At 40.3% G+C, this 144179-nt stretch overlaps 5 protein-coding genes across 5 annotated transcripts; all 5 read left to right on the forward strand.

Annotated features, from left to right (window-relative positions):
- The first annotated feature begins 14215 nt into the window (after positions 1–14215).
- Positions 14216–18331, forward strand: setmar (SET domain and mariner transposase fusion gene). The gene is made up of 2 exons (XM_029432045.1): positions 14216–14437; positions 16727–18331. Exons 1-2 carry the CDS (start codon positions 14321–14323, stop codon positions 17528–17530), a joined length of 921 nt encoding a protein of 306 aa, XP_029287905.1. The 5' UTR covers positions 14216–14320; the 3' UTR covers positions 17531–18331.
- A 15516-nt stretch (positions 18332–33847) lies between these two features.
- On the forward strand, positions 33848–102298 carry itpr1b (inositol 1,4,5-trisphosphate receptor, type 1b). The gene is made up of 44 exons (XM_029432751.1): positions 33848–34033; positions 35270–35383; positions 38288–38358; positions 47294–47409; positions 47589–47675; positions 49263–49421; positions 50629–50727; positions 50881–50964; positions 51112–51258; positions 51989–52093; positions 52637–52681; positions 52793–52822; positions 53368–53522; positions 60856–60955; positions 61038–61198; positions 61313–61454; positions 61548–61706; positions 61788–61960; positions 62562–62681; positions 62766–62957; positions 63498–63749; positions 63846–63987; positions 64081–64234; positions 64409–64602; positions 64688–64820; positions 71187–71401; positions 73906–74089; positions 74812–75074; positions 75720–75920; positions 77377–77487; positions 77578–77673; positions 77745–77879; positions 78363–78470; positions 79381–79612; positions 81977–82099; positions 88425–88600; positions 89049–89213; positions 89387–89576; positions 89807–89899; positions 91286–91434; positions 92865–93030; positions 94040–94200; positions 99302–99463; positions 101036–102298. Exons 2-44 carry the CDS (start codon positions 35292–35294, stop codon positions 101120–101122), a joined length of 6129 nt encoding a protein of 2042 aa, XP_029288611.1. The 5' UTR covers positions 33848–34033; positions 35270–35291; the 3' UTR covers positions 101123–102298.
- A 3017-nt stretch (positions 102299–105315) lies between these two features.
- Positions 105316–108766, forward strand: bhlhe40 (basic helix-loop-helix family, member e40). The gene is made up of 5 exons (XM_029432541.1): positions 105316–105741; positions 105854–105917; positions 105997–106104; positions 106420–106543; positions 106658–108766. The coding sequence occupies exons 1-5, from the start codon at positions 105665–105667 to the stop codon at positions 107494–107496; spliced, it is 1212 nt and encodes a 403-aa protein (XP_029288401.1). The 5' UTR covers positions 105316–105664; the 3' UTR covers positions 107497–108766.
- Positions 108767–113546: 4780 nt separating this feature from the next.
- LOC115008787 (N-acylethanolamine-hydrolyzing acid amidase-like) lies at positions 113547–122261 on the forward strand. Its single transcript, XM_029432615.1, has 11 exons — positions 113547–114031; positions 114849–115013; positions 117368–117491; positions 117619–117709; positions 118137–118222; positions 118307–118479; positions 118571–118633; positions 118717–118783; positions 118905–118933; positions 120978–121047; positions 121171–122261. The coding sequence occupies exons 1-11, from the start codon at positions 113862–113864 to the stop codon at positions 121186–121188; spliced, it is 1056 nt and encodes a 351-aa protein (XP_029288475.1). The 5' UTR covers positions 113547–113861; the 3' UTR covers positions 121189–122261.
- A 5412-nt stretch (positions 122262–127673) lies between these two features.
- On the forward strand, positions 127674–133101 carry LOC115008539 (ADP-ribosylation factor-like protein 8B). The gene is made up of 7 exons (XM_029432215.1): positions 127674–127880; positions 129254–129334; positions 129527–129600; positions 129857–129950; positions 130345–130412; positions 131097–131167; positions 131253–133101. The coding sequence occupies exons 1-7, from the start codon at positions 127758–127760 to the stop codon at positions 131300–131302; spliced, it is 561 nt and encodes a 186-aa protein (XP_029288075.1). The 5' UTR covers positions 127674–127757; the 3' UTR covers positions 131303–133101.
- Positions 133102–144179: the final 11078 nt, after the last annotated feature.

A 144179-nucleotide genomic window follows, 5' to 3' on the forward strand; every position in this document is an offset into this window, starting at 1 on the left:
TGATTAATATTCCCAGTGTTTTGTATTGTTTGTGGAATGGAATTTACAGCATGTCTGAGAATGCAAATTGTTCATCATTGTGTCATGTTGGATTTTCATTTGATATAACATTATAGGGTAGCTTTTCTTTATCCCTTCCAGCAAAATGACATGATACAAAAATATGTTGCAATGCAAATCCCAGTCTCAGTGGCTCACTGTCTAGAAAAGTAGATCCCACGTGGGAGCCGCGATGTTGACTGACAGGACTGGGCTTTGTGGTGCAATCAAACAATCTCCGTTTAGTCTCCTCTGACAACATGCTCGTACTCGTGCATGCCTTCTCCTGTGAAGTATCCATAACTGGTGTATAAACAGTTAATAAATGCTTAGCAAAATGATATCACACATACAAAATAACTCGTTTATAATCACATCTTTATTTTTGTTCATGTATTTATGTAAATATTTCTTCACTCTCATGATAACTGACGGCATCTGCTGATGAACGCCATGAGATGAGTTGATAGCACCGGAAGATATTGAGAAAGTGGACCTTGAGTGATTTCTTTTTGTCACATACAGATTAATAAACACCAAATGTATGAGTCGACCTTATACTTTATTGACAAATTAGAAACATTTTAAAAGTCTTTATGATTTATTGAGTTCATAAACAATGAATAAATTGTTTCAAAATGTGGCTCTGTGTGCATCAAGAAATGCTGATGAGGAAATGGAATTAACTTCTGTCTCATACTTCTGCTTCTCCTCGTGTATAGAGATGTCAGTAGGTTCTGCAAGAAAAATGTCAGTGAATGTCATGGATGCTTTAGGGAGACCCGTGTCCTGTGCTGACAATGATGGACAGAGGAGGGCAAAGGAGCCGCTGTCTGGCATTTGTCAAACCTGCACATTGAAACTGCCACTTTGTATATTCTGCTGCTGTCCTGTTATCTGCACAGAATGGCCGAGCCTCTATGCCGCCTCAGTGGGTAGCCTAGTAACAGACCGGAAACCGGCTCATTGGGACAGCTATCAATGAAAGCTTTTCAAAGCGTGTGCTGGAGCCCGCACCGTGTCCCATCCCAGTGGCCTGTTTCCATGACAACCCCTCCCTCCATCCACCTGCGACGGCTGGAAGCCAAGTGAGAGAAGTCCCCAGAGCCCGAAATACCACTGACAAGGTCAACACCCCACAGGTGGTAAACCACTAAAACACCATGTACGCTTTCAAAGGTGTGGAGCGGGAAAGGCTGCATCTTTGCACTGAAGGGGAAGTAGAGTGTCACAGAGTGCTCCTCAGCTGCAGCTGCATGCCTCTTCTTCTGTTGTCCTGCTTGAGGTGAACTATGTAAAACTGCAGCTAAAGACCAGACGAATACCGAATGAGAAACAAATTGTCATTGTGCAAACATTTGCAGGAGGACGTTTTCACTCAAATCTCAGCTGATTTCGTACCTGCTGCAGTTGCTGAGAGAAATTAATCAAAATGTAATCTCCGTCCAGTGTGAAGGCATGAATGCAAGTCTGAGCCAGAACCTTCTGAAGCTCTCCATCCACTTAAAGCCTAAAAGATTGAGTGCCTGCTTTTAGAGCAGAGGATGAACCAAAACGAGGGTGAAGGAGTGGTTGATCTTTGAGCACAGGAGAATGAACTCAAATGAATACTTCACTGTTAACCTGCAGACACTGCGGGCATCACAGATTTTTTGTTTATTTTGAAACTTGTTCAATTTGAAACTCCGTCTCTAAAAAATGTTGTTCCCATACAGGACAAAACTGTATTCTCAATAACGTTTTGAGGAAAATTTATTTTCTCCTCGATTATGGTTGCAGTTTTAAACACATGGTTAAATAATTGAAATAAAACTACTTTGTTACATGGTTTGCATTAAAATGTTATGTAACTTAAGTAACGTACGTAAGCTAAGTACGTTACACATGTGACATAAATTAGGTCATTGCGTAAATTAACTCACGTACGTAAAATAAGTAAATGTTGACTTTTTGTTTCACATGGGACACTAACAGCGGTCTCCTGGGTGAGACTAATGTGTTTCTTTGACCCTTCTAGCTACCTCGACCTCCTCCCTATGCAGACTTAGATTAGAAATGTATTTATAATTCTTCAAAAACAAATGTAATCCGTTAGAAATGATGCTTCCCTCGATGCAGTTTCGTTGTATAGGAACGTAATTTTTAGGACCCCAGGCTGAACAGTGGGTCCTTGACTTCAGACAGAGGTAGACAAAAGCAGCTTCTTATTTCAAGCAGGTTGATTTTGCTCGCTAACACTGTTGTTGCTGTTTTTAAACTAATTTTATGACGCATTTTAAACGCTGTGTTGGGCTGACATTTTAATGTTTCAAGCTGACATGTTTGAGAAGCTGATAAAAATGGACCCTAAACATGCACGAAACAAAGTCACTATCAATCACCAAATGAGGTAACACAATGGTGACTGAAGCTGTTCCGCTGATGAAAGCCATTGCATTTGCAGTGAGCGCTACACAGCATCGTAAAGAGGGCTTTTTAATGTCCTGTGACCCCACAAACTATGTAAGCTAGTCAGTCCATGAAAGTGCTCTTTGGCCTTGGCAGTAACCCTTGGTTTCTTATGTAAGCGAGACAGACAGACATGCTTTCTTTTGCAGTGTACATTGCAGCAAACAAACACACTGTTTTAACCCCGTTATTCAGCCAAATATTATAAATTACACATTGGTTTCAGTGTGCTTTACAGACTGTACAGCATACGACACCCTCTGTCCTTAGACCCTCGCAGCACACAAGGACAAACTGCCCCCAAAAATGGAAGAAACTTCAGGGAGAGCAACTAAGGAGGGATTCCTCTCCCAGGACGGACAATAAATGTGTGTGTACAGAATAAACAACATAATAAAATTACAACATAGACAACGATAATGTGATCATGTGAATAACCAATCATTATACTTGACAGGCCCTCTGAGCTTCGTTACGGGCAGTTAGAAAGTCAACAGCCTGCTAAAGAGAATATTGACGGTCAGTGAACTACAACATAATGACATGTTAAACACTGTTGTTTATGACCAATCTAGAGTTTCCTGACAGCAGCCGATCAATAAACAAGATAGACATTCGTCTAATAGTGGTAAACATTACAGCTCCAGCCTGCAGGGGAAACCATGTGGTAAGAAAGCCTATACTGTACTAATTCCAAAATATGTGATCAATACAAATCATTTTATATGGAAATTAATGTTATTAGATACATAGACATTTAAATATAAACCCATCTTCATATAATACAGTCAGGAGCTGAGTGAATCCCACACACTGGAATAAGCTTTTACTACAAATCCTCATATCTAATATTAATACCAGCCACTGTAAGTGAAACACAAAGAGCCACTCAACATGGAGAGGGAATATGAAATGTTTATTAACTTTCAAACATCCTCTTCTGATTACACCAGTGGCATGCACTCCACACAAGGTCACTCGTGACATGTTCCTCTTCCTAATTGACAGGTGCTTATTCTTTCAGGCGAGACACCCTCCGGTTGGGGCGGGGTGGAAGGTTAAGTGATGATGTGATGCCACTCTTTTTTTTTCTTGGCTTTAGGGAGATTTCCAATATATGATAAATTATCACGCTGCGGTTTAAAGGAGGACCCAAACACAGTACGAACAGGAAGGTAGTAATAACAGCAAGCGACCTTTAACAAAGCTGAATATAAAAAAACTGGTATAAAACAAAAGCTGAGGGAGCAGGATGAGATAAAAAGAAACAGGACAAACCAGGATGGCACGAGAGAACAACAGGAGGACCAGCCACACCAGGAAACATAGATGACAAACCTACAAGGAACAATGGGACACAGGTATATATACACAGACACTAATCACATGAACAGGACACGCTGGAGGAGGCAAAGACACAATGGCAGCAGGTGATTAGACACAGGAGGATCAAATTTAGGGCGGGGCAAACAAATCACAAAAGGCGGGAAAACACAAAGACAGGAAGTAAAACGAGACATGATACAAGGTGAGTGTACTTTACAAAGTAAATCAGGAAACAGAAAAACTGACTACCAGGATCATAATTATATATTTTTACAACCAAAATAATTTGGGGTTTTCACAATTGATCTGTTCTGTCCATTTGTTCCTGCTGAGGTTCACAAGGAGTTACAAGGACTTTCCCTATGCAGAAAACATTGTTGTATATGTATTTCTTCAGCACAGTGCAGCCCTTGAGTGGATAGTTCCACTGTAACTTTGGATTTGAAATTGTAAATAAAAAAATGTAAACACAAGAGCCTCATCCAAAGCTGAGTGCTGTCATAGGCAGCTGCCTTTAGTAAACCACACAGCACCACACAAACTCGCAAAGTGCTTCTTTCCCTCCATCAACTTTTTATGGTAAAACCAATGTAGGCAGTAAGTGAGTTAGGCACACATACTGCAGCTTACATTACAGCAGACAAACACCACTGATTGGTCAGAGAGAATCGTTACTAGTGCAACACGGGACATCCTGCACAAACCCGGCATTTTTAAGCTACCTAATAGTGGCCGCAATATTTATTTACAGGACCATGGTTTTAAAAAATGGCAGAATAGTACAGACGTTCCCCTGCTTGGTTGCCGTTAAAAAAAGGTTTCGCTTTTAAGAAGTTTACACCGCAGTTTCACGCAGAAGGCTACGGCCATCAGCTGAGAATCCCTGCTACACTGAGGGGTAGTGTCCTAGATTAGAGAAAAAGGACCAAAAGTGAGTCAGGTCGAGTCGAGCAGAAGTGTGCATGCAGGTGAACATGTTTAGCATGGTAAACATTATACCTGCTGAATATAAGCAATGCCATTGCAAGCATGTTAGCATGCTGATGTTAACCTTTAGCTCAAAGCACCACTTTGCAATAGTGTAGCCTCAAAATGCAGGTTTTGTGACTGTAGACTTGGAAAAAATTGTGTTTACATGGGTTTTCAGCATTGGTGCAGACCATTGTGTCAACACCTGCTGGAAAATGTTTGATGTTTCTGGGACAGTTCCTGGCATAGTTTGAAGGCATAGAAATCATTTTCCTGGCGAGGTAAACATCATTCTATACAAAGATATGTGCCTAGTGCGCCTTCATCACCTTTCAGTCATTTTTTCTATCAGAATGCAAATGGCCTATTCCAGGAATGTTCACTGAACAGTGGAAACCATTATCAAAAAGGGAATAAAGCCAATGCAGTCCCTGCAGTATAGAGGCAATGAGACAATGACTTCCACCAGTGTCCACAAAACATGAAATCTCTCATTGAAGAGTGGTGGCACATCTCTGCAGCCTGGAGAATCTAATCCAGAGTGGAAGCGGACATTGTTGTTTATTTTAGCCTTTTCTAACACAAACATTCAGTTTAGGTAATGTGAAATACAATCACCAGGATAGGAGGTGAGTTTCCCTTGTTGTGTCTCAACTGTATTGTCTTGAGATTATTGCTTTTATACCTGAATAATGGAGGCGTGCTGTGGGAAAAAAAATAATTGTGTGGAAACATGATGCATTTTGGTAATGTTAATCATCTGTTAAATGCATAATTTATTGTTTCACGGAGTGTTCTGGTGTATTCTCCCAGGGCCCAATTAAACAGCCTCGCTTTTTGCCCGCGGCATAACTGTAAGTGTGAATGTGTGTTAAGTCTCACTGCTGACAGAGGCTTTACACATATTCCCATCGTCTGTAACAGTTGTGTCTTTATTCAGACAGGTATATACAGTGCTCTGTAGTAATGAAAGACACAATCCATGGAAAGAAACAGAATATACAAGTCTACAGAATAAACACATAAGCACATTCTTGTTTCAATGGGAAAACAATTTTACAGACAACGTTCCGCTTTGACCGTGATGAAAGTAATGGGACAATACAATCAGACATAGCCTCACCCTATTACTCTATTGATTGTCTGGTCATCAAAACAGTACAAAATGTTCTCCAATATGTGCTTATGTGTGTGTGCAAACAGCAAGTGGCCACACACAAGCATGGGCTGTGTTTGCATGTCTGCATTAGTGTTACAACAAATGAAAGCCAGCAGATTCGAGGCTGGCATAACAATATTTACAACATATTTTGGTCTGACCTTATGCTGCTTCTGACTTGTTCCTCCTGCACGATGGTGACATTAGAAAGCAGGTCAGAAAAGGTCGACCATCTGTTGACATACAAAATCCAATTGGGTCTTGTCTTTATGATGTCCCATATTCACAATAGAACATGAGAGACAGTTAGTGTTTTTACCGTTTTCTTAGCCACGGCAGCGGTCGGTCCGTCACTTTGGTCTGAAGTATCTCAACAACTCTTGGATGGATTAAACTTACATTTGTTACAGACGTTCATGGTGCCCAGGTGGTGAATCCTCAAGACTTTGCAGTTCCCATGAGTTTTTCTCTCGAGCCACTAGCAGGTCAAAGTTTTCACTTACCTAGTAAAATATATCAACATCTAATAGATGGATGGCTCAAACATTAATGGTGCCCAGATGATGAATCCTGATGACTTTGGTCATCCATTCTGTAGCGCCACCATGATGTTGACATGTGTGGCTTTGAGAGTATTGAATGCATTACAATGACATCCATGTCTCTTGAAGGATTAATTGTAATAACTTTGGTGATCCTCTGACTTTTTATCTATCGCCATCATCAGGTCAACATTTAGATTTTTTCAATACTTTGGTTTATGACCAAACACCGGCAAAAATGATGTCATTTGTTATCAGCTAGTTATTAGGTTTAGGAAAAGATCAGGGTTTGGGTACAAATAAGCATGTGACTCTTTATACTACGTTACCTGACTTCCAACTTTGCTCGTGTCACAATTATTACGTCCACTAGAGTTCAGTGCTGTCTTCTTGTACTCTTATTGTGGATCAACCTTCTGAATAAACGATAACAGCCTTCTAAACTTGGTATTATGTGTAGCAGGCCCTGTATTAAGTCATATCTATGAGGCTGATAACCACTGATAACGCCCATTCAATCGGCTCAACCTCACAGTGGCTGAACATTATATCTGCTAAACATCTGCATATTAGCACTTTCAGTTCAAAGCACCACTGTGGCAACGTTGTGGCTTCAAACTCTTGTTTGGTTTACTTGAGGACCATTTAGTTCAAAAGTGAATTAAAGAAGTATAAAGAGTCGTGAAATAAGAGACTGTGGCTGTCTTTATGATAACACAAAAACTAATTTCTAACTAACTATGCCCCAGCCAATGGTAAATATTTGCACAAAGGATCATATTAACTGGTTTACATTATATGCGAGGAGCAATGACAAGTTGCCTTCCATTGCTCAAAAGCCTTTTCCATTTTGTTCATGATGATGACATGACATTAAAAGGCGTTCATTGCTGTGTGTTGTAATCATTCTCCACTGTGATTGGCACAAATTGATTTCTTATAGACAGCCCATTTCATGCCTGTGTGTGTGTGTGTGCTGCAGAATGTAGTGACAGCTCGGAGAAATATGGAGCCAGTTCAGATGCATGATCATTACTGATGAGGGGCTGAAAATGAGCAGTGAACAACGAGTACACACTGTTTCCTGTCAGCACTGCTGACAGTTACAGATGATGTGAAGCCTGAGCCTTTGTACCTCAGTGATCCGAGGGTATCTTGTGCCGTTCATAACCCACGACTGACAGGTTGTCCTCCTGCAACACTGGACCTGAACTGACCAGCAATATTTAAATGAAAATGCTGCCTAACACTGATTTAATGTAGGTTACAGCTTGAGTTTTACAAGGCGTTATCTCTAGACAGCACAACGGGTCCTCTGAATATTACTCCTCATTTAAGACCGACTCATAGCTGGATAAGTGGACACAGATAAAGGGAATTGATTGGATTGGGAGAACAGAACCTCTGGAGAGATTCAACATCTATACAGTAAACACGCCTGGCCGACATTATTTGTGAAAGCTCTATATTGTTTGCTGGAGATTTTGAATTGCTGTTATTCCCCTTTACTCTGTAAAACAATGTCAGACTTCATGTTATACTTGTAAGATCAAAAGGAAACTGAATGATGAAATGTGATGAAAAATCTTAATTTATCAAAATAACCTTTCTATGTTATGCATGCCATGTTGCTTTCTTTGGACGCTGATGTTATGGGTCGACACTACAGGGGAGGAGGGTCAAAATGATAACTTCTGGATATCACCATGAAACTTCCCCAGTTGATTACTTATACAGTATATCTCAAAAGTGAGTACACCCTTTAGATTTTTGCAAATATTCTGTTATATCCTTTCAGGGGATAACATTATCCTACTGAAACTTTGATATAACTTAAAGTAGTCAGTGTGCTGCTTGAATAACAGTATAGATTTATTGTCCTTTGAAAATTACTCAGTACACAGCTGTTAATGTCAAACAGCTGGCAACAAAAGTGAGTACACCCCATAGTGAACATGTCTAAATTGTGCCCAAAGTGTCAATATTTTGTGTGACCACCATTGTTATCTAGCACTGCTTTAACCCTCCTGGGCATGGAATTCACCAGAGCTGCACAGGTTGCTTCTGGAATCTTCTTCCACTCCTCCACGACGACATCACGGAGCGCACGGATGTTGGACACCTTGCACTCCTCCACCTTCCTCTTGAGGATGCCCCACATGTGCTCAATTGGGTTTAGGTCTGGAGACATACTTGGCCAGTCCATCACCTTAACCTTCAGCTTCTTCAGCAAGGCCGTTGTCATCTTGGAGGTGTGTTTAGGGTCATTATCATGTTGGAAAACTGCCCTACGGCCCAGTTTCCGAAGAGAGGGGATCATGCTCTGCTGCAGGATGTCACAGTATATATTGGAATTCATGTGTCCCTCAATGAAATGCAGCTCCCCAGTGCCGGCAGCACTCATGCAGCCCCAGACCATGATGCTGCCACCACCATGCTTGACTGTAGGCAAAACACATTTGTCTTGGTACTCCTCACCAGGGTGCCGCCACACACGCCGGACACCATCTGACCCAAACAAGTTTATTTTGGTCTCATCAGACCACAGGACATGGTTCCAGTAACTCATGTTCTTGGATTCATTGTCTTCAGCAAACTGTTTGCGGGCTTTCTTATGCATCGGTTTCAGAAGGGGCTTCTGTCTGGGGCGACGGCCATACAAACCGATTTGATGCAGTGTGCGGCGTATGGTCTGGGCACTGACAGGCTGACATCCCACTTCTGCAACCTCTGCAGCAATGCTGGAAGCACTCGCACGTCTATTTTTGGAAACCAACCTCTGGATATGACGCTGAGCACGTGGACTCAACTTCTTTGGTCGACCCTGGCGAGGCCTGTTCCGAGTGGAACCTGTCCTGGAAAACCGCTGTATGATCTTAGCCACTGTGCTGCAACTCATTTTCATGGTGTTGGCAATCTTCTTATAGCCAAGGCCATCTTTGTGAAGCGCAATAATCCTTTTTTTCAGCCGCTCAGAGAGTTCCTTGCCATGAGGTGCCATGTTGTCCAGCATTCAGAGAGAATTGTGCCCAAAACACCAAATTTAACAGCCCTGCTTATCATTTACACCTGAATCCTTGTAACACTAACGAGTCACATGACACCAGGGCGGGAAAACAACATCATTGGGCACAATTAGGACATGTTCACTATGGGGTGTACTCACTTTTGTTGCCAGCTGTTTAGACATTAACAGCTGTGTACTAAGTAATTTTCAAAGGACAATAAATCTATACTGTTATTCAAGCAGCACACTGACTACTTTAAGTTATATCAAAGTTTCAGTAGGATAATGTTATCCCCTGAAAGGATATAACAGAATATTTGCAAAAATCTAAAGGGTGTACTCACTTTTGAGATATACTGTATTAAGACAATCTTTTTTTTGTATTACAAGTTTTCTGAAAATGTATGTTTGAATATGCAAATTAAGCATTTTCTAATGCTAACTTTTGGTGAATTTAGGAGAAATCTACAGACGCAAAAATACAAAGTTAGTAAAATAAACACCTACACATGGAAGTGTTATGGAAGCAAAATAGGCCAAAACATTGACCATTGCTAGAAAACAACAAGTTTCCCTTTAGTATCTCGTCCCTGAGAAATTACCGGAGTCATTTGTAAGATTTAATTTACAGATTTGTTCTCAGAAAATGATGGGTGTAACATTCCCTATAGAACGTTAATGTTCCTTATAAAACCTTCCTTAAGAGGGGCGGAGGAAGTGAAATCATGTGTAGTAATTATAGGATCATAAGGATAAATATGATTTTAACTTTTGAAATAATGTTCACAAATAATCTCAAATGACGGGAAAAAAAGGTCCCTGAGATGACCAGAATCCTGTGACGCCCTCGCAGGAATGTTAAAGGAGCATCTTCAAACATCCCCTTCCCTTGTTGTTTGCACTTTCATATCGTGACTCTTTTGTTTTAATGACATAGATTCTTGTTGCCATTAGATTTTAATGAAGGTGATTTTTCCAACAAAACACTTTAAGAAAGAACTTTTCCTGCTTAAAATGAGCTTTATTCTATTCCTCTGCAGTGCAACACATGGCCTTCTGTCATTTATGTTGTGGATCCAGTTTTTCATCAGTATGTTGTGTTTTGTCAGGACAACTTTGTTAGACAAGCAAAAAGTTTGAATTGAGAAATACAGATCTTGTTGAGCTGTGTACAGTCTTCACTAACGTGTCTCTTTATACGCTTCTATCATTCTTCAAACTCGGAGTGAAGAGCTAAATATGTTGTTGCCTCAGGAGGCTGATAAACGCCCTCCAGTCCTCGCTTAATTGCTTTGCAAAATCTTGTCATGTGAATGAATCACAATGTTCCTGCAGTTGCCTGGCAGCAGAGAAAGGCACCCAGGAGTCCCGTGGGATGACTGCTGCAGGGGGCGCGAACCTGGAGTCATCTTTCCGTGAATAGTGTTTTCACTCAAAAGTTTGAATGCAGTGACATTTTGTTTGTTTGTTTGTGTGCTTGAATCTTTTTTTCTTATGTTTTTAACCTTGATTACCTTCGTCGAGGAGGTTATGTTCTTCTGTTCGGTCTGTTTGTTTGTCTGTTTGTGAGCAGGATTACTGGACAAACTACTGGCCCCCTTTTCATGAAACTTACTGGAGTGGTGGAGCATGGACCAAGGAAACTCCCGTAATTATTTTTCACTTTCCGTTAACATTGCAAGATAGGGCATGGCCTTGTCGGAGAACTGAGCTCTCCGATTCCGAATCTCTGTATGTCTGCTTCCCTGTTTGTTGCACTGCCTTTGATGAACTCAGAGGAGTAGTCAGAAAAAGATCCTTGAGCTCCTCTGAGGTCAACTCATTATAATCATGCCTGCTCAAGCTGACAAAGGCAGAAGAGGGAAACCTTTGAAATATCCTTTGTTCTCCATTGTCAGACCAGACAAGAGTGCATCCACTGGGCCACAGCGCAGCTCTCCCTCACAAGTTGGGAGAAGCATCGCAGCCAATTTGAGGCCAAGTCAATCAGCACAGTAGCAGAGGGAGTGCTGGACTGTTGTTGATAATCTCCCCAAAGAACATGCTCTGTCAGGCCTTTGGTTCATTAATTCCCCAACCAGAGTGTGTGTGTGTGTGTGTGTGTGTGTGTGTGTGTGTGTGTGTGTGTGTGTGTGTGTGTGTGTGTGTGTCTGTGTGTGTGTGTGTGTGTGTGTGAGAATGAACATATGTTTAATTATTCAATTAAGGGATTCAATTCTGCTGACCTGACATCAGTGGGGAGCTTGTTTCACCATTTTGGAGCCGGGATAGCAAACATCAATCGTAGATGTATTTCTCAATGTTTGTAAACAGTTCTCAATGTGACTTTGTGGATTTAAGAAATAGAGTGATGACTTTTTATTTCCATCTTGACAGGCACCCTCTTTAAAACTAGGGTTATTTTTAGCCATGCTGGCAGCATCGCTCCTTGGATGTCAATATCGGTCTGTCAGTCAGCCAGTCCACCACTTTGGTCCCAGCTAACATTGGATGGATTGCCATTCATGGTCCCCAGTGGATGAATCCTAGTTGTTCATACCTTGACTGTTCCTGTAACACCACTAGCTGGTCAGAGTTTTTACTTAACCTGTGAAAGATGCAGCATTTACATGCTGGACCGGAACATTATATTGTACCTACATTCAGGGTTCCCAGAGGATGGATCCAAATCATTCCCTGACTTTTCATCTAGCGTCAATATGAGGTGGACATTTGTGGATTTGAATTAAATATCTACGTATTGGATGGATTGTCAAGAAATGATGTACAGATATTGTCCCCTTCTTGAATTTTAATAATGGTGATCTTTAGCGCAAACCATTAGGTCAGAAATGTAATTTGTCCAATATTTTATGATCAGATACTTATAAAACTAATCATATTCCCATCAGCCCCAGCTGTACTTTGTGTTTGTGCTAATTAGCAAATGCTAACACTAAACTAAGATGGCACAAATGTCTGTTGTGTGTTCTGAAAGCTGTTTCATCTTGGAAGATCTGATGGTGGAGCACAACAGTTGAGTCATGAAGCCCAGATTCTTTTCAGCGCTAATCTCTGTTGTTGTAGAATCTGTCAAACTGTCAATGAGTTTATTGTCAAACACTTGTACCACTTTCTTCTAACGTTTCAGCTTGTGATTGCGTGTGCAATTTGTGAAACCTAGATGCGGGACTAACAACTGACAGCACTAATTTTGCCCAAGGACAAAGATGAAGGCTGATTCTCAGAGGAAAGTCCTTGGTCACTTGTGTGCAGCATGGAAATGCCAGTTGACAATGTGACCTCCCCCCATCTGTCTCAGATAGCCACCAGAGAATAAACCACTGTGTATGAATTATACATGGCAACACCATAGAAAGGTTAGGCATGGAAACTTGTGACTTTGAACGACATTAAAACAAAATGACTATTCATTCTCCACTCTGGAGACCACGCAGTCACGGGCAAAACATTACGTGTACACCCTTCTGGAATCATCTGACAGTAGGCAGCAGAGTTCAACAAACACTGCTGAACTGTGTAGCTGAACTTCAGTAAGGAAAAGCCTCGAATCATGACTCTTCTCTCAGGCCTTAACCACCTCTGTGCTCTGTTCGGGCTGCTAAACCCGCAGGACTTATTCACACGGCCATGTTTTCAATTTTGTTAGCTCAAGTGGTACAGTCACACACATTAAAGTGGCATTTAATGTGCTTTATCTTGAGAAAAGGAGTGAAAAATGAAGAGTGTAAAAGAGGGATTCATTCAATTTTAATTTAATGTTCAATCATCTATTTCTCTTAATTTCACTTGCTCGCCATGCAGAGGTTCCGTTGTGGATTGACAACAGGAATACCAGTACTTTGCCCAATCCTGCCATCTGCAGGCCATATGACATTACTGCAGCATTCTGAATACACCCCTGGTTCGCAACCTTTGTTAGGACGTACCCCCACAACTCTATCAGATGAACTCAAGAAGCCCTTCATCAACACCACCCATTTCATACACTTCTTACAATATTTTACACTTTTGTTACAATATGTTTTCATACAATTCAACTGTCAATGTTTAGGTTTGTTTACCCAAGTTGCATGTGTACCGCTAGTGGCAGAAGCTACACGTTTAGCAATTTCAACCATTTATACATTACTTTTAGTTAACCAGCTATTTGAACTGTATAGTCAATATTTTTAGCCTAATGTTAAGACTTCTCTGCTCGCTTGCTAACTACTTTTCACGCACTCTCACTTGCAAAACATTGTGTTCAAGTTACAGCTGCCTCAATTCACATACTGTATATATACAGCTAAATATATATATATATATATATATATATATATATATATATATATATATATATATATATATATATATATATATATATATATATTATATATCGTTGTTAAGTGTACATTTATTTAATATAAGACTGCCTGTGCCTAATGGTAATAATTCATTACTGAAGATGGGAGGACAAATATTAAGCTCAGAAAGAAAAAGGATTGTTGAACAAATAGGATAGCCTATAATTAAAACAGAATGTATAGGTGTCACTGTGAGACCACTTTAATTGTTTGTAATTGTCTTCAGTTGCACCCTCACAGTAATTTAGATGGCACAATTATCTCGTGCTGTGCTGTATGTGTCGTTAATGAGCTGCTGCTGCTGCACACTTTGTCCCGAGTATATGGCCAGATGGTTTATAATTACAGGGACGTAATACTACACACCCACCACTAGAGGGAGCTAGTCCACCGGACAACTACCGGAAGTTGCAGCTTCTATGTTTGAGTTTTTGCCGGGTTTTGCAGTTTTTTGTCTTCACATCCCATCTGATCTGCCTACTTCATGAACACGTCGGTTATGAGTGTTGACAGCAGACTTGTGGATTTGAGCAACAGCCTCGAGAATGTTCCTGTTTTAATCGAGCGGAGTTCAGCCGCGCGGACGTTTCCTGAATTTCAGGTAACGTCACGTAGCACGTCGCTCTGTAGTTGAACCTCATGAGTCATTTTGCTAGAGGCGTGTTGTAAGAGCATAGACTTTATAAAATAGTGTAAGAGCATTAGCTTAATCTATTTAGCTACATAGATGCGTAATAATCTGTGAGTGTGGTGGAAGTTACACATACCTACAGACCGGTTCACTGTTATTGTCTCTATGAAGTCTTGTCATAGTAGTTGGAAAAATACAAGTATTACTAACATTAAAAAAAGGCTCCGTTTTTTGTTTTTTTTACTTTATTAATAACAGTCAAATTAAACAACTAAAAATAACATGAATAAGTTTTAAGAACAAAAAGAGGAAACAGTGCCATGAATTACGTTATGAGTTATGACATAAAATAAATGCAATAAATAAATTGTGCAAGAAGCTTTTTAAATTAAATAAAGACACAATAATACATAGAAAGAGGAAATATTATTTAACCAAGTGGCACAGATTATTGGGAATTGGAAATTGCCAAAAAATAATAAACTGTTGGATTAAAAAACTCATAATTGTTGAGTGATTTCCAAGTTAAAATAAAATATGACTACCATAAAGCATGACCATTTGATATGTCTTTTTAGATAAAAAAAAAAAAACATTCATGTACTATTATATCTTCATTGAGATTATGAAGATATTGTGATGCTGCTATTTTTTAGAAACCACAAGACATGCTCAAACTTCAGAAAAAACACAAGTTTAAGTGTAAATATTTAATAGTGATTTAATAATAATTTCCCCTGCATAGCAAGATAGAAGAAGAAACTAGGCCCTATGTCTTCTGAATAGAATAGCTTTAGGGATGTCGCTAATACTCTGCAATACAAATGTCTGTTGACATGTGTTTGAAAAACACGAGATAATAGATATAGATATCATTTTAATGCATTTTATTTATGCTGCCATAGTTGAAAGAAAAATCTCAAAGTCTTACTTAAACTGTTCCAGAAAAGCTGTGGCGAAAATTAAACCAAAAGCTGGTGGTGATCAACTCAAATAAAATGCATTGTTTTACCAGCAGGTGGCAGCAAATCATTACAGGACACAAATCCTCTGACTACAGTACAGCCAAAAGAACTGCCTCTGTAGAACCGAAAGAGTTGTCCCAGTTCACACTACTTTCCTCCTGATGCTCAAGAAGACCGTTCTGACTGATTATAATGCAACCAGTCCAACACTTCCTTCATCAGCCTCCGTCAGCATCATCGATAAATGTCATGAAGTAAAACTATAAGTGTATGCAGTAATGTGGTTGTTTAAGTAAGTTTATTGGTTTTAAGTTGGAAGTTGCAAAGCATTGTGACATGTGCTCTAAAACATGTTTGCCATGAATTTAAATACAATTAAGTCTGCAACTAACTATTCTTTTTATCAATGAATGTATCTGCCTATTATTTTCTTGATTAATCTTGGGGCTGGGCGATAATTTGTTAGGATAATTCATCATTCAAAATCATATATCGAGATTTCAAGATAGAAAATTAAATTGTCTAAAACTCACATTTCTCAGAAAATCTGAAGTGTAATATTTTAAGGGAATATTATTTGAAGGTTGTGGTTTTGTTTTTACATCACACTTTACTTTACCACTCAATGAGATTAACTAACTGGACTTCAACTGGCAACCTTCCAGCCATAAGCTTCTCCAACCTTTAAGCTCCACTGTCCCAGACTACAATCGTGCATACAGCTCAGGACTTAAACATGGTGGAGAGTTAACTGTAAAGGTCCACTTGGAACCCAAATGTCAGTTAAAATAAAAAAATAAGTAATGTCATATATCATTCAGCTTTTTGTGTCAACTCCTGTGTGCCACACACACACCTTCTGCTCATGGGAATACCCCAGTGTAGTTAAGGTATTGTCTTAAACTGATTCCTCTGTATTTGTGTGCATACCTTTTAATCAGTCAGTGTACAGCTGGAAATTATTTATTTTTCTCTATAATTTCCCTTGAAACTGTTATGTTCGTTTTGCACTAAAGTTCTTAATTAAAAAATACATTTCATATATGAAGTTTTTTCCACAGAGTATACTAAATAGACTTTATTATGTGGATATTTCATATAAACTATTTATTTATTGAATTTAACAGAGCATATCAACAGAAGATCTGTTTATTGTTTCAGCTGTAAATTGAATATTTGCAGGAATTATGGGCATTTTGGCCCAATATCTTTTCAACTCTTTTTGTTCTTGCAGTTTATGTGTTTTTACAGTTTTAAACTTAAACTTGAACTGCTCTTTGTTGTCATTCATCAGTATTCCCCAGATAGTGTTGACGGACCAGGATGCACTATTGACCCCAGTGAAGTCACCCTTCCTGGATGCTCCTGCCTTTCCCACTCCTGCTTCACTGAGAGCTGCTCCTGCCTGCAGACACATGGGCAGGCGTACAAAGGCACCGGCGCACTGCTGAACCTTAAGAGAACAGACTCCGGTTACTGCTCACCTGTGTTCGAGTGTAATGCCCTCTGCACCTGCAGCGATGCCTGCTCTAACCGGGTGGTGCAGAGAGGGCTGAGACTCAGGTTGGAGGTTTACAGCACCGAGATCAGGGGCTGGGGAGTGCGGACACTCGAGGCGATCCCACATGGGACGTTTGTGTGCGAGTATGCGGGAGAGGTGATCAGTTTTGAGGAGGCCAGACGCAGACAGCTGGCCCAGAGATCTGAAGAAAATAACTACATCATTGCTGTCAGGGAGCATGCCGGTACAGGCTCCATCACTGAGACATTTGTGGACCCTGCCGTGGTGGGAAACATAGGCCGCTTTCTCAACCACTCCTGCCAGCCCAACCTGCTTATGCAGCCAGTCCGGGTGCACTCTGTGGTGCCTCGGCTGGCGCTGTTTGCCGGACGGAACATTGACGCGCAAGAGGAGCTGACGTTCGACTACTCAGGAGGATACAGTAACCAACCTCCTGTAGAGCTGTGCACACAAAGTGACGCTGCCACACAGGCCAGTGGGACACATGGGCTCCAGAGGAAAGAGTGCCACTGTGGTGCCAACAACTGTGTTCACTTCCTTCCATTGGATTTATCTATTATCCACGCAAATAGTTGAAATTTCATATCACGTCTGTTTTCATCTGTTTATCAAAGAGATGAATTTGTTTTTCTAAATGATGGCCAACATCTTCTATCCCAGTATAGGTCAATTCATATCTTAATAAGGTTTTCTGGTCATTCAATAAATAAAGTTACACAACACAAGTTTTTCATAGCCAATCAACATAACTGTCTATCTAGTTCAACTATGTATGTCTAGCTTTATTTCTGGTTTCCCTAACATTTTGCTTAATTCAACCCCTCATTGGAACAAGACAATGCAACTCATCAATGGCTCCATAAACACAATCAGCTGCATGAGTCATGTCTCAGCCGTCATTGTGAGGTTCCCCCGGTGTCTCCTGAGCTCCCACTCAATGTAAGATGATGCAATAAAAACTAAGTCTCAAGGCAAGAAAAACAAGTTTTATTCGTTTGAGAGAGTGCACTTGTTGACATTCCTGTCTCTTCTCTCACTTGTACAATCCGTTTCATCCATCAGGGGATGCTTGTTCTGTATATTTCCCACCAGATTTAAAGTCTTGCAGCTGTCATCTTGTTCCGGCACAATTAAGTCCCATTTCTCACACAACGCATGAATCAGGAAGGAGCAGAAGTATCATTTGCGCTGAGGGACATACATGGGAGTAACGATGTTCAATAGTTTTTTTTTAAATAGCCACATAGGTTACAGAAAGCTGCCAACGCTCTTTGCAATATGATGTCATGTCAGTCAAAAACAAAACACCAAAAACACTCAGTTAAAGTACGAGCTGTCTTATGCTTCCATCAACTTGACATTTATTTTACGTATTCTTGCAATGCGGCCTCCCATTGTACTGTAGATATTCTCAGATTCTCATTTCACTCAATCCCCCATGGTGGTGCGACCAATTACAAAGGGCCAGGGGGTATTTTTTTTATATAGAAACAGACTTTATTCCCCTGTGAAGGGAGTGGCGAAGGTGTCCCACTTCAGTGTGACCGACCATTCTGAAATCAGGACCTTCTCCGTTCAATCTGCCCCGTTTCTAGTCTAGACCTGCTTTCATCTTATTAATATCCACATCTGGGTTAATTAGGATGGAGATCGTGTTTTATCCAGTAATGGGACCAGTGCTTCAGCCTCACGGGGCCTGAGAGAGTTGAAATGAGGGGGGGGGGGGATGGAAAGTCCTCTGCGATCGGAGACTGCTGTCAAGTTGATTGGTTTCCATGTGACCCAGTGGAGAAGCAAATGGTGTTATTTTGACCCATATTTTCATGTTTTCAAAATGGGCTGTTCTTTGCATTCTACCTTATCTGATCTACATTCAGGAATTAAACATTTTAATTTAAAGGAATAGTTTAATATTTTAGGAAATACTCTAATTCACTTCAATTTAAAGGGCTTACGAAATGATAAACATGAATTTCTACGGATGATAGTAAATGCTATTTGTGTTGTAAAATGATGTGTTATTTATGACACAATTATCGCAGTATTTAATAAATCATGATTTAGTATGTCGACCACCACATCGCCGCTACCGGAAACACCCGACGCCCTGTTCTGACGTCACAAGTAGAAAACAGTCCAACAGTTGAATACACAGGCAGCACGGCAGACGTGGCGATGTCGGACTCTGGCTCGGATATTTCGACAGAATCGAGTGACAGTGAGTCGTCAATAGACTCGTTGCACCTTCAAGAAGAGGAGTTTATTGAAGAGGATGCCGGTGTCGTGGATTTAGATCATGCAGGCGAGTTCAACGTGGTGGAAACAGAGCAGCGCGAGACACAGTATTCAAGATGGAGACACAGACGGGAGCGAACATGCGGATGACGGTGACGGTGACGGTGATCCTGGATTTGGCGGAGATCCTATGCGACAACAGAACACAGACAGGTATATACATTTGACTATAGTTCATAGAACTTCCCAATAAATAGTGAATACATCATAATAAAACGTAACATTATCCTCGATCGTAAATAGATCGATAGCTATCGTTAGCTTGCTAGCGAGAATTGTTATGAACCCGACTAGTTGTCCGCAAATTTCTCGATCGCTAAATATTCAATTATTTCTTTACTTTGACACATCGACGTCTGTAAAGCTTAATTACTTGATTCTTTCTCGAAGTTTCTGCGGTTGAGGTTCTATCGTTGTGTCTGATGTCAAACGTCATTTATTACGAGGCTGTATATAAAGCATTAGCTATTAGCTAACAAACAGACCGGAGGACAGCGCTGGTTTATAAAGTATAGTCTGTATACTGACCGTCTCACCTATAGTGCTTACGAGCCTGTTGTCAAACACAGGCATATAAATAGTATGAAATTAAGATGACGTTAATATTGGCCTTTTTTCTGGATATTGCATATTGTGTACATGTCCTTACCATTCTTCTTTTGTACATTTAGGTGTACATGTGAAAACTGTACAATTATGGAAGCAATTGAAGAGCTGCTGCCAAGAAAAGGATGTCATGGAGGAATTTAATGAATATGAGGGACATGGTGCAAACATAACCTGCATAACAGATCACCCAGGATTCAAATCAAAGTGTCTGGATGTTTGGTTGCAGACAGCCTACCAAAGGTATTCGAAGAGGGACAGACAACAAGCAGGTGATCAGCCACATAATGAGTAAGTTACTTGTGTGCAGAAATGTGTAGAGCTCAGAAACTTTGATATATTTATGGGGAGGTCACTCTGGCAGTCACAGAATAAATAGATAAATAAGGTTGAACCATTGACATTTATTATCTTGTATGTTACAGAATGTATCACTATGTGGCATACCGCCGGTGAGCTTCTGCTGGGGCATACTTGTTAAGAACCACAGAATGCCATCATGTGCCATTCAAAAGATCTGTGCTACGTTTCTATCTGACAACTACACGTCGTTCAAGTATCAGCACTTTATTAGAGTCAATAAAAAAACACAATGTCAGTTCAGTGATTGAATCTGCTTCTATACAGCACAACAGCGTCCCTCTTGTTTGGTTCTTCCACCGACTGCTGAGTGGATCTGGGACTTCCAAAGGTTACTCATCAACATTGTCTTGGCACAATTCTAGAGTCTCAGTCAAGAATTCAGTAACGTACTCTGCAAAAAATATGTTTTATAATCAAGCATTATATATATATGTGTGTATATATATATATATATATATATATATGTATGTATGTATGTATGTATGTATGTATGTATGTATGTATGTATGTATGTATGTATGTATATATATATATATATATATATATATATATATATATATATATATATATATATATATATATTATGATGCTGACCTTTGGAACAACCAACCTGGATTGGAACTTGCAGTCCAGCTGACCTGACACGTGGTCGCGCCTGCATGGACTTGTGGTGTGTCCGTGGAGGGGGATCCGTCTGCACAGCAATTTCTTTCTGATATGTCTGAAATGTACAAAACACAACTTTACTAATAAATCTTTCAAACCAGCTTGAAATTGTATTGCATGTTTATACATGTCTGCGTAAAGAAACTATCTAATAACATTCATAATAAAAGATGTGGTTGAATTGATTGAGAAAGCAATGATATCAAATTAAACAAATATATGAATTATGTACATGCATGTGGTGATTGTATGTTTAACACGTCATATGCAGGTCTCCTGGTACTACAACTGTAATGTACAGATGACGTACAGTCTGTATACTTACTGGTGTACACACAGCTTCCTCCCCAGTGTGGATGTCCAATAGATGGTCACTGATCATACAGGTATCCTCAGTTCTGTCAGTGGCTTCATTCACCAATGTTTCAATACCTCTGTAATAATAGGGTGATAGTTAAAAGTTAAATAGACTCACACTTTTACTTAAACTACAGAATAAAATGGGGAAGCCTGTTATAAACATTGAATCTATACTTAATTAAGCTAATGAAGTGTAATTAGCTAAAGTTATTAATACTACAAACAATAACACAGATATTGGCTAAGGGTGTAGATAGATACTTTATTCATCCTGAGGGAAATTTAGGAAACATTTACATTACAGTTTACATTTGTATATCAACTCGTTACATACAGTAGGCCCAGACCGATTATGGCTTTATGCGTGAAACAATAAATAAACAAGTAGCACTTTTTCGTCGTCTCTTTGGTGGAGGACTCTGCATCGGCGGACGTGTTTGAGTCGGCGTGCTGGCTTGTGCTGGCTGGGGTCTCGGCCGTATTGTAGGCACAGCATCTGCGTTCAGTTTTAAATTATTTTTTAATCGAATTTCCTTGGCGAGCATAGTTTGTTCGAAACACGATCTCTCAAAGTGCTGCCCACAAATCGTCGGTTTCATCGACACACTTGTCTTGTCCATAAACGCAACATTTTATCCTCTTTTGGCCACACAAAGCTAGATATGGAGACGGCCCCACATCCCCATACAACACATCACTTCACAATTATCCTTGGCGATCAGTCCATTCTTTCTCGTAATAATTGACAGCAGTCTTTGCTGGACGCTTCAACGCAGACGAACACTGGCGGCGGCTGTATTCTACTTGCGGCGGCTGTGTTCTACTTGTGACGTCATCGTCCGAACATTGCCGAAGTGGATGCTCTGGGCGCAGCGATCGATTGTTGTTAACGGAAGTCATTTTTCTGCTGTTATGATCGTGATTTATTACGAATACATCAATATTAAAAATATATATATGGCACATTTCACAATAGATATGCAACCTCTATCATATACCAAGGCCAATAACACTGATGAAATATCATTTCGTAGGACGTTTAAATGTTTTTATTGTGAAGCATAATTTTCAATAGATAACAAAACATCACAGCTGTGCTTCTTTTCCATATAAACAAACATTACGTCAAAACAGAAAAGAACGCGTTATGATTAATAAAATAATATAAAATAAAATAAATTAAAACAATATTAATATGATAATTAATGAATACGTTTCCAGTCTTTATGCTAAGCTAAGCTAACCAGCTGCTAGCGGTAGCTTCATATTAAAAATGGCAGTCATCGAAGTGGTATAAATTGTCTCATCCAACTCTGAGCAATACAGCAAATTGCGTATTTGCCATAATGTCGAACTATCTCTTTAAACACGTCGTATTGCAGTTGAGTGTGATTGGATACATATACACAGTAAGTAATATAACACAACAACAAATAGACCAATTCAAGTTTATTGACATGTGAAAGGTGTACGATACACCTGATCAGTTTGAGAGAAGTCAGAGCATCAGTAGAACATATATGTATATAACAGAATAGATGCTATATATTATGAGGACTGCTGTACTGTTATGTGGAGGAACTTCTGCTAACAGATTCAACATTTCATTTGAAAACAAGAAGCAGACATTGATCCTTTCAATTTCTGGCCATGTTTGTTGTGCATTTGTGATAAATTCGATTCCAATATCCTTTCAACAAATCTACTACGAATACGACAAAAAACAATCTCTCTTTAAATGCGTGACTCATGTCATGTTTCAGTCAGATGTCCCTGGAATCCCTATGGCAACCGGCTATGCATACAGGAGGTGATTTGGACAGCAGTGGTTGGTTCAGAGGTGCACAAAGGCTGTTCTCCAATCCTGACTGTGGAAGAGCTGCGCTGCAAATGAGTGGCTCCTTTCCAGGATGGTCACCTAGCAACCACCAGATAATAACATGAGGTGAACTTCCCCCACCGATCCCGCTCCACAGCCCCTCCGTGCAAAAACAAACGGATGCCTTATAGACAGACCGTATTGTCTGAATGTAATTGGAGGTATACCTGGTGGCTGTGAACAGTAATGGCTTCAACTGGCAAATGCAGCTAAAACCAGGAGGAAACCTCTGGGTCTCAAAAGTGAGGCGCCTTAAAGCTGCATTCTCTCTAATATCCAACAGGGGGCGACTCCACTGGTTGCGAAAACAAATCCGGTAGTATAGAAGTCTATGAAAAAAAGACCCAACTTGTCACTTGATTGATTCCCTCAGTAAACATTTTCCTTATGAGTTTATGGTCTTAATCATTTGTCAAGTCTTCTTCAATACATCAGGATGTTAATTTAGTAAACAATGGTCCCATTTAGAGTAAAATAGACGATGACTTGGCCGTGTGATTGGCAGGTCGCTACCACGGTGTAATCCGGTCTGGGTGCTCGCCGTGTTTTTGTCTTAAAACTTTAAGCCTTTCACATTCTGTTTTCAGTTCAAATTGTTGTAACATTTTGGTTGCCTAAACATTTTTTTTTTGTACTTAGCTCCACCCTCTCGTGTCACTTCTGGTTGCAAAAAATCAAGATGGCGACTGACAAAGCGGCAAATTCAAGTCTTCAAAACCATAGTTCACAAACCAATGGATGACGTTACGGTGACTACGTCCGTTCATACAGTCTGTGGCAAAAACGCAAAACAATTGGAAGACACAGAAATATTGCAACATTATGTTTCACACTAAAATGACGAGGGAAGCAAAAGATCAAAGATTATAACTCTGTCCTTCTCGTTGAGTTTTGGTAATTCACAGAAAAATCTGACCTTAATATGTTTTTCAATTTAATGTTAAGTTTTGTCTCTTGTAGTAGGTGCAAACATCACTTCAAGAAACATCCCATTCTTCCTCGAACTACTTAGCTAATTGAAGTAGTTTACGGTGGCTAACCTTAGTTAACGTTAGCTAACTTTAGAGTTATTCTGTGCAACTGAAATGAATCAATCAGTTCTGAGACTTTACAACTTTTTCCTTGTTCTACTGTCACCTAATGGTGGGAAAAGTTGAAGAACTCGGAGCTTGAATGTCGAATCAAAACAGCTCTTAAAGGGGAAGTGCCCATATTATGTTTGTAATACATTCAGTGCAGAAAATACATAATTGTGCAGAAATATATTCGTAGTGCAGAAATACATTCATAGTGCAGAAATACATATTGATTGAGGTAGACAAATACATATGTTAGTCTTTCAAGTGTGGATTAATACAATCAGGAGTAATTTACTTCACACACCCGATATTTAAATATGTCACAGATAAACATTGAAATGCTTTCATTGCAAAAGCAGAACAAGAAGTGAACTAGCATGTTCTAGCACGCAAGGTGACTTTTTTGTAGTTTACTGCTTGTGGTCTTTAATTTAAGGCTACAGCCAGCATTTGTTTAGCTTAACTTAGCATTTTGAAGACTGGAAACAGTTAGCTGTCCAAATGTGACAAAATATGCATATCAACACTTGTAAACCTCACAAATGGACTCCTTATATATCATTTGTTTAATCCTTACAAAAACCAGTGTTGCAGTGCCACTTAGAATTAGGCTAATAAGACTTCTACCTAAATGTCTTGCCAAGTGTAGCTTGAATGGACAAAAGATACAAAGAGCCATCACATTAATAAAGGAGCGAGACACTTTCAGGATGAGTGACTAGCGGAGAAATTACAACTGGCAGTCCATTTGTTCGAAAATAGAGCATCTCTCTGATGAGGGGAGAAGATGTCCTTGCCTTGAATCTTGCAGCCAAGCCAAAAAAAAAAATAGAAAAACAGCAGCTATCTGCTGAGCCTCAGCTGGCAAAGGCATTTGAAAGACCATTTTGAAACATTTCTTTTTGACTCTTGACTTTGTTGTGAATATATGAAATCAGTTTTCACCACATTGTGTTGGACATTTTCAATTATCTTCTCCTGCTTAAGTTGCATCGACTATGTATCAACAGATTATACAGCATATATTGAATTAGTCTTTGAACCTGTAAGTCATTAAGTTACTCAGTAGCCAGAAAATACTGCTTCATTCCCGATGTCTAACAGAGTGGCTTGTGTTTTGCAGATTCAATTCACTGTTAGAGGAAGGGAATTTAAATGTTTTTTTCAAACTGGTTCCTCCTATCACAGATGTTAAGATATATTTGGCACAGGACACCTGCAGCAGGCTCAGCAGGAAGCTCTGGAGCCCAAGAAGCAGTCGCCTCCACAGCTGCTCTCACCTCCGATCGACCTTCACATTTACATGCGTGTCTTAACTACACTTATACTACTTATACTTATACTATACTAGTTTACAGTGCACAAAGTGCACATCAGCACTCTGCTTGAAGGTGGCCGAGTGTAAATAAAAGGGAAACACACGTAAGAATAAATATAAGGTGTTTTTTATTAATGATATGTTCCATCACAATCTAACACATCTGTTATGTCCTACTGCAGTCATAGCTTTACCTCAAATGATCCCACTTTGTCTACATGCTTGGTGGAGCACGTTAATGCATTTGACAATGATTGAGTGATTCATAGGTTCATACTTGTATTTTGGGTTTCTACTAGAAAATGTTTGCTTGAATGTCCAACAAACACATACTTTCTCTCATACTGTCTGTCTGAGTATTGCCATATTCACCCCATGTCTGAAACGCTCTGTGTTAGCGCCTGTCTCTTTAAAAAAAAAAAAACTCCTGGAAAGACCAGTCTGCTCTGATGCTATGCTGACAAATAGTCCATCCGAAGTGATCATGTTATGATCATTCTGGAAATATGCACTACATTATTGTTTTAAAATATTGTTTTATTAAAATGGTTGATTAAGCTATTGTTACCTGAAGCAGCTACAATTCATTGTATCAGATATGTTTAATAATTAAAAGTGCAACAAAAAAAACAAGTCAGAACAGTTATCGTTCATTTATGGATTTTTACATATATTCTTTGAACAATTTATTACTTATGAACACAGATTGATTTAGATAACCAGGTAGTGAAAGTGAGGCTCGGAGTCCTACTGATCCTAATGGATTACATGCAGGTAAAGCAGCTTACCGAACATGTTCTGCAGGTTAAATAGGTGACTTCAGACCACCGCCTCCTTGAATATTACTCTCCTCCAGCAAAATTAGCTCAAACAGGAACATTTTTACTCCACTTGTATTTATCTCCACAAATCAAACATCTGGCAGATAATTTCCCTTGGCATTTGTGTATGGACTGGCATATTGATGTGGTGAAGTGATCCTTTATGAAGAGGGGACCAGCTGAATGTGGTATTTAATCAGCTGTGTTTTTTATTCACAGCCTGGTTTAGAGCCTGAGAGAAAATTAATATTTGAAAACATGCACAAGAAATGGTATCATTAATATAATCACCAATATGCAGATTGGCATACAAGGTCTAATTGATGCAGCACAGAATGTAAAACTTATTATTCTTACATTGGTAAAAAGTTATACCACAAAATGACAAGGCCTGATTAGAATATCTCTGCAGCAGTTCTAATCAGACTTTTCCCACTGGGAATATGCAGGCCATTATACCAGCGTAATTGTCTTTTATTTTTAGTGAGGCAGATCTCTACCTTATACTGGCGTGCCGTACCAATACCTGTTGTCTAGCAGGGAAGTCAGGAGGGGGGACCTCTCTTTTATAAGGGAGCAAATACACGAATATCTACAACAGCATATTAGGGCCATTGTAGGAAAAACAATAATAATTTCTGAGCCGGGGTAGGGGGGTAATATTCCAAAGAAAAATCTCTGAATTTCCAAAATTGAAGTAGTACATTTACGAGAGAAAAACTTGGAAAAAACTTTTATATTCTGTGAGATTAAAGTGGTAAAAATGTATGACTATAATCTCATAGAATATCCAAGTTTCTCTTAAATTTAAGACGCCAATGTTGGAAATTCTGATTTTATTTCTCAAAATATTACCCCCCTCCCCTGGTTCTGTAATTTATTAATTTATCTACAATGGCCCTATGATAACTATGTGGCAATACTTGTGCCATGATCTGAGTAAACGAATGCATGGCACACCTCTTAACTTTGACTTGACTCTCCAGGGACGTGATTGTATTAACAGTCTGCATATGTCACAGACGGAAAAAGGCTCGCAGACAGAAAAAGGATAACAGCATGTTGCATGACCTTTTTTCCACACTACGCTGGAAGGTCTTGTGCTCAGTGTGTAATGGCAAAGTGTGTTTTTATGCCCCACTAGTTCCCACCACGTAGTTCTGTCCTCGAAGTTGTGCCTGTTACAGACTGATCCTGAAGCCTTGACTCATTGTTCCAGTTGTCGGAGCTCCAATAATAGAGTTTGAATTATCAAATGGAACAAATCTGTACAGAACATACAACTGTGGATGTCAGACTGCTGAAGTTCAGTTTTCTACATTTAGCTTGAAGTTGATAATAAGCTATTATCTAGTGTATTTGCTCCCAACGGCATCACGTCTTCAGTGGATCACTGTCCCAGATCCAGAACAGCAGTTAGAGGCCGCCATATTGTTTATAGAGTTATAGAGTTACATGGATTTAATCTCTGATAGAAAATCAAGATTGAAAATTCCTTCCAAGAGGAATAATGAACACACAAGAGGCTCTTTGTTCCTAATACATTTAGCTCTACTCTGACATTTCTGATGAATGCCAGGATTAGTTTGCAGGCTTGGCCCACACAGAGGAATATCGGGAGCCTCAGACGAGAAAACTACCAACCATTGTGCCCACACATCGCCGCTTAGGAAAGGCCTGAATCTGCACACGAGAATACTCACTGTAACACATGCACAATGGTGAATCTCACAATCTGTGCACCCACACAGATGGCTGCTGCATTTTGTCATCCCGCTGAATCTGGTGCATTCCAAGCATGCAGATGCTGTATTCATAATTTTCTTGTCATGTGTTAATTCTGTTAGAAGTCAGCTGCAGGTCGGACCACCAATCGGGATGAAATATTGCTCCCTCCTGGCAAACTTGTGCCCTTTTTCATGACCATACCTGCTTACCATGCTTTTGCAGTCATACTTTGTGTGGGGAACACTTCTGACAGCGGACAAGCTCTCCAGGTTCAGGACGGGGACTCTAATGACTAAAATACCCAGAGAATAAAGAAAGCATTGTGCTCATCAAGCTACAAATCGAACTGTGCCTGGCATCAGAATTCACCAACAGAGCCGCAGTTGTGTCCAGTTTTGTACATACTGTATACAAACCATATTTTTGCTCTGTTGTAGATAGCCAGTCGTCTGTACACTGTATCCATGACAACTGAGTGCTCGGTGATCTGTTTTTAACTTCACTTAATGTCAAATTTAACCAAAGCCTGGAAATGCTTTCACATCATAGGGACATCATTGCATTGAAATCCTTGCATTTAGACTCACGTGCCGTCTCGGAGACAAGCCCTTCTTTCTTTTCTTTCGCATTGATTATGATTAAAAAAAGGGAGGAGCATAGTCTGTTTTTGAATGTACTTTTGATATCATTTGTGATATAATTTGATAATGATGACGATTGCGTAACCAGTAAGAGGGGAGAGTGTCTGATAGTACAGAAAGTGGAGTCACTTACCTAACTAGAGGGGTGCAGAGAGTACAGACCTCTGCCAAGGCCAAATGCCATATTTTGCCATTTTAACGTAATGTGAAAAAGACTTTGTGTATCTGCCCTGTGATACGGATCCGCACCAACATTTTCTTGCTTCTTTCTTGGCCCATGCTACACTCTTCCACCAGGTTTCATGAAAATATGGAAAGTAGTTTTCCCGTAATCCTGCTGACAGACAAACAAACCAAAAAAAACGACCCGAAAACAATCTGTTTGGGGGAAGTTAGGGCTGTCACTATAACCATATATATAACCATATTATCGCGACATCTATAGAAAATTTGACAAGAAATAAAAAATAATACTATCAGTCAAATTCATCTTAACTTTGTATATTGTGCCTTTTTTTAATCACATTCAAAATACAAGTGTAGGGAGGTGGAGAGAGTCTGTAACAACTGTACAAAAGTGTTATTTAGGAGCCGCCAGATTATTACACGATATTATCATATGTGGCATGGTAACTTTATATTAATGTTACATTTTTTAAATATCATGATTAACTCCATTCCACTAGGTAATAAGTGTTTCCCCCCACTACATCACACCAGCGCTGGGTTTTACGTCAACACCAGGAATGCAACACATTAAAACTAGGGCTGTCGAATTAACGCGTTAATTTTGATTAATTAATCACAGAAAAAATAGCACCCGTCCCCGGCGCCCGTCCCCCCCTGTCGCGCGGAGCTCAGAAAGCACAGCACCCCCCCCCCCCCCCCACACACACACACACACCCAGCCCTAATTAAAACATGAATCAAGGTGTAGAAGATTGTTTTTTCCTCAGTGTACAGCAAAGCAATCTGCAGCCATTTACATCTCAAAGAACTTTCTGTGGCCGATGAAAAGCAGGTTTAAAATGTAGAAAAAGAAGAAAAGCATTTTTATGGTAATGCTCCCAGTGTAGCCCCACTTACTGCACGCTTATCGTCCCTCTACATTCTGTAGCTAAGAACCCAAATTAACAGCTCATCAATGGGTTTGGTAATTGCCACTGAGCCAATTTTAGGGATGAGAGTGTTCTTTCATTGCCTGCGCCTCTCTTTTGCTCACTCATGATGCAATTAGTAATTATTAGGAATAATCAAGCTTCTACACAAATTCAAATTCAAATGCAGCCATCTAGCATATGCAGGCTTTCATGGAGACATTGGAAGCGAGCCTCTTCACTGTTTTGGAAGAATGACTAGGATCAATGTGAGGTCTGCCTACACTATATTTTTATTTGTATGGCAAGTTATTTGTGAGTTCAGTATTGTGAAATGCTTCTGAATATTCTAGTCCAAGAGTCTGTTCCAATTCCAGTAGCTGAAAATATCACAGTGTGATTTTAATAGCTCAAGTGCAAATTAACCAGATCAGTCAAAGTTGTAAGAACTGAGGTTTCCAAAGCCTAACCTGGTGGTTCATGAGCAAAATCAAATCAAATCAAATGTATTTGTATAGCCCAATATCACAAAGTATACAGTTGTCTCAGTGTGCTTTACAGACTATACAGGTTACGACATCCTCTGTCCTTAGACCCTCGCATCGCACAAGGAAAAACTTCCTAAAAGAAACCCCATAATTAAAGGGGGAAAAATGGAAGAAACCTCAGAGACTGAGGAGGGATCCCTCTCCCAGGACGGACAGACTTGCAATAGATGTCGTGTGTACAGGATAAACAACATAGTACAAATACAACATTTGACAGAAATTATGTTGTGTTGAAAAAGAGAAAGTTTGGATGAATCCAGGAAAATGTCAAAAAGGCTTCCCGGTGTCCAGCAGGACCAGGGCAGCAGGCACAGCCACGATTCCCGATACTGAAGTAAACTTTATCAGTGGCAACCTGCCACATGAGAGACACAGAAACTCCGGGGATGATACCCCGGATGATGAGTTAGTAACATACATTTACATAAATGCATACAGATAGAGAGGGAGAAGAGGAGAGGGAGGAGGAAGAGAGCAGGGAGGTGTCCCCCGGCAGTCTAAGCCTATAGCAGCATAACTAGGGGCTGATCCAAGGCAAACCTGAGCCAGCCCTAACTATAAGCTTTATCAAAAAGGAAAGTCTTTAGCCTGCTCTTAGATGTGGAGAGGGTGTCTGCCTCCCGAACACAAACTGGAAACTGGTTCCACTGGAGAGGAGCTTGATAGCTGAAGGCTCTGGCTCCCATTGTACTCTTAGAGACTCTAGGAACTACAAGTAACCCTGCAGTCTGGGAGCGCAATGCTCTAGTTGGTTTATAAGGTACTATGAGATCTTTAAGATATGCTGGAGCCTGACCATTAATTGCTTTGTAAGTCAGGAGAAGGATTTTGAATTCTATTCTGTATTTTACCAGGAGCCAGTGCAGAGCAGCTAATACAGGAGTAATATGATCCCGTTTCCTTGTTCTTGTCAATACACGTGCCGCTGCATTTTGTAGACTGAAGAGTCTTAAGCGATTTTTTGGGATAACCTGATAACAATGAGTTGCATTAATCCAGCCTTGAAATAACAAATGCATGGACTAGTTTTTCTGCATCATTTTGAGACAGGATGTGTCTTATTTTTGCAATGTTACGTAGATGAAAGAAGGCAGTCCTTGAGATTTGTTTTATGTGGGAGTTAAACGACAGATCTTGATCAAAGATGATGCCAAGATTCCTTACAGTGGTGCTGGAGGCCAAGTTAATGCCATCCAGAGCTTCTATGTCATTAGAAAATGCGTTTCGGAGGCGTTTAGGGCCAAGTATAATAACTTCAGTTTTGTCTGTGTTTAACATCAAAAAGTTGCTAGACATCCAAGTTTTTATGTCCTTAAGGCATGCTTGAAGTTTAGCCAATTGATTGGTTTCATCTGGTTTAATTGATAGATATAATTGGGTATCATCCGCATAACAATGAAAGTTTATAGAGTGGTTCCTTATAATATTGCCCAAAGGAAGCATATATAAGGTGAATAGAATCGGTCCAAGTACAGAACCCTGCGGAACTCCAAGACTGACTTTGGCTGTCATGGAGGATTTATCATTAACAAGTACAAATTGAGATCGCTCAGATAAATAGGACTTGAACCAGCTTAGTGCGGTTCCTTTTATGCCAACACAATGTTCTGGTCTCTGTCGTAGAATGTCATGATCAACAGTGTCGAAAGCAGCACTGAGGTCTAACAAGACAAGAACAGAGACAAGTCCTTTGTCTAATGCCAATAGAAGGTCATTGGTAACTTTCACCAGTGCCGTCTCTGTGCTATGATGAACTCTAAATCCAGATTGAAAAACCTCAAATAAACTATTATTATGTAAAAAATCACACAACTGTTTTGCGACTGCTTTCTCAAGGATGTTAGCAATAAAGGGAAGGTTAGATATCGGCCTATAGTTGGCTAAAACCTCTGGATCAAGACTAGGCTTTTTAAGAAGTGGTTTTATTACAGCTACTTTAAAGGATTGTGATACGTAGCCAGATAATAGAGACAGGTTGATCATATTTAATAACGAGGTGTTAATTAAGGGTAAAACTTCTTTAAACAGTTTAGTTGGAATCGGGTCTAAAAGACAGGTTGATGGCTTAGACGATGAGATTGTTGAAGTTAGTTGGTTAAGGTTGATTGGAGTAAAACAGTCTATATATATTTCAGGAGTTACAGATGTTTTTAAAATTCCGGAGGTTGAAGTTAAGTCATTACCAATTGAGGGCAGGAGGAGATTAATTTTGTCTCTAATAATTATAATCTTATGGTTAAAGAAGCTCATGAAGTCGTCACTACTGAGAGATATAGGAATAGAAGGCTCTGTAGAGCTGTGGCTCTCTGTCAGCCTGTCAAAACCACATAGATGCTACATATCTGTATGTGTGCGCGTATGGTGCACAGACCCTGAAATATTCAACAAGATTTGTAAAAGAAACAAGGACAATGCACATGCAAACATGGACTCAACTAAAAATATATACTTACAAACCTGGAAGAGTGCCAGGGGCTGAATCAGTGTTTCTGACAGGAGACCTCACACACAACTGAAGTCTTTATCTTGTGTCCTTTCACACTTTGACATGCACAGCATGACTCCCTCTTTGTAAGGCCGGATGTGTGCTTCTGTTTTTGACATTTTATATAGGCTACATGAAATAATGTAGACATTGACAAAAACCTCCAGTCACATAGTCACAGATCATTCAGAGACATTTGTTTCAAACACGTGACACACCTAAAGGAGACATGGTGCTCATGATCTAACATGAGCTGGGAGTTTCTATGTTATTCTCTTCTATTGCAAACATTTGATCACTGAAGTATCAGCTACTGAGTATTCAAACAAGGCTAAGAGTCTACAGCCACATTAGCAGCTCTGTGAGGCTGTACTTGGTTGGTGGTGCTTTAAGATTAATACAAATGTCATCAGGCTGATGTTTCATTACATAACATTACATTTGTCATTTAGCAGATGCTCTTATCCAGAGTGACTTACAGTGAACTAACTACACTGGAGCAACTTGGGGTTAAGTGCCTTGCTCAGGGGTACAATGGCGGCAGCACCTGGAATTCAACTCACAACCTTCCGGTGTTTTCTTTGGAAGCCTGACCACAAGACCTCCACCTCCCATTCACAGGTATAATATTTACTGTGTTCACCCTCTTAGTGTATGTGTTCACCACACCATCTTAGTGTTAAAATGCTAACATTGCTAAGCACTAAACACAAAGTAGGCTACAGCTGAGGCTGATGGGAATGTCATTTATTTTGCACGTAGGGTATTTGGTCATAAACAAAAGTCTTGGACAAATAGAAAGTTCGAAATAAAATACATTTAAATTAGAATACAATAACAGGCTTGTTTCTATCAAATTAACAATGCCTCTTTGAATTGAAGTATTAGTTATTATGAGCACTTCACGTGACAGTAGTTTAAATGCATAAAGAACTACATTACCCAGAGAGCTCGGCTGCAGTATAAATAGTAACGAAAGGGGCGTTTCCTCAGTGACATGTGGAGGAGGTAAGAAGCGGATTGTTGCCGAGGACGCGTTCAGCCTGTCAGAGATAACGCCGCTCAGCCTGCTCTTACCTGGAGTTTCACTACCATGGACTTAACCGAGGATAGCGCTGTGGAAATTATCCTGTGCTGACCCACTTCTTCACGTTTCCTTCTCTGCCTATCTTTGACGCCTTCATTTCTGGCAGGTACAGTCCTTCTCTCTCTGTAGTTTTTCAGCTAGGGCATTGTTCATTTTGACACTGAGATGTAAGCATCCCTGTCAAGGAAGTAGCCCACGCGCTCATTTGTTGCTGATGTTATTTTGCAGCTCGTGCTATAAAAAATGAGGCGACTTGACATTTATTTTAGCTAGCATCTCAAAAACACAGTGTCACAAGACGTTTAAATCACATTACATATGGTGGCAAAGGGCTCTACTCCTGAACAAAACACAAAGTTAGTGTAGTGTTTGTGTCCCTGTTGTATGGAGTCGTGTGGAACATCTGAATCTGCCTAAACATGACCTTCAGCTTCACACGGACCAATCGATATCACAGAAATAAACGTGTATCCAATGAAAAAGAATCACCATTTTTTAAAGACATTTTCCTTTGATGTTACAGAGCTGCAAACTGTGAGTTAATGCCACATTTCAAGCTAAAATTGTAGTAAAATTGGTGATGTTGGTGGTTTTATCGAGAATATCAGTCAACAGAAAAGAATAGAGCACGTTGACCCCTCTGTCAACCTGCACAGACTAAAGAAAGAGTGGTGACCTAAATGTAAGTTGTACACGTAGGCCTATTGTTTTCACACCGCTAACAATAAATAGCACAGTATACAGAGAAACTTAAATTTAGTTTTCTTGGCACTTAGTTTCTTTTCTAATAAATATATCCATGTGTTGGACACAAATATGTCCGAGTGGAAATTTAAGCAGTTTATCTACTCTACTCGATTATGATGTATTTTACATGTATGTTTTACATTGGAAAGGACCTCACAAAACACACAGGCCACATTCATAAAGGGACACAGATTAGATTTATAGATGAGTTGTTTATGTCTAATTTAAATTATATTGATTTGCGGTTATTACACTTCTTTCAATTGCTACTCATGGTCTTACAGTAGGTGGTGCTCTGATGATGGGCTAAATAAAAAAGCAGATGGTCTGTACCCCAACCAACCACAAACTCCATCACAAGCAAAGTCATAATCAAGTTGAATGATGGATTCAACTGTTGACACACTATATGTACAGGTACATGGAGCTGTAACATGCAAAAGTTTAGTTTTTTAAGGACTTAAACAATAAATGGAGTATTAAAAGTGTCAGTCTGTTCATCACTTAATTGAGTAAAATATTTAAGTATGGTTCAACATGTGTGATTTGATTGAGCTCTGCTTTAAAGACCTTTGGTGTCAATCTTTTTTTGCAGGCACAGTGAACCCTGAGGAACCATGTCGGACAAGATGTCCAGTTTCCTCCATATTGGGGACGTTTGTTCCCTTTATGCAGAGGGCTCCACCAGTGGATTTATCAGCACTTTAGGGTAAGTGTGCTTGTGTTTAATGTGGGTTGTCACAACCCTTTCACTACCTCCACATCCCTGCTGATTCCAGATGAGCTTGATGGAGGGACGGAGCTTCAAGCAATATTGTCCCACTGTGCAGAATACACAACAATAAAACAGTACAGGCTCCAAAAAAATCCACAGAAACTTGTGTAATAATGATCTACATGGTTGCTGTTTTTTGTATTGATAGGGTGGTATTATGGATGGTTTCATATATACAACATAAGCATTACCCATTTGGGATTTTAGTGAAACAAAGGAAACAAGTTTTAAATCTTTTGTGAGAATTTAGTTGAAGTATGCAAAGACAAAGATGGACATGAATTAATAGTCAGAGAGGGAAATAAATATTTGTAGAATACCGTTCTTTCTTAAAAGGGGACATATTAGGAAGCACTCACTTTCAGTGCTTGTGCACATACATTTGTGTATCTGGAGTAACTACCAACCCACAAACTGAAATGTCAAATGCTGGCTCATTAGAATATATCTCCTATCTGAGGATCTCAACCCACTGCTTGAGAAGTACCTTAGTAAAGGAGTGCCATGCTTTTCTCTCTTGCCAATTGGAGCAGATTGGGCTTTATTTGGGGGGGGGGGGGGGGCTTAAAGAGATGTGCACTAAAACTTAGTGTTTCATACAGAGGTGAATACAGGTATATTTAGACAAAGTATGACAAATATAAGGTGTTATATTACAGAATGTAAACATTTTACAAGTATGAACCTAAGAAAGAGCATAACACGTCCCCTTTATACTCAGACTAAAGACCATTTCCTCAAAATTAATCTGGACTGAGTCCTCTTTAGACTCAAGCTCAAGTATTAGGCATAGCCCATATGCTATATGTTTTTTGTAAAACAGTAGTCCAATGTGGGATGGGCCAGATGTTTGGCATGGCACAGAAATAGAAAATGAACTAACTCGCTAAAGTATGCTATAGAAGAAGAAATGTAAGCTTTAGCAGCAGAAGCAGAGGATTCTTGCTCAGTTTATCAATAAGTAGATTGACTGTAGTCAAATGTCTATTTTCCCTTAATCTGGTGGTTTTGTCTTACTCTTGATAACATCGACAAATGTAAATGTGTTAAGAATAAGGTAACGTTTGAGACGTGATGGATCCTGCTGTTTACATTGTACTCTTTTTCATTGCTTGATATTCTGTGCTCAGTTGGCACTCTGGTCTCAAATTACCCTGTCTCTTCCTGCTACATGCTGAGCACCATTTATTTAAGCACTTGACGACTTCCCTCCTCCCTCATTAAGGGCAAATTGAGCAAATCTTGGCTTACAATTGAAAGTCACAGAATTACCAGAAGGCTAACTAATAAAACAGGTGGTGATCATTGCTGTGAATGTCTCCGTCCAGCATATCCGACATGTCAGGCTTTATTTTCCAGATACATTTTCTTGCATCAAGCATCTTTTCTCTTTTTTTTATAAATTGCTATTTTCTGCCCCTGGGTGTTTTGTTCTTCTTCTCGCAAGGTGAAAATGTATTTGTGTTATCCTTTCCTCCCTCTCATTTTCTAAGTGCTGCAATCTTCCTCCCTTTGACATGTCACTATTCTATTTGCCACTCATCACAGGCCGTGCAGAGCCCTCCTCCTTGCCTGCTCTCATGAAACCGTGCACTTTCACAGCTTAGTGTTATGCGTCACCCACCATGGCAACAAATGTGCACACAGCTTTGAAGGCTGCCACCATGACAGAGCTCATTTGTCAAATTTCCCCGTTGTTTTGCCTAGTAATCATTTCCCCCCACCACTACTGTGAGTGCTCACTGTTAAAGAGACGTGCTTAGAGTACGGAGCTATAAATAGCACTATTGTATTACTGTATGTAGGTGTTTCTTTAACTGTCAGCATACTGAATGTGCCCCCTGAGAGATGCCTGCAGCCACCTGGACCACTGCTGGCTAAGAGAGGATGGCACCAAATGTCTAGATGCTGGAAAGATGGGATACGGCTAGGGCAACTAACGATTATATTAATTATTGATTATTTGCAAATGATTTACTAGATTATTCAATCAATTGTTCTTTCACTAAAAAGTCCATCTCAGTTTCTCAAAGTGCAAGGTGATGCCTTTGAATGGCTTGTTTTGTCAAAAAACATTTTTTATATGATAATAAAACTGAGGAAAGCAGGAAATCCCCATAATTGAGAGGCTGAAAACATTATTTTCTGCCATTTTCGTATGAAATGTTACTTTAATGATGATCAATTATCAACATTTTGGATTATTTGTCCATTTCATTCACTAATCAACTCTAGATACGGCCATGGGGCTGTATCCTACAGGAGGATGTTTCTTATTGACCTTGGATACAGATGACCGCAGAAAGTCCTCGTCTTTTTGGACCTTGGCCCATCAGTGCATCAGTGTGATCAAGGCTACGGCTCTTCCTTCCTATAGAGGAGACTCACACCATGTGCTTTCTTCCCTCATCATCACAGTGCTCCTGCAGTGCAGAGTATACTGCATGAGCTATAAAAAGATGTAACTGACTAGAGCATCCTACAGAAATGTATTATCTGTGCTGCTCTACTATCTGATAGTATTCCCAGGTGTTTCCCCAAAATTACTGGAAATGATGGAGCTATTAGTTGCGAAGAACAAACAAAAAATCTTTCAGTTTATAGTCTTGGCCAGGTACAAGGATATTACAATCTATCTATTTTACTGTGTCCTGGTTCAGAAATATTGATCATCTCCCTCAGTCCGTGGTTAATTATGGTATAACAGTAATATCAGGTTACTTGTTTGTTTATATGTATGAACAATGAGAGCTTTAGAGGGTTTATTAGTTTTAAAGTCTATTTAAGTTTGATGTGTCTTCAGTGATTGACTCATCGTAATGATGGCTGTGTCCCCAGGCTTGTGGATGACCGCTGTGTGGTACAACCAGACACGGGAGACCTCAACAACCCACCCAAGAAATTCAGAGGTAAGGCTTCAAAATCCCTCGCTTCTCACTTCATGATATCTTGATATCTATCAGTCAAGTCAGGTTTTACAGCAGGTTAAGTGTATTAAACATTATATTCCTAATTTAACTGTAGTAGATTTACTTTTCTGCAGTTTGGGTAAAAGTTGTTGTTTGATTGTCTTTGTTTTCCCACGTGGTCGTTGGTGTTCTCGCCGCCAGGTCAGCTGTAGTTTAGAAGTTAGACGCAGCTCTGGAACAAATAAAAGAGAAAAATATACAATAAGAATGCTTCTCTAAACGTACCCAACTGTTTTATGGTTCATTAACAGAAAGGTCAAGTGTCTGCTATCGAGAACAAAGATGCTTTTGAAAAATATATTGGGAAGTTCTTGTTTGATAAAGATAAGACAGACCTTGTTAAGTGATGTTTCTTGTATAGAAATCCAATACAAGCATGTAGTGCAACAGTATTTGATCAAATTATCCACCTTAAAGCTATACGTAGATGGGATAGTCACTGGCTTATACTTGTCTTTCCAGTATGCAGTTGTGTGTCTTGTGATTTGTTGTTGCACATGTTTTAGGTGATTGCATTACAAAAGGGTTGTTTGGACGATTCTCTGTTAAGTCTCCTAAAATCGATTTCTAGTGCTGTTAGATCTTTACTTAAAAGTAATAGTGGAGTGAGCAGCTGTGCTCAGATCTGCTTGAATTCTTTGAGGCATGTTTTGTTCCCTGGGTTTTATAAAATCCTCTGTAGTGAATTTAGACCACACATTCATGCTGGGACTCTCCTCTTCCACTAAAAGGTGCTTCACTGCATGAGGAAATATAGTCACTTTTGTGTTCCTGAAACCTTGTTGAGATGGTAATGCTTATATTTGCATGTTATGTGGTTGGAAGCATGAGTTTGAAATAGAGGTTGACTGTAGCCATGATCACTTTGTTAGCAACAATGCCAATAAGCGCTGTTGCGTTCAGATATGCTCACACGGAAAGAAATGGCATGAGAGAACATTTGGCTCACCTTCGGACATAAGACAGGAGAGATAACTTGTGCCGTTTCTATAGTGAATTCTGCCCCGTCATCAGTCACCACAGAAATGAATGATCATCTGGCCAGCTGACAACAGGTGTAGCTAAAATAGTAGTCACTAAGTGCATCAAATCGTCTGCCACGTCCTAGCAAATACATTGCTATATATTTTGGAAGGTTTCCGAAAGAGGTCTTTAGTGAATTAGTCGAGAGGGAAATGACAAAACTGCCAATTGTAACTTGGAACACTTTCCAAAGTGACTAAATTAAATTGACCTTTTATGGTTGGAAGCCTGGCAGGACCTTATTTAACATGTCCCTGTCATTGGTGCTCTCTTGAGTGGTGATAACCAGGAAGACGATGATGCACACTGTTACGACCCGGCTCGGCGAGGAAAAGGGGAGTAACATACACCAGATGTTTATGGTAAAATAAGATATATTTATTGATGTAATATGGACAATTGGCAAACAATTGCTTTTAAAGACACAAAGTAGAACAAAAGGAGGGCTCTTAACACAAGAGCAATGAGGCGTCAAAGCTAAACTAACAAAAAATAAACCCCAACTTAAACCAACTCTAAAACAAAACTCGGGGTGAAAACTGGATTAACACAAAACGCATAACAAGGCATAAATAGCACCGGAGCACCTAACGTGTTTAACAAATATCTCTAAACAGCTTGTTCACCAAGCTGACGATCAAACTATCACAAACTAAAGAATGTGAACAGCTTGCACGAGATATGAAACAAGTACCATGTTCAGTATCAAATAAACAACCTTCAATCTACTCTGTAAACGAGCGCTACAGTCTCAGACCCAAACAGAATGCATATGGCTGACAACACCAGCAGCCCCGACTGTCGAGCTGGCCAGGTAGTTGTAGCTTCTGGTCTCTCCAGCGTCCCTTGGATTGGTGGACCGGAACAGGTACATGCCAATCACAACTCTGTCGTCATCAAGGTGGGAGGAGAGGTATCGTTGCAGCCAATCAAGGGCCTGGGATCACACATCCTAATCTGCATACCTAATAGGGAAACAAGGTGCAGACATCCACATAATAACCCCCACAGATACCTAAGGCAGACGGCATTGGCCGTGGCCGTGGCCGTAACACACACACACACACACACACACACACACACACACACACACACACACACACACACACACACACACACACACACACACACACACACACACACACACAAAGAGACTCACTGACAGTGGAGGACTGTGTTCTCTGACATAGTTTGATATCATGTAACATGTAATCATGTAACTGATACAGTCAGGGGGCTCATTTTGGTCACAACCTGAATTAAAGCTCAGAATTCAGTTGTATGAAGCCATTCATGCCTTAAAATGCAGATAAATCTAAAAGCTAGTGACTATTATTTGTCTTAAGGCCAAAAAAGAGAAAATGGCTTCTAAAGAGACGTCCTTTTTGACGGCATGCTCGCTGACATAGTAGTTTTATATCAGTGGGATGTCTATCAAAACCCTCTTTAGAAATTATATATTCAAATTTGACAAAAATCTCAATATTTTTCATCACTACCCTGTAATGTCATGCGTAAAACACTGCTTACGAATATACTGTGCAGCTTTAGCTGCTTTCGATAAAGATGGATATTTTTATGACCTACTGTGAAGAGTTTCCCAACCAGAGGTCAGACATTTTAAGATTTAATTTTGCCTCGTCTAGCAACACTCTTTTGTTGTGCAGTCATATCCAGGGGTCCAAGTAATAGCCTTGTATCTACCACATGTAGAGTGTTTTTGTAGTTCCAGGCAGAATGCCAGGCCGAGTTAAGTATCAGGCCCATGACAGCAACCTGCCATTACATCTTACCATCTAATCTCTAACCTGACAGCGTGAACATTTGCACAGATTAGCGAGCAGCTCTGTGGCTAAAAATACAATATCTTTTGTTTTTGTGAAGACCATGTGCAGCTCTGCTATTTCAGCTCTGCTGTTTCAGCTTTCCTGACCCTTAAAACTACTGAACTCCGTGATATGCATTTATTCAGAGGCAGTGCTGCCGTGTGGGGGGGGGGGGGGGGGAGAGAGAGAATTTAGGATGATTCTAAGGGCCTGTGACTGACGGGGGGCCTTTAGGAAATATTAGAACATTAAGTAATTTCTTTCAATTACTCATCATCATTAATAGAATATTTGTTTTCAACTTTCTTTTTTTTCCTTCTTGTTTTTGGCAAAAAGTAAACACCCAGAGAGCCGCTGTATTTCCCCTTCACCCCTCTATTTACATGAAATGGTTCGGTCCTGCCCACAAGGCGCGAACAGTCCTTGCTAGCAGAGTGAATTGCGAGTGAGGAGCAGCGATGTAGCTAGTGGAGCAAGTCCCCGTTTCTGAATGAAAAATCTGGTTTCCAAAAAGAAAGAAAAGACAGGCAGTAAAGAGAAAAGCGAGAGCGGCAGTACAGTTATGTTACATGTAGGGCTGTCGAATTAACGCATTAATTTCGATTAATTAATCACAGAAAAAATAACACGACACAAATATTAGATGCTCCTGACTTTTGCTCCGATTGCACCCCTAACCCGATGAATTAATCACAAAGCTTGTAATTAATTAGATAATTTTTTTAATCGCTTGACAGCCCTAGTTACATGTTAATGTATGTATATAGTTGTATTTATTTTCAAGTTCATTCATTAATATTAAGAGAATTTCAATTTAAGAATTTTAGATGAGCCTTTGACACATTTATTATGGAGGGCATCAGTCTTGCACCAGAAAGTGATTCCACTGTGCAGAATGTTTCATGCACGTCTGCTACATGGTGTTATATTCTCACAGCTCACTGTCAGTAAATACTTTACAGTAAGTATTAGACTGCAAGCAAGTTACAAGCTTGCAATTTGTGCAATTATTTAAAGATTTGATGGGTCCATTGGGTTCTGGAGGTGTAGTTTCAGCAATGGTGCAGGGTTTCCCGTCCCAAAGAGTCCCTAAGAGGTAAGACTAGTATATCATGAAAAAAGTTTGGTAATAATTTAAGCAGAAATGTTTTTTCTTCTGTCCCATGTTGTGACCCCTTGGAGGGTCCCGACCCCCAGGTTGGGAACCACTCCCTTATAGATTTTAAACATCAGCCAACTGACTTTGTCAGCCAGTAACATTTATACAGGTTTCAAGACATGCATACATGCGTAAGTGAAGGATTACAAATAGGGCTGGGCAATATATGGATATTGTGATTTGAGACTACATATAGTCTTGCATTGTGGATATTGTAATATGGCATGTGTGTTCTGGTAAATCACGTACTTCTCTGAACTTACCAGACTGTTCTGGCTGTTCTATTATTTGCCTTTACCCACTTAGTCATTATATCCACTTTACTGATTATTTATAATCCATTAAAAACATAAATAAATGTAGTTATAAAGTAAATATTTTGTGACGGCACCAACGGTCAACCCTACACTATCATTGCTCACTGTACTGCTTCCCGGGACATCACTGGGCACTTGATGTACATCTGCAGTGGTCTGTCTGAGGCAGGTGTTGATTGGCTTGTTGTGACAGTATGTCAGCGTGTGCCAGTGAATACGCACTGATCTGTTCATAGCAGAGCTAGGCTTTTCATCAGAAGTGGGATTATTACCCATGGATTTTTCCTCGAACTGAGACGACACCAACATTGCTGCCAGACCAGAAGGCAAGCTTGATGTTTGAACAGCACGTTGTGCCCTGCTGGAGCTCGATCAGTGCCTGATCAATAGAGGTGTAAACAACATTATTTTCAACAATGTTAAATGTTGCGTTTATTCTGAAGTCAGAAGCATTTCTTTGTTCAGTCAAATTGATGATCCACTTCACATAATTCACTTTCCACATTACACGTTAACCACAAAGTAGCTCTTTTTAAAATCTAAGACAACAAATTAAATAATTAATAATAAAAAAGAAGGTAAAACACGGTGAAGCAATGAGTCGATGAACAAAAACACAATCTTTCTTTAAAGTAACTATTGCACATTTTACTGCAAAGATGGGTCATTTAAGGTTTCATATCCTCTTACTGGAAGGCGTCCACTAGGACTGCCACTAAAACTATAATATGAGGATGTCACCAGAAACAATACTTTGGTACCAAGTCGGTACGATGTTGTTCTTCTGCAGTACCGCAGACACCGGCAGGGCTCGAGACGTTAGAAATGTGTTAGGGACGCAGTAAACTCACAATCGACGCTTCCAGGGGACGCACCCTATTTTTCCCTGATAATGCTACATTGTGAAAAACAAATCTGTGTTTAAATCGGCAGGAGGAGTTAGCAGCCGGTGAACAGAGGTTCCAAAGAGTTTCATTACGGTAAATTCAAACTACTCAGTCAAAATGACTAGTGGCCGAAGGTAAACTATAACGTGAACATGATGTGTTCAATTGTGATCTGGTAAAATGTTGTTTTTGGCAAGAAACTTGAATTAAACACAGTTGTTTGAAGGCGATGTTTTCACAGCAATTTGTAATAGATATTCGACCTGTTCAACTTCCTAACAGCTTCTTGGTATCTAGAATCAAGAATCGTGGACTTTCCCTGGTATTGGTATTGACTACTACATTTCTGGCATCGTGACATCCCTAGTTTAATGCGCACACAATAGACATGACATCCTGGTCTGAACCTTTGAAAAAAGTGCGTGTTGGCTGTAATTCAAATCAATATTTTCTCTCCAATTGATTTAAGTGATGGAGATGAACAAGTGTGCAGATTTTATTTTCTCTATCTGATAAGATATTAATGTGGAAATTGAGATATGGATTCAATATTGAGACAAATTAATGACTTGAGGCCTAATAATTAATTAACTAATAATCCTAAATTTCCCTCGGGATGAATAAACTAACTATCTATCTAATTGTGAAATTAGAATTTATTCAGTAGATTTTAAGGTTTTGACTTTAGTTCACACCTGCTGCTGTCTTTGCATTGGTTGCCATGATTTTCAAAACTATTCCCCACAATTGAGATAATTCAGCATTTCTTTTGACTGATGTCCCTGTGTGCCAGTTTTCAAGCAGAGATGATTTGACCTCATGAAACTCTGTTTGTTGCCTCATACTACTTTTAAAACAGCCCACTGGTGCCAGTTCAGTGTAAAAAGACAGAATAGAAGCGATCAGCAGATGAGGTACCCAACAAGACATTCCTCCTTCCCGTAAATGAAAGTTTTCAAAATCAAATGAACAGTTATAGGTTTCTTAAGATAAGACGGGAGGTCTGGGATAAACAGTAGGACACAGCCACGGGTTTAGGAGTTGCTTCTGTAAAATAAAAATAAGACTTTTCCTAACTTTGAAACTTAAGTTGAGATGGGACAAGCAGTTGGGATATTTTTCTGTCATGAGGCCCAATATGTGCTGCTGATAAATGCCCAGGATGTCTATATAGAATATCCTGTTTCTAACTGATATATTCAAATCATATTCAAAGCTGCGGTATCACTCCATAAAACGGCAGTAACAGCAGAGTAACCTGGAATAAACGTGCTATTGGCACTTTAAGTCATCGCATGACCATGCAAAAGTAGAACTTGTCAGATATGCAACACTGAATAATTAAACATGCATGGTGCCACATGTAGCCCTGTTTCTATTATTATTGTTTGTATTTATTATTATTATTATTATTGAAATAAGAGCATATTTACCACATTACGGCACATTTAGAAATGTACACTTAAATTACAGATCATCTATGAGTTAAATCAGTCTTTAAAGGATTTATAGGTAATGTAAAGGTACCATGTCTCACCCCAGCGCAGGCTGCAGTCTCACTTCTCTTATTAAGGCTAGTGTTAAACAGAAGCAGTGTACCAGAACATCCTTGTTGAGTATTAATATCACACTTTAGCTCAGGGACAAGGCCTGACTGTAGAGTCTCACAACATGCACAATATATTGTGTGATTGTAAGCAGAAAGTAGTTACGAGTAGCTATGAATGCTACTTTTTTCACTCCATGGTGGAAAAAGCCACTACATAGAGCATACAATTCACAGTCACAATAGACCCTTTTTCACAGCAGACATTTTGACTAATCAAGAAAAGCACAGGTGGAGGTCTTAATGTCATAATGAAGGCTGCATATCATTTAGGTGAGCCAGTTCTAGGGCTCTGGTATTGTGCATGCTCACTCATCAACACGGATTACTCAGACACTTAATGGAGAGGAGCCATCATTAATGTGAATGCTTTGACAGGCAAAACATGTCTGCTGTAATAAAGGATCGATACAATTAAGGATGGTACATATAGTGCACTATTAAGTAGGGCGTGATTTCAATCGCAGCCTTTCACGTCCTGCTAGCCTGTCTTCTCGGTTGAATGTGTCGTAATGGCTACAGAGTTTAGTGTAAGAAGAAGATTGGATTGTACTTCCTTGTAAATCATGTTTAGCAGTTCAAACTAGGGTTGGGTGATGTCTACCAAATTGGGATATGACAATGTCCTCAGTGGAACGTTGTGATGGACGATAACATTGTTGTTGGTGGGGAGGGGGGTTGTCCTATGTGCTACTGCTAAAGGTGCTGTAACTTTAACTGATCAAACTGTGATGATGTGCTCTAATTCAAAATTGTTAATTGAAAAGCAATGACGACTAGAGCAAAAATAAATGAGACAGAACGGCATTTGTCACCGTTGACGTCTCCATTGGTCCTTGGCCTCCTCTCTGCCTGTCCTCCACCTCATGGCCCATGATGGCTAACCCCGGGAGACTCTTGTGTTGGCCGCATTTCAGATGGAGCAGCCCCAGTGGCTATTTTTATCAGGTCCTCTGTACCAGCATATACTATACTGTGTGTATATGTATGAAGACACTGACTACAAACTAATGACACATTATCAACCCATTCATATCCTGTGTAGGGATTTTCAGTAGTACTGTTCCTTACAGTGTTTTCTTCCAGTTTTAACAGAGGATGCAGAGCTACACAAAAAGGAAACATTAGCATATTTCAGTCTTCAACAGTCAACAGTGCCAGTTAGGTGACCCAGTAGCTGTCCCGCTTAATCCACAAAGTCTTTGTTTATCAAACTTCCTCCACAAGCTTGCCATCTTTAATATTATGGTATCTACTAATTTATTTAGTATCACATATATTTTGTCATTTATAATAATGTAATAAATCATTGATTAGGAAACATATTTAGACATTTATGAATAAATAATATAAAATTAATTATTTAACCTTTGTGCACATTTACTAGTTATAAGAATCATAATTGAGTTTCAGCATGATATCCCCCTCATTGGCCAAAACCTGCTAGATGGTCCAAATATTCTCCTTTGGTAAATCCAGCTCCCCACAAAGAAAAGCAGACACTTGCTCTGCCCATCTCTCTGTCCTGATGCCCTTTGATGATCACATCTGCACCATTTCATATCCTGTGTTCACACCCTCTGGAGAGTAGAACGTCGCAGTATTTCACAATGTTTTGACCAGAAGGAAGCACCAGAGGTTTTTCTCTTTGGAGCATGAATGTCCTCGTTAAATTTCAATGAAATATCTCCGTTAGATTTTCTTGTGTACAAGTTTTTGCCAAGTAGTGAAGCAGACGTGGAAACACAGTAAAACTTATCTAGTCTTGTTGTTGTCATTAGAATTTACACTTAGCCACATAGTGACACGTTTTCATTTTGTTAGTGGCCTGCTATTACAGATACTGTACAGTAGTGAATGCCAAAGTGTTAATGTGAAGTGCTGATGTACTGTATACATTTAATGATCTTGTCTCTTTTATCCCATAACTAATATTACCAACTTCCCAAAACGTTGCTGATATCTGTGTCTTGTATTTGTTGAGAAAAACTAAATGATATACACATATGATACACGCTTGGCTCTTTATGTTTCTCTTTTTTGTCTTCTATCCCCAGACTGCCTTTTCAAACTATGTCCGATGAACAGATACTCGGCACAGAAACAGTTCTGGAAGGCAGCAAAGCCTGGAGGCAACAGTACCACTGACACACTCCTCCTCACCAAACTCCATGTGAGTGTCCTCTTCACCTTTGTCTGCTCTTTGACTTTTATTATGGTGCAAATAATGCAATATTGTATTAGTGACACAAAGCTACAGGCTTGTGTTTATGTGTAGAATCATTCTTTCCCAGAAATGTTGGTGAATGCTCTCGGTTTCCTTGAGCCTCTTTGTCCCCTGCTCTGTTTTAGCATGCTGCTGACCTGGAGAAGAAGCAGAATGAGTCTGAAAATCGCAAGCTGCTGGGAACAGTCATCCAGTATGGAAATGTCATTCAGGTGTGTTCAGGAACCTATGAGATAAGGTGTTTTGGTTAATAGATCTGCAGCAGCATTTAGCACTACATACGACACTGTGTGCTTGATAATACTGACAGTTTTAATCAGAGAAGAGTTTTGAATAATTGCTACAGCACGACGGCATGCTTTAAAGTTGTCTGTTGTAACTCCTTATCTCGCTTTGCTCATTGCCCAGGAATGGTTTGCGCACAGGTATGAGATCATGTGAAACCAAGAACGGTCATGCATTCCTGCTCAGTGATGTAGACGGCAGAGACAATACGAACAGTGTAGGACGTCCTAGTTGCAATGAACTGTCATTCTATTAATACTGAGCACAAATTGTTTCCTGGTTTGCAGTAGGAAATTATTTGAAACAACTATCTACTACAGAGAGGTGCACTTCAGTGCGCGCGTTATAATTTCTCATTGTCCGTCATTTTGATGGACAGGGTCGTGAAAAGTCCGTCATCATTTTTTATTACCCCACTTTTAAATGTTTAATGATAAGACATTAACAACAAGCCTTTTAAAGGTGGAGTCTGAGATTCGAATCCGTTTGATTTACTGTCAAATTCTGTCCGTTCTGTTTGTGCTAAAAAATAATCTGTTGTTCATACACAGGCTGTGTAAATGGGAAAGGGCGGTACCGACTGTAATTATATATTTTTATATTGTAAGCTTTTATTGAGGCTTTCGAATGAAGCTTCAAAAGTGTTTTAATAGGCCTTCAGGCGCGTGCCTCCCCTTGTTTTGCGGCAAGCAGCCGCGGGAGAGAAAACGGTTTGTTTTTTGACTGTAGTGAAAATGTTGTTTTTTAAATGCTAAACGCAACAAATATGGATTAAAGCAGAATACTTTGTGAGATAAAAACATGTTGTGAATTTTGGAAATGATTACATCTATGCTTTCTATTACTATGACAAAGACGAGGACTGGGGTCCTTGCTGTGGGTTTGTGTGTTTTTCATTATTAATATACAGATTTAAAAGTGTATGGAGAGAAAAAACCCGACCGTGCGGTCACTTATAATGTCAACACACACGAAGCAGATCACGCCCTCTGTATTCTAGTCTGTCAAAGTGACGGACAACCTTCAGATTCTTCCTCCATTGTTAATGAAATTCAGTCAATGACTGATTAACGTGACCTCTGGAGCTCTGGGCATTTAGCATCAAAGCCTCGTAGGGTCGACTTTGCAGTGCAAACTCAGTGGTTCTAACACCACGTGTCACATTGTGGGATTAAGTTGGGCATTTAGTTAAGTCGGCCGTGGGCCCCAAAGATATGCAGAGTTTATATGATTCCAGTCTGGTTTGTACTATCTTATTTTTGACAGGGTGGGAACTGTTTTGAAGGGGTGAACCAACAGAGGTCATGAGAAGCATTTTACGATAAGATATTTCAAGTACTTGAATACTTTTGAGAAGAAATGAAGAGTTCCGGAGTCGCATATTTTCCTTAGGGTCTAGTTGTACCAGACTGACGTATTTCCATCTTCGTTCCAACCTCTACTGCTATGAAATGTTTCAGACACAATTAATGTGTCTTGCAACCGTGAAATGCTGTTTCTGGTTTTTCCAACAGTTGCTGCACTTGAAAAGCAATAAATACCTGACGGTGAACAAGCGCCTACCTGCACTGTTGGAGAAGAATGCCATGAGAGTGACTCTGGACTCGGCGGGGAATGAGGGCTCCTGGTTCTACATCCAGCCCTTCTACAAGCTGCGGTCCCTGGGAGACAGTGTGGGTAGAGCGGGATGTGGGCTTCAAACTAATTATGATCAGTGGGAGAAATTAAGGATTTATTTTTAGTCTTGGAAGTCACACACACACCCATGTGCTCTACGAGACAGAATGATTGAAAGATTAGAAGACAATTAGCCCAATCTGAGCACCCGGTCAGGCTGCAATGTGCCCTTCATTTGTTTGCGTGGAATAAAAAAGATATCTTTGAAATATACACACTATATAGCCTACACAGTATATATCCATTGTGAGTCCGACAATGCCTTAGAAGTCCAATTCTGAGTAAAGATTGCTATTTTGCTAATTAAATCAGACTTTATAAACTAACCCATTGGATAAATGCATCATCTGCATTTGACCGCTCTTAACCATTTAATAACAAAGGCAGGCAACTCCGGCTTGGACCAATTCCAGTTTTGAGGCAAGTAACTTGATAAAGGTCAATGGAGAGAGAGGCTACATGCTATGTTATGATTTTGTGAAAACATAAAGGTTTTCTATTTTCATAGCCATTGGTTATAATTGCCTCACATGCACATTATTCAATCAGGTCACTGGACTGACACGAAGTGAATTTTAAAACCCTTTCTCACATCAAAAGGTGACAGTTTGTTACAGTTGCTTGCCAGCATATTGTGCATCTCTTTATACAGATCGTTTTAAGGCTTGTGAACTCAGTGGTGAGAGCAAACACAAATAAGTTAAGTTACTGATGCTTAGACCAAAACCTTTTTATTTGATGCTTGCTGCTGACATTCCTTTGTGGTTACCGAGTGATGCTCGTGGTCAGGGAAGACCTTTGATGATGATTCTCTGCCTGATCCTGTCCTCTTCACCACACAATATGGTCCACGACACCCCCTAGTGGTTACCTGGAGGATAGCATGATCCAATTTAACCAGCTCTCCCATAGCTGCATGCTATGTTCACCTTGTGAAGAAAGATGGCTAGTATCTTGGGACTTGACTTACTTTAGGTTTGGAATTTAAATGGAGTGCTAAATCGCACACAGTGGCCCTTCTTCAGCAGCAGTGTCTCATCTTCAAGGAGTCTGTATTTCAAGATCTTAATTGAAGAGGATGTTTACATTCTATGGTATCACTTTTTGTTAACAGTGCAGATTCCTTTTGATTCTACTGAATACATCTAAACTAAAACCTTGTTTGAATTCAGAGTCTTCTGTGTATTTGTATTGCTCCTGCAGGTGGTGATTGGAGATAAAGTAGTCCTTAACCCTGTGAATGCTGGTCAGCCTCTACATGCCAGCAGCCACCAGCTAGTTGACAACCCAGGATGCAATGAGGTACAACAACACAGGACTGTAAAGTACAGAAAACACAACATAGATTCCACATTTACTTAAATAAAGTGGAATATGAAACTTTATTGCATTATATAATAATAATGACATACATTTCTCTGGTTTGTTCACACACTTCTCTCCTCTGCCTGTCAGGTTAATTCTGTAAATTGCAACACGAGTTGGAAAGTTGTTCTGTTCATGAAATGGAGTGACAACAAGGAAACGATACTCAAAGGGGTAGGTACCCTCACATATTTTTATTAAAGCAGACGTATCAGAACACATGTATATAGAATTTAAACGACGACAAAATATTGACATGCGTGGGAAGTTTTGTACTTTTTCTCCGATTCATACTGTGTGCGTGTGCGTGTGTTATGGCAGGGCGATGTAGTTCGGTTGTTCCATGCAGAGCAGGAGAAGTTCCTCACTTGTGACGACCACAGGAAGAGCCAGCATGTGTTTCTCAGAACAACCGGCCGGCAGTCTGCCACTTCTGCCACCAGCAGCAAAGCGCTGTGGGAAGTAGAGGTCAGCCTCCGGACAAAAGCGAATTCACTTTTTGGTGTTTGTCTGTCACTTTCCTTTTTAAGAAGTAGATCAGTGGTCCACAATCTTTTTCCTTCCTTTATATTTATTTATATATATATATATATATATATATATATATATATATATATATAGATATAGATAGTAGATATTATAGATATATCTCTCTCTCTCTATATCTCTATCTCTCTTATTTTTTTTCTCTATCTCTCTATTCTATCTTTCTTTTCTCTTGTCTCTTTCTATCTCTCTCTCTCCTCTCTCTCTCTTTTCTCTCTCTTTTCTCTCTCTCTCTCCTCTCTCCTATCTCTCTTTTTTTTTTTTTTTCTCTCTCTCTCTCCTCTCTCTCTTATCTCTTCTCTCTCTCTCTCTCTCTCTTCCTCTCTCTCTCCTTATCTCTCTCCTCTCTATATCTATATATAATATAATATAAATATAAATATAAAAAAATAAAAAAAAAAAAAAAAGGTCTTATGCCTCTTGAAATTAAGATGGCCTGGCAAACCCTTCCCTCCCCGTGAACCTTTGGCGGGAACCAGCCAACGAGTTAACTAAATGCCTTCTTTTAAAAGCAGGAGAGGAGAAATGGCATGCAGTTGTTTATGTTGCTTTAGTGCAATATAGAAATTAGCATACTAAGATGACATAAATAATGCAGGCTTGTAGCAATTTGACATGAGACTCATTCATGCCTTCTTTTCCTTCTGTCCAGGTGGTCCACCATGACCCATGCAGGGGAGGCGCAGGATACTGGAACAGCCTGTTCAGGTTCAAACACTTGGCCACAGGGTGGTATTTGGCTGCTGAGATGGGTGAGGTGTGTGTCAACGTCTTTACCTTTTTGTCTCACACGGTCTAAATTCTGTACCCATGCATACTGTTAATTGCCTTTCATACAGTATAGTGTGGATCTGACATAGTACCATAAAATCCAGTCTGTTTACCCAACTTTTCTTTTCTTTTTCTTTTTCCAAGTAAACAAACAAACAAACACAATCAATCAAATCAACAACAAAATAACGGCCCAATAGTATAATTACCAATGTGGTAACGCCTCTGATCAAGGTCTAAAATGATTGGTTTCCTACAGACACAATCTTATTGACATGTGGAAGATTTGTTGATAATGATGTATAGTATAGTTTGGAAGAGGTATAAGAATTAGTGCAAAATGTTTTAATTACATTATTTCCGCCTGCTAATGAGAGAGGGACATAAAGCTTTCTAAAGAACTCTGACATGGTTGTAACTAGAGCTGTGTGGTGTAGACATGCAGGTAAATGGGATGCCCGGTTCAGTGACCACACTCTGAATTGAGTGATTCTGAGGTAGATGTTTGTAATGCGAGTGTGTTTCCCAGGTGACTCAAGACTTTGAGGAGGAGAGTGCGGAGCAGAGGTCCTCGGTAAGACTTGATCTCTTCTCCTCTGAGTGCTTAGCAATGTCACGCTGGTTGCCCCACTGCTATTGATCTAATGTGTTCAATTCTCTGCTGGATCTTTGCTCTCTGCTCTAGGTGGTGGACTTTACACCCTTTAATTTCCAGGTACTGTCATATAATCTTTACTTGGCTGCAGCGCAAAAATCAATTGTCATGTCTGCACATGCATCATACTGTCTTTACTGCTTTGTTATCCATTTCCTCTCCTAGCACCTTTAATGCTCCATTACTCTTTTCATCTAGGTTGTATTTGCCTTCATTTTTGTAGCAGTAGATCACCACAGGGCCTCATCTCAGCTGATGTATGTCTCAATGAAACTTACCACTAGGTGGCAGTGTTGTACAAACTACACCGACACTAACAGGGATGTTGTGTGTACCTGTAGCTCTCGACTATGTGCCAACGAGGCCTAACAGTCTAGATTACTGAAGTGTATTTCACTGGCTTGCACTACTTCAGTCAAGAGTGAGAGTCAATGTGTGGAATCCGCTTTAGTGGTGACTAACAGGTTAAAGTGAAGACATGCTTCTTGGCCTCATCAAGGCTGAGGGTTGATAGCGTGGCTTTATATATTCTGTCCACTGCACTGCAGTTTGTAGTCAGTGCTTTGCTTTCTCTCTCTCACTTTCCTCATGTTTTCTCGCTACAGTTGGATGCAGATAATGAAGCTTTACGAGGTCGTCTGCGAGCTCCACAGGAGAAGATCATGTACTCTTTAGTGCCAGTTCCCGACGGCATGGACATCTCCTCCATCTTTGAGCTGGATCCTACCACTCTGAGAGGCGGGGACTCTATGGTGCCCAGGTATAATATACAGTATACCCATCACCCACACACACCAAACATACATTTCTTCTGGAGGGCCTAGATTTATTTAAAATGTACATAACATTCAGATATCACCTTAAAGAATTAGGTGGACGAAACAATTACTGTTATTGTCTGACTTTGGTGTTTTAAAGGGTTAGTTTGGATTCACCAAAGTCACACAATACTAAAACAAACTAACCCATCAAGGCAGCGGTAGACCAGCAACCTCCATGTTCTGCAAGGTAAAATTGCTGTTTTTGTCAAAGGAGTCTGGTGGCTTTGAAGAGGTCATAGACAGCAGCTTCCCCGTCGTAAAGTTCTGTCTGACGGCAAGGTAAAGCGTACACTTAAACTGATATTAATTGTTTTAGGCAGGCCTTTCTGTTCACAGCAGTACATTGCTTTGCTTCCGTGCCAGTACGCCTGCTTGTTTCATCAATGGACACCTAAGGACACAAACATGGGACTCTTCACTCCTCTACCTACATCTACAGAATGGTTTAGTTTGTTTATATAAAACTGCTCAGGGCTGTTAAATATCCACACTAGTGTACAAACATGCCAGAGACGAAGCAGTGATACTAAATGTCAGAGACAATGTCAGAGAACCTCTCAAGGGGAACCATGTTTCTCCTCTGAATGGAAAAAATAACCTGAGGGATGTTTTAAAATATGGGTGGAATGACAAATATCTCAACACCCCATTGTCTAGTCAGAAAGAGCACAGTGATGTCAAGACTACAACAAATCAAAGTGTCAGTAGAAGAGATTTGACTCATGTGTGGAGTTGAAGGGGAATTTGGCCGTTTCTGAGGTGATGAGTTTGTTTGGTTTTGGACACTTTTTGTTTGGTATAGTCTGTTGTGTGTCTGTTTAACCGGCTGTTTGTTCTGGTCACTTATTGACTTGACATTCAAATAAGAGAAAGTTGCCCAGTCTTCCGTGTTTAGTTGAATCACAGAAAACAGGAGAAGACTCTGTTAGGAAGAGTGTGGTCCTATCTATGGGGGATTTTATTTTATATTTATTTTTTACAGGGATTAAAAGTTTATTACTTTTATGGGTTTTTATTGAGCAGTTGCGTCTTCTATGCTGACTTTGCCCAGTGTTTAGTCAATTCAGTGTTTGTTTTTTCCTAAGATATCATGCCACTAAAGTGGAAAGTCTATTTTCTTGTGTGTTAACTTATTCATAAAATGTGTGTGTGTGTGTGTGTGTGTGTGTGTGTGTGTGTGTGTGAGCATGGCAACAGGAAACCACTGTAGTCAGGCTGAGAGTAAGCATGGATAGTGGGCACATGAGGGGGAAACCTACATTTCAAAATGCCATGTAAGGTTGTTGTTACGTGTTTGAGCTAAAAACCACAAACTAGATGTTGTGTAAACACGGCGTACGTCTTCACACGAACACATCATCTGGCAGACAAATGTTTGATCTGCTCTTTACTCCAAGGTTAGTTTAAAATGAGTCCTAGTGAATTATATTTTAGACGTAGAAATCTTTCAGACAATAGTGAAAACTCAGTTTCACTTAGTGTGGAAATGACGTGATATTTCATGTACTTGTGGATAGTTTGTAAAACATCAACATTACAACATGACATAAAGCTGGCTCAGATATTTATAACACTTGTTACAATTATTATTATGTCAATATATTTATGGTTAATAACCGTCTATGAAAACTATATTGGATGTCTATTATAAAGTTGCAGTTGATGATTATAATCCCTTGTTAGATGGTTAATAAATACCTTGTGAAGCATGTGTCAACATTCTTTAGATAGTTATTACTTCAATACATCAATATTAAATAATTGTTTTCTGGTCCATTTATCTGTGTAATGTTTCTTTATAAAGGTTTACAAATATACAAATACTTAACATAGTATATACAATGTTATAAAGAAACTGTCAATGAATAGCTTACTAATGTAATCAGAATGCTGCTTCGTCACGATGTGTTGGCTGACCTGTGTACCTTTTTTATTCTTAGGGTGGCGGTACTTTTGTAAATAGCTCTCTGTTGTTCCTGTTTTCTTGTTGACAGAATTGTGTGAGAGAGAAGGGTAGGGTTCTAAAATTATAATGTAACACGTGTCCCTGTCGCCACACATCAGATAAGAACAGATGCTCTTCTCTCCGCCTCCTGTCAAAGCCTCCATTGTGTCACACAGTCAGGTGCGTGCCTGAACGCTGCAGGCTACTGCTGTTAGCTCCTCCCATTCCTACCTGAAAAAACCATGCGCGTCAAAGTTTAGCCAGAGGACTAATTAAATCCTCGGAGAACCGGTGCACAAAGGTAAACCTGTTAGCCGCAGTAGGCGTTTAGGAAAAGCCTGCCAGAATACGGCTACTGTCTGTTGTCTGTCCTAAAGGCCTAACACACATACACACACACACACACACACACACACACACTCACTCTTACACACGTGCAGCGGGTATGAAAGAGGTAGTTGTCTCAGACTTTACTATGTATAAAGGTTTAGTTCCTAATGGAGGAGAGATGATACGGTGCACGTCACTTCTGGCTAATCTGTAATGCCACACTACAGCCATCTCTACCATGGAAATCTGTTTACATAGCTTGCTCCTGTGTTACTTCTAAGTAGCAAGGCTATAACAATGTATATATACCAGCACACACTGTACCATCTTAACACTTTATAAGTTGCATCAGTCCAATGAAATGTGCATTAAATACTGTCTTTGTGATCGTAATATTACGTTTTTATTGGTACTGTTTCAGAAAGGTGTTGATTTACGATCTTACTATCATCACTTTTGAGACCTTAGGACATGGTGGTGAAGTGTTGGACCGTGTTAAAGGGGTAGTTCAGATGTTTTGAAGTGGGGTTGTATCAGGTACTTATCTATAGTCAGTATACCTACAGTGATAGTGGTTGGCACACACCCCAGTTTGGAGAAACGGACGTGAGTACCAGCACGAAAGTTGAGCAATGTACTGCTGGACCAGAGCAGCAGCAAAATGTATTTTAGCCACCTAAGAAAATCTAGATTGTGAGCTTTATTTAGAATATTTTCACTGCTTTACTTTGCCCTCAGACAGCCATTTCTGACAGGAAACTGAAGCCATTATCTCTGCTCTCTCCAAAGCTAACAGAATCCATTGACAAAAACAGTCATTTTACCTCGCAGAACTTTGGGGTTGCTGATCTAACACTGCCTGAATCAGTTACTTTGTTTGCTATTGTGTGACTTTGGTGAAATGAATCCTGTCTAGACTTGCAGCTGCTGACCTTTTGAGAGAGAGACACACACACACACACACACACACACACACACACACACACACACACACACACACACACACACACACTTTCCTGTTTGAAGACCAGCAGCTTCTTAAATGGTATAAATGAACACAAGCTACTTCTACTATTGCTTCCAGTAGTAGTTCAAGTTTTCTTCTCTTACTTCTAGTTCAAGTTTATGCACATACATTTAATAATAACAATCTTTATTTATAGAGCACTTTTCATAGACGAGATGTAGCTCAAATCTCATTTAAATAAGTGTAAATAGACAATACAATTAGAAAATTAAAAGACAATGGATGATAAAATATCTATTGCAGAGACCATTAAGAATAATGAACATTTAAAGAAATAATAAAGATACAAAACAAAAAAGCCCAGCAGTAATTCTAAATTAAAACATTTTTAAATGTTCACAGAGCCCAAATCTCTTATAGCTCTTGGTAGGGTGTTCCATCATTTTACATCATACTTTTGTTGTGCGTATAATTGTGTGTATTTAAAAACCGAATGGAAGATCTGAGAGCTTGTGAAGGATTATAGGATGACAGAGAGTCTGCAAAGTAGGCCGATCCCAAACCATAAATAGTTTAGAAAACAAGTTAAATAACCTGAAAGTCTGTTCTAAAAAATACCGGGAGCCAACAGAGTGTCACTTAAACCAGTTCAATCTGCTCTCTTCCATGTTTTGGTTTAAAGTCTCAGCACAGTTCTGTGTGTATTGACATATTTCAATTGACTGTTAAGGAACACCAGTAAAAAGAGCATTGCAATCATCTATTTAAATTAAATGATGAATAAGTTTGTCAGCATCTTTTATAGGACAGGAACGGCCGTAGTGATAAAAAGCTGTTTTGGTGTTTATGTGTGAAGTAGAATTTAACACTGAATCTGGAACAATTCCCAGACATGTTGTTGAATTTGTTCTAAGTACGGTGCGAGAGAAAAGACCATTTGATTAAAAAATAACAATTAATTCCCTAGAGCAGGGGTCTTCAACGTTTTTCATGCCAAGGACCCCCAAACTGGTGTAGCATGGAGCAGGGACCCCCTGCTTCAAACGAAGGGGGGGGGGGGTGCTGTCGGATTTCTGTGCGACAGGGGTGGGAAGGATGTGAATGTGCAAAAATATATATATTTTGTTTATATAAAAAATAAATAACATTTTTTTTGCTTTATCTACAAACATTTTCGCGACCCCCCTGCAGTACCTCCACGGTCGAGGACCCCCTGTTGAAGACCTATGCCCTAGACTGTGCTAATTGCATTTCTTGGCAATTGGCCCGGGGTGTCCAAACTACAGCCCGCGCCAACTGCGGCCCGTGGCCCATTTTTAATTGGCCTGCAGCAAATTCTAAAAGTATAATGGAATATGGCCCAGATAGAAACTTGCGCTTGAATGTTTGCACTTCTTGGTTCTAAGACAGAAACACAGTTTTGACTTGTCGGCTAACTTAAAACATCAAGTGTCAGATAAAGCTTGTGCTTTAAGTTTTTACTGATTGCATGTGATGAGAGCACAGATGCGACAGACACCGCACAGCTGTTCATTTCTTTTATGGGGAGTTGACGATCACTTTTGCGTTACGGAAGAGCTGCTTGGTCTTAGGAGTCTAAAGGGCACAACATAAGTCGAGCACGAGGACTTTCCCACAGAGAATTTCAAGCTTTCCTGTCTGAAGTCGATGTTGAATACGGGGACGCACTCCACAGTTCTGATGTGCGCTGGCTGAGTCCCGGCTCCGTGCTGCAGCGGTTTTATTCCCTGAGATCAGAAATCGATCTGTTTTGAAAGAGAAGGAGCGACCTCTTCATGAGCTGAGAGACTCTCCATGTTTGGCAGACCTGCCATTATTACTTGATCTTACTGGTCATCTCAACACTGAACAAGAGCCGACTGCGCACATGAAAGCATTCTGTGTGAAGCTCCGTCTCTTTGAGACACAACTACTCAACTTCAATGTTGCGCACTTCCCCACTCAAATATGTGAGCAAACATGTTCTGTTAACTCTGAACAAAAGCAGATTGAGAACCAAAATGAGCGACAGCATCTCTGTGATGTCCTTCATATCTCAAACACCAAACTTACTCCTGACCTGCAGCATCCTTCAGTCCAAAGCATCACTGCTCCCACTGAGTGCAACGCTGTTCGCATTATAGGAGTTAAAACATATATTACACAGTGTTCATGTTAATAAGCTACATTTGTTAATAAATTCAGTTCAAGTTCAATTAAAGTTGATAACATTTTCTAACTAACGTTAGTTGATGTGTTAACAAGCCCAATAACTTATTTGTTTAACAAGCTTGAGATACATCCATCCCCTTTTCCCCTCATCCCCTCCCCCCCTGATTTATTTTTAGGCAATAAAGGGCCCAGCCCTTCGTATATTTTTCTGTATGTGGTCCTCAGTGAAAAGAGTTTGGACACCCCTGATCTAGAGCAGTGGTTCTCAACCCCCCTATCCATTATCCAGGTCCCTTACCGCCCCCATCAAATAAAATGTCTAATTGTCTCCCCTGAATTTCAATGTTGAATATTATTCCTTTTTTATTATGATTATTATTCTTAGTATTTATTATTTATATTACATATTGATTATATTAATTTTGTATTTAAATTCTTATATTTTTCTTGTTATTAGGCTGCTATATTATGTTATTATAAAAACTTAAATTCTCTGAGATTGTTACATAACATTTCTAAATAATAATGAATATTACTTTTTGTTGTTGTTTTTACCTTCAATCGCCCTAGTAGCCAGGGAGGAAAAAAAGCATGTAAATAGACATTTTTTCAGGAGTGTTAAACAAATGCAACGGTAAGAAGTTTGAGATTCAAACTTTAATCGGTGTCAAAGACTGCAGCCAATCAGAGACGGGTCAGACATTCAAACTGTAACCGGTGTTAAACACAGCAGCCTCAGAAATGTGAAACAATTTGCACTCTCGATAAACGAGCACAAAGGAACAAGTCTGAGGCGCTTTAATGATAATATTATCATTAATAATAATCATAATAAATATTCATATATGTGAAGAGACTGTCTGATCACATGTTAATGTTAATTATTCCTCACAATGATTATTAACAATGATTTATGGTAGGAAACAGATATTTAAACATGCAACATTATTTATTTATGTTCTCAATCTATTTCAACATTTGAAAGTCAAAGTTATCACATCTCTGATATTTCTGTAAATTTCTGTGTATCTTTATTGACAGTTTTGTATGAATGAGCACATTATTATTAGTAGCATTTTGTTCAAAATCACACCAGTTATATTTTAGTACAAGTATCACTTCTGTAACATTTTATAGGAAATCATTAACTGTCACATCAAATCATATCCTGTTTGTACAAGTCACTAACTTTGTAACATCGGAGAGAGAGGAGATGACATCGGAACCTTTCTTCTCGTCTTTGAACAGTGTTTTCAATAACATCATTGACCCTTTCAAGACCTCTCCGTCTGAAAAGGCTTTCTTGTACTTTCTTGTATATTTACACCACAGAAAAAATGCAATTATTCTATTTGGTAAAATATTTATATTTAATGCTCAATCGAGAACTAATTTTCCAAAACGCACAAACGTTGCAAAGTAGCACAACACATCATGAAATGGTCCGTTCTTGTAAAGTATAGTGGGACTATGTGGAATACTAAATAGGCTCTGCCTGTCCTGGGTTTGTTTCTGTTTCTCGGTGTATCAAACTGTCAACCTAATTATTCCAAGTTACCAAGTTAAAGTTATTTAAAATGCTGAAGGAATCCTATTGGTTCGGTTTTGCCTGTTGTTATCTTGACAGTTTTTTAAAATCTTTTAGCGCGGTTGTATTGTAATGTCAAAAACCAGTGTCTTACTAAGAAACAATGTAGATTCTTGGTCATCCTGGCCTCGAAAGTTGAACCATGTCCAAAGCAGGTACACCCTGGAACGGACACTATTATAGGACTGGTGGCTGTTGATGGCTATTCCTGTGCCCTGCAGCTTCATTAATGTTTTGATCATCTCAGACAATTTCCTCTATCCCTTCTAGGAGCTCCTATGTGAGGCTAAGACACTTGTGCACCAACACGTGGGTTCACAGCACCAACAACCCCATCGACAAAGAGGAGGAGAAGCCTGTTATGTTGCGGGTGAGCAGCTGATTAGGTCAAGATGTTCAGCAGGGCTGAGGTTTCCTGCACAGATATACTAAAAACAAATGTGTTTCTCAAGATTGGAACATCTGCAGTAAAAGAGGACAAGGAAGCTTTTGCCATTGTACCAGTGCCACCAGCAGAAGTGCGGGATTTAGACTTTGCCAATGATGCGAGTAAAGTGCTGGCGTCCATTGCTGGCAAGCTTGAAAAGGGCACCATTACACAAAATGAAAGAAGGTAAGTGGGGATATATAATGTTACGATGTATAAATATCACTGATGTAGCTGCTGATTTTCTCTTTTAAAAAAAGGTCTTTTTGAGTTTGACTTGTCCACTGCTATACTCTTCAGGTTTGTGACCAAGCTCCTGGAGGATCTAGTTTTCTTTGTGGTAGACATCCCCAACAGTGGGCAGGATGTTTTGGAGATCATGGTGAACAAACCCAACAGAGAAAGGCAGAAACTCATGAGAGAGCAGAACATCCTGAAGCAGGTTGGTCTAAAACCTCAGACTTTACCTGCACTGATTTTAAAGTGTATGATTAAACTACATTTTTGGATATTACATTCTCAATTTCCATTTTAGATTTTCAAACTTCTCCAAGCTCCCTTCACAGACAGCGGCGATGGTCCCATGCTGCGACTGGAGGAGCTTGGAGACCAGCGCCACGCTCCGTTTAGACACATTTGCAGGCTTTGCTACAGAGTGTTACGCCATTCCCAGCAGGATTACAGGAAGAATCAGGTGGGTGGACACAACAGCTTCACCCGGACCCCTGGTACTCTGACCGTTGCTTTGCACTAACATATTTGCTTGTATTTACAGGAATACATAGCCAAACAATTCCGTTTCATGCAGAAGCAGATAGGATATGATGTGCTGGCAGAAGACACAATAACTGCTCTGCTCCACAACAACCGGAAGCTGCTGGAGAAACACATCACTGCTGCTGAGATAGACACATTTGTGACTCTAGTGAGGAAGAACCGGGAGCCGAGGTGAGGCTCACAGGAAGCGACAGGTTCTGGCTGGTATCATAAACGGGCAACGAAGAAGTGGCTGTGGCCAGTTTGGTTCAGATGTGTTTGTATAACAGCTCCTGAGAAATGTAAATCTATGTTAATTTATTCAAATGTGTGCAGAGGAGTATGAGTGGAACTGCTTGTGCATGACCTTGGCACTGCAAGTAATTTGCTGACAGATAGTGTTTGCTTGTGTTATGTTAAATCCCCTTGATGTGCTGTTGATGATATGTGAATCAGTCTGATCCAGAAGTTTGGATAAAGTACGACCTTGCATTAGTATTTCCCATGCTCATGTATGGATTACAGAAAGTGTCACTTGCCTTCACATGCAGACATGTGCTGACCACAAAGAGACTCAAATTGACCAAACAGAAACATAAAACGACTACAAAGAGGTACAAAATGCCCAAAAAGGAGAGTTGTTGACGACAAAGAGACACAAAACGACCAAAGAAACCACATGATTACAACTATAATGCCTGTTATATAATCTAAATTGACCATGCAGATCTTAACTCTCCCAGTGCCATTTAAAAGTAACTGAACATTTTATTTTTTTGTAATCTGTACCCAGGTTTCTGGACTACCTCTCAGATCTCTGCGTGTCCATGCACAAGTCCATCCCTGTGACACAGGAGCTCATCTGCACTGCAGTGCTGGACCCCACCAACGGTGACATCCTCATCGAAACCAAGTCAGCTTCTCATTTTTGGTCAGTAATAGACTTTTTGCTAAACTGAGATGAGCTTTGAGAAATAACATTCATGCTGTTCACCAGATTGGTCCTATCGAGGTTTGAGATTGAGGTGGCGACAAATGGAGAGAGTCCAATGGAGGCCGAAGATGAAGAGGAGGTCTGGCTGTTCTGGAAAGACAATAGTAAGGAGATCCGAAGTAAGAGCGTCCGAGAGCTGGCTCAGGATGCAAAGGAGGGCCAGAAGGACGACCAGGAGGTGGTCAGCTACTACAGGTGAGATGTCTTTGAATATACACATGAACATACTGTATACTGTTGTCAAATCTTATTAGACCTCAAACATTGATCTGAGGGAGTTTTCGTCAAAGAAAGGAAACACAGATAGGGGACTTTTATTAAAATCATAATGGAAACTTCGCTTATATTGCATTTGAATATTGTCCACTGTACAACAGGGTATGAAATTCCAAATGTAATGCTTCTCCTTTTTCATTTTAACATGGTCATAGAACACCCATAAGACCATGTGTAAAAAGGAAGTACAACTTGGATTATTGCATTTTCATTTTTACTCAAATGACGCATAAATATTTCGAAACATTTAAATGCTTTTGTGGAATTACATTTTAATTTTCAAGTGTACATACACAACAACCACATATCTGGTTCAAAACGGCGATCATGAACTTGGATTTTCAAGTTTAAGTGTTGAAAATCAAGTAATATTCAAGGATATTGAATATGACGATAACTACATTCTGATTGAAAGGCAGAACGCTAATATTTCCAAACTTGCATCATATTTCGTCCCAGGTGCCAGCTGAACCTCTTTGCCCGGATGTGTCTGGACCGTCAGTACCTAGCCATCAACAAGATCTCCGGTCAGCTGGATGTGGATTTGATCCTGCGATGTATGTCTGATGAAGACCTGCCCTTTGACCTGCGGGCGTCTTTCTGCCGCCTGATGCTGCACATGCATGTGGACCGTGACCCTCAGGAGCAGGTCACACCTGTCAAATATGCCCGTCTTTGGTCTGAGATTCCCTCTCAGATTGCTATTGATGAGTGAGTTCATCTCATGAGTACTTTTTAGTTGACTTGTACTACCATTCCAAAGATGTCCCAGCATCTCTTAGATGTGTTTCTCCTCTAATTATCCAGCTACGACAACGATGGAACCACCAGAGATGAGATCAAAGAGCGCTTCTGCCTCACAATGGAATTTGTGGAGAACTACCTGAGGGAGGTTGTGTCACAGAACATTCCCTTCTCCGACAAGGAGAAAAACAAGCTTACCTTTGAGGTACTGCATCTTTTGTGGATGGTGTGAACAGATGACAAGTCACATTGGTTAAATCAAATGATAAATCTTGGCTCTGAATGTTCTTGTCCACAGGTCGTGAACCTGGCAAGGAACCTCATATACTTTGGTTTCTACAACTTCAGCGACCTGCTTCGACTGACCAAGATCTTACTGAACATTTTAGACTGTGTCCATGTCAACACCGTTTACCCCATCAACAAGATGCAGAAAGGAGAGGAAAACAAAGGTCAGCAACCTTTAGGCTTAACTGGCTTTACTGCACATCAGTGAAGAGTGTTTCCTGTTGTGTCACCACACAAAGAAAGTCAATCCATTTCCATTAGTGTCAAAGACATTATTTAAAGCACAGAGTTATTCAATTAAATACTGGTTAACTTCTCATTTTCTGCATGTTCTGTAGCTGGTAGTAATGTGATGAAGTCCATCCATGGAGTCGGGGAGCTGATGACCCAGGTAGTGCTGAGAGGAGGTGGCTTGTTGCCCACCACACCAGCTCATCAGCCAGAGGGGGATGTGGTGAAACCAGAGATTGAACCAGAGAGAGAAGACATCATGGTCATGGACACCAAGCTCAAAGTCATCGAGATTCTACAGGTGGGACATCAGGAAATGTTCTTCCTTGACAACAAACACTCTTTTTATTTATATGTATCGTGTAACTTTTCCCCCTTTCCTTCAGTTCATTTTGAATGAACGGCTGGACTACAGGATCTCCTGCCTGCTTTGTATTTTCAAACGTGAGTTTGATGAGAACAACGCCCAATCAGAAAACACTGCCAACGGAACCAATAATGTCGCAGGTCAGATGCCAGGTAAGATGCTAGTAGATTTTATAGACTTTTATACAACAGACATTGTGGCTTGTCGTAGCGGTAAAACACAGGTGTAATTAACAACATAAATAACAAGTGCATTGCATTGCATTATATATATATATATATATATATATATATATATATATATATATATATATATATATATATATATCTATATATATATATATATATATATATATATATATATATATTATATAATATATATGTGTATACACATACATACATACATACACACATACATACATACATACACACACACAACATACATACATACACCACCACACACATATATATATATATATGTCATGTATATATATGTATAATATATATATATATTGTATATATATGTATATAGTATGTGTGTGTGTGTGTCATATCTGTCTGTCTGTGTGTATCTTTTCTATCTCTATCTGTATATCTTCATATCTATATCTATTATACTATCTCTCTGTCTCTCTCTTCTCTTCTCTCTATCTCTGACTATCTCTCTCTCTCGTCTCTCTAGTAGTCTATCTCATCTCGTCTCTGTGTGTGTGAGTCTCTCTCTCCATGTGTGTCTCTCTCTCTCTGTGTGTCTCTCTCTCTCTTGTGTCTCTCATCCCTCTCTCTCTCTCTGTCTCTCTCGTTTCTCCTCTCTTCTCTCTCTCGTCTCTTCTCTCTCTCTGTGGTCTCTCTCTCTCGCTGTGTCTCTCTCTCGTCTCTCTCTCTCTCTCTCTCTCTCCTCTTATCTCTCTCTCTCTCTCTGTCTTTTCTTCCTCCTCTCTTCTCTGTTCGTCTTCGTCTGTCTCTCTCTGTCTGTCTGTGTCTCTCTCTCTCCCTCTCTCTCCTTCTCTCTCTCTCTCTCTCCCTCTCCTCTCTCTCTCTTCCTCTCCCCCCCCCCCCCCCTCTCTCTTCTTTTCTGTCTCTCTCTTTCTCTCTGTCTCTCTCTTCCTCCTCTCTCTCTCTCTCTCTCTCTCTCTCTCTCATTCTCTTCTCTCTCTCTCTCATCTCCTTTCCCCCTCTCTCTCTCTCTCTCACTCTCTCTCTCTCTCTTCTCTCTCCTCTTATATGATATTCTTATATACTACATATCATTATATATATATATATATATATGTGTATATATATATATATACTATTTGTATATATACATCTATGATATATATATGTATGTGTGTGTATATAATATACATTTTATATATATATTATATATGTATATCTATTCTGTATATATATTCTATGTATGTGTAATATATAATATTATATATATTATGTATATATACTATATATCTATTATATATACTCTCCCCATATATCTCTCTCATCTAGTATATATAATGTAGTATACTTATATATACCATATTATATATATTGTATCATACTATATATGTTGTATATATAATATACTATTATACTATTATATCTTTATATATTATGTGTGGTATATGATTATACATATATCTATATCTATATTGTGTTGTATATATATATCTGTAATAATATGTATATATGTATGTATGTATGTATATATATGTATGTAGGTGTATATATATTATATATATATATATATATACACATATACTATATATATTATGTGTATTATATATATATCTTACATCTATATATACACAACATATATATTTATATGTGTATATATATATAGGAGTCTATTTGTGTCTCTCTCTCTCTCTCTCTCTCTCTCTCTCTCTCTCCTCTCTCTCTCTCTCCTCTCTCTCTCTCTCTCTCTCTCTCTCTCTCTCTCTCTCTCTCTCTCTCTCTCTCTCTCTCTCTCTCTCTCTCTCTCTCTCTCTCTCTCTCTCTCTCTCTCTCTCTCTCTCTCTCTCTCTCTCTCTCTCAACTGAACTCTCTGGTGTTACACACACAACCCACACATACTTTGGAAAAAGATGCTTATGACCAGTGGGGAGTCAATTTAGGCCCGGTTTGGGAAACCCTGAAGTTATTGTATTTGAAAATAAACCGATGTCATTTGCATAAATTGGAGATAATCGACAGTAAATGTCAGAATTTCGAGCTGTAACGAGGCAGTTTTCCTACTTTTCCTGTGCTGTTAGAGAATATCCTCAAAGGGTACTTACCGTAATTTTCGGACTATAAGCCGCACTGGACTATAAACCGCAGCCGCTTAAATTGACTAATTTGTACATATATAAGACGCACTGGACTATAAGCCGCAGGTTTTTTTAATATTTTATTAACATATGTAAGGGTTCGTGCACAGAGGGGATTCATTAATTCTCATCTTCGTCTTCTTCCTGCGTACTAAAACCACCAAAGTCCTCATCTTCAGTGTCGGAAACGAACAGGCTCAGGGTGGCTTCGTCAGCCACTCTCCTCTCTCTTTCGATGTCGCTCTCAAAACCAACGAACTCCTCTTCGTTACTGTCGGAATCGAACAGCCTCTGAAATGCCTCAGCTGTGGCGGCGTCCTCCTCTTCATCACGCAGCATTCCAGCCTTTCGGAACCCGTTGGTGATCGTGGATGTTTTAACACTCTTCCACGCTGTCAGGATCCACTCGCAAACTTGAGCGAAAGTTGCTTTTCGCATGCGACCAGTTTTGGTGAATGATTTATCGCCACTAGTCATCCACGCCTCCCACTGAGCGCGTAGTGCCACTTTGAACGCACGATTGACACTGATGTCGTGTGGCTGCAGATGCTTCGTTGTGCCCCCAGGAATCACAACTGGAATGGAGTTTGTGCGCTTGATGGCTGCTTTAACTGAATCCGTTATATGGGCCCTCATGCTGTCCAAAACGAGCAAAGCTTTTTCTTGGCGAAAGTATCCTCCAGGGCGCTTGACGTAGCACTCATTCAGCCACTCCTTCATTACGCTTTCCAGCATCCACCCTTTCTTGTTAACTTTAAAGGATATGCCGTTTGGGATCTTTTCTTTTGGCATTGTAATCCGCTTAAAAATCACCATTGGCGGAAGCTTTAATCCAGATGCTGTGCAGCCAAGAACACAAGTGAAATTCGTTCTCTCGTGGCCAGTGGTTCTCAACGTGATGGACGACTCACCTTTCTTGTTAACAGTCCTAGTGAGAGGCAGGTCAAACGTCAAAGGCACTTCATCCATATTTATGATCTGGTCCGGTCCGATGGAATATTCCTTTATCTTTCTTTGTGTGAATTCGCCAAAGTTTGTTATTTTTTCCTGGTAGGAGGGAGGGAGTTGCTGACACACAGTCGTCCGCGCCTTGATGGACAGTCCCTTTCGCCTCATAAATCTGAAACACCAGGATGGTCCACCTCTAAATTTTCAATTTTCATTTCGGTGGCGACTGTTTTGGCTTTCAGTCGGATCTGCACGGTGGAAACACCTCGGCCGTCTGTTCTCTGTGTGTTCACCCAATCTTCAAGAAAGTCTTCAAGTTCGGGCCATCTGCTTTTGTTACCTCTGAAAGCTTTTTTTGACTTTTTGCATTGAGACAGTTCTTCCCGCTGGCGTCTCCAACGTCTCACCATTGCCTCATCGATGCCAAGGGTACGTGCAGCAGCTCTATTTCCTTCGTTTACTGCCAGATTTACTGCCTTTAACTTAAAAGCTGCATCATATGCATTTCTACGTTTTTTTTCCACAATGAGGGTGTCTCACAAACTGTCTCCCTCTCGTAATGTCCTTCTGTCTCTCGTACCACTCGCTACTTTTGCGCGCTCTTTCCGGGCATCCGGTGGACTGTAACCTGTAAAATCCATAGATTTAGGAATTCCCCTAGTGGCCGTTAGCTGTAAAAATCCATAGATAAGCCGCACGTTATATAAGCCGCAGGGTCGAAAAATGGGGAAAAAGTCGCGGCTTATAGTCCGGAAATTACGGTAATAAGAATACAGCAGCACAGACACAATTATAAAGAAGCTTCTTGTTCCAGAATTTAAGTGAGGTGTTTTTCTCCTTTCTTAGTTCAGGGACAAGTGAGCTTTGTTGAATAATCCTGTATGATCCAGAGTGAATTTACAACATATCAGCAGATGCACCACATTTCCCTGTGTTACGTAGGGATGGGCTGCCTTGCCTCTTTTTAGGACAGAAGGGTTCTTGTTGTCGTAATAAAAAAACATGCTCACAGATTTCTCCAAGCAGTCTTGTTTATTTGTTTTTGAGGGTCGTAGCCTAGCAAACTAAATTTTAGGGAAAAAGCGAGCCTTAGGGAGAAGGATGGAGAGATGTTGTTTAGCTTCAGGATGTATTCACGAGGTGGACTTGATGTGGCTGCTTCCCACCCGAGACATATTTATCTGCTGGCCACAGTGGAACATTAAGTGGAGAATATCAGCGACTCGTGAGTGTAAGAAGTTCCTGAAAATGTAATAAAATGTACGTCTAACCTGAAAGAAAATGTAATAAAATGTACGTCTAACCTGAAAGAAAATGTAATACAACCCAATGTTGTTTTAACCAATGACGTATTAAAATACATGTTGTAATAACATTTCACCGATAATATAATACCCTTCAGGACGGTGATTATTTTTTTCACTACTATGATGGCTGACTACATGACAGATAATATAATAATGTTAATTATTATGCTTTTGCTTTTGGAAATGAAAAGTATACAACACACAGTACTGTTAGAAAAAAAATAACAATTGACAATTGTATAATTTGATATTTGCAGCAGATGGCAAATGAAATGTTATCAAGAGGCAAACGTGTTCGGAAACCTGCCTTAAACTGGCATTCTTTCTAACAGCCAGCAGCGCCACTCCACTGGTTGCAAAAAGAAGTCAGATTGTATAGAAGTCCTCGTTTTTCTAATGAGTTTATTTGTCTCAAGCTCCAGTTTCAAGTCTTCTTCAATACAGCCTGATGTTCATTTTGTACATTTTGGTAATTTTAGTTTCAGAACTCTAACCCTTTGTGTTTTCAGTTAATGAAAGTTAAATGTAACAAATTGTTACATTATTTCTTGCTACAAGTCCTTTCTTATTTATCTTGTGTTATAAAATCCTATGAATTAAATGTGTTACGTTGTCTTGTTGACATCCTTTACAGCCACAAACATGTTGCTCAAAGACTTCTTCAATACACACTCACTAGTGGGTGAACAACAAATGCTTTTGATGCAATCGCAATACTTGCTTTAAACTTTAGGCTCTTATTATTATTCCTTCCTGGGCATCGGCCCACACACTGAAGGAAAGTATTTTGCTATTCGCGTTATAACTCAAATTCATTTTAGGGTGAATTATCTCTTTTTAAAATAAAATAATAAATAATAATTGGTGAATGTGTTTTAACAGACGATGATGTACTTTTATTATAATATAATACTTGTTTGACCTACATGACTTCCCATATATAACCTAAGCCTGCGTGTATCATCATGGACAAGCTAACATTTTGTGTGACACGTCTGCTCAGACCCTCCAGGTTGTTGTTCAGTGATAAGCAGCATACTGTGACACTAATAGTGAAACTCAAGCAGACATGAGGCACACAGACCGTATCATAGCCTAAAACTACACTCTTGCATACTCATCTGTGCACCCCATTAGCACATGCACGTACACACGTACACACTCCTGGATATACTTGGAGGCTACAAAGCGTATTCCAAAAACAGCCCTTAGAGAGAGAGTGTGTGTGTGTGTGTGTGTGTGTGTGTGTGTGTGTTTGTGTGTGTTATGTAAGAGGAAAAAAAAAGTGTAGCTCTGCTCCTCCCAGCCCACCATCCGTCTACACCGTCTTCATGATCCTTAACTGTCACAAGACCAAACAGGTGCCACCACTCTTACTCAATAGGCTTGTTGTGGCACGCCGATACCCTCAGCCCCTTCAAGCTGTGATTTACACCTCGGCACGGTTCATGTTCACTTTACAGCTACCTCTTGGAAAGCTTTAAAAAGCTTTTGCAAAGTGAGTTTCCAGGCATGAGCATCATCAACATACCAGCTGTCTTCTAACTACAGAGTGAGCAGGGGGTTCTCCTTTTAAAACTGTTTATAGAAGTTCAATTATTTAAATCCTGCCCTGTCCAGCTTTTTAGTCCAATCAATACATTTACGTTGTTGTTGTTGAAGAAGTCGCCGGATACATTTGAAATGTTGCTTAGTTTGTTGCCTGCACATAATGTGGGGAACACAACTCATGTGTGCATTTCACTTTCAGTTCAGCCTCCTGTCTGGCGTATTTTGTTGTACAGCTTCAAAGAGCAGATCTCCGTGGTTACCAGCTTTGCTGTGGCAGAGTACGCAGCCAAAGCCCTCCAATGAGCACAGAGATGGCTTCGGCACTCACCAAGGTGTCGGGATGGAAAGGCGGGAGACGGATAAAAAAGAAAGAGGGAGCTGCTGGTGTAAACAGGTCTTACGTAACTGGCACGTGTTGATGCCAGGAGCCGGGGTGGCAGCTGACAGCCAGGGAAAGGAGAGAAAAGAAAAAACGCAGAATAATCAGAAAGGAGCCTCCCTCCCCCTCCCTCCCTTCGCATGCCACCATGTTGAATCTGTAAAATACGAGAGTGGACCTAAACCTGCTGTGCTGAACATGACTGACAGCTGCAGGATCAGCAGAGATCCCAGGAGGCTTAATGACTCTGTAGTGGGACACGTAGACGGCTAAGCCGCCTCAGGGGGAAAAGCTGAGGCTGATTGGCTGACTCTTTACAGAATGACTCAGCAGTCAATGGGGAGAAGTGGGGGCTAATTTTGGTACAGATTGTTTGAAATGGTTATCGGAGTCAAAATGGGTCGTCCTTTGAGAATTTAAACACAAGCAGCCATGCAATAACTAAATGAAATGCAGTCTGTTTGATAGTCATTTAAAGCTGTGTGAAACTGTGCTTTGAAGAAGATGCAAGCAAGAGTCCCAGTCTGAGGAGGCATTTCATGCCAACATTTAGTGTTTGACACATTTTGATACTCTGCTACAGACACATTTTGATTGCTACCAAAAGGTTTGATGGCCAGCTTGAGTTTAATCAATCACAGAACCCATCGGCTATCGGTCTGACGACAATTTAGGGTAACGGGGTTCCTGTGTAGCTGGGAAATATCTGGGCCAATAACGCCACCTTTTCCACGCGTTGCTCATTGTTTACAGTCTGATTGGCTGCTTCAGACGCGAGAATGGAGTCGGATTTGAGAGACGACGGCTCCGACCGTATTGTTATAAAGAAGTCCGCCTACAAGCCAAAGTTAGGTAGAAGATGCTAAATCATCGCCTGACGATAGCGGATGGGTTCCAAGATTGCATTTCGGCCTGTTTTCCAGCAGGACTGATGACCTGCATTCAACAAAAGGCAACTCAAACGTGACTCTCTGACTACAAATGGAAACCAGAACACTTCCAATATCAAAATGTTGTCCCGTTGCCTTTAGATTCTGCCTTCATATGCAGATATCTGTTTTATAAAGATTAAAGTTTTACTGACTGGTGGCGTACAGGGCAATAGTTGCATGCTGGTTCTTTTGCCCACAGCATATATGACAGACAAGTGTTGACAAAACGATTTAATTCATATCGATGAAGAAATTTAGTTTTTATGGCCACAGTCATGAGGTCTATTTATTATAGTAATCTTGTAAAGCTGTTGTCTCTGTCTGGAGAAGTCGGCCTGCTGCATAAGTCTTCTGCTGACTCTTAATCAGATCACCTTCAATGAATGAGCCTATCTTGTCAACAACATGATGTTAACAGCTTGAAAGACAAGCAAAAAGAAACATAGTAGAGAAGAGGACAACAACTGGGATTTGCTTAATGCATTAAGTGTTCTGCGTCCCTCAGGACTGGAGTCAGTGTTTCGATCTGCAGAGATTCTCACTAAATAGGTTTGATATTGATTATCTATGCAGCTAAAGTCACTGCACTTAAATGTTGCTTCACCAAATGTTTTTCCCCTTTTTCAGAAACTTATCTGAGTTGAGCTAAACCTGGAAAGATTCTTATGTAACAGGCCCCCAACCACACACACACACACACACACACACACACACACACACACACACACACACACACACACCTCTCCTTCCATTTTCGGACCCTGCCTCCATCCTCGCTCTCTCACCACACGCTCACTTCGTGCCATTCTGGCACTGAAAAGTAGAGTAGGGTTTTCCTCTCTCCCTCTCTCCACTGCTTTGCTCTCTATGGTCTGATGTAACAGTGTTAGAGCTGAGGCGCTGTGTGCTCTCACTGTAACCACTCAGCTGATTACAGATCTTATGTAAGGAGGGATTGTGGAGAGCAAAATGGGACAGAACATATGAGCCTGTTGCAGAAAAACAACAGCTCCATGCACACCAGGTTTTCAGACAATATTTCCACTTGTGTAGTTCAGCAGAAGCTCACCTCACAAAGCTCTTACTCGTTCAGAATCAAACTTTGTCGCATAGTTCATAAAAGCAGAAAAGTGAGGTCTTGTGCAATCACATATGTAGTTTTAATCAAGTGAGGCAAATTCTATGAGCTACAGCTGTGTGTTTGCATGCACAAGTTGTTTTGGCACACCTTTGTTTGTGTGCATGTACAGTAGAGTGTCTTCAGCAGGGTATGTAGCTGTGTATCTGTGCATGTGTTTCAGTTTGGCTGCTTGTAAATTTCCCAAATCCTTTCTTTTTGTTTTTGCTGCTGCTCGCCTGTTTGTAAGTGTTACGCCCAGCGTAGTCCTCGGGGTGCCAGAACTGTGTTATGCAGAAGCTGGCAGAAAGCAGACTGTGTGTGAAATCAGGTGTGCACAGTGAGGCCTTGCAGCAGGCAGCAGGCTCTGCATTGAGAGGAGGCTTATGTAACTGTTTCTAACCGAACCTCTGGCTGTCAGCACTGTGGAGAAACTAGATCCGAGACGATGATAAGGAGTGGCGGTTATTAAATAAAAAATGTCCTCTGACGTTAAAGACCTTGTTCTCTGAAGTAACTTTGTTACTAACCACCTTGAATCAGCACTTTGGCATTACATTAGGTAAAAAGTAAACAAATAAGGGAGCAGAAAGTGTAAATTCCTCCATCTGGAGCAGCCGACCAGTAACTACTTCTAGAAACACAAAAGTGTAAAACATAAAAAGTGGAATAAAAATGACTTGCTTCTCATGCTCTTCTTTCTTATTTATCTCCAGAGGTCGTTCTACCAACGTTTAACGGGGGACAACAAGTCCGAAAAATTCTTCAAGGTGTTCTATGAGCGCATGAAGTTGGCCCAGCAGGAGATCAAAGCCACTGTGACGGTCAACACTAGTGACCTGGGCTGCAAGAAGAAGGATGAAGAACCGCCAGACAAAGACACGCCAGCCCGCAATAAAGGTGAGGGGTCCGGGGTTTAGGTCACCAACTGCAAATGTTGGATTGTATATCTTGAGGGTCATGTGAGATCCCAGAACTGTCAAAATAAACCTCTGTTGTCTTCTATTTCCTACGTATTAAAACAGAAACTGCCAAATAATGTATTCATCCTTTACATTTCCTTTTGCCGTTTCTTTTAGGAATTACCTACAGTATTTATTCATAAAGCCTTATTTCTTTTATTTCTTTTATTTCTTTTGACGAGATATAAATGTAACGTGATAAAAACCTCCCCTTCAAAAAAGTCTCTAATCATGTAAAGGATTACACCAAACAGTGCATGAATTTGTGACTTGTCAAATGAACATTGTCTTCATGGATGGATTACTGAACAGGCTTACCGGGCACAGTCCCAGAACCCTCAGTGTCAGGGCCCCTCTGGCCCACACCTGCAAAATGCACTGAAAGAGACACGCACCAACCAGGAACAGACACTAAATGACCACAAAGAAACATAAAACAATTACAAAGAGAGTCCAGCTGCAAAACAACCACAGGGAGACACACAATGACTACAAAGACACAAAACCACAACAAAAAGAGGCTAAACAACTATAAAGTCTTGCTCCTATGTACGAGAGGTTTTGGGGCCTTTTGCATGTCTGTGCCCAGAGGCCCTTTGTCTCATAGTGTGTGTCTTACATCCAATGGCCTGTGTTTGACTCTCCTATACCTGTGTTTAGTCAAAGACGTGCCGGTGGTGGCAGTGGTGACCGAGGAGGTGAAGGAGCAGCTCGTGGAGGCCTCCGTGGTCACCAAGAAGGCCTTCACCACCTACCGCCGCGAGGCCGAGGCCGAAGAGCACCAAGCGGCCGCCGACGGCACTCCTGTCCCGACTGCCGATAAGAGCCAGGAGGAAGGCGAGATGAGCGTCATCATCACCATCATGCAGCCCATCCTGCGCCTTATGCAGCTGCTCTGTGAGAACCACAACAGAGAACTGCAGGTCAGCCATTACAAGCAGTTTGTTGTTTGTTGCTCTTTGTTTTGCCCAAACCCCAGCGCCGCCCCGCCCATGACATTTCCTGACCTGTGTTCTGAATTTCTATCACCACACTCGGTTATACAGAAATGAAACCGTGTAGAAAATAGGCACCATTTGCAGAACTTCCTGATGCAGCTGTTTCCATATCTGGTATGTCTTGGTCTGGTTTCGCTATGAGGAGTGTGTTGATGTTAAGTAATGGCTAGCGCCAGCAGCCCAGACAGAAGACTTCCTTCTTGCACTGATTCAGTTTGCACCCCAAAGCGGGGGCAGCCTTTCGATAAATGAAAGTTGGATCCGTGTTGAATCACTCTGTCTCGTCCATTTCTGACCCAGCGTGGGTGCAAGGTATTGATTTACTGCCAGCCATGCAGCACAGATGATCAATTCACTGAGATGTTTCTGTTCCTTCCAAAGACATGGAGTAATTGTTTGGCTGCTGTATAGGCTTACATGCTTAAACGTAAAACAGTAGAATGAGCCTCAGGACTTCAGAGAAATACAGAAAATGTTGGAATTTTTTTTTTTTATTTCTTGAGTAAAAGCTTGAAGGATGACCGATCACATATAAATAGTAATGACATCTTTTTCTCCATCTGTCTCCAGAACTTTCTGCGCAACCAGAATAACAAGAACAACTATAATCTGGTGTGCGAGACTCTTCAGTTCCTGGACTGTATCTGTGGCAGCACCACAGGCGGACTGGGGCTGCTGGGACTCTACATCAATGAGAAGAACGTAGGACTCATCAACCAGACTGTGGAGAGCCTGACTGAGTACTGCCAAGGCCCCTGTCATGAGAACCAGGTGATGCATGCGCACACAGATGTAGTTATAACAGTACTTTCGGTCTGTAACTATTTTTTGTCTGTAACTTTTTGTTTTATTTAGATGCTCGAATGTGGTTTTCTTATCAAATAGTTCTTTAAGCTAGAAAAGGTCACTCAGTAGGGTGCAGGTCTCCCACTCTCGTCCCAAACGAGTTGAATCTCATTCAATAGTCCCTCCGGGCTCCCTTACAGTCAAGATGGCAGGGAACAAAAACAGAGATTTATTCATCGCGTACTGTGCATAACTTTAGTGGATCACAGTGTGGAATTAATCTGCAGATGCTCCAGTTCAAAATTAGACCAAACTTTTCTGTGTGTTTTTTTTTAGCACAACAAAGCCCAACATGTGTCCTGCAGACTGGGTAAGGCTTGTTTTAGGCCTAATTGATCACCGGAAATGCCTTCAGCTACTGAAGCAGTTGTTGATCACTTGCAGCCCCTACAGGCCGGTTAAAAGGACTGAGTAGTCGGCAGTCAATGATGGTATAAAACAGTTAATAAATTAGGTTTTTCAAGAACTATGAATCACCAAAACACGAGAGGTCCCTGAGCATACTGTCATAAATGTGCACAAAAAATATTAGGCCGATCAGCCCAGCAGTATGCCAGATAACCTGCAGACAGACACACACGACCGAACGCAAGATCCCTTCCAGGTTTATACCTGGCAGAGATAATTATCCTCAGCTTATGTCAGAGTGACCTTTTTATTTTGGTGCTGGTGTTTTTGTTTTAGCAGTCCTGTAATTAGTCTTGAGCATTTCTCTTTTCATGCCCATCACTGTGCAAGCCGTGCAGTCGCTCGTCTTCTCTTCAACAGTCGAACAGCAGCCGACTCTGGGCAGCGTGCCTGTGTATGTTCTTTAGTACGGATTAGCATTGCGTGGTTCTTCTCACATGACGATGGTATCCTCTGTTCAGGCCGCCGTGGGGTCATTTTATGGCAAGCATGAAACTGGCATGACTAAACAAGCAACTGGCTAAATGCAGTTGCTGTTTGAATTGATTTCAGTTCCCTCAAACGGTGCTGGAAGGGCGACAGCCAGACGAAACAAAGCTCTTTTGTTCATATCTACTGAGAAAAGAGAGACAAGGGCTGGAATTATTTTTGTTTGTGTTTAAGTATCTTTTGTTAAATGGTATCAACATATTTGTCCCAACCATTATGCTGGGTGTGGCACATGTTTATCCAAATAAACTGTTAAGTTTCACGAGTATTGGCTTTGTACTCCCGCGACACACATAGTTCCATCAGCACATGACCAAGTGCCGGAATGCTAAACTGAAGAGAAAAGGCCTGTACAATCAATATTTAATTGTATTTGGCATATAATTCAAGTCTGGAACGCTGTTCAATTGAATTTTGCTACTGCTCAAAACTGGTGGCTCTCCTGTTCCGGTACACACTTTCATCTGTTTCTTTTGTTCCTCAGAACTGCATTGCCACTCATGAATGCAATGGCATTGACATCATCATCGCTCTCATCCTCAATGACATCAACCCCCTTGGCAAGAAGAGGATGGATCTGGTTCTGGAGCTCAAAGTGAGTGCTTATTGATAAGAGGAGGAGAAGGATTGGAAATAAAAACATCACGCTGTTTGCGCTCTTATCTATACGCTCATCTCTCCTCAGAATAATGCATCCAAGCTTCTTCTTGCAATTATGGAGAGTCGCCATGACAGCGAGAACGCAGAGAGGATACTGTACAACATGAGGCCTAAAGAGCTGGTGCGTGTGACATCATGCAAATCATTTCACAGTATTACGTGGGTGTTTTGTGACCGTCTGTATTCTTGCAGGTGGAAGTGATCAAAAAGGCCTACATGCAGGGTGAGATAGAGGTGGAGGAGCCGCAGGAGGGTGAAGATGGAGAGGAGGAGCACTCGGCGTCCCCACGCAACGTCGGTCATAATATCTACATCTTGGCACATCAAGTAAGCCTCCAAAATCAGCGAGGAGTCAGGCAAATGCTGTAGCACATGCATGGCCACACAATGTAGTACGTAAATGGGTTTTCCCTGGCATCACTGATACTGTGTCATTTGCTGTGGCTGCTCAAGACATGTGATACCGCTGCCATTCTGCATTCATCTCCTCTTTTTCAGCCCTCAGGCTCTGCACTGCTCAATAGGAACAGTGTTTTATCAAAACATGATTTAGGAACAACTACAATTATAGTTGTGCAACGCCCACTACCAATCCACACCCTGCAGCCCTGTGGTTGAATGGACAGAACATTATGTATTCAAAGGAAGAATAAATAGCATGTGCTGTGTCCGTGTGTTAAGTGGAGAGGAAGCACATGCCAAGTTAACACGTGTGTACAGATTTAAGGCAAGGCTTTCTGAAAGAGCGGTCTTCATGACAGTTTGTTGATCTGTTTATCATTGATATTATGGTGTTTGTTGTTATTTCAGTTAGCCCGTCACAACAAGGAACTGCAGGCTATGCTGAAGCCAGGGGGGACATATGGAGAGGGGGACGAGGCCCTGGAGTTTTATGCCAAACACACAGCTCAGATTGAGGTCAGTGGTTTGGTCCATATCTGAACTAAACTCTGCCATTTTGGATCTGCGGCTGCCATTTTTGCATTGTATTTTTAATTTTAAACTTTTACTGAAAAATAATTTCAAAAACAATTAACTTGCAGGGCTGCCAACTCTCACGCATTTTATCATGCAGGGGAATATACACACACACACACACACACACACACACACACACACACACACACACACACACACACGCGCACACACACATATATATATATATATATATATATATATATATATATATATATATATATATATATTACTGTAAATATTTTTTATATTGTGGTCTTGAGACATTTACTGTATTCTCACCACTTTTTATTATTTTTTAATATTTTTATTAAGAAACATCGTGCATGAAAAGAGAAAACAATGTCACTTTAACAATGAGAATCACAGTTAAAAAATTAAACATAATAATAATATAATCAAAGTAGGGTACTTCTTGAGTCAAACTAAATTGGCTGCTTTGTCTGTCCACTATCATGACGACATGAATTATGAGACATCAACATGTTTTGGCATCACTATTGGCTCGAGGCATGTGATGATGTTTTTCTTTGCCTGGCCTGAAACTCATCATGTACCTTGACAGAAAGACGAGCACATTTGGCATTTGTGCACGTTTCCCCTGCGAAGAAGGAATGCTGATTGTTGACAGTGTTCTGTTCTTAAGTTGTTGGTACAGTTTATCAGCCACCATCTAAAGGAAACAACCCTTTGATTTGTATTGCAGTACAGTACATTAAGTAAAGTTTGTGATAATAATCTGCCGGACCACTTGAATGACATGTAAACACGTGGCTTTAAAGTAGACTGTACGTGATCTAGCCTTTCTGTGACTGAGTGTGTGATTGGTGGCTGCTTCTGCGGTCGTGTCCAGATTGTACGGCTGGATCGCACCATGGAGCAGATAGTCTTCCCTGTGCCCAACATCTGCGAGTTCCTCACCCAAGAGTCCAAGCTGCGCGTCTACTACAGCACGGAGCGCGATGAGCAAGGCAGTAAGATCAATGACTTTTTCCTGCGCTCCGAGGACCTCTTCAATGAGATGAATTGGCAGAAGAAGCTGCGAGGTACCCAAGAGGCTACTGGTGACACAAACACGGTTCCCTGTGAGTCTTTTCCTCCACTCTTTATATCCTATAGTTCCTGGTTTACACGCTGTCCTTTTGCATCTCTCCAGGCCCCATCATTTGATCTTTTATAAATCAATTACTCATCCCGTGTTACCTTGAGTTCTTGTGTGAGCAGCCAAAATCCCACACGGGTCACCTTAGCAATTTGTCAACTTAAGATGTAGTAATATTTCCCTAACTTCCTCCACACCTAGTTGAATCAAAAGCCATAAAGGCGTCGGCCACCAAAGAAACCTGTTTCTAAAGTTATATAATTAAGTGTTTGGGCATCACACTGAGTAGAACAGGCTTAAAATCACTTTTGAAATCCTTGATTTGTTGTTATTTTCCAAATGGCTACTGTTCGCAGCATTGCTGCCATCCAATGCCTAATCCGTAATAGTCATACATGCAAACAGGCTCAACACGTATTCTTTTTCTATACAACAATAAATTGTAATCCACTAACTCACTGATAATTGAACCCAGCAATGTGTAAGGGGCTGCACTCTGAACCCTGGAGGAATGGAAGTGGAAAGAGCACGTAAACCTTTTATAAGCAACTTGTTTAAATGACTGTATAGTTAGAATAATAACAATGAAAGGCTATGATGGGATAACAAAGTATGTTCTGTAAAGATGTAACTTGATGTTTTCCAGCCAGGAGAGAGTGATGTCAGCTCTGTGAGTGTGATGTGTTGGATAAGCAGGATAATTGTGGTCAGTATGTAAATTGTTGCACATTGCAAGCTCATTCACAAAAATGTCTTAAGTTTGGAATTTACACATAGTCCCTGTATTCTGTTACAGGGAGATGACCGTCAGGTTACTTGATGTGAAGATAGTGAAGGCAGGATGTAGTAGTACAGAGTATTAACCTTTACACCATCTTTCCTTGTTAGTCTCGTGCCACCGCGCATACTGACTTTAGAGCTAAAACTGTGAACAGTTGATGAACTGGTGTTAAGAGGTTGCATGAGTGTAGAATATTGTGTTTACTCTGAGATTTATGGTGAGAGTGATGGAGTTAAGTTGTGTATTTGTATTCCTGCTTTATTATGAGTAACATTAGAAGAGTAAACATGGACAGGAAAGATGGCAGGGACATGAAATGACATGAAAAGGTTTCTTGACTGGATTCACACTCAGAATGTTGTGCTTACTTTTGTATTTGTATCTAACTGAGTTAGCAGGATGCTCCAAGCCTGTCCCATCTTAATGGGATACATGGGTCAACCTGTTTCATCTACTTGCCAGTTTGAGGTTGTGCTCAGTCAAACTCTTTGTTTCTAATTCAAACTAATGAACGCATGCTTTCGTTTCCTGATGATCGTATCTGCCGTACACAATTTTACACAAAAACCCTTCTCAAAATGTTCCCGGGGATTCTCATAAGTCCTCTTCATTTTAAACTAAGCATTTTAATTTAATTTGAATGGTGCAGGCCTGAACACTTGACCTGTTGTTTGTGTCAGCTTCTGTGGTGACTGGTTTAGGAACATGTTGTGGCTGTCCCATGGTCAGGCGGGAAGGAGGATGGTTTGTCTAATGTGATCGCACGTGAGAACCACCACCACCTCGCTCCTATCTGTATGAATCAGCACCGCTGGTGCTAACCACTTGTTAGGAATGTAGTTGCTAAAAGTCCCCCCAGCAGTTCTTCTTTTCTCATAAACAGTCAGGCTCAAAATAGCGATACTGATCTCCTGACCGAGGTCTGAGTAGGCTGTGTGTGTGTGTGTGTGTGTGTGTGTGTGTGTGTGTGTGTGTGTGTGTGTGTGTGTGTGTGTGTGTGTGTGTGTGTGTGTGTGTGTGTGTGTGTGTGTGAGAGCTCATGTGGAAATTGTGTAGTGTATTTGCAATGTGGATGACAATTGGTTTTGAGTACTTAAATAGATACAAGTAAGTTTTGCCTGGTTTTACCCTTAAAAGGTCATCCTTCTCTTTACCGATTTTGTGCTGATAATGGCGTTACACAGACCCCTTCTGATTCTGTTTAATGAATGATTTCACCACAAAATACTGAATACTTTTCTTAAATCACTCAAATGACTTAAGTGTGTATTGATTTAAAATAATGTCAAAAATGTTGCGTGCTGAAGAGAAACACGACCAACGTTTGCCACTGAGAGGATTTCATTCTGGCCAAGCATGAAAGAAAATTCATCAACAATAAATGATAAAAACCCATCTTTGTCTCAACTTTGACTAATGATGTGACTTTTGCTCCTCATTGATGTGAAACCCTGATCAGTCGATGTGTGATTTACTTTAACTAGACTAAAGTCTTCTGTGACATTATTAGATACATTGTGCTTTGTGTATTACACTGTTAATGAATTTCAACTCCCTGTCCTCCAGCTCAGCCCATCCTGTACTGGTGCTCCAGGAACATGTCCTTCTGGAGCAGCATCTCCTTCAACCTGGCTGTGCTCATGAACCTGCTCGTGGCCTTCTTCTACCCTCTGGAGGGTGTCCAGAGAGGTCAGTCTGCTAAAATCTTCACCTTTTTTAAAACTTTCTCTTTCCTCTGACCCTTTAACACAGTGTGATCTTGTGTTTATGTGCACTGCGGTTAACACAACTCATTGTGACTATAACAACTCAGGAAATGAAGTGAGTGGTGTGAATATTAACTGGCACAGACGGGGGTGTGGCAGGAGGCATATAGTACACATTGTGCTTCACCAGAAACCTGTATAGCAAAGATTAAAGATAAAAGAATGTGGGTCATGGCTTGTCGAGCGCTTTATTTTACTGGTTGGCAGGATGGTGTTACACCCTTGCACTTGTATGCCCTGCAGGTGCAGCTCCTTGCCGCCAGGTAAAACACATCTGGTGGCTCAGTGTATGTAAGAAAAGGTTGTCCTCGACTAACCCAGGACAACAGGGAAGTTAAGGTCAATATTAGCTCTTAGAAGTTCTGTTCGGATTCGTCTGAAAGAAGGGGAAGCTTCTTTCTGATATTTGAACGAGGGGTATTGGGTTAGATCATTTTTGTAAGTTTCAGAAACCAATCATTTGACAGACACATTAATTGCCAGGTATGAAAATGGGCAGAGCTCTACCACAGTCCCTTTGTCTATGTATGAAAATGACACAATACATGTTAATACTTTATTTGAAGGGGTGTGGATAAGACTGAGAAATGTTGGAACCGAACCCTTCCAATCCGGGAGACCCTGGCCCCGATCAAAACCGATTTCACAGCTGATTGCTATTAAGATGTTAACAATGTCATTTGTCAAAACAAAACTTTGTGTCTTACCTGGCCGGGACACATATAATCAACCATCCTTGCCAAGAAAGTTGGTCGAATACAGGCTTTCTGCTCTTCCTCTCTTGCTGAGTGAAACGGCAGAGCTAATCCACTCGTTATCTCAGGTTAAAAGTCCACTTGTGACGGATGACAAACACGACCCGTTTAGAATCAGCTTTGCAGTTTTTTTGCATCTAGCATTATAAAGATAACTTTGACTGAAGTTTTTAACTATAATAGCGAATGCTCTTTGCCACAGCTGCTATGTTGCTGTGCTCTGTGCTCTGAGTCTGATCTCTGCTTGGATCCACTCTGGTATTACACATAATATTAAACAGACACACGTTAATAGAACGGGACCCGAACAAACCCAATTGACTGTATAAACCGTGGATTCGAACTTGTACGGGTCCCAGGTCGGGTCTCGGGTCCTCGGGTTCGGGTGTACCCGTGACGACCCCTATTGGGGAGTACATTTACTGCATGCGTGCCACTACAGGGAGTCGCGTGAAATCTGTTAAATGTCCGCAAGTGATCGGACTACAAGTTTTAAATGTGGAGTTTGAAAGAAGTGAGCTGACCAGTCCCATAAATCCCGCTCCTCACCTCTGCTTGAGGCTAGCGGTTTGAGGCTACATAACACTCCTGAATCTCTGACAGAATTGCGGCCAAGTTGCATTTTGGGTAATGTAGGTGCTGGGTTAAATCTTTTGTGGAATAAAAAAGACGATATCTCGATTTTTATCTTATTTGTTATACTGTCCAATTTGAGTGAAAACACTTTTATAGACGTGCATTGGTAAATCTGGAGCGGAGTTTAAGGACTCTGCTTCACATCTGCTTTGAGTCGGCTTCAAAGAATTGAAAATCACAAATAATCATGAACAACACAAGCTTTTTTAATCTGACTACAGAAGATGGAGTGCGGTCATGAGAACATTGTACACATAATTGCTTGTGTACTTCCTGATGTCATTAAGCAGTCGCATCCCAGCAATTGTTATCATAGAGTACATGTATTTATAGCAGTTGACATGTGATCAGAAATACATGCGTAAGATGCATTATTAGTTTTCTTTGTACACAGGACATTACAGAACACAATGTGCTCCTGTGCCTGTGGTTTGGGTGTAGCCTCACACCTCCCAACGTGAGTTTCACCACAAACAGAGGTGTGATAAGAATTTAAACTTAGCAGAAGTGCGGTGACATCACAAAAGACCAAGATTAATTTGTTCTTCGCTGTAATGTCCTAACCTGTTAATTGATACTGCACCTTTTCTATGACATGTTATCAGATTCTCACTCTGCTCTTAGTTTGACTACTCTGGTTCTTCCTATGTGTCACTTTTGGAAATCGGGTGTGTGTTTGTGCGTGTTTGTGTCTAACATAGTAAATGCTGTAGCTCCCAATACGGCCCAAAACTCTAGCAGGAAACATAAAACCATGCTTCTCACAAAAAGTCAGACCTGTTCCTTCACTCTTGTTATCCACAACATTGCCTCTTTTAATTGATCTGTTAATCTCCGTCAAAGCTGAAATGTTCTTCTGGGATCCCAGTTATTTGCCCGTTGCATTGGCGCAGGAGAAGTATAGGTCAGTGTCATTACCAGCTCTTAACCCAGAGGCTGATGAAGATCAGCTTCAGGGGGCAACGGACAATATTTCTGGGGCTCCAGTGTAGCGAGCGGATATCTGGATAAACAAATATCCGGATATAATATTGTTTACAGTCCAATCTGCAATTTAAGCCGCTAGAATGAGATTGGAGTTGAGAGATGGCGTCTACAAAGTTTACACTCAGTTAACTGGTTTATTTTTTAGCTGATTTTAAAAGCAAAATAAACCAGACTTGGAAAAGACGCACACCCTGTTATTTCCTCACGTCTCTGAGAAAGAAAACAGAGAACCAATACCATACAACAAACATTTACTAAAGAGCTTTTTGTAATGACATTAACTAACTTAAACTGCGTAACTTCGGTATTTCAGTGTCCCGTCCTTCTGTCACTGTCAGAGTTGCTGTTTTTGCAAGTAGCATTTGCTGACCGACAGTAAACATGAAGCTATTTCTTTAATTGGTTGGATTTTTATCTGTGGACAACTCTGAGATATCGATCAAATGTGGTTTTCATCATACGTGTTTATACAAAACACATTTCCATTCATTTTAGATGTCATTGTGATCTCAAATATAGTTTGATGAATAAAAAAGAACATAGAGCTAAACAGCCCTTCAACACGGAGTGTGGACAATAGAAACGAAAGGAATTATTTAGTTTTTGTCCTTCCTGTCAAAAATAAGCTTACTTTAAACAGAGTTAATTGAGTTCCTTTGTGGGATCTACATATTTGACCTTGTTGCCCACAGCATATTAGCCCTGATCCGTCAGGCTCTGTCATGTGGCCAAAATGTCTAGATTTAGTTTGGGAAAATGTGGTCGGGTGTTTGGTCACAAGGTGTGACAGATTACTTTATAGATAAGTTATTCATTCAAAGGGATATGTGTAATTAAGGTTTTTCATAAACCGAAGGAATGAGACCTGAGCATGTTTTTGTGTGCCATTTCAGTTTTCTGTTTGTTTTGCTCTATCGTATTGCTTTCTTTTTGTTTTGTCTCAGTTCTCCTTGAGGGCAGTATTTGTGGGGATGTGAGAAGCCGCAGCCATTAAGGCCTGCATTGTTCCAGTGCAGAGAGAAGACGCACATTGTGATTCGCATACACTTTCAATTGTTCTCTCTGGGGTCAAACGGCGAGGTCCCTTTTGTTTGAACTTCCTCACGGTGACAAAAAAAGAGATTGTTAACATAGCTCCAGAACCTCCCTGGGGTTTTCAGGGTCAAAGGTCTTCTGGGAGCTCAACAGTTCATTCCAGGACACAAACTGAAGTCAAGTGGAAAGGAAAGGAAATCTCATCCACTGTTAAGTTGCTCAATAGTGAATATTTAATGTACACACACACACACACAGACACACACACACACACACACAGAGACACACACACAGAGACACACACACACACACACACACACACAGACACACACACACAGACACACACACAGACAGACAGACACACACACAGACAGACACACACACACACACACACTGTCCTGGATTCACATGAGTCTCCTGTTAATATTCAAGCCACATGCTTGTAAACCTTGAATAAACCAAACTACTCCATTGAACTTAATTTGAGCTTGTTTGACATTGAGACACTTTTATAGCTTTAAAGGTATGCTGGATTTGCAGATTGTATGGAGAACTTAAACATCAGGAAATCCCCTGAACACTATTGCAACAGCTGCACGCCTCGCTCACATGTCTGTCAGTGGATGTTTCCTCGAGGTGGTTTGTTTGAAGAGAAACTGTGGTGTGGACCTTTTCCCAGTAGTGCCCGGATGTGCTGAAAAAAGCACCTAACGATTTCAGGCTGTACACCTTCTGTTTGTTCAAGGGATACAATAGTTTGGATTGTTTGAAGTGGGGTTGTATGAGGTGATCCATAATCAGTGTATCATCTACAGTAGATGGTGCTCGGCACATCCCCAGTGGGGGGGAACAGGAGCACGGCAGCAATGTACTGCTGTGGATGGGGGCAGCAGCTAAATATATTCTAGCCTCAGAAATGTGTCATTTCTGTGTCATTTTAAGTGTACGCTATATTTAGAATATTTTCACAGCTTTACATTGCTCTCAGACAGCCATTTCTGACAGGGGAGCCGTTATCTATGCTCTCTTTAAAGCCACCAGACTCCTTTTTAAGAATAACAGTAATCTTACCTTGCAGAACACGGGGTTTGCTTGTTTACCGCTGCTTCAATTGCTTAGTTAGTTTGTGTTATTCTGTGACTTTGGTGAATCTGAATTAACCCTTTTAAACAGGAAAAGTCATCAATCGAGGCAGCGACAGACCATTAACCGGTGTTTTCACAATGAGGTCTTTTACAACGGCTTCAGTTCCCTTTTGGAAAGCGCTGACTGACAGCAAGATATAGCAGTGGAAATATTCTTAGTATAGCGTACACCTAAACTGATTTCTTTAGGTGGGCCTTTTCTTGGGGTACTAAAATGTTTTCCTGCTGCCCCCGTCCACAGCAGTACATGCTTAGCTTCCGTTCTGGTACTCCTGCTTTTTCTCCAAACTATGGACGTGCCGACTGCCCTACACTGTGAGTAATACACTGACTCTGGTCTCTGGTCAAAAAGTCTCTAATGTCCCTTTAATTTGCAGATTATATAGAGAACGTGTGCACATTGTTGTATCAGCTGCAAGTCTGTCAGTGGATGTTTCCTCGAGGTGGTTTGTTTGAAGAGAAACTGTGTTCTGGGCCTTTTTCCCAGTAGTGGCCGGATGTGCTGAAGTCCTAAAAAAAGCAAAGAAAAAAAAGCACCTTGAATAACTCCTCTGTAGGTTAATGTTGGTTCAAGTCAGGTGGGTGTTTCTATGGAGTCAGGTAACGCTCGACCAATAGTAGTCAAAGTGCCAGAGCCTCCACCCTGTCACAGGCGCTAACATATGTAGATAAGTAGAATCTCAATTGTCCTCGTGTTACAAACAGCAGACTGTATGTAGAATTGACTTTGGCGAAGTGTAAGTGGTTTAGTGTAAAGGTCAGTCTCTCTATCTTCTTCTAGCTGCAGAGTAAGCCAGTAAGAGATGAATGGTCTGAGGCTGTAGGTGTGTGGCGTCCAAGCTGCTGTGTCTGGTTTGGCTGCCAAGTCCAGTCGCCCAGGCAGCACGTTACAATGCAGTGCCCGGGACCGTGCCCGGTGATTTTAGCTCGAGCCAAGTGTATTTTTAGCCAAACCGGGGTTATGTAACAAGTACCTGTCATGTGATCTGTAGAGATCCACAGAGAGGCGTGAAGAAGGAGGCCTCAGCAGGGAGGGGATGTAGGAGACGTTCAGAGCGGCGTTTTGGAGCCTCAGTGGAAAGAAACTGGACTGACCTTTTCAACTTGATAAATGCATTTGTGCTTTAACACAGAGGAATTATATGCACACTGAGTTAGTGCCTGGTGAGTGCATGATAATGCATTGTTGACCTGCAATGATTGATGTGCAGCACGTAACTCAAATTCACAAACACACAAAGAGGCAAAGAGCTCTGCTTATAATATACTATTCCAAAACTGTTGTGTTAATAATTGAAGAAACCATCAATAAAACATTGTTCACAAACCCTAGATGAGTCCGCTTCAGTTTGGTCGTTTTACTTCTACTTTATGATGGCATGTAATGACACAAAAGTGTGTGTAGTTGTGGTGACTTCAAAGGTAGAGAAAACGTAAGATTTAAAAAAACAGGTTTTGTCTATTTAGAAAATATGTAAAATAAATATAAAGGAATGACTTAAAAGTAATCTCATCATACTTTTACTGCAACTTTAAAACTGTCCCAATTCTTTCTGAATGTGCAAAGACAATAAGTTGGAGTGAAGCTGTCTGAATGAATATGTTGTACAGTTGAAGATGAGCTGAATTGGTCTTTTGTTGGTCTTTGAGATTGAATGGAAATGGGTCCCACCTCCTCCTTCATCCTCAGGTACCCTGGAGCCCCATCTGTCCGCCCTGCTGTGGATGGCCATGCTGGTTTCTCTGGCTATAGTCATCGTCTTGCCTCAACCTCACGGCATCCGGGCGCTCATTGCTTCCACCATCCTGCGCCTAATCTTCTCTGTAGGCCTGGAGCCCACGTTGCTCCTGCTGGGGGGTTTCAATGTAAGTGTGTGTATCAGTGTGTTCACAGCAATGAGCATTTGTACGGAGCTCACGTGCAGTATCACATTGATTTAGATATGCTTTATTGCCCAGCAGATGGTTGACTGGAATTGGCCTTGGCAAGCGGCGCAGTCACATGACATTAACTAAACATTAAACGTGTTGATACACTTGCGTGTGAACGGTGCAGGAACACGCCGACTGCCAGTAGTGTAACATCAAGCATGCAGCCAGATTTCACAATAAAATGGACATGTAGACACACTGATTTAACAGCTGAGGCAGCGTTAGCTGTCCGGCGTTTGATTTTGAACAATAGACATTAGAGAAACCTACACAAAGCTACTAATACTGCGATGTAAACCTTCCCCTCTCCGTTTGAACATTCTCTGCACTATCATGACATGGCTGCTGTCTCTACACGTTCTGTCTGCCCATTGTTCTCCAGTTATGTAACAAGATGATCTTCCTGACGAGCTACGTTGGGAACCGCGGAACCTTCACACGTGGCTACATAGCCATGATCATGGATGTGGAGTTCCTGTACCACCTGCTCTACCTGATTATCTGCAGCCTGGGGGTCTTCGTTCATGTCTTCTTTTACAGCCTACTGGTACATGAGCACACACAAAAGCACACATGTACTCACATGGACATAGACACCCTAGGTAAGGGTTTACTAACAACAATGTCCAGCCCGTCCTGAATAGAAAGAAAAGACTGCATAGTGTACATGTTGTCATTGTTAATTTGCACTGCAACTGAGAGAATCCTCTCTCTTCCCAGCTCTTCGATCTGGTTTACCGAGAAGAGACCTTGCTGAACGTAATAAAGAGTGTGACTCGCAATGGCCGCTCCATTGTCCTGACAGCCGTGCTGGCTCTTATCCTCGTCTACCTCTTCTCCATTGTGGGCTATATCTTCTTCAAAGACGACTTCATTTTGGCTGTCGACAGGATACCCAACAAAACGCTAGGTACATTGGTGCCCTTCCCCGACCCTGGGACATTCAAGAGACTGAAACATGGAATGTTCTTCTGCAACACACACACACACACACACACACACACACACACACACACACACACACACACACACACACACACACACACACACACACACACACACACACACGCTGGTTTTCTGTGAAAATACATGTAGTTAAAGTTAATCTAAGGACATTTTCTTGTTTTCCCAATCGAATAGAGCATGGAGCCAGTATGGTGGGAGAGTTCTTCTCTGGTGGAGTGTGCCAGAAGGAGAATGGGGAGAACTGTTCAACAGAGGCCGTGATGGATGGTAGGTTGACAAAAGTGAACTGTGTGTGTGTGTGTGTGTGTGTGTGTGTGGGGGGGGGGGGGGGTCAAGGGGATTCCCAAGAGTGTGACTGTCTAAATTAAATCTTGTACGTGTGAGTGTGTGAAGGTCCTTATGTCCTCGCAGACGACTCACTCAGGCAGAGATTCGTCCCACTGAGCTGGGCGGCGGGGTGATCATGGGATTAAATCCGGTTGACCCAACTGGGGGCTTTCAGGGAGCTGGGTGAAACACCAGGGCTTTAGACTGGCCTAAGACCTGATGTTGGGGCCAGGGGTTGAAAGGTCAAGGATTAATTGCCATCAGGTACAAGCAGGTCGCTGGGTGCACTCAGGAATGGCACAGAGAGCTTTTCACAGCAAACAACAAGTTCTTGCAAACCTACTGACCTTCATGGGAAAAGCCTCCACTCAAAGTTGAACATGTGCACCACCTTAAAATCGATTGGCCAACCATGTCGAATTCTCACACTGGTGCGACCTTATCTAGGCTTCGCTATCCATCACCACCGGGCTTTGTAATTCTGATAGTCTGGTGACTGGTGAGAAAAGTCCCAGACTTGTTATTTCCTGACAGACCTAATTGATGGTCTGATAATAAAGTATGTGATGAGGGTTCAAATGTATAGAGGTGCTTGTACATTGGATTTTAAAGTTTATCTGTTATCTTAGTGGCATTCCTTTTACTCCGTTACATCTACTTGTGTTTTAAGAGGAAAAACTGCATAAAGTTACTAAATTCTTGAGTAGTTTATTTTCGTTTATTTTTGTGAGTACTTTTACTATTCAACCTTTATTTTGACTTGGAAATACATTGAGGTTGAGAACCTATTTCCAATATAGCAGAGTAAAAGAAATGACAATAACAAGAAGTCCCACGCACCAAGAAACGCAAATAAGAAACGTAACAATAATAACAGCAATTAAAATGTAAGGCAAATGAATCGCAGGAGAGCGCCTGAAAGGGAAATAGGATGACATCAAAAATGTAAATTGCCCTCAGGATAAAAAGTCATGTAAGCTTTAGATTGTTCTGCATATAATGTTATGTTGCAGGTGCACGATGAGGAAAAACTGGATTTTCCAAACTCAGTAAAAACAAAATCCAATCACGAGAGCTTGTTCAATAAGGGCTTACATTAAAAGACAACAACAAAGTAATGTAAGAGGGTAAAGAAACCGTGTCCACTTCTACTTGAGTCGATATAATTATAAAGTAATAATCCTTTCACTTGAGTACAGTTTTTGTTTAATCTTAGTGGCCTCTCGTCGTTGACTGGTAGTAGCTATGCAGCAGATGGAGCGGACAACGCTTTGCATTCAGCCATTACAAGAAATGACATCTGACGGTATCGGTGTGTCTCCACAGCTACCGTTGCCATCCAGCCGTCGGCGGTGGTCATCGAGGACAAGGAGCGATCATGTGACTCCCTGCTCATGTGCATCGTCACAGTTTTGAGTCACGGTCTCAGGAGTGGAGGAGGTGTCGGGGACGTCCTGAGGAAGCCATCGAAAGAGGTGCAAAGCACAGGAACACGACAGCAAGCGAAGAAGTCACACCTAAAATTAGATTACAGTTTCAAAAACAGTATAATTACATTTACTGTTGGTCTTAAAATTGTAGTAACATTGTAATTGGGGATTATCGTAAACTTGGACATCTTTACACTCATGCAACACGCATCACATGCACAATCCCTTCCAGATTAAATTAAGTTTAATTAAATTAAAGGAGATGGAGAACACTGATAATCAATTGTAAAAATTAAACGTACAAATGTAAAAGTACATTTTATTTAATTAAATCTAACCTCAAAAATATTTGACCCAATAAACAGACAAAGGGTTGGCTAATTCCATATTTAAAAGATGAGTGGCGTGAAGGCCACAGTATGTCTAACTCTCTGTGAGAGAAAGACTTGCTCGGCTGGCAGGTCAATAAGGTTACGTAGAGGAGTTTCATAACTTCAAACATGCCAGAGAAAGTATTAAAGGTACTTACCCCGGATGAAGACAAGCTTGTGCACTACCACAACATGTGTTAGATCTGCAGCTTGCCCCATAGAATGGAGAGAATGGTTCGTACATGCTTATATAAACCTGTTGGCTTAATTTACACAATTCTCTCCACTGTTTTCATGTGATGGCTCATGTACATCGTGCCTTACTCTGCAGAGAGGCGATATGAGTCACTCCGATCTGTTAACGCTGTGACAGCAGCAACATTTGACCCTAACCCTAACCCTATAAACGTAGCCCCCCCCCCCCCCCCCCCTCTCTAGTGTTGAATGAAATTTGACACCTGACATATTGTAGAAATTGAATTTGAAATCTCACAGCTCAAATGTTAGATTTAAAATACTTTCTAAGTTACTCAACAGATACACGAAAGATAGAAAGCTAAAATCTTAGATAAATATTACTAACGTATAAACATGACTAATATTACTCCATTCATATTTGTTAAGTTGATGTCCCTCTCAGTCTTTTTTTTAAATGGCAGTTTATGTTATGAATTCGGTCAACATAACCGTTTTAAAAGAGAAAATAAATACTGTAAGTGGTTCTTAGTCAAATCCTCCTTATGCTAGCCGTGTTTCCACAAACATATTTGTATGTGCATTTTAAAGTGTTGCATTAGAAAGCTGGATGGAAACGGCAAAAATTCCTTAATTGCACAAAACAAACGAACATTTGACTCTCATTACTTATTATCTGTTAGCGCTGTCGCCGGCCCCCTCGTGCGTTAGAATCATTGCATTCATTAATCTTTGTCTCCGGGCAGCATGAAACATGGCCCATGCTCGCTGACAAAGCGTAGCCTTTCCCGCCAACTTCTGATGAAACTTCACTTTGTGTAACTGAGTTTATTCCCTCCAAACACGTTGATGAAAACTCGTCTAATTTGCATTTATTTTCAATTTCCTTGTCCTGTTTGGTTTCAACAGGAACCCCTTTTCGCAGCCAGGGTGATCTACGACCTGCTCTTCTTCTTCATGGTCATCATTATTGTCCTCAATCTCATCTTTGGTGTCATCATCGACACATTTGCTGACCTGAGGAGTGAGAAGCAGAAAAAAGAGGAAATCCTGAAGACGACGTGTTTCATTTGCGGTGAGGGGATAAAAATGTGAAGATGTATTTGTAATGTTGTTCTGCATGGTGATATTGTAAAATGAGTTCAGAACACATTTCTTTAACCGTTTGATTGCTTTTTTTAGTCACTTTCTTTTTATCATTAAAGGCATTGTGCCTACTCGGCAGTTAAAGACTGACTCTAAGGTTCATCAACATAAGAAGAATGTGAGTCACGACCTTTGACAAATATGTTCCCGTCCTCACAGTATAGTAGTCTCACCCCCTTCTAAGAATTTAATAAGGCAGATTAGCTGCGTCTTTACATTTGGGTCGAAGCTGGAATCGATACCGACAAACTGTTGTATGGTATTATTGTGCAGTACAATCGGCAGGTGTGAATGCTGAGGTTTGCACATGATGAAGAAATCAAGACCAATCCAAGCAGTCGTCTGCTCTGAACATGCTCTCGTATGAGCTTGTGACTGCTGCTTTGCATCATCGCTTCAGGCCTCTCTGCAAAATGGGGGCTGTTTTTCTGAGTAGTGTAAACAACCAAACGCCTCCTCTTCCCAGAATGAATGGTTAGTCACGGCAAGTGCTGCTGTGGAGGAGGAGTGTTTCTTCCTGTTGCCGTAAGGGTCTTGACCATGTTAGACTGCACACTCACTCAGATACTGGCCTCCTCCATCACTAATAGTCACTTATTGGCATTACATCTGAACAATCATCGCTCAGTTCTGGTCATTCTCGCCGCTTTGTGTTGGGCAACACTATTAAGGGTTATTCCTTTTTTTTGCAAATGCAATGCAAGACTTTAAAAGGAATACAGGGATTTGGTGTGACAAACATTTGTTTGTATATCTCACCTGACCTGTTTAGTCTGTCCATTCCCTCGTGACCCAATTTCCACTACCACAAGAATGATTAAGTCATGTTGCCACAAAAATATTTCTTCATACTTCTAAAGAAATGAGACCACAGTGTTTATTTTGGGTGTGTGGGTTTTTTTGTGCGTGTGGTTCATTTGGGGTTGTATCCTTTTTAGGTTTGGAGAGAGACAAGTTTGACAATAAGACGGTGACCTTTGAAGAACACATCAAAGTCGAGCACAACATGTGGCACTACTTGTTCTTCATTGTCCTGGTGAAGGTGAAGGACTCCACAGAGTACACTGGCCCAGAGAGCTACGTGGCTGAAATGATCAGGGTAAGGATGTCGTCATCGTGCATTTTGCTTTTCAACTGTTTAAAGGTCCGATATTCAATCAGAACCTTGGAATCTACACAGCAGGCCCACTATAGGAGTAAATAAAATGTACTTGTTGTGAATAAATCCTCTATTCTTCAAGCTCCCCTCCTTTCAAAATAAAGCTCTGTCCCCTCTTTGTTTGCTGCGGGGGTTAACGTGCTTCAGAGAGTACAGATGCAGACGAACCGTGCAACACAATCAGCTGCAGCTGTGGTCTTCACTGAGGTTAACCTTCACTCCTAAACAACACTGTAGGCGCTGTGACTCCAGCGATCAGGTTTATATGGGTTTGGATAGAGTTGATTACTGCAGCCTTTTTGTTTCTCTGCACCAGCGATGGGCAGAATGTTCTTCTTTTTCTTTTTTTCTTTTTTACCTCATCTGTCCCAGTACTGCATTATGTAATCGCTGCATCCGTGACCTTGAATCCGTCCAAAGTATTATCACATCAGTCAATTTAGTGAATGGCGAATTAGCATTCAGACAGAGTCTGCCATTGGCATAAAATGTGTTAATCCCCCAAAGCAGCCATGCCTCGCTTTAATCATTAAGCACACGCAGGTCTCACCCTGCATATAACCTCATAATAGGCAGACCAGGACGAAGCCTCATGGTTTTTGTTAAGCATCAGTGTGAGGAAATCTCCTTTTAAAAACATAACATTTCGTCGTTGTTGAACCATCAAAAAACCTTTAGAACTTTGTGATGCCTTTTTTATATTTTTTATTTAATTATAATATGATATTTTAGGGCTGTCATTTTAACACGTTCATTTAGATTAATTAATTAATTATAAAAACAATAACGCTTCTCCAAACAAATATTAATATATCTGATTAATAGCGATTAATTCCACTTAATAATCAAAATGTCTTGTAATTAATTTAATTTTAAAAAAGGAAGTTGGTTGACAGTCCTAATCTACCGTATTTAGAAATATATAAATATTTAATATGTGTATTCTTTGACAAGTTTTCTTTGTCGGTTATTTTTTCTATGTTGAGTTCAGCAACAGCACGTCGGACAGTGCAATTGTCAACTTTAAAAAAAGCTGGTGCAAGTTGTAGAAAAGGTTATCTTACTAATGAGTATTTGTGTTTGTTGTTCTCGCTTCGTAGTTGTAACATCAGAGACACACACACACACACACACACACACACACACACACACACACACACACACACACACACACACACACACACACACACGTCCAATCCTGCTTTTTACGTCACAATTGATGCGTTCTGTGGAATCTTTGTATTAGAAAAATAAAAAATAGTTTGTTTTGATAGTTGCATCATACACGTAGCCTGTGAGCAATAAGAAAGTTGTTTTAACTGCCAGAGGAAAGCCCCTTCTTCTGAAGTTTTTTTCTTTTTCTTTCCTGACGCACTTGTGCTGCCGTCAGTTTTCTGAGACAGTTTCTCATTAGATACCATTCGTCACACTTCGCTGCCTTTTTGCCTTGATCTGCTGCACTCAGTCTTGTGAGGAACCACCTGATTTGGGATTAACCCCATCCTCTCTCCCATTAACCTTACACCCCACTGAGCCTAAAGGAGTTTAAGGTCGCGTTCTGACCAGCAGGTTTAAGGGGCAGGCTGAGCGGAGGAGGCACACATGGTGCGAAAGACCCCGATGACCCATCAGCTGACCCAGTCATCCTTAACATTAACTCTCTGCTTCACATGCGAGTGTTCGATGCAGGGCCTCTGTGTCCTGGTGTGTTGGTCTGCAAAGATGTTAGTTTCTAAGATAGCTTATTGAGAAGAGATGCGGACAGAGGGATGGAGAGAGATGGACAGCATGCATCTGATTTAGTTTATTTAGTATATATAAAAAACACATGCAAAATACAATGTACGATGTTTAGATGATTTCATTTGAGATTTTCCCAGTTTTCTTTGTACAGGGAAGATGGGGGGGGGGGGGTTATCATATATAGTTAGCTTTACTTGCTTTATGTATTTTGCCCTTCCCAGTGAAAATGCTCCATGTACCGGTGTTGATGTCAGAATACATACTTCTAAAACATTACTAATCTAATTAAGTAGTAGCATTAGCAAAACAAATATATTTATTAAAAATATTATTTACGGTAGTCAACAGCGAAAGACAAAAACAATGTTTGCTGCCGTTTAAATTGTACCATGAATTACACTTGATGATTTTGCAAGTTAAGAAAGTACCTTTTAGATTTGTGTGAAACCTCAGCCGGGAACGGAAAGAAAGAGCGATACCCGTTGGTTATATAGTTTCTTTTGTATGTTATTTATTGAACTTATTGTTTGTATTATATATTTGACCCACACTATTTGTAGCATAGTGTTGAGTAATGATTATAAAGCAATACGAAGGTTCACATGGCATACTAAATGTAGATAATTAATAATAATTAATTATGTGTCGTCAGATCTTGCTGCTGTATTTTATACACATAGATAACACTTTTTATAGAATTCCTACAATCTGTACTGCGTCTTGTCAACCGTGTTTCGATTCATTTGATGATGCAGTAACGTGGAAGAAGCAACAACACAGAAGGGGGTGTAGCAGTCTGATCACTCTGACAATGACTGGGACTGACGTCAATGGTGGAGGGCTCGGGGTGAAGTGTCACATCTAAGGTGTAATAAAGATGATGCTTGGCTTACACAAAGGTCATTCTCATTGCACTCAACACTGCAGGATGCTCCACATCCATAGCCACAAGCATTCAAACCATATACTGTATGGCAGAATATGCTGAAACCATCTCCGTCTGTCTCTGTTTGGATGTGTGATGCCTATTTTATTTTGGCACTTTGCATTTTTGTTGACTTGAGTGGGCTGTCGACTCATCAGGTGTCTTGTGGCACGACTGACGTTTTCTGTTGCTGTTTTAACCACATGGCATCCTGTTTCGCTCTCATGGCCGTGCGGTTTTAATAATGAAAAATGTACTTCTGTCATTTCCATTGAACCGGCGTTAAGTGGAGTCTGAAGTCGTGGCTGCACTTCTCAGTTTACTGGAAGTGCTTCCTTTTGTAAACACTGGGGTTGGAAAGGGGGCCGGGCTGCTGGTGACAATGTCGTCAAACAAACACACGTGTTGCCTTTGGCTGGCAGGCAGGATGCAAAATGGGGAAATGACCTCTGTCATGCTGAGTTCATACTTTTTATTTGACAGAATATGAGCAGAAATGAGAGTGGGAAATAGTGGTGACAGAAAAAGTATTAGATCTGAATGTATTTATTCTCCAACAAACACTTGTTAGATAAACGAGGGACACTGCAATGATACAAACTACATCTTCTTACTTAACTTCACATGTATTTAAAGAAATATAAACGTGTATTTATTAGAATACGTAAGTATACTGAGAAAAGCTGTATTCAGATATAGTAAGCGTACGGTGGGAGGGGGGGGGGGCAGGTGAGCGAGGTAAACACAGACGCTGTCTCTTTGCATTCAGGAAGTGGAACTTGCAATCTGCAGTTATTTCTTCCTCTCAGAAAGTGTGTGTTGCGTGTTGTGTGTGTTATCTTAGTGCTGTGTGATTCCCCTCTGGCTGCCTCTGACCCCGGACTGGTTTGTGGTTTGGACGGCCACCTCACTCACCCCTACGCCTCCAAATGAACCACTGAAACCTACGGGACTTTTCCAGACCGGTTCTTCTGCCCTGCACCGTTTCTAGCCAGTAAACCTCAGCGGCTTCATTCATGCTGCATTAGGGACTGATTGTTGTGCAGATGGAGGGACGCACGACATATGGCATGAGATGTGTTTATGTCGTGAAGAATGGAACATAAATGTGTTCCCATGACTGGTTTATTTGGAAGCAGGTTCAGACAGCACACAATAACAATGGCATGTGGTGGTCAAGTGCTGGAGGAGCTGGAAGCGTGAAAGAATGCGGCCGAGTGGCCCCGTCTGAACCCTGAGGTGGCTGCTTGGCTTCCTTTGAATCCCTCGTAGTTGTGAAATTATCTTTGGCTATGATTTTATGAAAATCTTAATAATAACTTTTTTTCCTGCATTATTCCATCATATATAAAACACATACATAAATATTGCTACCAATATTAAAACGAAAACATTTTATTATAATATTCCCACACCTCCCTCGATGTAAAACTGCCTTTTGGTTCCTAAGTGATGAGTTTACATCGTCAGCCACTGAAACCATGTGCCCACAGTATGCCAAACTTTAACATCTTTAACCCGCAGTCAGCATTCACTTATCAAACCGTGAGATATTGAACAGTATCTTCTTCTCAGTGTCACTGCTACAGCCAATATATCAAAGGTGTACTCTTAAGTTAAACAAATGTAACCTCGCCTCCATCTGTGGTTAGTAGACTTGAGCGCTCAGTGAAACAGCACATGACAGTTGTCCTGCCTCACATGAGCGTTCATGAGCTTCGTGTTTATTTCAGCGCGTGAGTCGATGCGTGTCGATTACAATGAGGAAGTTTATTTCTCCATCTTGTTTACGGCTTTTTGTATGTATGGTTGACGTGATGGAAACGTATCACTGATGAGTGAACTGCCTGTTCCGAGTGATTTCAAGAATGTCCTCATATCCCATGTGATTGAAATATGGAAAGTCCCTGATGATTACTTTCAGAGGCTTCAGATCCCTGCACACAGAGACGACACAATACACTAATCAAGTAGGGCTTGGCAGTTGTTCACACTTGATGAAGTATTTTCAAATGAAAGTTCTGTTTATTTGCAGAATTAAAATGGAAATTGAATGAACCAAATGTATCTCTAAATAAAATTTGAGTATATTAATAAACGCATCTTAGACCAGATGGACACTCAAATGCCCTATTTCATTGTTAACGAAAGGGAAAAATAATTTGTCTATTCCTCCGTGTGTCGCATCCGCTCCAAAATGTAACATGTTCTTCTGTGGCCCGTGCTTCACCCGTCCATCAGGTTTCACGATAATCAGTTATTCCGTAATCCTGACAAACAAACCTGAAACTTAATTTGCAGCAGATTTAATAAAGTACCATATGGAACGTGATCGGTTTCATTGTGTTGACCCTTCAGTACGTGTTTCATCAGGATCACAACTTGGACTGGTTCCCACGGATGCGGGCCATGTCCTTGGTCAGCAGCGATGCAGACGGGGAGCAGAATGAGATCAGAAGCCTGCAGGAGAAACTGGAGTCCACCATGAAGCTGGTGTCCAACCTGTCGGGCCAGTTGACGGAGCTCAAAGAACAGGTCGGTTAAACTAACGTGAAACACTGACGGAGACAAAGACTCTCTAAAGATGTTGACAGCAGACGCTGCAGGAGGTTTGTTTGTTTGCCGCACTTTGCCCTTTAGTTGCAGACCTTTCTGAATGTAAAGTGGTGAGTCATCGCTCACAGCACTGCTCAGGAAGCTCTCGTCTTTATTTGACTAGTTTTTATTGGTTGACTTTAAATGTATTTATTTATTTAAAGCCTTTCTCAACATTTGGAAGAGCACAGCATTAGTGGTTTCATTTAAAATAATTGCTTTTCATTAGACTGGCGATTGAGGAAGAAGGATCTATTTTATTTTGCATTTCTAGAATAAAGTCTTTCAGTTTGATTTATACTCAGAAGTTCCTGAAATGTCAAGTTTATTCTCCAAAAGTTTTACTTTCTTTTCAGAATGTAAAAACAAATCCTTCTCTTTATTTGTGTATTATGTCTGGCTCTAATACTGAAAGTGTAACTTTACTTTTGACATTTCAAATTTATGCAAAATAATATTTAAAAGATCTTCTGGCCCTGATATTCTTCAAATTATTTCTTACTATAGTTATTTTGTGAAAATGTGAGACTCATTTTAAAAGACTATTAATAATGACAACAATACATAAACACTTGGGTTTAAGTGTTCCTAAATTGTGTAAGAATACATCAGGCTTAAATTGCACAATTGCTGCAATCGACCGTTTCTAGTAAACAGAATAGTAAAAATGGCTTTACCCTTGAAATGAGAACTACATGTGAGGAAGTGAATGTTACCGAGACATTTTGACCCAGACAGGGGGAAATGATTGTGTTGCTGCAAGCTGTGAAGGGCACAGTAGCATCGGTCACATTTCAGTCCACATTCAACATGTGCAAGGCCTGTTTGCACATGTTGAATGAAGCAACAATTCAAGAAGTATGATTGCACAGACGAGTAAATGCTCATTTTTCTCAGGAAGAAATTGGCATTCATTCAGAGTAGAGCACAGACAGTAAAGTTGGGCTACAAATGTCAATCCTAAAGTAAAAACACATTCTACTGCTCACTGACTGTCTGCTGATGTGTTTTAATGATCTTCTGCAACACGTCCCTCTACGCTGAATTATTTCCCTGCTACACTCATCAAAAGACCACTTTCTTCTTCTCACTTTTAATATCGCTTTGTTGAGGTGCAAATTGCTCCCTTATGTTAAATAAAGTCAATTCTTGGCAGAAAAAACTCATTCCTGTTCCTGCTTGTATAAAGGTTAGCACCTGTGTTATGACTCGTGTGCTTTGCTTGATTTTTGAAATTTCTTTTACTGAGTTTCAGTATTAGTAGTTTGTATTGTGCAGCTTTCGTCAGAGGACACACACAGCCGTGTGGATGACGACGCTGGCAGGATTTCAAAGGAATCCGTTTCAGTTCAGCGGTGTGCAGTTTGTGCTACATCTGCTTCTGTAAAGTGGTGTGAAAGAATGAATCGATGAAGACTGTAGGCCAGGGAGGCTGCCGGCATATTCAGTGGAAAAGGACGTGCGTTCAGGAGGAATGAATATTTTAAAATGTTGTGTCTGTGTGCTCTTCAGATGACAGAGCAGAGGAAGCAGAAGCAGCGGATTGGCCTGTTGGGACACCCGCAGCACATGAACGTCAACCCCCAGCAGCCCGCATAAGGTCAAGTGACACGGCGCTGAATCTGCTCACTGCATCGGCTCTCAGCGACTGCACATAATGTATACTGCACTGAGTGTAATTTATAACGGTAGGGAAACACTGTACCATAGGTAGTCATAAGGCGATGTGTAGCTCTACGCACATGTTACTCCACACAGTAACACTCACCCACCTCGTTCTGTTCAGTCCAGTTGGAAACGGTGCCAAATGTTTTCTACGTAGAAATAAATTGGATTTCTCAACACATGGCCTTTACTGGTTGAACTTGAAAACACGATATAGCTCGACTGGACAGGAGGAATTAGTCGCATTTATGTTTTTTATTTTATTTTAATGATTTCTATTCATATTCAAACAGTATTAAATGTCTTATTTTTGTATGTTGTGCAATATATTAACTTAAATATGCAACCTCCGTGGTGTGTGGATTTAAGTCTCATCAATCATGTGTTATTTAAAAGCGTGGGCCAATTTTTTGTTTGTACTTTATTGTCTCTGGATAAAATAAGGAGTAGTTGGTTGTCTTTACTTACGCAAATATAGAGATAATATTTAATAAGCTGGCCTCTTCAATTGTTTTCTTTATTGAAAAATGTGCATACTTCTTGAGTGTCAACCGCACTCAATAGAGATAGTATATTGTGTGACAGCAATATATACATAGTTATCTTTCACATGTGTAAATCCAGCGGTGACATATCTCAATGCTAACTTATTTCATGATAGATTTGCTTTCTTACTTAATTGAAAAGGACATTTAGAATGTTTGACTTGTCGGTCAATTGTACTGTGTAATTGATTCAGTATCACTCATGCTATTACAATTCGCTCAGGAGTCTTTTACTGTAATAAACGTCATTAGCGTAATTTCCTGTTTCGCAGCAAACATGTTCCATTTGTGCCTGTTTTCTGACATGTTTGCTGCTGGTGCAGAATCGCTGACTTTTCTGTTTGTTTTCACTCAAATGTATTGGTTAGTTTTCATGCTACCGTTAGAATGATCTCCTTTTTGGATGACTGTGTGTACATAAAGTTTGTTGCTTATCTTTGCTTTTGTATAGAAGAATGAGTTGGAGAAAAACAACTGAATGATAAGATTAACTAAAAATCTAAGCACTGTCAATTTGTATATTAAAGTAGAATTATTTATTAAAATTGATGTAATTATCCTTCAATTCATGTTGTGTTTATTGTTGAGGATTATTATAAGGAATTATCCATATAATGTAAACCATTAATGTGCTTTTATAATAATGTTCAACAAAGTGTATTTATAAACCCTCATACATTATCACCCAAATTGAAAATGGGTCCGATATGCACAATGTGGTGACGTTTTAGTCACAACTATAAATGCCACCTATTGATAATATACAATATATTCCACGAGTCAAATGCAGGAATTTCATCCGGTGTTTTCCAGCTTGCAAATTAAACTAGACCGTGTCCTGAATGAATCTTTAGGCTTTCAGAGAAACTACCTCTGTCAACTGAAAACATCTCTCAAACCAGCACATGTTGTCACCATACCAGTGGAATTTGTAATGGTGTGGATTTAAATTGGCACATATCCTCATTAATAAGGAGCTTTCTTGAAATAGTCTCTGCATGCCAAGTATTTATCAAGCTCTACTCGTCTTCAGATGAGCTTTTCTCACACTGTATCCAGCAAAAAATGTTGCCTTGTAAATGACTGTCCCTGTTTAGCCTCATACTCGGAGTCAAACACTGTTTTGTGTTGAGTCAAACTAAAACTGAAGAGATAGTACGCCTATGCTGCTAATCTGTGAGTCACCAAAAATAGGTTCACAACTATATGACTTTCATCTAACTTATATTTTCTACACAGGCTTACATCCGTGTGAAGAAACACTGAATCAGCTCATATCTACCCAAATGTGGGTAACTTACTGTAGATTCTATCTGACTATAATGTCCTTCACAAACTTACTGCAGTTTGAGATGTAGAGTGCATCAGTGCATCTCTGGAGCTCCACCCGAGCACTCATGAGTTGGGCTTGAGCAGAATAAGCAACAGGCTAACCTTAATTATCAATATTATTAGTACACAGAACATTTCATTGAGCTAACTGTCCCCATTTGAATCTATGATGTAATCTTGAGCAAATAATTACAGGTGCTTTCATTTCATGCTACTTTATATTTGTACTCCATTACATTTCAGAAGGAAAATATTGTACTTTTTATTTATGAGTTATAGTTGAGAAGATTTTACATGCAGAAAAATATCATTTTATAAAATATGATGCTTTGTTATGTATCAAACAGTATATGACATAGTTAGCATTAGCGCCACCTCTACCAACTAGCCTACAACCCAACACAGCTGACGTATGTATACATCGATAATAGCCTAAAAATAATATTCAAATTATATAGGCCTAAATTAATATATTGCAGACGGGGTCCATTTTACACTTTTCGTTTTTTAATGAGGCTACATTTAGTTGCAATTAATTTTTCGGATACTTTTATTAGGTGAATGAGTTGAATACTTCTTCCATTGAATGTTGGGTACAGCATATTTTCAGATGCAGTGACTTGTTGAACTATGGAAGAGTGTAGAAAAGTCCTGCAATAGCACCATAGTAATATAAGCAATTTAGGTCAAAATGTTAACATTCATGTGTATTATTATATATTTAAAATAAAAATAAAAACGTGTAGTAATGGTACCCATAGGTCTGAAATGATAAAAGCAGTTCAGAATAAAAAAACAAAACAAAGGTTTCCTTTTTTTCCACGGTTTTACCGGGATTAAGAACACATGTTGACCTCTTTCCTGCTCCCTCGTTTTTACCGGCGCTCCGTTGTTTGTTGTCTGTGTGGCTGCTTCGGGACGTCGGCGGGTGGAACCGACCGGCCACTCGGGAACCCTCGGTTTTCTGCGCGCCTGACGTCACCGGCAGGGATCTGCTCCTCGGCTCTCCCTCTGCCATGAGGAGCTCAACGTGACAGCCCGCAGGGTACACGCAGGTTTAGTATAAAAAAAATGTTTTAAACGCTCCACCACAGCGAGTGTCATCCCGCCGCAGGTGCACGTGCCTCACAGCAAGAGGGTACAGTATGAAGTTACACGGCGTTACTGAGCGCGTGACATGCCAGGCTACAAAATGGGGAAAGTAGAAATGATTGCCCTGTCTGATGCAATAAGCCAATGCAATTCATCAGAAGACATTAGTATTTGACCCATTATGTCCGGTTATAATTTCTCTTTTTGTTGTTTTTTATTTTGATGTTTATTTGTTTGGTATAGGGACAATTATATATATATATATATATATATATATATATATATATATATATATATATATATATATATATATATATAGGGTATATTATAAAACGATGCCACTCATCGCAGCATATTATTAAGCCTTTATTTGTCTCGTCTGTATTAAAGCCAATATAATTATACATCTAAATATAATATGCTATATATATATATATATATATATATATAACCCAAATGTGATCCAGTGTTTATAACAAACTATTGAAAATATTGGAATAACTATTATTATAATTAAATATTATTGTTGTTGTTGAATTATGTTATTAACTTACATTTCGTAAATTTCCCCGTTGTGGGACTAATAAAGGATTTCTGATTCTGATAAATAACATGGTGTCGTCTAACATTCCCATATTATTACTAAACTAGAAACTAAATCTGTGACAGGATTGACTTTATTTTGACCTTATCACATTTTTAAATGTCGTGTGGTGTTCTATTTATTAATTGCTGTTAATAATAATAGATGCATTAGGTAATGATTGATATGCTAAAAAAAACATTGTTATTGTTGACGTCACTCCAGGGGCTAAAGTGTTTTCAGTTGTTATGTTTACAATGTAACATAAAGGTTTCTGTTTAAGAAATAACATGCCCCGCGTCTTAACTGTCGACGGTGGAATTGTTGCTCTACTTTCTGTCTTTGTAAACACGGACAGCTCTCCGAACACGGTCCCGCGAGCCGGAGCATGGTGGTACACGAGACTCAGCCCCTGTGGAGGAGTACTACACAAGTGGGTTGTACTCCAGCAGCAGGACTGCGGGAGGAGGGGCGCGCGCGTGTGTGTGTGTGTGTGGGTGTGTGTGGGTGTGCGCGTGCGTACGTGTAGCGCGGGGAGGGTGAGCAGTTGAAAGAGCCGTTCAACACGTGAGGCTCATGTGACGGTGTCGAGTCTGTGTCTCCAGCCGAGAGACGTGCCTGCAGTCACAGGGTTTATTTAACACGTAGTCAAAACCCACCCATCTCTACGCTCACACATTCAGCCGGGCGTGGAGCTTCCCTAGACATACTACTGAGTCCGGACCTCAGGGTGACAACACTGCGCAGTGTCCAACTCCAGCTCACAGCGGGAACACACTCGCACACTGGATACAAGGAGATACTTTTGTCTTTATTCTCTTTTTGTATGTTTTTCTCTCATTTTGAAGCTCGACTGCAGAGAAACATTTGGAACGTTTTGAAGGCTTTTTGAAGTAATTTCTTCGGCTTTCACATTGAAGCAATATGGAGAGGATTACCAGCGCGCAACCACCTCCCTGTGTGCCAAAACACCCATCACTGGATATAGCTGACATGCAAGGGTAAGAGGAATATAAATATAAATGTTTAATCTGTTCTATTCCACTATACAAAGCACTTCATACTGAACCCTTACCGACCTCAATACTAATTAATTGTATCGTTTCTCCAAAGAATCGATTTTCCAATATATGTGTACAAACCCAGGAGGGGCATGAAGCGTGGGGATGAGAACAAGGTAAATACTTGTAAATAATAATTTATTAGTTTAAACTGAGCAGCCTGGATTTCACTGACAACATTTCAACCCCCTCCAGGAGACCTACAAGTTGCCACACCGACTCATCGAGAAGAAAAGACGTGACAGAATCAACGAATGCATTGCCCAGCTGAAGGATTTGTTGCCAGAACATCTTAAGCTTACAGTGAGCATTATCTTCTACATATGGCAGGTCTGCTAACAGCCCGGGTAACTGACACGCCACATGATCATTCTGCTGAGCAGTTTGTTTGCTCCAGCATTTGGATTCGGTTTTTGAGTCTCGAAAATTTATATTATTTAATTTAATTCGTAATTCTATAAATGATAATTCTAACGAGGTTTTTCATTTGTTTTTGAGAGTTGTTTTTTTGCGTGGATTGCATGACTTCCCGGCTGTTTGATGTCTGTCCACTGTTTAGCTGCAGAATGTGTTACATAAGAAAGATCAACATGCTTATCGAAGGTCTGCCTGTTTTAGACGCTGGGTCATTTGGAGAAAGCTGTGGTGCTGGAACTCACTCTCAAGCATGTGAAATCCCTAAGTGGCCTCCTGGAGCAGCAGCAGCAGAAAATAATCGCGCTACAGAACGACCTGCAAATCAGTAAGTTTGATGTTGTGTGTATGTAAAAAAATACAAACAGCTGTTATTCATTAAGCAGCGACTGATGAGTGTGCATTAAAGATGGTTTTTAACCTTGTGGTTCTCATCAAACAGGCGATCATGGAGGTGACAGTGCGGAGAGCAGCGAGGAGATGTTTCGCTCAGGCTTCCACTTGTGTGCAAAAGAGGTCCTCCACTATCTGGCCAGCCAAGAGAGCAGCAGGGACTTGACTCCTTCCCATGTCATCAGCCACATCCAGAAGGTAGCGGCCGAAGTCCTGCACCATCAAAGCAGCCTGCACCCGCACGAGTCCATTCCTCAAGCTTCGGAGAAACTGAAGAAACCCGTGGGGGAGCCCCAAAGGGTGTCTGAGGGCTCAGCTAAGAATTGCGTTCCCGTCATTCAAAGGACTTACCCTCATGCAATGGGGGAGCAGAGCGGCAGTGACACAGACACTGACAGCGGCTATGGGGGAGAACATGACAAGCGTGACCCCAAAGCCCAGTGGTCAGAGAGGCACGCAAAGGAGGGGGAGCGCAAGCATGTTGCGTCTGAGATGACGGCTGGTGCCATCAAGCAGGAGGGCGATCAGCCACGTGCCAAGAAGTCGAGGTCAGACTCATCAGAGGACGAGGTGCTCTCCAGTCACGTGGCAGGAGGCACCGGTAGCTACATGAGCTTCTCCCCCAACCAGCCCCCCTTTTGTCTCCCCTTCTACCTCATCCCCCCTGCAGCTGCAGCAGCGGCAGCCTATCTGCCCATGCTGGAGAAATGCTGGTACCCCGGGGGAATGCCGGTTATGTACCCGGGGATGAGCGGCTCTGTGGCGGGCATGAACCCAGAAACCTCCTCTCTGGGGAGGGCAGGATCTCCATTATCCTACCAAGACTCCCCTGCTCTTCACAAAGCTTTAAAGCTGATCTCCCCATTGAACTTGGAAACCAAAGACTGAGCAGATGTGTTTCTGTTGGAATCTTGCCCTCTGAATGTCGAAGGGGTTCAATGGTTGACCCGCAAAAAATAAAAGGGCAATCAAACACACTGGTATCCCTTCAAACCCACAGCCGTTGTTTGGCAGAACATTGACCCCAGAACCCAAATGGTCTCCATAGTCTATCATCAACTCGCACTCTGAAGCAGGACTTTTAGAAGCAACTTGGAGTGCCCACGTGAAGGCTCATAGATCTCCTGTAAACACTGTGAAGATGATTAGTTTAAAGACGATGAGTGCACAAGTTTTTTTGTAAGGTTTGTCTACTCCGCACTCGGTGTTGAATGTCCGAAGTAAACACAGAATGTAAGGCACAGATAACCCCCCCCCCCCCCCGATATTATTTGGACCTACTTTTTTTGCATACACACCACTCTATAATGAATGTAAAGATTGAACAAAAAGCCCCTTGTAGATGCTGCTTGAATTATTGTAGATTACCTGCTGTAGATCTGTGAATGGAGGATCTACCTTCAGGGTTTGTCGCTCCTGTAACTTGCAACAAACCACTGATTAGACTAGAATGTTACCAAAACAAAATGTTGACAAGAGACGTCACAAAAGACATTACTTCTTTTGACCCTTCACATCCCTTGCAGCTAAATGAACAGTGTTGCCGTTGTTCAGAGAATTCAGGGTGTTGTCACTGTACGAGGTGCGTCACTCATGTCTGTTTAAAAGTGATGTGGCCATGCGCGCTTTTACGATTTAATTTGTAACTCATGACTATTTGTGCATCTAGATGGAGTTCCTGTGAAGTGATGTCTTGTTAATTATTTTTGTTTATACTACTCGTACATCTCTATTTTTGATACGTGACCCACTGAGTGTATTTGCATCGCTACCAGAGGAAGGTTGAGGTAGACATTTGCTGTATGCCAAGAGAACGTGTGCAGTATATAGCATTGTGCTAAACCGGATTTTTTGCAACTTGCCCACAAATTCCCGGTCAAGTTAAGGCCTGATCTTTGTTCATGCTGTTGCCTTTACTTGTGTAACGCAGACACAACGACAGCAGGCGTTTATATGTATTTTTGCTTTAAATGTTTTGTCTGTGGCAAAGAGAGTGAATGTGAAGCTCAAACAAAAATAATAGTTTTGTATAGAAAGAGGTACTTTGGGATTTTTATTTTGACATGTAACAAAAGGTTGTTTGTTGTACATATTTTGTATATAAAGTATTATTGATATATATTAAAATATTAATAAAGCTTTTTTTCTCCCTGTGGAATTTGTGTTTCACTGCCTGGCGGCTGAAACGTGACAACATGACAGCTCGTCATAACAACACATACTGTTCTTACATAACACTTACATAACGCATACAGCAGCACGGCCTCTGTAAATCAATAGCATGTCTTATATTACAGTCCAAGCATTTCTAATTATCTTTATGATGTTAATACATTTTATTTTACATTTATTAGTCCATCTTACTGTCTTTAACAGTGCATTGCTTCCTAAATACAGTCATGAATATTATACACTAATAAAATCAACAATATTAGTTTCAAAACTAGAGAAAATAACTTTTCAGATTTGTGTAAAAATGTGGACATAAACTAAGAATTCACTGAATTATCTGAATTTTACTTTTGTGATTTAGCCATTTCTCTCCCATACCGTTGATATGGTTTGTATACCGCATGGCAGCCACTGTAACAATACTGAAAGTGTTCTGAGCAGAAAATGTGTCTGGCAACTTGACACCACAGTGGATGGAAATGATATTTGAGGTTGTGGGAGAAAAGACTTAATGTCTTTGATTTACTTTCATATTTAATAATGTGGAATATCAGTCTCCACCAACCTTCTGCTGCGTGCTTTGGTGCTGTTTCCTGCTGTAGTTGTAGTAATAGTGAAAATGAAAATGGGCTACATCATATGCTTACCACCCACCAAGCCTCTTTGAGAAATGTGGAAATGGCTGTTTTCCTTTTCTTGTAATCACAACAGTATTTTGTAATTTGCTCACTGAAATATAAACAACACAGTATTGTGAGATTCACCCTTCACAGGCCTGTTGGTGGTCCTGATGCGCTCAAACATGCAGTACCAGCTCCACCGTGTGGAAGTAGTGCTTCTTCCTGCACTGACTACCATTTCCATTTAATTAGACAACAACTTTTTGATGCTCATTAAAAAAATCATGCTTGTCAGTTTTTTCCTGTGTATTAAATATTCTAGAGTTTGAAGAGAACAGATCTATTAAATATTTTTGTATTAACAATTTATCACGTTACGTCATGTAATGTGAAAGGGGTTGTAACTAAGTACGTTTACTCAAGTAATGTACTGAAGTTCACATTGGAGGTACTTGTACTTTACTTGAGTGCTTATTCACTTTTCACTTCTACTCCACTATATTTCTGAGGGACATATTGTACTTTTTACTTTACTGCAAGCTGAAGTTACTTTATAAAATATGATTTTTTGCACTATGAAGAGGCTAAAAAAGAAAAATGAATTGACAACTATTTTGACAATGCAAAAAAAATGCAAATGAGGATTTGCTGCTTTAAACAAATATAATGTTGAGGTTTGGGCTGTTGGTTGGACGATACAGACATTGTGAAGCTGTCACTTTGGGTTCTGGGTAATTGTTACAAACCAAACAATCAATCAGTTTATGGAGAAAATAATCAACTGATTAATCCATAATGACAATAATCGTTTGCTACAATTGTATAAAAAATTGTTCAAAATGAGCGATGAGAACAAGAATCCTGTTTTTCATTAATGCATGAATAATAATAATCTAATATATAATATATATCAAAGAGGACATTTTTCTGCATTTAGTACTTTTACTTTTAATACTTTGAGTATATTTTCCTAACCATACTTTCAAACTTTTCTTTAAGTAACATTTTCAATGCAGGACTCATACTTTTATTTCCACAGTGTGGTAAAAGTACTTTTGCTTAAGCAAAGGATCTGAACTGGCTGTCAGTGAGGATCATCACCTGTGTCTGTAGTTCCTCTCTATGTAGCGGTTCAGCTTCTTTCACTTCATTGTTTTGGTTTTACTGCCCGCAACTTAACTGTACACTACCTGCTCAACAGCATACAACAAAAAGATGGCATTAGCAGCAAACTAGTGAACACAGTGGAGCATTCAGCAGCTGAGCAGCCAGATATTGTTCTCAAGAGTTGACAGAACAAAAACTAAAAGGAGAGTGAATATTGTATTTACATTCAGCAATTGAAACCAAACTCAAAATTAATGCTAATGTTACTATCACCCAGATGTTTAAATGAGCCAATGTCACATTCATCCTATCAACTTTACATCATATATGGCGAAAACATGACAATAGTATGTGTACAACTTGTGTCTGCTGCCCTCAAGTGGCCAAATAAGGGATCTATGGTTGGTTTTAACAGTTAATTAAGATAAATGCACTTATATTTTGAATACATATCTGTATCCGCATTGTTTATTTTCTGTCATATTCAATTGTTTCACAATCCTATCTGAAAATACTTCTACTGACTGACCAGTTTAAGGAGGCAGCAAAAAAGCTGGTCATGAGATGAAGACTGGCTTCCAAGAATCCCAGAAAAGAATGACCTTTTTATTGAGATGCTGGCTGATAAATGTCTAACTTTGAAACTTGTGTCACAAAAAACTTTATGGCTAGCATGACGGTGGAGCTTAAGTGCGAGCTTATGGCCCTCCATGGTTATTGTTGCTGAGAACAGAGACAGCACTGTGAATGAGGAAGCGGGGAGAATTGAGATGGCTGAGAGGCTGATTTCTCATGAGGCTCAAAACATTCAGTGAGCGCTCATCAAAGAACTGGTGACCTTAAAGAGAAAGTCGAAAAGCCTCCATTCTTCAGAAGAACTTGATGCTCGACAACTACATCAAACTGTACAGAGAATATATGTTAATGTCACTGATGACTAACTTAAATAAATAAAAAAGCTTCACATACATTAGTGCTGTTTTATTAAGCACAATACATGTACGATGGTCAACTGCTTGTAAAAAGAATCAATAAAACTGTTTGAAGTTCACACAGTTGCAGATTTGACCTTTATCTGAACAAATCACACCAGAAGACATTCAATAGCAGCAAATTGTTATTTACAATGACAAATACAATTAAACATTGTATTGCACATGCAAAATGAGTTAGTGCGTTGATAAAGGCAACATCTTCATGCATTTGTGTGCAAAACATTTCAAATTCAAAGCATTCAAATTCCACATTTAGGGGATTTTTGTTTTTAATTCCAATGTTACAAAATGATCAGTCCCGGCATCGCATGACACTTTTAACTGTGTGTGTGTGTGTGTGTGTGTGTGTGTGTGTGTGTGTGTGTGTGTGTGTGTGTGTGTGTGTGTGTGTGTGTGTGTGTGTGTGTTAGGGTTAGAGCAGCTGCACTAAGGTCCTCCTGGATCACAGAAGCAGTATTCAGTAATATTTAGTAACTTCCAGCATCAACGTCGAAGAGGAACTTATGACATCTGTACGCTCAACAAATATTATTATTATTATAATAAATACTGTACAAAGAAGATGGTTCCATTTTAGCATTGAAACCAACTCTCAACAGCCTGTGAAACCTTTACACAAACAATCGGCTATATAATGGATTTAACTGCTTTTTATTCAAGTTGCTGGTGGTTTCCACAGCTCCTCAGTGGGTGGTGTTGGGTGGGGCTGTTGGCAAGCTTGCAAAGCTGGGAATGATGTTCACTTGTCAATGTTTATAACAGCCACGCACTCATAATATAACATGTTTCCCTTTCTTTTGTGTGCTATCGCTACTAGAAGGAAACACATATAGGCCTACTGTGAGGCCGGTAGACACACAAATCATAGAGCATTTACTTACTAACAACAAGCTTAGAACGTGTATGTAATTCTACATTGCATAGAACAAAAGATTAATAGGAATATTTATATCAACATTTATATGTTTGCTCTATCACACTTTTCAAACAGGATCAAGGGAAGTTTTGATATATTGTGTTTGAATATCAGTGACAAATTAGGTTGTTAACAACTCTTGGATTGCAGCCCTAAACATCATGGTAAAATGATGCAAACATATTCTGTAATGTCATTCATCAAACTATATATATATATATATATATATATATATATATATATATATATATATATATGCTGGGTTATATTTAAGTGCAAAAACATTAAGGCACATCAACCTAAAATGAGTTTTACATGCTGACTTTACATTTTAAGCTAGCATGTGAAGAATAGTTTGTTCAAACCTCACTGAGTAAAAACCTTTCAGATCAGAGTTCACTGCATTCCACTGGCAAGAACAAAAGTATTTCCCATTGGATTGTTTTTCAAAATAAAAGTGTAGTTTAGCCAATTAACAGATCACACACATCTGTAATTAGTCTAAGTGCACAATGTATTATTCCTCTATCCTTTTTCCATATCCCAACCTATTAAATGACATGCCCTCAAGTGTACATGTACAGTTGTTACACTTTGAGAAGTAAGCGCACAATATTTGCTTTTTCATTGCTGCTTCAAAAAATAATTAATGTAAACAAATAGCCAACTAATAATGTGACCTCTTTATCTTGGCAGGAACATCAGCTATCAGTTAGTATCAATAGTTCACACCAAACCAAACAGTTTCTCTGTCAACCTCAGTCATGTGAATCCTCTAATTGACTTCCTGTCAATTCATTTCCTCTTTGAAATTACTTGTTGTGGTGGAAAGTGACGAAGTACATTTACTCAAATACTGTACAGTACAGTTTTGAGGACGGGTGCTTGTACTTACCTTGATTATTTCCATTAGTAGGGACTGTCACAGGGACACACACTACTGCCAGTCACTTTGAAGGAGACAGACACAGACTTCCTCATATGTTCGTCTCTTTTTGTTTTACACAATAATAATAACAGTAACTTTCGTAAAAATAACAATATTTATTTTCTTCATATGGTATTAATTACATAACTGATAATGTTTAGAGAAGAAATAAGTTAAGATTTTGCTATAATGGTTGTTTCTTACAGTAGTTGGTAGGATGAGGGTAAAGTCATTTTTTGCCGTTTATTTTATTTTTGAATCCCTGTCCTTGGAAGAGCCTTTTTAAATAACTAATATTTTTTTCATTAGAAAGTTAAAAATATATTTTTTTTATAAAAGTACAATCCATTGTTTTGCGGAAGCTACACGTTTGTGTGAACTGTAAGTGTATGGCCAGAATTTCGATCATCTTTTACTTTGAAAACGTGGATCGGAAGTGTCATTCTAGTTGTGTGTGAGTATCTCTGTCATACCCCAGTATCAGCCCGGAGCTCTCTCGGACTGGACCGGTCGTGATGGTGCGGGCTGCGGTGCTGCTGCTCGGACTGGTAGCCTCGTGCCGGGCACAGGTCGCTCCCCCCACGGTGAACATCAGCCTGGACGAAGATCCAGAGGAGCGGTGGACGCCTCTGACCCAAGTCTTCGACGTAGACTTCCTGAAGAAAGCTGCCGCAGAGATCATTGAGTAAGTTTTACAGAGCCTCCTTTTAGCAAACCATGTTGTTAAATATTACGAAAACTACATTTGAAGTAATATTTTACAGTTTTTATTTGTTGTAAAGTACTTATTCTGATGTAATGCTAGCGTTACGTTTATCAGGTGTTGCAGAAGTTCGACATTAGTTATGATCATAGACTGGTTATGAGTACTGCATAGCTAATGTAGTTATTCATAAATAGACTATTGAAATATTATATATTTGGTGACTAACGTATGGTTTCACTTTACATAACACTTTGCATTATCAGTGATGGTAAACAAAGAGGAGGCTGAACTGATCATAAATCAGTTCAGCTGATTATAAAGCTGAAAAACCTATGGCCTACTTTACTATATGCCCTTTTCCAGTTCACCAGCTTTAAGTTGAACTTTACTTTTTTATTTTTTATTTAGGAGTTACCATGACCCGCATGGGTTGTTTGGAAATCCGTGTACCTTCAGATCTTTCTCAGACCAGGAAATGTTCAATGTTTTTGCTTTTTACCTTACTTACTAAATGATCTATTGAGCATTGGCCTCGTTCAGGAGAAAAATGTGCATTACTGCCTTCTGCTGGAATTCTCATAATCTCCTAATCTAACTAAAGGAAAAACTAGAAATAAATTCAAAGTTATTCCACACCCCCATTCCGTCCTCTAATAAAACTAGTCAACTTAATATTAACACATTATGCAAGCCTTGAATCAGCACAAAACTAACTTCTCGGTTAATGAGCACTGCTATTGTGTGTATCTTCCAGTATTGGTGCTGACGCAAACATCCTTTCTTCTTTTGTTGTCAGCACAACAGTCCCAAAATGGGTGCATCTTGCAGTTACACCTATCGTGACGGCCTTGGAGAAGTACGTTCCTCAGCCTTATGCGGGAGAGATCCGCGGCTTGGCCTCACAAATGGGAGGAAACATTTCAGATGTCATCATTCTGAACTTTGCCTATGAAATATCTGCGTATGTATGATTTTATATTGTAACTAAACGTTTATAATACTAGACAGCGAGCATCTGGTGGCCAGGGTTTGCCACGGAGCCCGGTCGGGCACAGGCCGAAGAAGCTACGTGGTGCCTCCCATCCTTCCATCCTGTGGGCCCACCACTCACAGGAAGAACCGCTGGGGTCGGGTGCGCTGTCACACGGGTGGCAGTGATGGTCAGGGACCTCGACGGACCAGACCTGGGCAGCGGAGGCTGGCTCTGGGGACTTGGAAAGTCACCTCTCTGTGGGGGAAGGAGCCGGAACTAGTGCGGGAGGTGGAGCACTACCAGTTGGCTCTGGTGGAGCTTACCTCTACGCACAGTCTTGGCTCTGGAACCGTACTCCTGAGTGGACGATGTTCAAAACCTCTATTGCTGAAGCTGCGGTGAGGATCTGTGGTCTCAAGGTCTTAGGTGCCTCAAGGGGCGGTAACCCTCGAACACCGAGGTGGACCCCGATGGTCAGGGAAGCCGTTAGACTGAAGAAGGAGTCCTTCTGAGTTAGGTTATCCGGGAAGACTCTGGAAACAATTGCAGGGTTCCAACGGACCAGAGGCAAAGCAGCGGGTGTGGTAAAAGTTTGGAGATGCTATGGAGAAGGACTTTCGGTCGGTACCAAGGTGCTTCTGGAAAACCGTCCGGAACCTCAGGAGGGGGAAGCGGGGAACCATCCAAGCTGTGTACAGCAAGGGTGGGACCCTGCTGACTTCGACTGAGAAGGTTATCGGGCGGTGGAAGGAGCACTTCCGACTAACATGCCCTCTATGGTAGAGGCAGAGCTGGAAGCTGGGACCATCATCAATTTCCCTGTTGGAAGTCACTGAGGTAGTCAAACAACTCCACAGTGGCAAAGCCGCAGGGGTTGATGAGATCCGTCCAGAAATGCTGAAGGCTTTGGGTGTTGAGGGGCTGTCTTGGTTGACATGCCTCGTCAACATTGCGTGGAAGTCTGGGCAACTGTCTATGTGTGTACCATAGCAACTGCAAAGGCACTGCAGTGCCTAGGGGCTGGCAGACCGGGGTGGTGGTTCCCCTATTCAACAAGGGGGACCAGAGAGTGTGTGCCAACTACAGGGCTATCACACTTCTCAGCCTTCCTGATAAAGTCTACTCCAAGGTGCTGGAAAGGAGGGTTTGGCTAATAGTCGAACCGCTGATTGAAGAGGAAAAATGCGGATATCGTCCGTGACCAACTCTTCACACTTGCAAGGATCCTGGTATGACCAGGTCCCCCGGGTGATACTGTGGGAGGTGCTGCGGGAGTATGGGGTGAGGGGGTCACTTCTGAGGGCCATCCAATCCCTGTACAACCAAAGCGAGAGTTGTGTCCGGATACTCGGCAGTAAGGACTCGTTCCCAGTGAATGTGAACTTTCATGGGCGTAGTCGTGGAGGAGAGGGGTTGCAGTTTGGTGGCCTGAGGGTCTCATCGCTGCTCTTTGCAGATGATGTGGTCCTGATGGCGTCATCGGTCTGTGACCTTCAGCAGTCACTGGATCGGTTCGCAGCCGTTTGGATGAGGATCAGCACCTCAAAATCTGAGGCCATGGCTCTCAGCAGGAAACCGGTGGATTGCCTACTCCGGGTAGGGAATGAGCCCTTACCCCAAGTGAAGGAGTTCAAGTACCTCGAGGTCTTGTTTGCGAGTGAGGGCACGATGGAGTGAGAGATTGGCCAGAGAATTGGAGCAGCGGGGGCGGTATTGCATTCGCTTTACCGCACCGATGTGACGAAAAGAGTGCTGAGCCAGAAGGCAAAGCTCTCGATCTTCTGGGTGATCTCCGTTCCTACCCCCACCTATGGTCATGAAGGCTGGGTCATGACCGAAAGAACGAGATCACGGGTACAAGTGGCCGAAATGGGTTTTCTGGCTGGCGTCTCCCTTAGAGACAGGGTGAGAAGCTCAGCCACCTGTGAGAGAGTCAGAGTAGAGCCACTGCTCCTTTGCGTTGAAAGGAGCCAGTTGAGGTGGTTTGGGCATCTAGTAAGGATGCCACCTGGCCGCCTCCCTAGAGAGGTGTTCTAGGCACGTCCAGCTGGGAAGAGACCCCGGGGAAGACCCAGGACTCGATGGAGAGATTATATCTCCTCACTGGCCTGGGAACGCCTCGGGATCCTCCAGTCGGAGCTGGCGGATGTGGCCCAGAGAAGGGAAGTTTGGGGTTCCTTACTGGAGCTGCTGCCCCCGCGACCCGAGCCCGGATAAGCGGTAGACGATGGATGGATGTTTATAATAGAAACATGTGTAAAATGCAGAGGCACACAGTGACTAACAAGTCTGAGGATTAAGGTGAACGACATCTCATGCACGCAACTTTATGCAATCCTTAGATTTTGCACTAGCATCGTAGCTCAGGACACAAATGGGCACGTGTACCACGGCAGGAACCTTGATTATCCACATCCTGTTCTGAGGAATCTGACTATCAACGTACAGTTCCTCAAGAATGGACAGGTACAGCATGTTTCATAGAATCCTCAATGTATATATCCAGAAACAGTCAGTACATTCTAGCAGAATAAAAGTTATTTCATAACAGATACAATCCTGTAGTTGTTTAGTTGTTTGTTTATTCATTCAGGTGGTGTACCGTGGAACATCATTTGCTGGCTACATAGGCCTGTGGACGGGACAGAGTCCAAACAAGTTTACCGTCTCTGGTGACCAGCGAGGTAAGAACACTAGAGCTGCAACTAACAGTTATTTTCATTATCGATAAACCTGCCAATTACATTCTAGATAAATCGATTAATAGTTTGATCTATAAAATGACAGAAAATAGTGAACAAAGTCCATCCGAGTTTCTCAAAGTCCAAGGTCATGTCTTTAAATGTTCAGTTTTGTCAGTCCAAAACCCAAAGATATTCGCAGGAAATCTCCACCTGTGTGAGCATTTTATGCCATTATTGCTTGGAAAATTACTTAAATAATTAATGGATTGGATTATTTTTATATGTTGATCGATAAGTCGACTAATCATTGAAGCTCTAAAGACCCAACTTGTTCTCAGCGGTCATGTTTGTCCCGAAATGTTGCAAATCAGATTTTATGGTTCCTTTTTGTTTGTCATGTCTGTATATGTGTGTTTGTGGTCATCAGGCAGTGAACACTGGTGGAACTGGTGGAAGAATGTGGTGTCTGCTTTCCTCTTTCGGAGATCCCCAGTCAGCTGGCTGGTGAGGGAGGTGAGTGTATAGCAGAAGTTAGCACAATGAGGATGTTTTTACTGTACGAGGAAGTGAAACCTTGACTGGTTGTGTTACCAACAGACGCTGGAGGAAGCAGAGAACTTTCAGGATGCAGTAATGCGTCTCTCCAAGATCCCCATCATCACCGGGGTGTATTTCATCGTGGGTGGGGTGCGAGCAGGCGAAGGGGTCGTCATCACCAGAGACCGAGCGGGCCCCGCTGATATCTGGCCTCTGAATCCCCTCAATGGAGGGTAGGCTGGCAAAATAAAGTATCTGAGGAGAAATCTGGCGTTTCAAGGTGTGTGTTGAGTGTTATTGCACAAGAGTGTGTTCCTGTTTCAGATGGTACAGAGTGGAGACGAACTTTGACCACTGGCTCCCCCCCCCAGCCGGGGATCATCGAAGGTGAGTCATCTCACATGAGGAATTCTTCCACAATATTGTTGCTGTTACTGGTGTTATTCTGTTGTTATTTGTCATTTCTGTAGAGACACAGCCAACAAAGCACTAAATGCTACTGGCCAAGATCACATCAACATGGAGACACTTTATCAGGCAAGCATGGACTAATAAATCAATACTTCAGGGGACCAAAGTACACAGGATACTGAAACTACACTGCACATTTTGAAAGTCACAGACAATAAATGGATTTCTAACTAGTCTTGCTCGACAGGTTCTGTCGCTGTATCCAGTGTGTAATAGGTAAGGACAACGTTGTTCATTATGCTCTCAGTTTTGTTTCAAGGAATCACATGTTCATGTTGCTGAGATGGGGCAGCTGTGTGCATACTAGTTCCTGTTCCCTTTGGCCCACCTCAGCAATAATGTCAATAGGCCTTTGTTTGACACCATACATAGCAAGTAGCAGGTAGAACAGCTGAGTTTCAGTGAAGGTTTAACATTTTGAGTAGGGCTGAACCATATATCGTTTCTTTATCGTCAAAGACTGCGATACTACACTTAGAGATGTTTTGAGTTAGTTGAAATTTCAGAACGAGTAGAAAACTGCACTTTGAAATGTAACTGTTGGTTTTTTATTGGTGCTTGTTTTCAGTTCAACAAAAATAATGTTGCTAATAATTCTTAAAAATATTTTTATCAGCAAGCAAATCAGAAGTACACTGAAAGAAACAGAAAGGCAGAACTGAGAACACTTTAATATCTGTTTATTAATCACAAGTAATATTGCCATATTCAACAAACAAAAAATCCCATACTTTCCTCATATCGTGCAGCCGTAATTTTGAGTACACAATCAGAATCAGAAATCCCTTATTAGTCCCACGACGGTGAAATTTACCGTGTTACAGCGAAAGAACAAGAAAGTAAAGTGGCAAGTACACAATTAAATAGAATAAAATACAGTAACAATAGTGTAAGTACAAAGTCGTTGATAAAAAATTGTAAGAGTGAATATTGCACATGAGTGATAATTGCAGAAGTTATAAAAAGTGCACATGGCATTGATAATTGCACAACAGTGATGGAATAGACCAGTTATTATTGCTTCTAGGCAACATACCTATTTTTGGCCTTTTACATTCACACAATACATCCCCAGGTATAATGCAATACTTTTAATAAGAGGCAGGACCATAAGGAACCAATTGCAGTGTTAAATTGTCACATGAGTCTCTGGGGGCCATGCTGAAGACTTTTTTTGCAGTCTGTTGCACAAGGATCAGCTCAGCCATTTCTCTGCACAAAAATGGTCTGAAAACGTCATTTCCTTTTTCAATCTGGAAAAAGATATATTCACAATAATAGATGAGTAAAGCTTAATTTATAATAGTTTAATGTACTTTATTTGCTAATTAAGTAATGGAAACTTGCTAAAATGCAAATGTTGCCTAAAGGCAACACCGTACCATTAAGGTAAATTGGATAAATGATGGATTTAACTCTAGTGAACGCGTGGCTCCTGTACCGCAGGGACTGCAAGACTTTGGCATCCTGAAGAAAAAAGTGTACAGTTTGCTGAAATTCAAAGCTGAAGTTGCAAGTTACCTTTGCAACGAGAGGAAAGTCTTGAAGAAGAGGGTTGACCATCACAGAATGTTGTGACCTGGATGAGAAGAAGGGCAGAGTGCCTCTTTGTCAGGTCAACCCTGACCTTTGGCATCTGTGGGTGGGGAAAAAGGGCCGGTGCAAGTACCCTGTTTGTAAGGGTATAGGGAAAGTGCAGTGTTCAAAGTGTGTCACTTATCTATACTTCACTGCTGAGAAGAACTGCTTCATGAATTTCCATAAGCAGTGAGATAGTTAGATATAATATGCTTAAACTCTCGACCCATTCATTCCAATGGGTGGTTCCACAATGGTACAATGCTGCCTGCAGGCAACATTCAGACCTGTAATCTTGTTCAAATATTAAAAATAACTATTTTCATATTTTAAGTGGCATGCATTTTAATCTGTTGAGGCTATTTAGTATTATCCATGTGTTTTTAAATAAATGTTGTTCAAATTTGAAACAATAACACTCTTTTTTCATTACTTACCATTATGGTACGGTGTAGCCTCAAGGCTACGTACCCCAAATAAGACCCCCCCAAAATTATTTATTGGAAATTTCTTTAGATTATGTCTATTTGGTCTATTCTATGACAGAAAAACACTCCAAACTTTTTTTTCCAAACTGGCATCACCATGCGTACCATAAGGAACCTTTATGCAGCTTGTTTTAATACTTTATGCATTGCATGGCTTTTAATAGTCTAGTGACTCCTATGTTCATAATCCCCAGAATTACTGTTTACACAACAATAATGAGTGCAGCAGCCCCTGAGAAGTACAACACACTTGTCAGGCCACAGGTAATAACATATTTTACAACTACATCTTAAAAACATTTTGTTTGCATAATGTATAATAATAATAAGCAATGAATGGGGATATGTCACTGAAAATAAGACACATCTCTCTCAATCTCTTTCAAGGGCTGCCCACCAAACTGACAGGCCTTGAGCAGATGTTTGCTGCGGAGTGTCCCATCGTGTTTTAACTTCACAACATGGTTGCATGCAGATTCATGATCATGTGGGGATTGTAAATGAATGGGATTAGAAGGGAATGGGACTCTTTGTAGAGTGACAATGCTTTTCTGCCTCTAATAAAAGTGAAAAATTGTAATAGAACCATATGTACCTGCAATGTCAAGCTTAATACATGTTTAGTTACTTTATTAATTGCGATCATCTGGAGTCAGCTGAAGAAGAGTTGAGGGACACTGAAACACAAGTTTCTACTCAAGTACAGGACTAAAATGAACAAGGATGGAAAAGCCCTTCTCTGTACCTGGAACGCCAGGACATGCTTACAAGTGCTATGCTAATTGTGCCTATTCCGTTTTGTGCCTCTCAGGTAAACCACTTCTCTGGTTTAGCTTATAGTAGTTGTTATTCTTCTATCGTGGTTCACATTTTCCTCTTTGTTTAAATCATTCAGATCTGACTCCGATTTGTGTATTTGTTTAACTAATTCACTTGAGTAGGACCACCATATGCACTGGCTATGTATATGCTAACAGGCCACTGTCTTTGTAGAGTTCTACTGTATGTACTAACACGTAACATAATACTTAAGACTCACAGAACTCAATAAACACAGGACTGAATAAAACAAGACTAAATAAAATTCAATGAAAAGGCAAACTAAAAAGGTGGGTCTTGAGTTGGTCCTTAATTTGAACTCTACCGCCCTCAGGTCTTCTGGGAGGCTGTTCCACAGTCGCAGGCCGTAGTGATAGAAACCTGCCTCACCATGGCTCTTTGTTTTAAACCTAATAATGGCAGATTGGATACAGGTGTGTAGTTATTAAGATTTGAGGCATCTACATTGTTTTGCTTGGGAAGGGGTTTCACCATGGCAGTCTTTAAGACGGTTGGAAAAACAACCAACTGATGTACTGTGTATCTTCAATAAAAGAGTGATAAACAGTTTTAAAAAAAGATTTAGGAATGGGATCTAAAAATAAGCTGTTTTCAAAACCATTTACAGTAAAAAAAAATAAAAAAGACAAATAATCTGAGAATTAGAAGTTTAACAATTATTAATTTGTTTGATGACTACGAAGTGCACATATTTCCTTTGTTGAATAGCCTATGAATGCTTTTTCAGCATTTGATACAAAACCTGTTTATCAAGTGCATCATTATGGTGTATGATGATTGTCATGTTGTTTAATGTATCATAAATGGATGATATGTGACGGAGCTGGTATAATGATATTATTTTTCATGATGATTTTACATGTAGGCCTATGCATTTAAAAATGTAGGCTATGAACGAACACTAATATCTATTGGTTAATCACTGATTATTTTATGTTACACTGATAGATAAAAACCTCCAAAATCAATATGTACTGCTACACAAAACCAAAAACTTCTATATCGGTATCGGTTGTAAAAGTATTGGTTTTGGAAGTCAAAAAGACAGACTTCCAAAACCAATGGGGTACTGCCAACTATACACACATAATATATTCCTAATAAGTGTGTTACACTGATAGATAAAAACATCCAAAATGAATAAGGCATGCTGAACAATGAATACAAAACGGTCCTATTGGTTTTGGAAGTCAGAAAGGCCGACTTCCAAAACTAATGGGGTACTTCCACCTATACGCACAGTGTGTGTTCCTAATAAGTGTGTTACACTGATAGATAAAAACCTCCCAAAATAAATATGTACTGCTGCACAAAACATCTGTATTGGTATAAGACAGGGGTCACCAACCTTTTTGATACTGAGAGCTACTTCAAGGGTACTGAGTAATACGAAGGGCTACTTGTTTGATACAAACTTCCTGATAACATAGTTGTACGGTTCACCTTTAATGATAATATTATCATTAATAATATTTGTGAAGAGACTGTCTGATCACATGTTAATGTTAGTTATTCCTCACAATGATTATTAACAATGATTTACCATGGTAGGAAATGGATATATTTAAACATGCAACATTTTTTATTTATGCTCTCAATCTTGATATTTTAATAAATATTTTTGTATGAATGAGAACATTTGTAGCATTTTCTTCAAAATCACACCAGTTATATTTTAGTACAAGTATCACTTCTGTAAACAAATTAAGAAATTAACTGTCACATCTTCAGATCATATCCTGTTTGTACAAACCACTAACTTTGTAACATCGGAGAGAGAGGAGATGACATCGGAACCTTTCCTTCTCGTCTTTGAACAGTGTTTTCAATAACATCATTGACCCTTTCAAGACCTCTCCGTCTGAAAAGGCTTTCTTGTACTTTATTAAATAATGTGCAGCTCTAAATGAAGCTCCCGATGCTTTCTGTGACTTGTTGACCTGGTCTGGTGAAAAGAGATGCTGCTGCCCAAAGCTGCTTTAACTCTCGGCTTGTTCTGCCCGCAGTGCTGCAAGTGGTAGTTAATTAATTAGTTAGTTAGTTAGTTAGTTAGCATGGTAGCTTTGTGACACGTACCGAAGTGTCTCCACAATGTGCCGCTTTGCCGTCGCCCCGCAAATGAGACATACACACTTTTCTTTCACTTCTATTCCTCCTCCCAATCATTATGAAAATAGTTAGTTTTCTTTCGCTTCTCTGCCATGTTTAGTGTAAACAACGCAGCTCGCGCCCACCGTAGCTGCTCCCACTAGCTTGTCTCAGCGAGAAGGGAAATGGAGATTTAGCTTACAGGGTTAGAGTTCATATACATAAAACATTTTAGTTTTTTTAATTCTATATTCAATATTGTCATTTTAAAATAAAGAATAATTCAAGTGTTATTGATTTTATTTTAAACAGCAAAACAATTCAATACAATTTTAGACGGAACTACATTGTGACTAGTAGTCAGGTGGCTTAACGAATTTAAAGTTACTGACCGGACACAAGCACCAAATTTGTTATGAAGGTTTTCCTGGTCCTACTGATCAATTTTAACCTAGGAGCCCTTGTGAAATATTTTGGGGTTGCTCATAATTCATGAAAATCCAAAATTGCAAAAGTTTGGCTTGGAAGTGCTTGTAAATGTCTTATGTTTTACTGATTTATTATTTTAAAATGTTGCAAACATTTTAATATTGCTAGGATATAAAACTTATGTATATCTCTTATTTATTAGTTATAATTGAATATTTATTTATAATTACAACGTAATTGCCGAAAACTTACAGAATATTGTTTTATGTTTTCAGCTTCTAACATAATATTATGTGATGGAGATGGATTGGACGCGTTGTGTTATCTGTCAGAAAGTCACCACTGAGCCATTAAGGTGCCCATTATAGAGCCCTGGAACAAGTCAAGACAAGACAAATGCTTACACAAATTTGAGAACCTAGGCAAAACCCCATTATAAAGACTTTGTCAAAGATGTACTTGAAGACAGGACTCGTTCTATTAGTGACCCTATCAAAAATAAATAATCTGACCCTCTTCAAGAAGCCTCAAAGTACAATCAGCACAGGGGAAGAAAATCAAGGTGCTTCAAAACAACGTGGCACTTTTTGGCCAATTGTACATTTCCATGCAGAGCCGGGATAGTGATTTGAAGGAATTCTTTGCCCATGAAATACAATCCTTCCCACCTTCACTTTCTGATTTTGGCAAGCTACATTTGCCAAGTACAATGTTATGACTCTGGATTTGTGTTCCTGTTTTATTTTGTAGAGTTCACCTCCCTTGTGTCATGTCTTGTATTTACTTCCTGTCTTTGTGTGGTTTCCCGCCATCGTCAGCGTCTGCCCCGCCCCTGATTGTTTCCACCTGTTCCTACTCACCTCTTGTATAAATTGTCCTGTCTCCCCTTGTCTTGTGCCAGTTCGTCTGGTCATATCCATGTAAAAGCCTATGCCTGTACCAGCAATCCAAGAATTGTGTTTTTTCAGTCCTCCTAGTGAGTGCTTTGATTTAATATTCTGTTTTACTGAAGTAAAGTATTGTTTTTTTACACTTTACCTTCGTGCGTATGAGTCTTCCTTCCCTGTGTCTGAGGCGTAACATACAAAATCTGAACTGCTGAAATGTATTGAGCCTTTGGGGCAATCTGAGCAGTGGCGGGCTGTGCATTTCACACCTAGGCCTTCAGTGATGTCCTACACATTCCTACTTTAATTATTCCACCTCTTAATACCATCATTATGACGCCATGGCTCTAGAAACTATACATTTAGACAGAAACGCAGTATAACCGGGCGTTGCATCACCCTAACAACAGAGTTATATTAATATTTCCGAAACATTTAGTTGTAAATAGCATTCCCAGCAGTACAATGTGCAGTGCCTCTCGGAGGCTGTGAGCCGGGGGTACCGCTCGTAGTTAGTGATTTGAAAGTGGCAGACAAACCCTTTTCCCGGCTGTGATAGGCTTGCTAGCATCCAGGGTTGGCCGTTCTCTTCTCACGATGTCTATCTTTTCTTGAAAAGTTCGTCTTGAAAATGGCGTTGTAATTATATCTGCGACCAAATCGATCTCTTCTCCTCCTTCAGCCATTGTGGGTTGAAAAAAAAACAGCTTGTAGAAATCTAAATTAGCTCGTTCAAAGTTTACTAGCTCTGCCTCTCAATAGTGCGTATCCAATCAAAAGACGTGGACATGCTGACGTTATCGTACGCCTGCTAGCTGGCCCCGGTGTCGCCAACTCAAAATCTGATTGGTTAACGCCACAGTTTTGTCTCCGTTCACTTTAAGTAACAAGAGCCCGCACTGTTGATTCTGAAGGCCTAAGGGCAGATTTCGTGGACCCTGGCAACACATTATGGCTGAAATATGATTGGATAAAAGCTCTAACATAAAGGCCAGCCCTCCAAATCTCCATCTGAGGCTGGAAGCAGCGCAACCAAGAGGAAAGCTATGAAATGAAGAGAATAGACTATGGGGAATAATTGAATACATATTTGTGGAAAAAATATATCAAAATTAAATTTATATTCTGATGATGGCCCACCACTGATAGAATCTTATTATCAGGGATAATAAGGAGTAAATATCAGAGATAATTACGAAAGTCTCAAAAAGCTAGAAAAGGGGACTATATACAAAACTACAGCAGGGAGTAATTATTGCGGATGATTACTGAGAGTCTCAAAAAGCTAAAAAGGGGGACTATTATCAAAAACTACAGCAGGGATTGTATTATCGCGGATAATACGAAGTACTCATAGCATTATGCTGTGTTATCTGAGCTGTGATAATAACAAGGAGTCCCAAAGGACTAAATTGAATTCATAGACATGAAAAGCCAAGGCAGTAAGAAGATTTGTGACGACAAATCAGAATTTGTGGGAGATTTGAAGTACATGATAGGAAAAGATGTACGTAATGGAGAATATATGACGGCATGGAAAAATGTAGGATTTTGAAGGATGTTTGGATGCGAATGATTGAAATAAATTGGTTGTTATTGAGAAAAAAGAAAGTGAAGCATTAAGAGAAGAATGATTTAAAGTATTATTTAAAGATAAATAATTTGTATCTACAAGTAAGAGGTCATTTTGAATTAATGTATTTTGGTAGCAGACAGGAGTTTGTAGTCACAAAAGTGCAGAGGCCACAGGGCACAGCTGGAGATGCTGCAGCTTCTGCATGCATTTCTCCCCCTCCCTAGGAGAGGTGTGAAAACTCCCCCATCCAATAAACAAAATAACAGATTTACAACTCTCACACAAAGATCAAGCGATCCTTATCAGGACACACAATTCTGAAGACAGTCTGAGGGGAGAGAGAGTTTAACCAATTTAGGAGAAATGTTTAAGTTTAGAAGTATTGAATATCAATCTAGAGCAGGAGAAGTTAATAATGCCACAGTATATATATAATATATATAGGCAACACCCCACAGCAAGATGTAGGAATATTTGAGAGAAGCATAAAATAAGAGATAGATAAATAGATAGAGAGATACTTTATTAATCCCGAGGGAAATTTAGAGAGCGGCATTCTTAATTTTACTTCAGTAAAGAATCTGAATTCTTCCTCCACCACTGATGGGATGTGGTACTTGACATTGACTATGACAACTCCCACCTTTGGATCCATTATCCAATTGAAATGAAATCCTGTTACTGTTCTAGGTTGACTATATATGTGTTTGCCTTTCTTCTTTTACCAGTTTTGACTCTGATGGAGACACAGTAGTGTTAAAACGTTATTACACAGTTAAAGGCTGCAAATCTTTCAGTTTGCTCCAGTCTCACTTTTTCCTTTAGAAGTTTGCTTTCCTTGAGCTAAGAGGCACCAGATTAAATTCCGTGCTGCTGGAAGATGTGTGGAGAAATATGTCTCATCCTACAGTGAAGGTTAGTAAATGTCGAACAACACATACTTGTCCTCAACAAAGGGAAAGTGATTGTGTGCCGGATAGTTCCGCTTTCATTGCGCGCGCTCCCGTGAGGTACATGCACTTCTGAGCAGGAACGCAGGACCGGCAACACTTGTCTGTGGATCACGTGACAGCAGCGATCTACTTCCTGTGTAGACCTCTAGCCGATTTCACGTCCAGACGGCAGCAGAGACTGCGACTACCGTGTCACCCAAGATGCTGGCCCTCATAAACAGGCTGTTGGACTGGTTCAGGACCCTCTTTTGGAAAGAGGAGATGGAGCTTACATTGGTGGGACTTCAGTACTCTGGAAAAACCACATTCGTCAATGTGATTGCGGTAAGTAGCTAGCAAACGAGCACCGTCAGTGTGGGCCCAGACTACTACGTTACCTGGGAGAGGTTGTAGACGAAGGTGTCTTTGAATATGTTAAAAAATAAAGTTAATGTTATTGTTAAAAAAAATCCAGGGGCATGACAACTTGACTCGATAGTGTTTGTGCCATTAATATCACATATTGCTGTGGTACCGACAACCTTTCACTCAGTTGTTGTTTTGGCTAGCTAGAGTGACGAAGTTCTTGGCATGACTGTGCACCTACTTGTGAAACTTGTCATGTGAACGCAGTGCTTGTACTTGCTGCCGGTGTGTCAACATCAACGACATGTTGACAACACGGGCCATAACGTTGTAAACAGTCTGTCATGTCTACGTCCTCTTACGTTAGCTAGGGTCAATTGAAGCGGGTGAGGCCTGGAGCTATAATTGCCGCAGGTTGCCAGATATCTATAATGTATAACTAGATTTGCTTGGAATTTTCCATCGTATGCCAAGCCTTAATAACGTGTTTATACCTCCTCTCATAATAAATACTCCTCTGTTGTTAGGTCTAGGTTTATGGCACGTGTCATATAGCTAGCACTGTTAATGTTAAAACTGTGTATGATACTTTGTTTTGGTGTCTAGCTTGTTTAGCCCGCCACAGCCCTGGGTGGGTACGGGGTATATTCTGTAGTCCCGTGTTGCTTATGTCTGTGTTTGTAGCTGATGGACCATACTAGTCTTAGGAAGTCAAGTTGATGGCCACAGTACTGCAGTCGGGTTTTCTGTTGTGGTCATGTCAGGTGATGTGTGATTAGCTTTGAACAATGCTGCCTTCTCCTTCACATTTCAAGACTGTTGGCTTTGGCCCAGGCTTTATATAAGCCGTGCTACTAAAGCTATAAAAGTCATCTAGCATATTTGAATTTCTTTCAAATATTTTCCATCTAAGAAGGTCAGCTTTAGACTTGGGTGAGCCCACTTTATGGCCCGTTAAGCTTGTTGGATGTTTGTTTACAAAGCACTGGTTGGTTGCAAGAAGCTTGTATGCTGATGCCATCATCTTAACATGATTCATGGGGTAAAAGGAAAAGTGTTGAAATTCAGCTAGAGGTTTCAAGCAGCTAGAAATAACTCCTGTAATCAAATACTTTCTTGTGAAATGATTTACATCCTCTGGGCTTTTCATGGGACTCCAGAATAAGCATGCCGGTAGGTTTTTATTTTGCGTTACTGGTCCAGAGATGGTAGATATTAAATAGCACCAAGATGGAAAAGGGACTAATTATGCACGTGACTGTTTGTAATACCATTTCAACACTTAATATATCAGTTGCTATTTGCAGTACTCTCTAACATGCCATCTTTTGTATCACATGTTTCTTGTACAGTCAGGCCAGTTCAGTGAAGACATGATTCCCACAGTCGGTTTCAACATGCGGAAGGTCACTAAAGGCAATGTGACAATAAAGGTAGGTCAATGAGCAAAACTGTCCTGCTGGATGCTTCACTGATCAACTGAATTCTCTGTTACACAGCCTACAGCTGTATGGCCTGCACCCTCGAGCAGCAATGGTGCAATGATTGGTTCATAAAGGGAACAAAATGATGCAGAGGCGATTGGCTTATGACTGTATTTTTGATTCTGTGCTTTTTCACCGCAGATATGGGACATAGGGGGACAGCCACGCTTCAGAAGCATGTGGGAGCGCTACTGTAGAGGAGTCAATGCTATTGTGTAAGTTTGTGGACAAAGTACAGCAGGTGGCCTTTATGACCACACATTTAATATTTTGCTTCCTAAATTTGCTGGAAAACTGAATGGAAAGTATACATAATAATGCAATACAATGTTTATGCAATGTGTTTAGATTTAGCTTGGTATTCCTCCACATAATTGTACAACATTCATGTCGTCGTAAGAGTTTATATATTTGTTTTTCAATTTTGATTTAATGAAACCGGTATGAAATAGTTTTTTTTCTCCCTTGCAGTTACATGGTGGATGCAGCAGACCAAGAGAAGATAGAAGCTTCCAGAAACGAACTGCACAACCTTTTAGAAAAACCACAGCTACAAGGAATTCCCGTAAGACGACACTTGTCATGATGATACAGGCTCTGGTCACAAGAAGACATTAGCCTCCTAATTAGTAATCGCACAACTAATGGTTTGCAGTGACTCGGGCTTAATGACACACTAAGTGGTCGTTTGATCCCAAGCCAGGATTTTTTAATGAGTTCTCAATATCTAAGATGACAGGATAGTTGAGTTGACGGGGTTTGACGTGCTGAATCGATAGACTTCCAGCTGCTGTGACTTGACACCACGCACACAGTTAATTCTTTCCTAACAGTAAGGATTCTGTAAAGGGTGAAGCACATGGTTGAGGGAAATCCTTTTAGATTAGACTGAGATCATGCTGATATATTGCTGTGCTGGATATTGATAATTGATATTGATATTTTTCTTCTTGTTTCAGGTTCTAGTACTGGGAAACAAGCGAGACCTACCAAACGTACTTGATGAGAAGCAGCTCATTGAAAAAATGTGAGGCACTAAAGACTACAGAACTTTGTTGATAATCCTGCACAAATGTCAGGGCGTATTCATAACTAGTGCGTGATAAATCAGTGTCAGGAGTATTAGAGGTAACATATACATTACATAATGGTCCTACATTGCAACATCTTTTAAGTTGAGATTCAACAATTCAAGTGTTACTCTTTGTCTGTAGATGTACTGTATATAGAGTGTGACAATTCATGAAGTACTGACTAGCGTAGGACAGAACTAACCTGGAGCGTGTTGCAGATGAAAGGATATCTACACTGAGGGCGTACTGTCTGCAGTGGAAAATGATGTTATTGTCAAATACCAATCCTTTTACTGTATTCTACTGTTTGTCCCCACGTGAGCTGCTAATGTTGCAAAACGGCTCCCCTTCGCAACAGCCTACAATGACATTGAGTTTGGCAGAATACACAGATTTGCTAATATTCTACGCTAACAAATCTGCTATCTCTCCTCTCAGGTTTATTAGCAAAGCATAGTTGCCAAAACATTCAGGGACCAGCTTCATTTTGAGGCAGTTCTGATCAGCGTTGTCTCTGTTGAAAATGACAAATGTTTTTGATTTGAAGAAAAAAAAAAAGGATTTTGAAAAGACCTCACTTAAACACAACACTTTAATTTGTACTTAGAGGTTTCATGTTTCCCACTTTCCTTCATCAGGAATCTGTCCGCCATTCAGGATCGAGAGATCTGCTGCTATTCCGTCTCCTGCAAAGAAAAAGACAATATAGGTAAAGAGCGGAGCTGAGTGAAAATGATTCTACTGTATTTGTGGTCCTGCTGCTGTCATAAAAAAATATTAATACCCCCCCCCAGATATCACGCTGCAGTGGCTCATCCAGCATTCAAAGTCACGGCGAAGCTGAAAATGAAGCCCCCCCTCCCCAGTTGCAGGTCTGGCCTCAGCCCCCTAATGGCCATGGGACCTTGACAGCCATCCTTTCCACTGCCTCTGAAGTAATCCAGCTATCTGCTCACTACCTGCACCACCCAGTACACTACCATAGATGTGTAGCCACTGTACAGCACTACCGCCACCCCAACTGTCTGGAGTGTAGAAAAGTTGTTTCAGTGCTCTGCTAGAAGGTGGATTGTCCACACCCCCCATCATGCCTTATCGCCAGTCATTACGGACATGCTCTGTGTTTGAGTAAAAAAAAAAAAAAAAAATAGATATAGATATATAGATAGATATATATCGAGAGATATCGAGAGAGAGAGAGAGCGCTTCTGTTCCCTTGTGCTGTTCCCCAGCTTCACTCAGACGGACTTCCTCTAACCCCACATTTAAACATCCGTTCTGTTGCTCGTCAGCATTTGCTGTTTACATGACAAAGTTGTGATTGTAGTTTCTAACAGTTATTTGCCAAATACTGATGGTGGCTTGTGCTAATACCTTCGATTCCTGATGAAATCATCAGGTAGCCTGCAGTTTATTTGCTAGCGAATGAAAGTATCTATTTTATTAAGTGACTTAAGTCGAAGTTTACACATAACGTAAAGGTGAATAGAAGACTGAGTTGTTTTGGGTCAGCTGAGTTTCACAAGTGCCTTCGGCTAAGTGAGTGTTCCAATCAGACAGTTATTGCCCAATGCGACTTCTAACCCACTATTATAAATAAACACTTGGTACAGTCACGGCATAAATCCCTTGATTACACTTAAAACCACATTGCTACAATCATGTTATGTTTTGTAATATCATAAATGCATTATGATGTCTTGAGAAAAGACACTTCTGTACTAACTGAGGAATGAAGTGATGGTGCGGTGAATGAGAAAATGTTACATTTGCTTTGGTTTCTGGATCATTTGAATGTTTGTTTCACCTGTAGCCTTTTTTGTAGCTTGAAATGTGGGCTAACTTTTTCTTGCAGTTCTCAGGTTGTTAAAGGATTTTTTTGAAACAATGTTATTGTCTGAAAACCGTATGGGTGTGTCCAGGGATGTTTTATAATCCCTAGTCTGTTCGGGTTGGATAACAGAAAGCCAGTGTTAGTCATGATGACGGAGTTTACAGAGAACAGAAGGTTGGATGCTTGATGTCATTAATGCCCTGCCACGCCCTTTTCTGAATCCTGCTAAGCAGGCCAAGGACGACGGTCTCCTCTAAAAGCGATGTATTAATTGACCGTTTCCTTTCAGCGACAAGACAATGATTTCTCACAGGTTTGATTACTGTATATTAATCTGCGCCTTGCTTGGCAAGTGCATCATGATCAATTAATTATTTTGCTGTGTGTGAGTGTTGCTGGATCAGTTTGAGTTCTCCCTTCTGCTACGAGGCTTTATGCAGACCTACACGGCTTCTGCATTTTACTGTAATGTTTTCTACAAGTCCATCACACACGCTCTGTTACCTCACATGTTCTGCATCTGTCGCTGATCGTCGTAATCCTGAAGTGTTGATTGTTTGGACCACAGCAGCAGTGAGGGGCTGTAACTTTTGGGTGACCGTGTGGGTAATTTGGGAGAAAGCTTTGGTACCTGTGTAATAATATAGCCTATTTGCAATTTGTATGTGCATGTGCTGAACTTAATTCACATTCAATTGCAGACTTTGTAAATACGATTTAGCATTTTTATTACAACAAATGCTCCTGTAGGTGTCATGCATTCTTTCCCTGTGATGATTGCTAATAAATTAGTTTTTATTTTTAAGGATTACAAAGTGTGGCATCCAATTGATTTTTTATGTTCATGTTTTAGTTTGTCACCACTAAGTGGCAGCAGAGGACTTTGGGTGGTGTATTGTGAAAGGATGGGAGCTTTAAAGTCTCTACAAAGTCCGCAGTTTCACCTGAAGTTCTCTTTTGGTACATCATAGACCTGCTTTCCTCTTTGAGTTAACATTGTAGGGCGGTGTTTCAGTGCAGCTCTGGCAAATATCAATTTTTAAAAGAGTTTTAAAATGCAGTGAACTTGTGTAGGATGAACGATTCCAGCTCAGTGTTCAGCTATTGTCACTCTTACTTGAAATTCACGGCACCTTTACCCACAAAGCATTGAAGGAGGTGCTCATCAGGCAGCCGACCTGCACCCACAATTCCCTCGATAATCTCCATATGCAGGCGTAATTTAGTGCTACCTTTTTGTAGATGGATATGGTTTGATGTTTTCCATTACGCTATTGTCAGGGTTCCCACAGTCATTGAAAACCTGGAAAAGTTATTGAATTTCAAAATGTCATTTTTGAGGCCTGGAAAAGTTATTGAATTAGTCAAATAATTATGTTTTTTAAAAGTTTTAATTTGTGATTGTGTTTAATAAAATTAATTGTTCTAGTAATCCCCCGAGGATAAACGTCTACATCATGTAACTGCTTTTATAGCTACATCCTTATGTTGCTGCATTGTATTTCAGTATTGCATCCAGAAATGAGTGTATGATCAAATGCATTAAGAATACACACTATGATTCCACAATCAGTGTCATTTCACCACATGCTTTAACGCCAGTGCCACGCTGATATCACTGCTTGTAAAGCTTGTTTTTTAATAAAGCACAATGTACTGACTGCCTGTAGTTTGAAGTGAATATGAACATAACCAACTATTAGTGATTGAAAAAAGGTTGCTGTTTAATTTGCATACACTAATTAACATTTGGAGTAAAGTATACAGTTCTTTTTTGGTACTTTATTTTGGGTCATTGAAAAGTCATTGAAAAGATTGGAAATGAAGGGTTACATGAACATGTGTGGGAACTCTGTATTGTTACTTACAGATCCCATAATAGACAGTTAACACCTCCTCAGTGTTTCTTGGCAGAAAATGTGGCTATTATTCACAGAAATATAACACTGTGCGAAGCAGAATGTTAAGACGAGCGCAGGGCGTGTGTCACAAACTAGGGGGCAATAAAGCTAGCCGTGAGAGAGACGAGGTCTGTGCTGTTAAAGCAAGAACACCTTAATTAATTTCATTTCTTAAACCCAGTTTTTAATGAACAGCTGCTGCTATTCATTGTATACCAGGGCGGCGGTTAGAACGTGTGGACAGATCTAGGTGTTATCCCATGAAATCCATGGGTCAGTGCAGACTGTGTGTCCGCATGAGAACTTCATATTCATATGCATGTGTGTGGTTTTTACTTTTGCATCGGGATTAAGTAGTGGTTACAAGCCTGCTACAAGGATTTATGGGAGGAGGTCACGTAAAAGACCCAAAGGCGTGAAACTATTAATGTACTTACACTCCGTTGGCAATGGGCTTATTAGGTAATACACTTGTCACAACTCAGACATTTGCATTTCTTAAGTGTCCAAACGCGTTGGTCAGTCCTATGAATGACCATTCATCCCTCATGAAAGGGTTCATTAAGGGTAAATTGTGATCGTTTGAAGGACGCAGACGTTACGCCGAACACGCCAGACATATGGCCCTGTCACAGTTCCGTATGGCCCAAACATGTCGGCGTATATGAAAAGTAGCTCAAAATGAGTCCAAATACGTCCAACTTTCCCACAGCGGTGTTGTAGCTGACGTATACATAACAAATACATAACAAATTATTATACGCATGTCAAACATTGATAGCGTATCACTTACTTATTTAAAACGTATCACAGCGTCTGGCCAACGGAGCTGGAAAAGTGCCATCTGGTTCACGTCATGCTGATGCTGGAGAACGGCTAAAATGCTGAACGCTAGCTGTACTGTAGAAACACGTTTAATAAGTTACTCCGTCGTCAGGCATCATCTTAACATCGGGTAGGAATAGGGTATCCACTCGTTATCAATACATTGGCTGTAGGGTTCACAGTCAGCCGACGTAGCCTTTATCTAACGTACCTCTAACATAGTCACGTAGGTATTCACGTATGTCTAACGTAACTTATATGTAACGTCTGCATATCTTATGAAGCACACGTCGGGTACATCCAGTAATTTTGAACATGCTCAAAACATCAGCGTTCAACAACGCACCCCAGCGTAACACAGTGAGCTCTTAACGAACACTAATTATACCTTACCTTATATCAACGTACACCAGCGTGTTTCCCATATTTTGTATACGCCATATTTTTGTATACGTTATGCATTCGTTGGGTATTCGTCTGATACATTTTGTATTAGGAAGTGATGCGCTATCAACAGATTAGACATGCGTATCTGTAAATGTTCACTTTTCCGATCCGATGAAAAGTTGGACGTATTTGAATTTTCGTATGCGCCGGCATACGTTTCTGTCATACGGATATGTGTGACAGGGCCTTCACTTAATTAATATTGAACCTTTGAGGAAACAATTGTTTGTCATCACAAGTATCCAGAAGTGGACAAACTACTCAGACCTTTTATTTAAGTAAAAGCAGGAATACCACAGTGTAAAACTACTGTTACAGGTAAAAGTCCTGCACTAAAAACTTAACTTAATTAAAAGTACAAAAGTATTAGCATCAAAATTTACTTAATGGACCAAAAGTAAAGTAACTCAATACGCAGAATAGTATATATTACATTACTGGATTATAGTTATTGATGGATTAATGTGTTCATCATTTTAATGTTGCAGCTGGTAAGGGATCAGTAAAGTTGATTTTAACCTATAATAATACACAATCAATTATTTGTTTGTATTATTAATCTGTGTCTTAAAGTAACTAAACGTATCAAATAAATGTAATGGAGAAAAATATATAGTATTTGTCTCTGTGGAGTAAAAGTATAAAGTAGGAAATGGAAGTACTTTAAAATTGTACGTACTTGAGTAAATGTACTAACATGTAGTTACTGTCTATATTCCTGCCTGTCTAATGCACACACACGGTTCATGATTGAAGCTGCTGTCACTTACATAGTCTGGTTCCCTCATGTCTTTCCAGCAAACAGCCCTGGAAAGTCTCACACAACAGTCAGTGTGGGAAGCCTGAGCTTTACTTTGGCTCAATCGTCTGTAACAAGCAAACACGTCACACCTAGTTTTTTTATAATCATTTCTTTTACACAGCCTGGGCAGACATTTGCACGGGAGAGATCACCGTGTAATCTGTGCAAGTCATCAGCCCTATAGGTCACTATGTCGCTCAGTCCACAAACATTTCCTCAACCTTTGGCGGCCATAGTTTTCGCTCTCCAAGTGTGTGTGTGTGTGTGTGTGTGTGTGTGCGCGCGTGTGAATGCATGCACACGTGGATGCATGCTTGTACGTGGTAGCAGCTATTACAAATATGTGCTTGTTACAGTAAGAAGAGGTTAATTGTCTGTCCAATCAAAGATGCTTTGATCCCGTATGGTTATGTGTGTGTTGTGTGTGTGCATCTGAGTTTAATTAGCATGCACACTGGACGTATGAGTAACTACTGTACTATTCCTATCAAGGCTGAAGCATCTCCATTGTCTTCCTCCTCGCTCTTATTCCCTGCCAACATAAACTGTTTTATATCCTACAGACAAACCTGTAATAGTATTTAGTCCACTTTCCAGCATTTAGTCTTCAAGATCATAATGTTTATGATATACAGCATTTACAGCGAACCCACAGAGCATCTCACTAAATCCTCAAGCTGTGAGCATGTGGTTCTCTCAAGGTGAAGGTTATTTCATGTCTGATTTACAGCACCAGTATCAGTACGAGTTTTAAACAGCAAGATAATAAATCTAAAATTCAGCAGAGAATTACAAACAGGATGCAGCCTGACTTGGTGGAACCTGAAATGAAGCTTGGTTGGAGCTTCATACATATGTGCAGCATGAAAACAGTCATTCATATTTAAGACATGCTTTCACATTGGCCCAGGCAGTTTATTGTTTATTTACTTCTGTTTGCCAGTAAGTCCTCTTTGTTCATGTGACAGCGATGACATCAGAGCACCACTGTCTTTAGCTGAGCTAACTGTGGGGTAATTTGTCCCGGGATCTTAAAGCCTCTGTTTTATGAGACGTAAATAAGTTGTTCCAAAGTTGTTAAACTATAGTTTGGGGATTAGAGGTTTGAAGCCTCAGCATCGACATGCATCTGCAAACACTTCATTCAGGTCCCTGTGTGGACCATAATTTGGCACTAATCACTATGTGTGGAATGTTACATGATTCATACAGAGCTGCATGGCACATATCACCATCCTTTACTGCTCTACACCCTGTAAAAGACAGATGGTGACATGCAAACACACCCTGTAATAGCCCGGCCTAATAAGACTCCATAGACGAATACATACAATTTATCTGGTTTACCACGGACACTTTGTGTGTTTGACCCAATGTGATTTTCAATTCAGCTGTTTTTAAACAATCTGATTTGATTCTGCTTTGTTTTTGCCCCGTCACATTTTAATGCTTATTTCTTTACATTTACATTTATTATAGAGGTTAAAGAGGATATGTCATGCTCACTTGCAGGTCCATACTTGTATTTTGGGTTTCTACTTGAAAATGTTTACATGTACAAAAAACACATTATTTTTCTCATACCGTCTCCCTGAAACGCCTATTTCTTTAAGACCCCCTCTCAAGTAAGCTCAGGCACTGATTGGCTTGTGAGAAAAATATGGCGCACCATTGCAAAGGTGTGCAGTATATTCTAATCAGTTAGAATATACTGCACACCTTTGCAATGGTACGCCATATTTTCCTTGTGACTAAGAAAGGAGAGCCAAATCTAAATGGCGAATTGTGAAAACTCTTGCGAGACCAGCTGTCCAACAACCTTTCCTAAACTATTCCAAGTCGATGCCTAACTTTAATCATCTCGCTAGACGAGGATTACCATCTAGCAGACAACTCATCCTAACCTGAACCATTCGAGTTTAATGCCCATCTCATCTACTTTTTATTTTCACACGGGACACTATTTTATATTTTCACACACATTCAGACATTCAAATAAAGTGTCGGACAGCAAATAAACTGCACTATATGGTAAATATGGAGTCATTTTGGACAATATCTCAACAACTATTGGATGGATCGCCATTTGGATTTTGTACAGACATTATTGGCGCCCAGAAGATGAATCCGAATGACATGGATGAGTAGATGACTTTTAAAATTAAATTTGATGGACACATTGGACACTTGGTTATCACGTCAATGTCCAATACTTTGGTTTATGACCAAATACCTGCATGCTAATCAGCTAATGTTAATATGCTAACATGCTAAACTAAGATGTGAACATGGAAAACATGTTAAAGATCAGCATGTTAGCATTGTTGTAAAAAACATAATAGCATGCTGACATTAGTATTTAGGAAAACACTGCCTTGCCTGAATAAAGATAGCATGGATGTTGCTGTAAACCTTCGCTAGATAATAAAAAGATGATAATGAAAATGATCAAAGTTAAGCTATCGCAGTAGTTGTTGTTGATAAATTAAGTGAAGTATCCTAAATTGGTTGAAAACAAATGGTTTGTTAATGTTGCTGTTGTAATGTTTTATACTTGGAACGCTGAGTTGCAGTAGGCGTTGCTTTAGTTTGCGTGGCTGTGAGCCGTAACGAAAAACCACTGTTTGAGTGTCAAACGAGAAAGTTATTTTTTATTTGACGTAAACCATGACTTTCTCTTCCTTTTTGTGATTGTGGGAGTTCAGAAAAGCTGCTGAGACCTCCAAATGCAATAAATCCATTTCCACTCAGTGCGAGTAATCTTTCAGGTCCATTCTGTTATCCGGCGTCCTCTCAGATAGCCAGCTCTCCTGTGAACGCTTTCATACTCTCACCTCCCTGCCTCGGCTCTGACACTCTCCCCTCCTCAGATTCCATTAAAAATCCTAACTTCAGCTCCGGGGGCTCTGATCAAATAGGGTGGCTAATGCATTTTTCCTGCGTTTTGATTTTTTTCCCAATGTACCTCATATTTACATATAGATTGAGTATTTATCATTCTGCATTTTAAGGCAGATTCACTGTAGTCCACTTTATTAAACCATGTTGGATTTATGTATATTTAATGAAAAGTTGATGTAGGGAGTGTAATTCTTTGAACAAGGGAGTATACTTGGTATGTGGGGTGAATAGTAATGTGTGAGCTGTGAACAACTGAACTTGTAAGTCTTGGAATGTAGGTGTTGTTTGGCCAGTTCATTATGGTGTAGTGTCTTTCACACCTCTGCTCGCAGTAGCTGCATCGTTCCACCAACATCATGTGATTAACATATAACATATGCATCCTCAGTTTCTTTATCCTGCTGTAAAAGCATTAACCACAACACACCAGTCATACAAGCTGGAACAGGTTCAATATATTTAATATTCCGTGAGGTCCCCTGCCATCTCTCTTCCACTGGGAAGAAAAAACAGAGAGTTCTGAGAAATAGTCACATCAACACAGTTGAATATTATTTTGTAATATGCTCATTTCCTTTCTAAATTTGAGGATCAATACCACTGTCTTACATGTCCATTAAGTATGAAGCTTTGCATCTAGCTTATTTTAGCATGAAGACTGGAAATATGGTGGTATAGCTATCCTGGCTCTGTGTAAAGGTTGCAAAATCGGCTGAATGGCACATAAACAACAAAAACTTCATTAAAGCCTTGCCCAGCAACCTCCCGGTAATGCCAAGAGTCCAGGCATTTCCAGGTATTTCCCAAAAATGTCAGAAAAACTAAGATTGTTTTTGTCCACCAGATGACATCCAATCAGAAACATGACAGTATTGTTCAGAAAAGGACAATCCTTACACATTGTTTTTGTCTTTGTTGCATAAAGTGATTGATTTATCATTGTAAACCTCTCACTGCTCTCTAAAACCTCTAACTAGAAACTTCAAACGTAATATAATTAGACTGGATTATTCATTAACGTACTGGCCCCTCGGGGGTCTTTAAACTACAGAAGACAATTGTAAAATGAGGGAAAAAAACAACATGTCACTAAAATGTGTCTTTTCTGATAAATGTGGTCAAAATCCTCACAAAGGATGTCCTGTCTTCCTGGCTGGAGGCTTGAGGAATCTGCAGTTCTTTGTTTGCGTTCAGCATCAGGTGTGAGTGTGTTAAGAAGACTTTACGGGGGGCTTTATCCTCCAGTCACTGTGGCTTCAGGTTGACAATGGCTGAAAACCCTGCAGGTTGTGAATAGATAGACTACCAGGACAAATGGCACACTGCAGGCTGGAATGTTAGGAAAAAAGAATTAACAATAGGGGCAAAACAATGTATTGTAGTAAACAGTGTAGCAACCTAGAGGCTCAGTTTTTAATGCCCTTTTCAGTGCGTAAGGTTTTAGTATTTCACACCCAAAACCTATATGTGTATGTTTTGTTTTGCACTAGATATTCTGAGCATATTTTACTTCCATGGACCTGACAGCCAGAAAGAGTTAAACACCATCCCCGCCACCCATACTCCTCTAAATAAGGCCTTAATGAGACTTTGGATTCAGTTCAATGAGAGGGACAGATGTTCCCTCGGGCTAGATGAACTGAAAACCCAGTGACAGCTGGATTCAGACCAGGTAACTTGCCTTTGATATTAGCAGAACTTTTCCTCTGCAGGTAGCTAGCCTTGGCAGACGAAGAAGAAGAGCCTTTACCTTTGTCTGATCCCCTGCCAGGACACTTTCTGCAACTTTCATACAGTCATCCTTGCTGCGCGTCCCATTGCATGTGTGCAGCAATGATGAAGTTAGCATAGCTCCAGAGGAAAAGTGATTTGTGAAGAGGCCCTCCGGCATTGGTGATGTAATTTTGAGAGACATGCTGCTCTTCTTCTTGCCTAATACTCTTGACTACATTCGTCTGAATTATTTTCTCTTTTATTCCTTTTTAGTACATGATGGCAATATCCGCAGCATGTCCCTTGAGCAACATAATTTACTCTTGCTCATATAGTAGAAACAACAATCTTCCCAGTGGGGTCACGCTCCATTATAAACTGTTTCTTTGCTGATGATAAACAGCTGTTGGTAGAGCTACCTCAGTCAAAGGAATAAGGAAAATAACAACTTTCAACCACCTGTCTGAACATACACTCTTTAGCTACAATCAGCCTGCAGAGAGAAACACAGAAAAGTGTGTTGTATGACAGCAAATACTTACTAATACATACTAGATACTGAGTTTCACTATGACGTCCTTTTTCCTTCCTAAAACACGCTCATGTTTTCCACACTATATTCTGTGTTTAATGGATTGTCCATTTTAATTTCACTGACTTGCCTGCAATGGTTTCCATGTGGCAGTTTTGCTTTAGCATGTTGTCGTTGAGATATTTCCAAAGCAAACTTTCCAGTCATTAATTCCGTTGCCATGTTTTGTGTGAGGGATGCCAGTCCAACCACCTCTATGTGTTATGCAGTAATTAAAGAAGTGTTTGAACACGATCTGATGAAGAAAAGTGTTTGGACACAAAGAAAAGGAGATGAGGCATGGCAATCCCAGCTGAAGAGAGAATTAAATTCTTTGACATAGCATGTCCTTCACACTCACTCTGCTGCCAAGTTAAAAGCATTTCTGAGGACATGATTAAAGGTTGCTTAAAGAACAACATGTGAACATAGCATCAAGCACTTTGAGCAGAGAGTCCTTCCGTAAAGAAACATGATGAAGCAAGACTGGTATGCTATTGTTTTACAGGAATGCTGTTTCCTTGCTGTTGGCATTTGACTTCAAAATGAGGACAAGTTGCTATTTCTGGTGGAGTGTTACTCCAAGTGTGCCAGTCTACAATGAGCACAATCCCCTCTGAAGGTGGCACGTCATAGAGTTTGGTGGTAAAACAATAACCTAGTGTCCAAGAATATGCAAAGCTGGGACTCGAGAGAAAGTGTTGGTACCAGTTCTAACAGAGAAGTTAAGACAAGCTGAAACCTCACCACTACAGAAGAGTTATCACACTGTGTTATCGGCCTGCCTGCTGAAATCATCGTTAAAGGAATAGTTTCACATTTTGGGAGATACGCTTATTTGCTTTTATGCCAGGAATTACATGAGAAGCTTAATACCGCTCTGATAACTGTCTGTTAAATATTAATACTTTGTGTCAAACATTTAAACCAGCTCCATAACTTATCAGAAACATTAACCGGCCATTTTAATCACTAAAGCAAACAATGAGATCATTTATTGGAAGGGTTCAAAAAACAAATAATATATTGCTTTTGGGGTATTTTAATATATTTTAAGGATGCAAATTAATTTCAGAATCAAACTATATTTATCTTGACTCTTAACCAATGCAGACCGCCTGCTTCACTCACGTGCAACTCTAAGAGGCTAATTCTGAGTAAACAGGAGAGGGAAATTATTGCTTGTTCCTGTGAAATTGTTTGTATTTTCTTATGAGCGATACACAGACAAGTTCCTGGCTTGAGACCCCGATATGAAGCTGTGCAGGTTTAGACGGAGCAGAAAGCGAGAGAGGTTGTCTGTACAGAAGAGGGAGTGGAGAGGCTTTTCCAGGTAAACATGTTTGCACTGAATAATAACATTTGCAGTTCTGTGTATGCACAAGATTCTTGGCAATTTTACATTTCAAAATTGTTTTTTTGTGTGCAACCAATCTTGTGGCTTTTATCTGAAATCTCCTTTTCGATCTGAAAATGTGTAACATGCTGTGTCCACACATCCTTTTTTAAAAGGGACTTGGAGATGATATTTTTTTCATCCCCTTGTGACACTGGCTTTATCTGCGTTTTACGCAGGCTTGACGTGTGGAATGTATTGTGTGACATTTGCAGTTTTTCATTGCTTTCTCATTATGGTATGAAGGTTCCCTAGTGTTGGCCCGCTGTCTGCAGCCGTGGTGGTCCTCTTAGCTGGAGACGTGCCGTGTCCCCGCCATTGTCAACCGCCATCTCCACCCTTTCTCCCAGAGACGTGGCACCTCTACCTCTGAACAGGCTACGTGTCACACACTCCCACTAATCTCTATGCATGATTCCTCCAGGGAGAGTTCACAGCCATCTTTGTTCCTCCCAACGCTGCCTCTCGAAGGCAAGCCTCTGTGCATTCCAGCAGCCGCTGGTCATTGAGTCATTTCCATTGAGGCAGGAGAGCATGGGTCCAGCTCTCTGTCTCCGGACTGATGGATGGCCTGTCTGACTTTATCTGAGCAGGACGGACGCTGCGTTGGCTGGAGCCCAGAGATTGTCACTCCTGACTGCTTTATCAGGGCCTGACTTATAGAGCTGTCATCCTCTTAGAGCAAGGTTCCCAGGCACCTCGTCCAGCCGGTCCCCCCTCCTGTCTGTCATGCTGCCATCCAGGGACCTTGGCCTGCCTGCCTAACCAGATGCCTGCCTCCCACCCACCCAGGGACAGATACATTAACAAACTTGTCTTGATTCATCAGCTCCACCCTTGGGTGTTGTAAGAGCCTCTCTTTTGCCAAGTGGTATTAACTCCAGATGAGGCGTGGACTTTCTCATTATAGATATAGATAGGCCTTGGATGTGGATATATGAAGTTTCTTTTGTGATTACACAAGACATTCACTTGGATCTTCCTTGTCTTGCACATATTCAAAAGACTTGATTTTGACACTTTGTAATAGCACTGCTGATATGTTTCTTTATCTAGTGTTCACACTACAAACCCTGAATGAAAAAAACTGAAAAAGATGGCAATTTTACAAACATCGTCTCAAAGGCTGAGCCCATGTTTGAGCTTGCCATGAAACCACAGCGGAGTTCCTTCCTTATTCTCACTTTGATGAGCCATTGGAGAGCTTGGGGGGAAGCCAAGTGAAGTCTGGGGCCTCTTGCACATTCTGATGTTTTGTTTCAAACAGAGCAGCTTTTGTTCAACTGTCAGAAAAGGAGCGCTTCACAGTGTGTCTGAGTGTGTTTAGTAAC

This window comes from Cottoperca gobio, chromosome 5, assembly GCF_900634415.1.
Source record: "Cottoperca gobio chromosome 5, fCotGob3.1, whole genome shotgun sequence".
NCBI lineage: Eukaryota > Metazoa > Chordata > Actinopteri > Perciformes > Bovichtidae > Cottoperca > Cottoperca gobio.

What these genes read in the sequence shown, in the direction of transcription:
- setmar (XM_029432045.1), top strand. Translation starts at nt 14,321, where the DNA reads ATGAACACGTCGGTTATGAGTGTTGACAGCAGACTTGTGGATTTGAGC. An exon ending in GGACGTTTCCTGAATTTCAG is followed by an intron (nt 14,438 to 16,726) that starts GTAACGTCACGT and finishes GTCATTCATCAG; the next exon opens with TATTCCCCAGATAGTGTTGA.
- itpr1b (XM_029432751.1), top strand. Translation starts at nt 35,292, where the DNA reads ATGTCGGACAAGATGTCCAGTTTCCTCCATATTGGGGACGTTTGTTCC. An exon ending in AGGATTACAGGAAGAATCAG is followed by an intron (nt 61,707 to 61,787) that starts GTGGGTGGACAC and finishes TTGTATTTACAG; the next exon opens with GAATACATAGCCAAACAATT. An exon ending in ATGACTCTGTAGTGGGACAC is followed by an intron (nt 71,402 to 73,905) that starts GTAGACGGCTAA and finishes ATTTATCTCCAG; the next exon opens with AGGTCGTTCTACCAACGTTT.
- bhlhe40 (XM_029432541.1), top strand. Translation starts at nt 105,665, where the DNA reads ATGGAGAGGATTACCAGCGCGCAACCACCTCCCTGTGTGCCAAAACAC. An exon ending in GATATAGCTGACATGCAAGG is followed by an intron (nt 105,742 to 105,853) that starts GTAAGAGGAATA and finishes GTTTCTCCAAAG; the next exon opens with AATCGATTTTCCAATATATG. An exon ending in CAGAACATCTTAAGCTTACA is followed by an intron (nt 106,105 to 106,419) that starts GTGAGCATTATC and finishes TGCCTGTTTTAG; the next exon opens with ACGCTGGGTCATTTGGAGAA.
- LOC115008787 (XM_029432615.1), top strand. Translation starts at nt 113,862, where the DNA reads ATGGTGCGGGCTGCGGTGCTGCTGCTCGGACTGGTAGCCTCGTGCCGG. An exon ending in GCTGCCGCAGAGATCATTGA is followed by an intron (nt 114,032 to 114,848) that starts GTAAGTTTTACA and finishes TTTTGTTGTCAG; the next exon opens with CACAACAGTCCCAAAATGGG. An exon ending in AGTTCCTCAAGAATGGACAG is followed by an intron (nt 117,492 to 117,618) that starts GTACAGCATGTT and finishes TTATTCATTCAG; the next exon opens with GTGGTGTACCGTGGAACATC.
- LOC115008539 (XM_029432215.1), top strand. Translation starts at nt 127,758, where the DNA reads ATGCTGGCCCTCATAAACAGGCTGTTGGACTGGTTCAGGACCCTCTTT. An exon ending in AAGGCAATGTGACAATAAAG is followed by an intron (nt 129,335 to 129,526) that starts GTAGGTCAATGA and finishes TTTTCACCGCAG; the next exon opens with ATATGGGACATAGGGGGACA. An exon ending in CAAAGAAAAAGACAATATAG is followed by an intron (nt 131,168 to 131,252) that starts GTAAAGAGCGGA and finishes ACCCCCCCCCAG; the next exon opens with ATATCACGCTGCAGTGGCTC.